The 121,896-nt window shown below is 49.9% G+C and overlaps 3 protein-coding genes across 4 annotated transcripts; 2 read left to right on the top strand and 1 right to left on the bottom strand.

Annotated features, from left to right (window-relative positions):
- The first annotated feature begins 1,541 nt into the window (after window positions 1-1,541).
- LOC140731571 (vitronectin-like) lies at window positions 1,542-16,169 on the top strand. The gene is made up of 9 exons (XM_073053094.1): window positions 1,542-1,643; window positions 3,693-3,837; window positions 5,552-5,668; window positions 10,768-11,172; window positions 11,694-11,833; window positions 12,705-12,861; window positions 12,952-13,107; window positions 14,797-15,060; window positions 15,928-16,169. Exons 1-9 carry the CDS (start codon window positions 1,557-1,559, stop codon window positions 16,035-16,037), a joined length of 1,581 nt encoding a protein of 526 aa, XP_072909195.1. The 5' UTR covers window positions 1,542-1,556; the 3' UTR covers window positions 16,038-16,169.
- Window positions 16,170-19,969: 3,800 nt separating this feature from the next.
- Window positions 19,970-49,981, top strand: sarm1 (sterile alpha and TIR motif containing 1). Of its 2 annotated transcripts, none has more exons than XM_073053087.1 (9): window positions 19,970-20,665; window positions 28,652-29,267; window positions 30,977-31,189; window positions 33,314-33,405; window positions 34,697-34,932; window positions 38,403-38,499; window positions 39,128-39,317; window positions 43,557-43,678; window positions 45,379-49,981. In XM_073053087.1, the coding sequence occupies exons 1-9, from the start codon at window positions 20,340-20,342 to the stop codon at window positions 45,485-45,487; spliced, it is 2,001 nt and encodes a 666-aa protein (XP_072909188.1). In that variant the 5' UTR covers window positions 19,970-20,339; the 3' UTR covers window positions 45,488-49,981. The 2 variants fall into 2 exon arrangements, with proteins under 2 accessions (XP_072909188.1, XP_072909187.1); XM_073053086.1 differs by having other exon boundaries at window positions 34,697-34,962.
- Window positions 49,982-51,881: 1,900 nt separating this feature from the next.
- Window positions 51,882-65,800, bottom strand: slc46a1 (solute carrier family 46 member 1). Its single transcript, XM_073053085.1, has 5 exons — window positions 65,514-65,800; window positions 60,628-61,465; window positions 59,981-60,064; window positions 56,591-56,747; window positions 51,882-53,970 (listed from the first exon to the last, which is right to left on the bottom strand). The coding sequence occupies exons 1-5, from the start codon at window positions 65,784-65,786 to the stop codon at window positions 53,874-53,876; spliced, it is 1,449 nt and encodes a 482-aa protein (XP_072909186.1). The 5' UTR covers window positions 65,787-65,800; the 3' UTR covers window positions 51,882-53,873.
- Window positions 65,801-121,896: the final 56,096 nt, after the last annotated feature.

The raw sequence follows: 121,896 nt of genomic DNA, 5'->3' as shown, positions 1-121,896 counted from the left end.
TCTACCAAAGTGCATGACCATACACTCCTTCACACTATATGCCATGTGCCAATTTTTGCCCATTCTCCTCATCTGTCTAAGTCCTACTGTCGTCTTTCTACTTGATCAACGCCACCTGTCCCTCCACCTATCTTCATTTCGTTTGCAAACCTGGCCACAAAACCATCAATTCCATCATCCAAATCTTTGATGTATAACCTAAAAACAGTTGGTTCCAACACAGAGCCCTGTGGAACCCCACTAGTCACCGGCAGCCGACGAGAAAAGTCTCCCTTTATTCCCACTCTTTGCCTCCTGCCAATCAGCCACTGCTTTGTCCACGCTAGAATCTTTCCTGTGATACCATGGGCTCGTAGCTTGTTAAGCAACCTGACGTGTGGTACCTTGTCAAAGGCCTTCTGAAAATCCAAGTGCACAACATCAACCGACTCTCCATTGTCTGTCTTGCTTGTTATTTCTTCAAAGAACTCCAACAGGCTTGTCTGGCGTGATTTTCTCCAGAGGAAACCACGCTGACGATGGTCTATTTTATCATCATGTACCTCCAAGTACCCTGAGACCTCATCCTTAATGATCAAGTCCAACATCTTCCCAACCAGTGAGGTCAAACTAATTGGCTTACCTTTTCCTTTCTTTTGTTCTCTCCCTTGTTGAAGTGTGGATGACATTTGCAATATTTCAGTCTTCTGGAACCATACCAGACTCTACTGATCCTTGAAAGATTATAACTAATGCCCCCACAATCTCTTTCAGAACGCTGTGTTGTACACCACCTGATCCAAGTGACTTTTACCTACCTTTAGACCTTCCAGATTCCCAGGAACTTTCTCTCTAGCTATGGTAACTTCATACCCCTTGACACCTGAAACTTCAACCATATTGCTAGTGTTTTCCACAGTGAAGATTGATGCAAAATAATAATTCAGTTTGTCCGCCATTTCACTGTACCCCGTTACTGCCTCTCCAGCATGGTTTTTCCAGTGGTCCCGTGGTCCGATATCCACTTTTGCATAATTATTGGGTGATGTACTTCCGTATTCCATCTTTACCTTCTCTGTGACTGATTTAGCTGCCTACTATTATTTTTTAAAAGCTTCTGCATCTTTTAACTTCCCATTAATTTTTTGCAGTGTTATATGCCCTCTATTTGGCTTCTATGTTGGCTTTGATTTCTCTTGTTATCCATGCTTGTGTCATTTTGCCTTTAGAACACTTCCTGCTCTTTGGGATGTGTATAACCTGTGTCTCCCGAATTGCTTCCGGAAATTCCAGCCATTGCTGCTCTGTCGTCATCCCTGCCAGTGTTCTTTCCCGATCAGTTCTGACCAACTCCTGTCTCATGCCTCTGTAATTCCATTTTCTCCACTATAATACTGATACATCTGACTTCAGCTTCTCCGTCTCAAATTTCAGGGGGAATTTGATCGTACTGTGGTCACTTACCCCTCAGGGTTCTTTTACCTTAAGCTCTCTAATCAATTTCTAATGATTTGATTTCGTATTTTACCCACAGAACAACACCGCCCCTTTGCCTTCCTGCCTCTCTTTTCGATACGATGTGTATCCTTGGACATGAAACTTCCAGCTATAATCTTCGTTCAGCCGTAATTCAATGGTTCCTACAACATCATACCTGCCAATCGGTAACTGTGCTCCAAGCTCATCTACATTATTCCGTATACTGTGCACATTCAAATATAACACCTTCAGTCCCGCATTCACCTTTTCTGAATTTGTCCGACTTTTACGTTGCAACTCATCCAGTTGATGTAATTTTGCCCGATAATCAGCCTCTCCTCACTGCACATTGTCTCTGTTTGTAAACCAGCCACCTCATCTTCAGCCCCCTGCCATATTAGTTTAAACGCTCTCGAAGAGCTCTAACCAATCTTCACACAATGATATTGGACCCCCTCGGGTTCAGGTATAACCCGTCCCTTTTCTACAGATCGTATATTCCCCGGAGGAGATCCCGATGATCCAGATCCTGCACCAGTTCCTCAGCCAGATCATCCTATTCCTACCCTTACTGGGACGTGGCATGGCCATCAGTCCAGAGATGGTGACCCTGGAGATCCTGTTTCTCAACATCCTACCTCGCTCCCTGAAATCTCTCTCCAGGATTTCCTCAGCTTCTCTCCCTATGTCATTGGTGCCGAAACACACCGAGGCTTCGGGCTGCTCACCCTCGCCCTTGAGAGTGCCACGGACCCGATTCGAGACATCAGGGAAGCAACATACCACCCGGGTGTCTCCACCGTGCCCACAGCTCCTCGTCTCTGGTCCTACAACTAAGGAATCTCCTGTCAATACTGTAATCCTCTTCAGCTCCCTGCTTTTTTCAGCCACAGCGCCAGACTCAGTGCCAGTAGGTTGTCCCTCTCAATTGTATCGAAAGTTGCATACTTATCCAACAGGGAACGGTCACAGGAGTACCCTGCACTGGCCGTGCATTTCCCTTCTTTCTACAGCTACTCACCCAGTTACCTGTCTCCTGCAACCCAGGGGGCACACAAAATCAATCAATCTCACACACACACACACACACACACACACTCACACTCACACACACACACACACACACTCACACACACACACACACACACACACACACACACACACACACACACACACACACACACACACACACACACACACACACACACACACACACACACACACACATACAGATCTGAAGGGCCAGGAGGGAGGGATTATCACTATTGGAAGGGGCGATCCTGAGGGGTCGGGACAGAGGGATTGTCACTACTGGAGGAGGCGGTACTGAGGAATCTGAGGGGTGAGGACGGAGGGATTGTCACTACTGGAGGAGGCGGTACTGAGAAATCTGAGGGGTCAGGACTGGAGGGATTGTCACTACTGGAGGGAGCGGTACTGAGAAATCTGAGGGGTGAGGACGGAGGGATTGTCACTACTGGAGGAGGCGGTACTGAGGAATCTGAGGAGTGAGGACTGGAGGGATTGTCACTACTGGAGGAGGCGGTACTGAGGAATCTGAGGGGTGAGGACAGAGGGATTGTCACACCGCTGGAGGAGGCGGTACTGAGGAATCTGAGGGGTGAGGACGGAGGGATTGTCACTACTGGAGGAGGCGGTATTGAGGGATCTGAGGGGTGAGGATGGAGGGATTGTCACTACTGGAGGAGGCGGTACTGAGGAATCTGAGGGGTGAGGACGGAGGGATTGTCACTACTGGAGGAGGCGGTACTGAGGAATCTGAGGGGTGAGGACGGAGGGATTGTCACTACTGGAGGAGGTGGTATTGAGGGATCTGCCCGCTGTATTTTTTTCATTGCCACGTTGAACACGTTTCCAGTCTCCCAGGATCTCTGGGATTTTCTGTGTGCCAGAGCACCAGGAAATCTGTAAGCTGAAATATTTTTATCTTTTAAACCATGGCCCCAAAATGTCCCCGGTCATGGCCAGGCTGAAAGTCACTGAGTCATTGGTTCACCGTCAACGGGAAACAACGGGAACCCAAACACGAAACAACAATTTCTCTGGCATGTCTGACACTTTCACGCTGAATTTCACGGGGGGAAATTCACAGCAAGCGGGGCAGCTATCCGTAACGTGAAGAAATCTTCATTCCCGGAAGAATATCAAACGGTTTTGCCGATTTACATAAATGAAAAATCGATGGGCTTCTATCTTTCGCTAAACATTACTAGAAGTTTAAACAAATGTCCCAACAACTCAAACACGAGGTGGTTACATCCCGAGATCCCATTCCAGACTCGATCAGATCTTTGGCCATGGAGCTCCGGACTGTCCTCGTCGCCCTTTCGTTGCTCAGCTCCGCCGCTGCCGATGAAGGTAACACCAACGCTCGGCCGTTCCGCTGCTGGGGTTCTGCTGGCCATCGCGTGTCCCAATGGGTTCTCTTTCAGTCAGGGCAGGGATCAATCGATGAGAGAGCCAGCTTAGCCAGATAAAACTCACAACATAGGACACACAATCCAGTACAGTACAGGCCTCCGGAGTGCGGACTCACCTCAGGTTCAGCGCCACGACGTACTTCCCTGAGACCCAGGGTAACTTTCTCCTGTACTGGTTCTGTGGGCTCTGAGGCTAACGTGGGAGCAAATGCTCCTCCACAAGGGGTGGAGATTGTGGAGGGGGATAGGGCGTGAGAGCTGCTACCTTCCTGCTGCTAATTCAGGGGCACCAGGAGGACTCTGTGTTCAAGTCCCCAACGCGCTCCCAGTGGCTGTGGAGGTGGGGTTCCCAGATGCTTAGGAAAGTAGACATCTAAACTGAGAGTCTGTGAGCTCTCTCCTTCTCCATACCCGTGTCTGTCTCCATTCCTCTCTCTCCCCCCCTCTCTTTAGATGGTTCTCTCTTCATCTCTCTCCTTCATTCCCTCTCTCCATCACTCTCCCTGTCTCTCCCGTCTCGCGCCGTCTCTCTCAATCTATCTGTCTCTCCATTTCTTTCTTTCTCTCCATCTCTTCCCCTGTCTTGTTGGACAGTGGAGCTGTGCAGTGGTGGGGCAACCCCGAGACAGGGTCACACCGTGGGAGGGGAAATACTGAAGAACAGTCGCAACTTGGGAGTGTTGGTATGAGGGATTATCACACTATAGGAGGGGTTGTACTGAGGGAGGGTCACACTGTGGGTGGGAGGTACTGAGGGAGAGTCACACTGTGGGAGGGGCGGTACTGAGGGATTATCGCACTGTGGGAGGGGTGGTACTGAGGGAGGGTCACACTGTGGGAGGGAGGTACTGAGGGAGAGTCACACTGTGGGAGGGGCGGTACTGAGGGATTATCGCACTGTGGGAGGGGTGGTACTGAGGGAGGGTCACACTGTGGGAGGGGCGGTACAGGGACAGTCACACTGTGGGAGGGGCGGTACTGAGGGAGAGTTCACACCGTGGGAGGGGTGGTATTGAGGGAGGGTCACACTGTGGGAGGGGCGGTACTGAGGGAGAGTTCACACCGTGGGAGGGGTGGTACTGAAGGAGGGTCACACTGTGGGGGGGAGCGGTACTGAGGGAGAGTCACACTGTGGGAGGGATGGTACTGAGGGAGGGTCACACTGTGGGGGGTGGTACTGAGGGAGGGTCACACTGTGGGAGGGGCGGTACTGAGGGAGAGTCACACTGTGGGAGGGATGGTACTGAGGGAGGGTCACACTGTGGGGGGTGGTACTGAGGGAGGGTTACACTGTGGGAGGGGCGGTACTGAGGGAGAGTCACACTGTGGGAGGGGCGGTACTAAGGGAGGGTCACACTGTGGGAGGGGTGGTACTGAGGGAGGGTTACACTGTGGGGGGGCGGTACTGAGGGAGGGTCACGCTGTGGGAGGGGCGGTACTGAGGGAGGGTCACACTGTGGGAGCTGCTGTACTGATGGAGGGTGACACTGTGGGAGGGGCGGTACTGATGGAGGGTCACACTGCGGGAGCGGTAGCACGAGAGGGAGAGTTACACTGAGGGAGGGGTGGTACTGAGGAAGGGTTACATTGAGGGAGGAGTGACACTGAGGAAATGCTTCACTGAATTGGAACTTGTGCTGTCTGTTTAACAGAATCCTGTGTCGGTCGCTGTGATCTGGGCTTCCAGTTGGGAGTGAAGTGTCAGTGTGACGCTTTGTGCGGTTTCTACTCCAGCTGCTGCCGGGATTACCACTCCGTCTGTATAAAAAGTAAAGACTGCTCACCGAGCGCGCACACACACACACACACACACACACACTCACACACACACACACACACACACACACACACACACACACACACACACACACAAACACACACACACACTCACACTCACACTCACACACACACACACTCACACTCACACTCACACTCACACACACACACACACACACTCACCCCCCCCCCCACACACACACACACACACACACACACACACACACACACACACACACACACACACACACACACACACACACAAGTCGAACCTGTTGGAATTCTTTGAGGAGATTACAAGCAGAGTAGATAAAGGGGGTGTTGTGGATGTTTTACACTTGGCTTTTCAGAAGGCTTTTGACAAGATGCCACACATTAGATTAGATTAGATTCAACTTTATTGTCATTGTGCCGATTACAGATACAAAGACAAATGAAATGCAGTTGGCATCTATCCAGAAACGCAAACAGTGTCATTTACAAAATAACTGTGAATAAAAAGTAAGTGCTACAGCACACAGATATAAAAGTACTGAGACAGTACAATATGGGTGCAATACAGCTTAGCGCTGTGATGTGAGGTTCAGCAGGGTCACAGCCTCAGGGAAGAAGCTCTTCCTGTGCCTGCTGGTGTGGGAGCGGAGGCTCCTGTAGCGCCTACCGGATGGGAGGAGAGTAAAAAGTCCATCGTTAGGGTGAGATGCATCCTTGATAATGCTTTTTGCCCTGCCCAGGCAGCGTTTATGGTAGGTGTTCTCAATGGTGGGCAATTGGGTGCTGATAATCCGCTGGGCAGTTTTCACCACCCGCTTTGCGGTCTGATACGGGACAATTGCCGTACCACACTGAGATGCAGATGGTGAGTCTGCTCTCAATGGTACAGCGGTAAAAGTCCGTCAGTATCCTGGGAGAGAGGTGATCTTTCTTGATGCTGCGCAGGAAATAAAGACACTGTTGCGCCTTTTAGATCAGGATGGAGGAGTTCAGGGACCAGGTGAGACCCTCGGAAATGTGGACACCAAGGAATTTGAAGCTTGATACACGCTCCACTACAGCTCCGTTGATGTAGATGGGGACGTGTGTGTGGCTCCTAGCATGCCTGAAGTCCACAATGATCTCCTTGGTCTTCTGGGTGTTAAGATTCAGGTTGTTATCGACAAACCACGCGGCCAGGTGCTGGACCTCGTCCCTGTGGGCTGTCTCGTCATCCCCTCTGATCAGGCCAACCACCGTGGTGTCACGGGCGAACTTGATTATGGAGTTTGAACCATGTACAGGAACGCAGTCGTAGGTGAAAAGGGAGTACAGAAGAGGGCTCAGCGCACAGCCTTGAGGCACGCCAATGTTCAGGGTGAGAGTGGAGGAGGAGAGGTTATCTAACTTAACAGATTGGGGTCTGTTAGTCAGAAAGTCCAAGGTCCAATTGCAGAGAGATGAGCTGATACCAAGCTGGCGAAGTTTGGCGATCAGCTTGGAGGGGGGTCACAGTATTGAATGCCGAACTAAAGTCAATGAATGGCATTCTGAGGTTAGAGTTGGGGCTGTCCAGGTGGGTCAGGGCAGAGTGAAGTGCCGTGGAGATGCTGTCCTCTGTTGACCTGTTGGTGCGATAGGCAAATTGATGGGGGTCCAGGGTAGTGGGCAGACAGGATTTCAGATGTGATGGAACCAGTCTCTCAAAGCACTTTGCAATGATGGGGGTGAGTGCAACAGGGCGGAAGTCATTCAGCCCCGTGGCACATGAGGCTGCTTACTCAGTTAACCCTTACATACTGTTCATATTCTAAACCTTCACAGTATGGTCTGGGTCAATTTTGACCCGGCCCAAGAATCCCCTCATAACAAGTGTCTATACCAAATTTTGAACCACAGATATATTTGGAATGTATAAGTAGCCTCTCTGACATTAATAAATGAGTGATTAATCCTTAATTACTGCTTCAGAGACCTAAAATCCATTGCAATAGATATGGGACAAATTTGACTCGGAGCAGCCTCAAAGTACTAAAATTTGTAGCACCTGTACAAGAATATAAAACTTTAAAACATTTTCATTTTGCGCAATTTGGGTCACTTTAGGAAAAGTAATCAAAGTTCGGCTAAAAAAAAAAGGCATTTAGAGTGTTTTTACTGCTGTCAAATGTCAAAACGGGTCAAATTTGACGCAAACAGTATGTAAGGATTAAGAGCCGATGGTATTACGGGAAAGTTACTAACACGGTTAGAGCATTGGCTGGTTGATAAGAGGTAGCGAGTGGGAATAAAAGGATACTTTTCTGGTTGGCTGACAGTGACTAATGGTCTGCAGGGGTTGTTGTTGGGACCGCTTCTTTTTATGCTGTGTATCAATGATTTAGATGGTGAAATAGATGGCTTTGTCGTGAGGTTTGCAGGTGATACGAAGATTGGTGGAAGGGTGGGTGTTGTTGAGGGAACAGGAAGGCTGCAGAAGGACTTAGACAAGTTAGGAGAATGGGAAGAAAGTGGCAAATGAAATAAAATGTTGGGAAATGCATGGTCGTGCACTTTGGTAGTAGAAATAAATGTGTGGACTATTTTCTAAATGAAGAGAAAATCCAGGAATCTGTGATGCAGAGGGACTTGGGAGTCCTTGTGCAGAACACCCTGTAGGTTAACTTGCAGGTTGAGTCGGTGGTGAGGAAGGCAAATGCCATGTTAGCATTCATTTCAAGAGGTCTAGAATACAAGAGCAGGGATGTGATGCTGAGGCTTTATAAGGCACCGGTGAGGCCTCACCTTGAGTATTGTGAACAGTTTTGGGCTTCTCATCTAAGAAAAGATTTGTCCTGATAAAAATTTAAATTTAAATCTTTTAAATTTAAAACCTTTTGTTAATGGTTCTATTACCGGTATCTATAACTTGTTGATTGATTCTAGACAAGACTTTTTAGATAAAATAAAAAAAGCTTGGGAGGATGACCTAAATTGTCAGATTTCTGATGATAGATGGAATAAAATTCTTAAATGGGTTAATAAATCATCTTTCTGTGCCCGTCATTCTCTTCTACAATTTAAAGTGGTTCATAGAGCTTACATTTCTAAACAGAAGCTGTCCAGTTTTTACCCGAATGTTTCTCCACTTTGTAATAAATGCAACTCTGCTGATGCCTCTTTAATTCATATGTTTTGGTTTTGCCCTACAATTGAAAAGTTTTGGCGGGAAGTATTCCATACCTTTTCACAACTTTTTAGGGTCCAATTTGACCCAAATCCCCTTACTGCCTTGTTTGGTATTATTGCAAATGAAGATATAACTTTAAATACTCCTAACCTACAGGTTTTAGTTTTTACCTCTCTTTTAGCACGAAGAGTAATCTTGCTTAAATGGAAGGAGTCTACCCCTCCTACACATCTTCAATGGCTACGTGATATTATGTCTTATTTAAATTTAGAGAAGATCTGCTGCTCAGTCTTAAATTCGAAACAATCTTTTTATGATATTTGGGGACCTTTCCTAAATTACTTTTCCAATTTATAAAGTTTAACAGTGCACAGAATTTTATGTATATTTTTATCTTCTCTTCTTAAGTGAATATGTTTTTTTTTCTAATTATCCATTGTCATCCATCAGCTTTTTTCTTTGGTAGTTGGTAGGGGGTTGACTGTTTTTTTATTTAAAAAAATTATTTTATGATGTATGACCTATCTTTAAATTTTTGATTACAGAGTGGTATACCTTTATGTGTTATGCTATAACATTTTGATCAATTTTATTACAATACACGAATGTACACAAGTTATGTTGAGATGTATCTATGTGTTGCACTCTGTAAGTCTTTTTATCTTCTGAATAAAAATATTGTAAAAAGAAAGAAAAAAGAAAGAAAAGATGTGCTGGCATTGGAGAAGGTTCACAGGAGGTTCACAAGGATGATTCCAGGAATGAAAGGTTTATCATTCGAGGAATGTTTGATGGCTCTGAGTCTGTACTCCCACCTAACCTGTGGGATACCTGCTCTGAGAATGCGTCGGGAATGGTGCAGAGGGAGTTTTACTCTGTGTCTGACCCCGGGAGTGTGTGATGGGACAGTGTGGAGGGAGATTCACTCTGTGTCTGACCCCGGGAGTGTGTGATGGGACAGTGTGGAGGGAGATTCACTCTGTGTCTGACCCCGGGAGTGTGTGATGGGACGGTGCGGAGGAAGTTTTACTCTGTGTCTGACCCCGGGAGTGTGTGATGGAACGGTATGGAGGGAGTTTCACTCTGTGTCTGACCCCGGGAGTGTGTGATGGGACGGTGTGGAGGGAATTTCACTCTGTGTCTGACCCCGGGAGTGTGTGATGGGACAGTGTGGAGGGAGTTTTACTCTGTGTCTGACCCCGGGAGTGTGTGATGGGACAGTGTTGAGGGAGATTCACTCTGTGTCTGACCCCGGGAGTGTGTGATGGGACAGTGTGGAGGGAGATTCACTCTGTGTCTGACCCCGGGAGTGCGTGATGGGACGGTGTGGAGGGAGTTTCACTCTGTGTCTGACCCCGGGAGTGTGTGATGGGACGGTGTGGAGGGAGCTTCACGCTGTGTCTGACCCCGGGAGTGTGTGATGGGACGGTGTGGAGGGAGCTTCACTCTGACTGACCCCGGGAGTGTATGATGGGACGGTGTGGAGGGAGCTTCACTCTGTCTGACCCCGGGAGTGTATGATGGGACGGTGTGGAGGGAGCTTCACTCTGTCTGACCCCGGGAGTGTGTGATGGGACGGTGTGGAGGGAGTTTCACTCTGTGTCTGATCCCGGGAGTGTGTGATGGGACGGTGTGGAGGGAGTTTCACGCTGTGTCTGACCCCGGGAGTGTGTGATGGGACGGTGTGGAGGGAGCTTCACTCTGTCTGACCCCGGGAGTGTATGATGGGACGGTGTGGAGGGAGTTTCACGCTGTGTCTGACCCCGGGAGTGTGTGATGGGACGGTGTGGAGGGAGCTTCACTCTGTCTGACCCCGGGAGTGTGTGATGGGACGGTGTGGAGGGAGCTTCACTCTGTGCCTGTTTTGAGAAAGTCAGATTCAGAATCAGAATAAGTTTATAAAGTAACTGGTTTGGCGTCATTAACTAACAATGTTTTCTGTGTGGTCAGCCCGCGGAGATGAGTTTGCCTTCCCGGAGGATGAAATTGATGAAATTGATGAAATCTTCAAGAATGGGACTGATTTTTATCCCGAACTGGAACCAGGGCCAAGCTTGGAACCGGAGCCAAACCCAGAATCCGAACCCACTGCGGAACCGGAGCTGAGCCCGGAATCGGAACCCAGTGTGGAACCGGAGCTGAGCCCGGAATCGGAACCCAGTGTGGAACCGGAGCTGAGCCCGGAATCGGAACCCAGTGTGGAACCGGAGCTGAGCCCGGAATTCGAGCCCAGTGTTGAACCGGAGCCGAGCATGGAACCGGGACCGGAACCAGAACCAGTAAATGTGTGCGTCGGTAATAACTCGTTTGATGCGTTCACTGATTTGAGGAATGGATCCATCTTCGCTTTTCAGGGTAAGCAGAACATAGTCGTTCGGCCCATGGGCTTGTCCCGACTTTAGGATCGATAAGCGACTTGCACTCTCCAGCTGATATTGACCTTGGGCCCACCAGGTGAAGGGGGGGGGGGGTCCATAGAAATCACGCCAGCCACCTGACCACGTGTCTCTGTCCACGACTCCAATTAGCCTCGTGCGCCTTGTTTATCCAGTGGCCGTGGGCATGCACTGGTCACCCTGCACCATCTCCCTCAACGCACACACACACAACAGCGAGCGAGTTCTCGCTCTACGGACCCCCGTAACGATCAAATAACTCCCGATGGCTGAATGGTATTGGGATTATTCCCGACCTTACCCCCTGCAGGGCGGTGGTTGGGTGGGAGTGGGAGGTGACCAGGAGTAAAGGACGAGATCCTAACCTTTGCCCCAGTGTGGAGGGAGTTTCACTCTGTGTCTGACCCCGGGAGTGAGTGAGGGGACGGTGTGGAGGGAGCGCCACCTAGTGTCTGACCCATTACCTTCTTCTCCCCTCAGGGAAGTACTTCTATGAGTTGACTAAGAAAGGTGTAGCTGATGGATATCCTAAGCTGATTCACGATGTGTGGGGAGTGCAGGGTCCCATCGATGCTGCCTTCACACGAATAAACTGCGAGGGAAAGACGTATCTGTTCAAGGTCCGACTGGGGCCAGGCGCGGTCGTTTCTCTGGGTTTGAATCTATGTTGCGGCGTTAATTTACATTGATTGAGATCCATAGTGCGGGGTGTCGAGGCAGCAGATCGATGGGAAGATAAGAAATGTGGGTCACTCATCCACCATTCCAGACCGATCTGCAGAATTAAGCCATTCGGCCCATCCATCTGTTCTGCCGTTCTATCATGACCATTTATTACCCCTCTCAACCCCATTCATCTGACTTCTCCCCGGAATCTTTGACACTCTGACTAATTAAGAACCTAGCAACCTCTGATTTAAGTATACTCGATGAGTTGGCCTCCACAGCTGTCTGTCGCATCTGATTCCACGGATTCACCACTTCTGTCTGAAAAAACTTCCCGTTCTGAGTGGACGTGCCTGTACTGAGGCCGTGCTCCCTGGTCAAGTACTCTCTCACTATTGGAAACATTCTCTCCACACCCACACTAGGCCTCCAAAAGTCGGTAGTTTCTGTTAGACCCCATTTAATTCCCCCAAGCTCCAGTGAGTATGCCCGTTGACGGAGGGTGAAACCTCGGTGGGTACCTGGAAGGAGCGAGCGGAGGAGCGGATCGAACTGGGTACATCGGCAAAACTTAAAAAGGCAGTTGATAGGTACTTGGAAGGGAGCGGCTTGGAGGGTTATGGGCCGAACGCAGGCACCTTGGACTAGCAGGGAGGATGCTGAGCCCGGTGTTGGGATGGTGCAGAGGGAACTTCAAGCTGCGTCTGATCCCGGGAGTGTCAGTGTAGAGGCTTGTCCAGATGAGTGGATGGGTTTTGTCTGCCGCTGTGTTTAACCCTTTGCCCGACACGGCTGCATTTATAGAGTCTGTCTCTCCTTTTCCAGGGTGAGTTTTACTGGCGTTTCCACAATGGCGTCATGGAGGCCGGTTTCCCGAGGCTGATCAGGGATGGTTTTCACCAAATTCCGGACAATGTTGACGCCGCATTGGCACTGCCGGCATCTGGCATCCGCGGGAAAGAGCGAGTCTATTTCTTCAAGGGTAAGGCAAGATTTCCTGTCATCTGAGTGCTGTTCAGCTACTGGCCAGACACCACCGATCTCGGTTCCTGACCGACCCTCTCGTCTGCAGGCCGTGACTATTGGAAGTACGTCTTTAGAAGCCAGCCCAGCCACGAGGAGTGCGCAAGGGTATCCATCTCTGTCCCCTTTCGGAGATACAGCCACTTCATGCTTTTCGACTGGGAGGTGGACTTCTTCACGGAGGTCTTTGGATCACCTGGGAGAGGTAACAGCTTGATCCCCTTATCCTGGGCTTCTCCACCCCACTCTAGTGTGGTGTCCGGTTCTCCAGTGCTGACATTGGTGAGGCCAACTTTGGAATATTGTGTGCAGTTCTAGTTGGCTACCTGTTGGGAAGTTATCAATAAGATTGGAAGAATGCAGAGAAAATTTACGAGGATGCTGCCAGAACTTTTGAGGACCTGAGTTTACAAGGAAAAGTGGAATAGTTGAAGAGTAACGCACAAAAATGCTGGAGGAACTCAGCAGGTCATGTGGAGGGTAGTAAGCAATTGACATTTCGGCCCGATAAACCTTCATTAGGACTTTCTTCCTTGGAGTGTAGGAGAATGAGGAGAGATGTCACAGGTATACAAAATTCTGAGGGGTATCAATAGGGTAAATGCAAATAGCTTGTTGTTCCACCGAGGTTGGGCGAGAGGAGAACTTGAGGTCAGAGGTCAGGGGTGAAAGGTGAACTATGGAAGGGACACCTGAGAGGGAACTTCTCCCAGAGGGTGGTGAGAGTGTCGAACGGGCTGCCGGAAGAAGTGGGCTCGAGTTGAATATTTATTATTTAAGGGAATACCGGGGTGGGAGGACTTTTGAGGGCAATGGTGGGTGGGTCAATGGGACTAGGCAGATTACTCGCTCGGTCGGCACGGACTAGATGGGCTGAAGGGTGTGTGTCTCTACTGTGTCCTCGATGACTGTATGACTCTCTCTGCATCTTTTATTCTTCCCCGTTTTACCTTCAGTTTTGTCCGTCTCACTTTTCCATTTCACGGTTCTCTGCACTTTATTTCACCATTGGCCTTGTCCGACCATGAGGTATAGGAGGAGAATCAGGCCACTCGGCCCGTTCTGCCCGCTATACCGTTCGGTCAGGGCTAATTGATTATCCCGTTCAGCTCCTTTTCCCTGCCTTTCCCCCGTACCCTGTGACACCGTTGCTAATCGGGAACCTATCTACCTCCGCTTTAGATACAGTAAACGCAATGACTCGGCCTGCACAGCCGTCCGTGGTAAGCAATTCCACAGATTCACCGACCTCTGGCTAAAGAAATTCCTCCTCGTCTCTGTTCTAAAGGGATGTCCCTCTATTCTAAGGCTTTACCCTCTTCTTTAACACGGTAAATTTAAAGATGAGGAAGTAGAGAAACTGTTTTCTTATCCCTCTTTAAAGAGAAACAACTTTATTTCAAGTATTGTGAAAAATCGCTATGAAGCACAATAACTAACGGAAACTAACCGAAATATTCTCAGCCCTATATAGGCTACACCCGCTGGTGTAGCCAGTAGACTCCCACATGGTCTATGGCTCTCTCTATGGTCCCCGTGAACACGCTCTCCACGGTTACCCGGGCGGGGAGATAAGCCCGGTACGTCTCCCGGCAGATAGATAGAGCACTCCGCTATCCGCTTCCATGACCCACAGATAGCTAGCTGCCTTTGCCAGCTGGCTGATATCGAGGATGTGGTTTACTGACCTAGTCTGGTAACTCCGTTTGTTCACACCTGGCCGAGTGTCCAGCTGTGCTTACATACCTAGCCGAGTGTCCGGCTTCGTATATGCGTCCGGCCGAGTGTCCGGCTGCGGTTACACATCTGGCCGAGTGTCCGGCTGCGGTACATACCTGGCCTCTCCTGGAGCCCGGCCAGCCGAGTTGACACCACACTCTGCTTCCCCTTACAGATGGTTCATTCGGGCCGTTCCGCACCGCTCGTCACTGGGGTGGGCTTCCTGCCCAGATAGATTCGGCGATGATCGGGAAGCTCTTCACGATCCGTAGGCTGATTGAGCGGCACCACGGGAGGAAGCCGTTCTGGAACCGTAGGAAGAAGCACCGGCGGGGCAAGAAACGATGGCCGAAGGCCTCGTGGTGGGGGCAATCGTCGAGCGACGAAGACGACAGCTACATCTTTATGCCCAGCCAGAGTGTCTACTTCTTCTCCAGAGGTAATGACTCCTCGTTCCCCACCCCCCTCCCCCCCCCCGCGAACTCCCTCCCTGACCACCCTCCACCCACCATCAGGTTCTGGGACTGCCACAGATAGGCAGACCCGTGAGCGCAGCGGAGAAGGTGGCGGGTTGGGCGGGGTGACGTCACAGCCGGACTCTGGAACCAGAGGCTTGGGTGACGTCGGAGGAGATTAAAGGGATCAGCAGGACGTCATGGGCCGAAAGTCCTGTGCTGTGTTGCTCTGTGCAAGGCACACACAAAGCTGGAGGAACTCAGCAGGTCAGGTAGTATTTATGGAGAGGAGGTTTCGGGCCGAGACCCTTCGCCAGGACCGGAAGGGACGGGGATGGAGGCTAGAGGGAGCAGTACTAGACGATTGGAAACACCAGGTGAGTGGGGGAGGAAAAGGAAGGTGAAGGAATGTGATAGGAAGAGAGTGGACCACGGGAGGGGGGCACCAAGGCGTGGATACAGATAGGCAGGTGAAGCGAAGGTGTAAATGTGGGAGGGGCTATATTGGGGAATTGAAGGCGAGGGAAGGGTGAGGGGAGAAATTACAATTCGTTTGAGAAATCGATGTTTATGCCATCAGTTCAGAGGCTGCCCCGACGGAATGTTAGATGTTGTTCCTCCAGCCTGTGAGCGGCCTCATCGTGGCAGTCGAGGAGGCTATGACCCTGCGACCGCGGCGATCCTGATACATATCCCCAGTGGGTGGAAGGGAGACCCCGGTGATCCGCTCAGCCGCCCCCGCAATCGTTCGTGGGGTCTGGTGGTCGGATGTGTTGTATTTCCGTACGAGACGGTCAGGACGCTGTCAATGATGCTCCTGTACTAAGCGGGGTGTTCCACTGCGATTTCAGGTGACTATTACCGGGTTGACCTGGAGACCAAGAGGGTGGCGTTTTCTCGGCCCCCGTACCCACGGTCCATCGCCAAGTACTGGTTCAAGTGCAAGGACGTTTTCGAGTAAGGACGGCCGTGGACAGCAGCGGCACAGGCTAAGCCGCAGATTGCGGGAATGCAGCGGGGCAAAGGGTACCCCGCTGAGGGATGAGGGGCATGGAGGTTACTGACGAGAAAATAAAATGTGAAATATTCTGTCTCCGTGATGGTCGTTATATCCATCTAACCTATCTCGGGGTTCAGTGACCGCTGGAATGGGTAACACGTAAAACCGCAGAAACTAGGAGACAATCGGTGGGTGGAGTTAGGGGTCAGAGGTGGTGACTGAGTCACTGAGGTTTCCCAGCCGTTTACATCTTTAACCACAGCGATGGGGATTCACTCTGCTGGGACCTGTGGATCAGGGCTCGCTGGATTGCGAGACAATATACCAGAGGGTCATAGAACACAGAACAGTACAGCACAGTGCAGGCCCTTCGGCCCACGATGTTGTGCTGACCTAAGATCAAACTAACCCCTGCCCCCAAAACGTTTCGTGTTTTTTAAAAAAAGTCATCCACGTGCCTGTGTAAGATCTCGCAGGACGCCAGGGTGACGTCGCGGCGAGCGTGACTCTATCACAGCTCGGTGCGCTTGGCAGCCCCAAGTTCAATTCCCTCCGCTGTCTGTAAGGAGTTTGTACGTTCTCCTGCGATCACGTGGGTTTCCTCCGGGTGCTCCGGTTTCCTCCCACATTCCAAAGACATACTGCACAATAGGTTCTTTGCCCCATGCTATGGATGAAGGAACTGGGGGCTTTGTGAGAAAGTTTGTAGATGATACCGAGATAGCTGGGCGGGGTGGGGGGGGGGGGGGGTTGTGGTAACAGGGAGTGTTGAGGAAACAGGGAGTCTGCAGAAGGATTTTGAGAATGGGTGGAGAAGGAATATAGCGTAGGGAGGTGAACGGTCATGCACTTTGGTAGAAATAATAAAGGTGTAGACTATTTTCTAAACGTGCTGAAAATTCAGAAATCAGAGGTGCAAAGGGTCTTGGGAGTCCTGGTTCAGTATTCTCTGAAGGTTAAATGCAGCGTGAGTCGGTCGTGAGGAAGGCCAATGCAATGTTAGCGTTCATTTGGAAAGAAATAGAACGTGAAAGCAAGGATGTACTCCTGTTCGCGGGATTAAAACGGGAGAGTTTGATGTCTCGGGGCCTGTAGTCGACAGAGGTTGGAAGAATGAGGCGACAGGGATCGAATACTGAAAGGCCTAGATAGAGTGGACGTGAAGAAGATGTTTCCGTTAGTGGGGGAGTCTCGGACCGCAGGGCACTGCCTCAGAATATTAGGGCACCTCTTTAACACAGAAATGAGGAGGAACGAATTCAGCCAAAGATGGCGAATCTGTGGAATCCGCTGCCACAGGCAGCTGTGGGAGCCAAGCCAAGGTGGGACTGTTGGGTTTTTGATCGGCAAGGTGGTTAAGAGCTGCATGTGGAAGATGGGAGAATGGGACTGAAAACAAAAAGAAAGGCACCCTTTATTGAATGGCGGGGCAGAATCACTGTGTTTGACTAGCTCACCTGGATGCCAGCTCAGAGTACCAAGTGGGACCCTGACGGAGACAACATCTACCATATTGCCCTAATCTGCCTTCAATCAGATTGGCGAGGCACAATTTCACAAAGCCACGCTGACTCTTCCTAATCAGCCATTGCCTTTCTAAATGCAGGTAGATCCCATCTATCAGAATCTGTCCCAGTGGCAATAGATGTTGGGCTCACAGGTCTGCTGGTTATTTAAGCCCATTACCCCCACTGGGGCACAGTAGCTCACCAGACACCTCTGTCTATCACCCCTACTGGGGCACAGACCAGCTCACCAGAGACCCCTGTCCATCACCCCTACTGGGGCACAGACCAGTTCACCAGAGCCCTCTGTCCATCACCCCCACTGGGGCACAGTAGCTCACCAGAGTCCTCTGTCCGTCACCCCCACTGGGGCACAGTAGCTCACCAGAGACCTCTGTCCATCACCCCCCACGGGGGCACAGACCAGCTCACCAGAGACCTCTGTCCGTCACCCCCACTGGGGCACAGTAGCTCACCAGAGACCTGTCTATCACCCCTACTGGGGCACAGACCAGCTCACCAGAGACCCCTGTCCATCACCCCTACTGGGGCACAGACCAGCTCACCAGAGACCTCTGTCCATCACCCCCACGGGGGCATAAACCAGTTCACCAGAGCCCTCTGTCCATCACCCCCACTGGGGCACAGTAGCTCACCAGAGTCCTCTGTCCGTCACCCCCACGGGGGCACAGTAGCTCACCAGAGACCTCAGGCCATCACCCCCACTGGGGCACAGACCAGCTCACCAGAGACCTCAGTCCATCTGCCCCACGGAGGCACAGGATACCGACAGCAGCTCAGGGACCTCTGACCTGGGCCAGCCTTTCAAGTTGTCCCCAGCTGTATCCCATTTTTCCTGGTGTCAGCTTCCAGGTCGCGTCGTCAGGTGTCCTTCTGCCGGCTTCTCGTCCGCGTTGCCACGTTCCCGCGTGCCTGGTGCACGTGCTCGATCCATTGTCCCGGATGACGATCAGACACGCGTCTTCCGGCTTTCACCACACGGCCTCGTACGTCTTCAAATCAGAGAACGTCCCTCTTCCAGGGAGTTTCTGTAGCTCTGTGTGTTTTTACGGAATGGGGTTGCTAGTCCCACGCCCAGCCCTCCTCCTCTCGCAGCCAGGCTTGGGTCCGTCCATGGTGGAGGTAAACTGGTCATTAATTCCAAGGATTTTCCTCGCAGCCTTTCTTAACGAAAGCACAACCATTATTCGGTGTCACGTCACCATGGTTACTGATGATACAAACTTCTCCACAAAGGGCCTTAGTGCGACGGCCCCCCTACTTCCTCAGGAGCCGAAAGGAATGTGGCTTGTCTGTGTCAGACTTTCCCCGAGGGAGCATCCTTTCCAGGTGCGGCGCAGCTAGGTGTGGCTCTACCTGCGGTCACAGCTCAGCATACCCTCGAAACCCGAATCCTCTCCATCGACTCTGTCTGCACTTCTCTTAGCAGATGGCATAAGCAAAATCCCCTCCCACCCCGCATAGAACATAGAATATAGAAAACCTACAGCACAATACAGGCCCTTCGGCCCACAAAGCTGTGCCGAACATGTCCTTACCTGAGAAATTACCTTGGCTTACCGATAGCCCTCTATTTTTCTAAGCTCCATATACCTTGTCCAGGAGTCTCGTAAAAGACCCTGTTGTATCCACCTCCACCACCATTGCCGGCAGCCCATTCCACGCACTCACCACTCTCTGCGTAATAAACTTACCCCATGACTGTTCCACTATTATCCTGCTTATAGTTCACATCCCATGCTTTTCTACCAATTGACTGTTCCGTGTAGCTGTCAAAATGGCAGGCACAGCTCGGACCCATGCAAGCGCCCACGGCCCGAGGGGAGTGAGAGGAGCCAAAGGAGAAACCGCTGACTGTGAGGACCAATATTCTCACTTCTCCTATCTCCCTTCGGGCTGGAGACACAAACGCCGGAAAGCACGTCTCAGCAGGCGCCAGGGCTTGCGCATCGTTTGCACTTTTTCGGTAGCATTCAAGTTCAAGTTTATTGTCATGTGACTGCACATACGGACAATCAAGCGAAACAACGTTCCTTCGGACCGCGGGGCTCCCACAATACACATATCACACACTTCACATCAACAAAATATTTTCGCAAATAAGTTAATAAAATATAATTCAGGATACATGTAGTGTACAGCACAAGTAAACAGTAAACGGTTTGCTACCCGAGTGAGGAGACCTCGGAGGTGATACGGACATTGCACATGGATTTTCATGATCAGTAGCCTAAAATCAATAAGATACACCCGAAGTATTCAGGCAGCAAAATCTTTATTGTCCAGTGTAATCTGTGAACGCTGGCAGTGGAGCGATTCCGCATCCAGTGACATCATACTGCGGCTGCGCACTCGTTGCGGAGCCTTTGTCCCCGCCAGCCGCTGTCCGTGGTTACTGGAACCGCCGCTCCCGTTCCCAGGCTGTCCGGAGGCCGGCCGCTGACCCGACAGAATCCTGTTTCCAACCAGGGGTGTCCAAACTCTCTTCGGGGCTGATTGTGCGGTCCCGGGTGACTGTTAATTCTGACCCGGTCCTTTCCGGGTGTCCGTGGGTCCCGTCCGGTCTCGGACCTGATCTGGGGTATCTGTGCGTCTTGACCCGGAGTGTGTGTGTGTATTCTGTCCCGTCCTGTCCCGGGGTGTCCGTGGGTCCTGCCTCGGTCCTGACCCGGTTCTGTCTCGGGTTTCCAAGGCTCCGGCCCCGGACAGGCTGGGCGCTATCCCGCTCCTACGGACCATGCTGAGCCAGAGCCGGCGCAAGAAGCTGGTGAGCCCGCCGGGCCCGGACAGCGGATCGGCGCAGGACCTGCGGGAGGCTCTGTCCGCCCTGCGGAGCGACCGGACGGAGGAGGAAAAGCGCACGCACTTGGCCTACATCCATCACCTGGTGAAGGAGGCCTGGCACCTACCGGGACAGGGCAGGGAGGTGGCCTCAGCCATGTGCCGAGAGATCCGGCTGCAGGGGACCTTGGAGCTGCTGGTGGAGATGATGCAGTCTCGGGGCACTGACACCCGGTATGAGGCGGGCAAACTCCTGGAGCAGGTGCTCATCACGGAGAACCGGTGAGTGGGGCGAGGAAAAGAGTCACATAGAGAGAGAGAGAAAAATGCCCCCACCCCTCCACTTCCCTCTTCTTCTTCCCCTTCACCCACCACCCTTCGCATCACCCTCCCCCGCCCCCATACCCGCATCCCTTCCCCCGCCCACCACCCATCGTGTCACACTTCCTCCTCCCCCTCCCCTTCCTTTCCCCTCTACCTTCCTCTCCACTCCCTTCCCCTTTCCTCTCCACTTCCCCTTTCCTACCACTTCCCCTCCCTCCCTATGTTTTTTATGATACCGTTAAACAATACCGTTAAACAAGAGGTTTGTGGACCCAGGTTTCCAGGGATATGGGCAGGAAACCTGGGGTCCACAAACATTTTTCTGCATATTCATATGCAGGACTATGAAATTGCTCAGATTCATTCTATAGGGACCTCGGCAGGTACCGTTGAAAGTTAAGAGCAGGAACAAACTCGGGTTGGGCAGTTTTCACCCGAGCTTCGGATGCTGCGGAGACTAGATGGAGGTTTAAAAATCGTGACTGGTACAGGGAGGGTAAACGGTCAGAATCGCTTTCCCAGGGTCGGAGTGTCACAGTCGAGACTGGAGAGGACATACGGGTTGGCAGGACAGCGTAGCGGTTAGCGTAACACCAGCGACCCGGGTTCCGTTCCTGCCGCTGTCTGTGTGTTCTTGTGACCGTGTGGGTTCCCTCCCACACTCCAAAGGGTTGAGATAAAGTTTATCAGCTTGATTTGTCTCGTACACGCACGTTGAAACATCCAGTGAAATACAGCATTTGCATCGTCAAATCAGCAAAGATTTCCTGGGGCAACCCGCAAGTGTCCACACTTCCGTCTCCAACATAGCCCGTCCACAACTCACTCATCCCGGGGTTCCCATGGACCCCTATCAATAACCAAGCACCAGGATGGGAACCCCTGCTACAGAATATTGGAATGTGTGAGGAATATGGAATATGTGAGGAATATTGGAATATGTGAGGAAACTGGAGCACCCGGACAAAACCCATGACTACTATTAATGTTACCCATTTTCTTGTAAAAAGTGCAGTGCTCACCCCAGTAACACCCCTCCCCCAGTGTGACCCTCTCCCAGTAACACCCCTCCCCCAGTACCACCCCTCCCCCAATAACACATATCCCCCAGTAACACACCTCCCCCAGTGTGACCCTCCCCCAGTAACACACCTCCCCCAATAATACTCCTCCCCCGGTAACACACCTCCCCCAGTGTGACCCACCCCCAGTAACATCCCTCCCTCAGTGTGACCCTCCCCCAGTAACACACCTCCCTCAGTGTGACCCTCCCCCAGTAACACCCTTCCACCTGTAACATACCTCACTCAGTAAACTACCTCCCCCATAACACACCTCTCCCTGTACCACCCCTCCCCCAGTAACACCCACTCACAGTAACACACCACTCTTCCCACAGTGTGACCCTCCCTCAGTACCGCCCCTCCCTGAATATTGAACCTCCCACAATGTGACCCTTCTCATTAGATAGATAGATAGATAGATAGATAGATAGATAGATAGATAGATACTTTATTCATCCCCATGGGGAGATTCAACTTTTTTTCCAATGTCCCATACACTTGCTGTAGCAAAACTAATTACATACAATACTTAACTCAGTAAAAAATATGATATGCATCTAAATCACCGTCTCAAAAAGCATTAATAGCTTTAAAAAGTTCTTAAGTCCTGGAGGTAGAATTGTAAAGCCTAATGGCATTGGGGAGTATTGACCTCTTCATCCTGTCTGAGGAGCATTGCATCGATAGTAACCTGTCACTGAAACTGCTTCTCTGTCTCTGGATTATAAGAATGATGTGGAAGCTTTAGAGAAGGTGCAGAGGAAATTTACCAAGATGCTGCCTGGATTAGAGAGGGTGCAGAGGAGATTCACCAGGATGCTGCCTGGATTAGAGAGGGTGCAGAGGAGATTCACCAGGATGCTGCCTGGATTAGAGAGGGTGCAGAGGAGATTGACTGGGATGCTGTCTGGATTAGAGAGGGTGCAGAGGAGATTGACCAGGATGCTGCCTGGATTAGAGAGGGTGCAGAGGAGATTGACTGGGATGCTGTCTGGATTAGAGAGGGTGCAGAGGAGATTCACCAGGATGCTGCCTGGATTAGAGAGGGTGCAGAGGAGATTCACCAGGATGCTGCCTGGATTAGAGAGGGTGCAGAGGAGATTGACTGGGATGCTGTCTGTATTAGAGAGGGTGCAGAGGAGATTGACCAGGATGCTGCCTGGATTAGAGAGGGTGCAGAGGAGATTGACTGGGATGCTGTCTGGATTAGAGAGGGTGCAGAGGAGATTGACCAGGATGCTGCCTGGATTAGAGAGGGTGCAAAGGAGATTGACCAGGATGCTGCCTGGATTAGAGAGGGTGCAGAGGAGATTGACCGGGATGCTGCCTGGATTAGAGAGGGTGCAGAGGAGATTGACCAGGATGCTGCCTGGATTAGAGAGGGTGCAAAGGAGATTGACCAGGATGCTGCCTGGATTAGAGAGGGTGCAGAGGAGATTGACCGGGATGCTGCCTGGATTAGAGAGGGTGCAGAGGAGATTGACCAGGATGCTGCCTGGATTAGAGAGGGTGCAGAGGAGATTTACCAGGATGCTGCCTGGATTAGAGAGGGTGCAGAGGAAATTGACCAGGATGCTGCCTGGATTAGAGAGCGTGCAGAGGAGATTGATCAGGATGCTGCCTGGATTAGAGAGGTTGCAGAGGAGATTGACCAGGATGCTACCTGGATTAGAGAGGGTGCAGAGGAGATTGACCAGGATGCTGCCTGGATTAGAGAGGGTGCAGAGGAGATTCACCAGGATGCTGCCTGGATTAGAGAGGGTGCAGAGGAGATTCACCAGGATGCTGCCTGGATTAGAGAGGGTGCAGAGGAGATTCACCAGGATGCTGCCTGGATTAGAGAGCATGTCTTATGAGGAAAGGTTGAGGGAGCCAGGGCTTTTCTCTGGAGTGAAGGATGATGAGAGGTGACGTGACAGAGGTGTACACGGTGATAAGAGGCGTATATTAAGTGGACAGCCAGAGCCTCTTTCCTTTGGTAGGAATGATTAATACCTGGGGGGAGTAATTTAAAGGTGATTGGAGGAAAGTAGGGGGTTGACAGAGGTAGTTTATTTGACACACAGAGTGGTGGCTGTGTGGATCTCGCTGCAAGGGTGATAGCATCTGGTATCTGGGAGTACAGTTAGATGAGAAGCTAGACTGGACTGCCAACACAGATGCCTTGTGCAGGAAGGCACAGAGTCGACTGTACTTCCTTAGAAGGTTGGCGTCATTCAATGTCTGTAGTGAGATGCTGAAGATGTTCTATAGGTCAGTTGTGGAGAGCGCCCTCTTCTTTGTGGTGGCGTGTTGGGGAGGAAGCATTAAGATGAGGGACACCTCACGTCTTAATAAGCTGGTAAGGAAGGCGGGCTCTGACGTGGGCAAAGTACTGGAGAGTTTAACATCGGTAGCTGAGCGAAGGGTGCTGAGTAGGCTACGGTCAATTATGGAAAACTCTGAACATCCTCTACATAGCACCATCCAGAGACAGAGAAGCAGTTTCAGCGACAGGTTACTATCGATGCAATGCTCCTCAGACAGGATGAAGAGGTCAATACTCCCCAATGCCATTAGGCTTTACAATTCAACCGCCAGGACTTAAGAACTTTTTAAAAGCTATTATTAATGCTTTTTGAGATAGTGATTTAGATGCATATCATTTTTTTTACTGAGTTAAGTATTGTATGTTATTAGTTTTGCTACAACAAGTGTATGGGACATTGGAAAAAAAGTTGAATTTCCCCATGGGGATGAATAAAGTATCTATCTATCTATCTATCAGAGGCAGATACTTTAGGAACTTTAAGAAACCCTTAGATAGGTACATGGATGAGGGAAAATTGGAGGGCTAGATTGATCTTGGAGTAAGTTAAGACATTGCCACAACATTCATAAGGCATGGTCTCAATATGGATGGCATCGTGATAAATCTCCTCTGCACCCTCTCTAAAGTGTCCACATTCTTCCTATAATGAAGGGATCACAATTGAGTGCAATACTTCACGTGTGGTCACACAGACCCTGATTTGGGAAGCTGTCACCATTGCTTCATCACTGATTCTAACCTCTGAAACTCCCTCCCCAGCAGCCAAGTGAGAAAACCGTCACCATAAAGGGTACACTGGACCAGAACTGAACTCAATACTCCCAGCAAGTGTGGTCTACCCAGAGTTTTATTGAGCTGCAATATTACCTTGCGGCTCCTGAACTTAATTCCAGTGAGTAATGAAGATCCACACCAAACCCTGCCTTAATCACCCTATCAACTTGGAACCACACATGAAATGCTGGGGGAATTCAGCAGGCCAGGCAGATTCTATGGAAAAAAAGTGCAGTCGAAGTTTTGGGCCGGACTCTTTTCCATAGACACTGCCTGGCCTGCTGAGTTCCTCCAGCATCTCGTGTGTTGCTCGGATTTCTGGTATCTGCAGATTTTCTCTTGTCTATTAACTTGCACGGTGCCTTTGATGGATTTATGGACGTGGACTGTAAGGTTCCTCTGTTACTTTGAATTCTGCCATTAACCCTGTACTCTGCCTTCACATTTGGCCTTCCAAAGTATACACTTGACACTTCTCTGGACTGAGCTCCGTCAGCCATTCTTAACCCAGCTCTGCAGCCTGCCCTGTGCTTTTTAGGACCTCATCTCATGTTTTACATTTACACCAGCATGTACTGCCCGCTCTCCCCCTTGAGAAATTTCTACAACCGCTCAGAGACATCTTTGAGCCTGGTGCCTGGGAGTCTGCACACCTTCCTGGCATCTGTTCTGCGGCCACGGTATGTCCTGTCTGACTCCTTCACCCAATGGCCAGAACCGCACGCCTGCAGATCACTGGGGAAGTCATTGTCTGCAAGTCTGAGGCTAAGGGCGGCCGGAGGCTGAAGATGGCGTGTCCTGAACCTGGACAACGTGTCTGGTCTTAGATGGCTGGGGGGGAGAGAAAGGGCTTCTTTTGTTGCCTTGAACATGCAAAATGCTGAAGGAACTCAGCAGCTCCAGCCGCATTCAGGAAATCAACCAATAAGATTGTTTAACACCATTTCCAGAACACAAGTGTAAAGGAGAATGACATAATTTTCTTTCCATAGATGCTGCCTAACCTACTGAGCTCCTCCAGCATTTTGTTCAAAGTTCAAAGAAAATTTATTATCAAAGTACTTTTACATCACCTACAACCCTGAGATTCATTTTCTTGTGGGCATACTCAATAAATCTACAGAATAATAACCATAACAGAATCAATGTAGGTCCACCCAACTAGGGTATTCAACTAGAGTCCAGAATACAACAAACTGTGCAAATACTATCAAAAGGAAAGAAAGAAATATTGAGAACTTGAAATGAAGAATCCTTGAAAGTGAGTCCGTAGGTTGTGGGAACATTGGCAGAAGTGAAGTTGAATGAAGTTATCTCCTCTGGTCACAAATCTGATGGTTGAGGAATAATAACTGTTCCTGAACCTGGTAGTGTGAATCCTGAGGCTCCTGTGCCTTCTTCCTGATGGCAGCAGTGAAAGCAAAGTGCTGGGTGGTGGGGGTCTGTAATGGTGGATGTTGCTTTCTTACAATAGCATTTCTGTAGATGTGCTCAATGGTGGGAGACCATACCCACTGACTTTTGTAGGATCTTCCATTCAAGGGCATTGGTGTTTCCATACCAGGCTGTGATGCAGCCAGTCAGTATACTCTTCAGCACACATCCATAGAAGTTCGTCAAAGTTTTAGATGTCATGCCAAATCTCCCCTAACTCCTAAGGAAGTAGAGGTGCTGCCCTGCTTTCTTTGTAATTGCACTTATTTGTGGGCCCTGGACAGGTTCTCTGAAATAGTAACACCTAGGAATTTAAAGTTGCTTACCCTCTCCACCTCTGATCCTTCAACGAGAACTGGCTCATGGACCTCTGGTTCCCTTTCTCCTGAGGTCTACAATCAGCTCCTTGTGAGTGTTCCTCTGAATTTCCAACTTCTGCAGAATTTCTTGTTTGTGTTGTGCTGTTATTTGTGTTGTTTTGTTGTTTGTGTTGTGCTGTTGTTTGTGTTGTGCTTTTGTTTTGTTATTTGTGTTGTGCTGTTGTTTTGTTGTTTGTGTTGTGCTGTTGTTTTGTTGTTTGTGTTGTGCTGTTGTTTTGTTGTTTGTGTTGTACTGTTGTTTGTGTTGTGCTGTTGTTTGTGTTGTACTGTTGTTTTGTTGTTTGTGTTGTACTGTTCTTTTGTTGTTCGTGTTGTGCTATTGTTTTGTTGTTTGTGTTGTACTGTTGTTTTGTTGTTTGTGTTGTGCTGTTGTACTGTTGTTTGTGTTGTACTGTTGTTTTGATGTTTGTGTTGTGCTGTTGTTTTGTTTGTGTTGTGCTGTTGTTTTGTTGTTTGTGTTGTGCTGTTGTTTTGTTGTTTGTGTTGTACCGTTGTTTTGTTGTTTGTGTTGTGCTGTTGTACTGTTGTTTGTGTTGTACTGTTGTTTTGATGTTTGTGTTGTGCTGTTGTTTGTGTAGTACTGTTGTTTTGTTGTTTGTGTTGTACTATTGTTTTGTTGTTTGTGTTGTGCTGTTGTTTTGTTGTTTGTGTTGTGCTGTTGTTTTGTTGTTTGTGTTGTTTTGTTGTTTGTGTTGTGCTGTTGTTTTGTTGTTTGTGTTGTACTGTTGTTTTGTTGTTTGTGTTGTTTTGTTGTTTGTGTTGTACTGTTGTTTTGTTGTTTGTGTTGTTTTGTTGTTTGTGTTGTACTGTTGTTTTGTTGTTTGTGTGGTGCTGAGCATTGTGGCTGTGCCATGTTGACACCGGAATGTGTGCAGCACATCTTTGGGTGTGTTGGTTGTGAACACAGATGAGGCATTACACTCTATGTTTCAATGTGCAGGTGATGAACACAGTGAATGTGAATCTTGAATCGCGATTGTGCCTCCTATCACTATCCATCTTGCTGATTCCAATTAGAGGTTGCTCTTGCTCGATACTGCTTAACTTGCTTTTGTTCAATCAGAACTGGAATCGGGTTTAATAATGGGGTCCGAGTCCATAGGACGTTCAAAGCTGCTGCACAGGTTGACTCTGTGGTTAAGAAGGCATACGGTGTATTGGCCTTCATCAATCGTGGGATTGAGTTTAAGAGCTGAGAGATAATGTTGCAGCTATGTAGGACCCTGATCAGACCCCACTTGGAGTACTGTGCTCAGTTTCGATCACCTCACTACAGGAAGGACGTGGAAGCCATAGAAAGGGTGCAGAGGAGATTTACAAGGATGTTGCCTGGATTGGGGAGCATGCCTTATGAGAATAGGTTGAGTGAACTCAGCCTTTTCTCCTTGGAGTGATGGAGGATGAGAGGTGACCTGATAGAGGTGCATAAGATGATGAGAGGCATTGATTGTGTGGATAGTCAGAGGCTTTTTCCCAGGGCTGAATTGGTTGCCACAAGAGGACACAGGTTTAAGGTGCTGGGAAGTAGGTACAGAGGAGATGTCAGGGGTAAGTTTTTTATGCAGAGAATGGTGAGTGCATGGAATGGGTTGCCAGCAACGGTGGTGGAGGTGGATACGATAGGGGTCTTTTAAGAGACTCCTGGATAGGTACATGGAGCCTAGAAAAATAGAGGGCTATAGGTAACCCTAGGTTATTTCTCAGGTAAGGACATGTTCAGCACAGCTTTGTGGGCTGAAGGGCCTGTATTGTGCTGTAGGTTTTCTATGTATCTTTCACCGACATATGTTGTGAAATTTGTTTTGCGGTAGCACTACATTGTGATAGATAATAAAAAAACTATAAATTACACTGAGTGCATATATCCTGTATAAAATTAAATTAAATGAGAGAGGCAAGAATAGTGAGTTGACGTCCCTAGACTTACTGCCCATTCGGAAATCAGTCCTATGTTCTGTAACGAGTCGATTGTCTCCCACAGGGACCGCCTGGCGCGGACTGGGCTGCCCGCCATTCTGCAGCTGGCCATGGAGCGGGAGGATGTCACCATGGCAGCCATTGTCTCAGGGATCCTGGAGCACATGTTCAAACACTCCGAAGTGACCACCCATCTCCTCATCAGCAACGGCGGCCTGGACTTCATCCTCTTCTGGTGCCGCAGCGCTGATGCCGTTCTCCTGCGCCACTGTGCTGCCGCCCTCGCCAACTGTGCCATGCACGGGGGCCACGCCAACCAGCGGCTGATGGTGGAGAAGAAGGCGGCAGACTGGCTCTTCCCGCTGGCCTTTGCCGCGGACAGGATGGTGCGTTTCCACGCCTGCCTGGCCGTCACTGTCCTGGCCACCAACAAGGAGGTGGAGAAGGACGTGGAGCGGTCAGGAACGTTGGACCTGGTCGAGCCGTTCGTCGCCTCCTTGCAGCCCGACGAGCTTGTGCAGAGCTGGCTGGATAGCACAGAGCACTCGCAGGGCCGGACAGCCTGCGAGCTGCAGAGGCTGGTTCAGCTGCTGGACAGCTCCCGGCTGGAGGCCCAGTGCATGGCAGCTTTCTACCTGTGTGTGGAGGCCGGCGTGAAGGCACGACAGAATAAAACCCAGGTACCTGGCGGGGAGGGGCAGGGAGTGGAGGATTCAGAGGGCGTTGGAGGAGGGAGGTCGAGGGAAGCATGAGGGTGGAGAGGGTTTTAGAGTGAACAGGAGTGGGAGGGAGGAGGGAAGGGGAGAGGGAGTGGGTTTCTGAGGAGGTTCTGAGAGGGAACAGGAGTTGGAGGGGGAGGAGGAAAGAGGACAGAGTGGAGGGGGTGGAATTCTCTCACTGTCTCCATTCCATCCTCTCATCCAGTGAAAAGTTTCCTGAACCCGGAGACCAGAGCTGAGGCATCAGTCCCCCCACCAACGAGACATTGTTCCCTCCCCTCCCATTCCAGGGTCCCTGCTCCCCCACCCCTACTTTTCCCTAACTCTGATTAACCCTTCCCTCCTCCTGTGCCCCTGATGATCCCCACCACTCTTTACAATTCAAGGCATCTTCACTCTTCCCTCCCTCATCACTGGCAGCCATGGTATGTCAATCTCGTGAAGGGTCTCAGCCCGAAACATTGATTGTTTATTCTCCTCCACAGATGCTGCCTGACCTGCTGAGTTCCTCCTCCTTCCCCTTTCCTCACACCTCTCTTTTCCCTCAACCCCCTCCTCCCCCATCTCACCTCCCCCCTTTCTAACTGTCTTTCCCTCCCCTCCTCCCTCTCCCCTTCCCCTCCCCTCCCCTCAGTATTTCTCATGAGAGGATGGGAAGGATTAAAGAAGCATTCTGTACGTCCAGTCAGAGCAGGAGGATAACAGCACTGAAGGATGAAGGAGGGTGAAATGCCTGGAGGTCCTAAGTGAGTTCTTTGTGCTGGTGTTCAGTGTGGGGGTGTGATAATGTCCTGAGGAATTTTGAGATCAGGAAGTAGGTGATGCTGGGTCGTGGGAGAGTACCAACTTGTGTAAGTCCCCAAGAGCTGATGGGATCTCTGTCAGGGTGGCCAAGGCATTCAGTGGGGGTTGCTGGGGCTTGACCAAGTCTTTGTCTCCTCACTGACAATGGGCCAGGTGCCAGAGGACTGGAGAGTAAGAAATGTTGTTCCTTTGTTTAAAGGAGGAAATGGGGATAGTTGAGGAAATTATCGAGCAGTGAGTTGTTAGAGAGCATTCTTCAGGATTAGGCCTCCAAGCATTAGGAAGAACATGATCTGATTAGGGACGGTCACCACAACTTTACGTGGCCAGGTCATGACCTTTAACATGATTGAGACTTTTGAGGAGATGACTGCAGAGCGTAGGGCGGTGAATGTTGTCAACACGGCCTTTGGTGAGGCTTTTGACAAGGTCTCTCACGGAAGGCGGATCCAGGGATGAGGGTGACAGTGACTTGGTAGTTTGAATTCAGAATTGCCCTGCCCATTGAAGATGGGGTAGCAGTGGAGGGTGTTATTCTGACTAGAGGTCCGTGGCCGGTGGAATTCCACGGGGATCAGTGTTGGGACCTCTGCTGTTTGTGATGTATATAAATGACTTGGACAAAAACGCAGGTGGGTGGGTTAGTAAGTCTGCAGATGATCCAAAGACTGGTGGATTTGTGGATAGTGTGAAGGATCTCCCTCATCACTGCAACATCCCCCTCCCCACCGGCAGATCTCTCCTCCCTCCCCACCCACCCATCACTGTACTGCTCCCTCCACCCTTACTGGACCCTCTCCCCTGGGCTGGGTGAGACTGGCTGGGGTCAGTGCACTCTGTGATGGGGGTGGTGTGTGTGTCTCTAGGTCCTGCATGAGGTGGGGGCCACCCAGAGCCTGAAGCGGATCGTCAGCTACTCGGGCTGCGGCACCGTCTCCGCCCTGGCCAAGAAAGCCCTGTGCTTGCTGGGAGAGGAAATCCCGCGCAGGCTCTCCCCAACCGTCCCGAACTGGAAACCTGTCGAGGTCCAGACCTGGCTGCAGCAGGTCGGATTTGCCGAGTACTGCGAGAGATTCTGGGTGAGCTGGGGTGCTAGCACAGGGAGGGTGGGCCGAGTGGCCTGTGGCCCCGTCTAGCTTGCGCGGAATTCGCTCGGGGAACTCATAAGAAACGGGCAGGAGTCACCTATCTGACTCATCGAGCATGCTGAGCCATTCTGTAAGATCACGCTGACCTGGCCATGGACTCAGCTCGACCAACCCTCCTTTTCCCCAGAATCACTTCCACAGCTCCCGGAGAGGGATGGGCTCCGCCCGGTTTCAGACGCCCACAACACGCCGTACGATGAGCAATCACCAAAAGATCGGTGCAAAAAGCTTGTCATGACGGCACCCCGACGACTCCACCAGGAGACAGACAGACAGACACACACACACACACACACACACACACACACACACACACACACACACACACACACACACACACACACACACACACACTTCCACAGCTATGCAAAAATCTATCGAACCATTTTAATGAGGTAACCTTGACTTCTTCCCTGGACAGAGAATTCCACAGATTCATTACTCTCTGGGAAAAGCAGTTTCCCCTCATCTCTCTCCTAAATTCATTCCCCTGAATCTTGAGGCTGTGTCCCCTAGCTTTAACGATAAAGATTAGCTTTATTTGTCATACGTGCATACGATGTTTGCATCAATGACCAACACAATCCGAAGATGCACTGGGGTGACCACACTTCTGGCACCAACATTGCACACCCACGACATACTAATTCCAAATTCAAAGTACAATTCATTACCAGAGTACATCGGTACATGTCACCACGTACAACCCTGACATTTGCACACTCAGCAAATCCACAGAATAGTAACTGCAGACAGGATCAGCTAATCCTAACTCGTGTGTATTCGAAATGTGGGAGAACACCCACATGGTAATGGGGAGAACGTACAAACTCTGTATGGACGGTGACAGGAATTGAACCCCGTCACAGAGTGTAACACTAGCTGCTAATTATTTCCCCTCGTTCCAGTTTCACTTGTCTGTGGAAACAACTTTCTTGCCTCTATCTATCCCTTTCATAATTTTATATTCTTCTACAGGATTCCCTCTCGTTCTTCTCAATTCCAATGAGAAGAACGTCAAACTGTCATGTACTCCAACACCCTCCATGAAATGCACCCTCAGCCACTCCACAATTCTAGAACAACTCCAACTCCTTCCCCTCCACAGTTCTAGAACAACCCCAACCCCTTCCCCTCCACAGTTCTGGAATGATTCCTCCCCCTCCACCATTGGATTTCTGATCAGCTCATGAAATCATGAACACAACAATGTTATTGCTCCATTTTGAAATCTATAGTCTGTTTTTTAGACCATTGGACGCGGGGAGCAGAATTAAACCATTTGGCCCATTATACTTGCTCCACTATTCCATCATGGCTGATTTATTATCCCTCTCAATCCCATTCTCCTGCCTTTTCTCCGTAACATTTGACACCCCAACTAATCAAGAACCTATCAACCTCTGTTTTAAATATACCCAATGACGGCCTCCACAGCCATTTGTGGCAATGAATTCCACAGATTCACCACCCTCTGGCTTAAGAAATTCCTCACGATCTCGGTTCTAAATGGACATCCCTCGATTCTGAGGCTGTGCCCTCTGGTCCGAGAACTGCCACCGTTGTAAACATTTTCTCCACCCTCTCTATCTCGGCCTTTCAACGTCCAATGGGATCCCCTCCCCCCTCATTCTCTTAAATTCCAGTGAAGCCCAGAGCCATCAGTTGCCCCTCCTCCTAAGCCTCTCACTCAGGGAGTCTCCTCCGAACTCTCTCCAATGACAACGCATCCTTTCTCAGATATGTGGCCCAAAGCTACTCTCGGTACTCAAGTGCGGTCTGCCCAATGCCTGATAAAGTCTCAGCATTATATTCCTGTTATACTGTGGTCCTCTCCACATGGAACCCAGCACTGCATTGGCCATCATTGCCTCTGTCATCTTATCGTGACACACCTTTGTTGTAGCGTTGTGTCTGGATCTACTGTGTTTACGGTACTGTGATGGGCGTCCACCATGCAAATGATTGTGGTTAATGTCAGGGAATCCTCTGTCAACTGGTATGTGTCCACTAAAGCTACTGCCTCAGCCACAGTTGGATCTCTGTTCCCACCAGGACCTGCAAGTTGATGGAGACCTCCTACTGTTGGTGTCTGAATCGGAATTAAAGGAAGACTTGGGAATACGAACCAGCATCACTCGAAGAAGGTGCAAGAATCTTCCTCTTACTTCCTCATTGAACAAGCCGTGATGTAGAGTAGAGGGAGTTTTTACTCTGTGTCTGACCCTGGGAGTGTGTGATGGGACAGTGTGGAGAGAGCTTCACTCTGTATGTGACCCGGGAGTGTGTGATGGGACAGTGTGGAGAGAGCTTCACTCTGTGTCTGACCCCGGGAGTGTGTGATGGGACGGTGTGGAGGGAGTTTCACTCGGTGTCTGACCCCAGGAGTGTGTGAGGGGATGGTGTGGAGAGAGCTTCACTCTGTATGTGACCCGGGAGTGTGTGATGGGACGGTGTGGAGGGAGTTTCACTCTGTGTCTGACCCCGGGAGTGTGTGATGGAACAGTGTGGTGGGAGCTTCACTCTATGTCTGACCCCGGGAGTGTGTGATGGGACGGTGTGGAGGGAGTTCCACTCTGTGTCTGATCCCGGGAGTGTGTGATGGGACGGTGTGGAGGGAGATTCACTCTGTGTCTGACCCTGGGAGTGTGTGATGGGACAGTGTGGAGGGAGTTTCACTCTGTGTCTGACCCTAGGAGTGTGTGATGGGACGGTGTGGAGGGAGTTTCACTCTGTGTCTGACCCCGGGAATGTATAATGGGATGGTGTGGAGGGAGTTTCACTCTGTGTCTGACCCCGGGAGTGTGTGATGGGACAGTGTGGAAGGAGATTCACTCTGTGTCTGACCCAGGGAGTGTGTGATGGGACAATGTTGAGGGAGTTTCACTCTGTGTCTGACCCTGGGAGTGTGTGATGGGATGGTGTGGAGGGAGTTTCACTCTGTGTCTGACCCCGGGAGTGTGTGATGGGATGGTGTAAAGGGAGTTTCACTCTGTGTCTGACCCTGGGAGTGTGTGATGGGATGGTGTGGAGGGAGTTTCACTCTGTGTCTGACCCCGGGAGTGTGTGATGGGATGGTGTGGAGGGAGTTTCACTCTGTGTCTGACCCCGGGAGTGTGTGATGTGACGGTGTGGAGGGAGTTTCACTCTGTGTCTGACCCCGGGAGTGTGTGATGGGACGGTGTGGAGGGAGTTTCACTCTGTGTCTGACCCCGGGAGTGTGTGATGGGACGGTGTGGAGGGAGTTTCACTCTGTGTCTGACCCCGGGAGTGTGTGATGGGATGGTGTGGAGGGAGTTTCACTCTGTGTCTGACCCCGGGAGTGTGTGATGGGACGGTGTGGAGGGAGATTCACTCTGTCTGACTCTCCATATGTGATGGGACGGTGCTATGACTGTGATGTTGTTTCCAATGAGGGATGAATTTGCTTTCCCTTAGATTTCTACGGGAACTGCGGGATTTAAAGCGAAATGCCAACTACTCCACCTGCGACCCTGGTAACCTGGCCGACTGGTTGTCGAGCATCGATCAGTACTTCCGGCAGTATACCTACAACCTGGTGCACTGCGGGGTTGGCAAGGAGACCTTATCCCGAGTGACAGAGGAGCAACTGCGATGGGATTGTGGGATCGAGAACGGAGTTCACCGGGCCCGGATCTTTGCCGCAGGACAGGGTAAAATGCCGGACACTCATCGGGACGTAGGTGAATGCTCCCCCTCCTCCCTCGGATGCTCCTGTCCTCGTCAGAGTGCCTCTGTTTCAGGCGCCTTTTGTCCTCAGGTTACCGATTTCAGATTTATTTCTCACACGTACAGAACATCGAAACACCGAGTGACACGGCCCAGGGGTGTGCAGAGGCAGACCGCGAGTATCGCCACGCTTTCTGGCACCAGCAGAGCCTGCCCACAATAACACAAACAAGAAACCCCTTTCCTCCATCGCAGCCACCCACATACACTGTCCTCTAACCCCAGGACGGCCATCTTCCTCAGCCTCCACTTGACTCACAGACACTGGGCCGGACCTCCGCAGTGAACTCACAGAGATTCGACTTCACTTCCGGTGGGCTTTCAGGCATCAATTCGAACTTCTTCTTGCCTACTGCCTCTCTGCCCTTCCCTCTTCCAGGGTCGTGGTGAGGGCTCCTGTAGATGCCCCTTGCCTTTGTAAGCAGAGTCCATCTGCCTTCACCTCTCTGTCCTGCCCTGTTCACTCCCTGCTCTCTCTGACAGACCGTTCACCACCCCACCTCCCCCCCCGTAGGCAGGCCCTCCCCGCTGCCCCCTTGGGCTCTGGTTACTCTCCTGCGGATTGATGCCTTTTGCTGCTGTGGCGTACAGGTCTGGGTGTGGCGATGATGTTGGAGAGACTGAATCCTTTCCACGGCAGTGCTCACATTCCTAAGCTGGGTTTGTGGCCATGGAACACTACAGCACAGCGCAGGCCGTTCGGCCCGTCACATTGTGGGATAGTACAGGCCATTTGGCCCACCATGTGGGGCCAACCTGTTTCTTTGCATCTCATCCTCTCCACATAGATCATAACACAGTACAAGCCCTTCAGCCCACAGCTTTGTGCTGGTCTTTTTACCTACTATCAGATCAATCTAACCTTTCCCTACCCTCTATTTTATCATCGTGTATGTGCCTTCTAAGATTCTCTTAAATGTCCCTAATGTATCTGTCTTTACCCGCAGCCCAGCAGCACCTTTCACACACCCACCTCTCTGTGTCAAAACCTTCCCCTGATATCTCCCCTACACCATCCTCCAGTCACCTTAAAATTATGCCCCCTTACATTACCCGTTTTTGTTCCTAGGACAGAGTTTCTGACAGTCCGCTCCATGTACACCTCACATCATCTTGTACACAAAGCCCTCGCTTGCTCAACCTTTCCTCATACGACATGCTTTCTAATCCAGGCAGCATCCTGGTGAATCTCCTCTACACCCTCTCTAATCCAGGCAGCATCCTGGTCAATCTCCTCTGCACCCTCTCTAATCCAGGCAGCATCCTGGTCAATCTCCTCTGCACCCTCTCTAATCCAGGCAGCATCCTGGTCAATCTCCTCTGCACCCTCTCTAATCCAGGCAGCATCCTGGTCAATCTCCTCTGCACCCTCTCTAATCCAGGCAGCATCCTGGTCAATATCCTCTGCACCCTCTCTAATCCAGGCAGCATCCTGGTGAATCTCCTCTACACCCTCTCTAATCCAGGCAGCATCCTGGTCAATCTCCTCTGCACCCTCTCTAATCCAGGCAGCATACTGGTCAATCTCCTCTGCACCCTCTCTAATCCAGGCAGTATCCTGGTCAATCTCCTCTGCACCCTCTCTAATCCAGGCAGCATCCTAGTCAATATCCTCTGCACCCTCTCTAATCCAGGCAGCATCCTGGTGAATCTCCTCTACACCCTCTCTAATCCAGGCAGCATCCTGGTCAATCTCCTCTGCACCCTCTCTAATCCAGGCAGCATACTGGTCAATCTCCTCTGCACCCTCTCTAATCCAGGCAGTATCCTGGTCAATCTCCTCTGCACCCTCTCTAATCCAGGCAGCATCCTGGTCAATCTCCGCTGCACCCTCTCTAATCCAGACAGCACCCTGGTCAATCTCCTCTGCACCCTCTCTAATCCAGGCAGCATCCTGGTCAATCTCCTCTGCACCCTCTCTAATCCAGGCAGCATCCTGGTAAATCTCCTCAGCATCCTCTCTAATCCAGGCAGCATCCTGGTCAATCTCCTCTGCACCTTCTCTAATCTAGGCATCATCCTGGTCAATCTCCTCTGCACCCTCTCTAATCCAGGCAGCATCCTGGTAAATCTCCTCAACATCCTCTCTAATCCAGACAGCATCCTGGTCAATCTCCTCTGCACCCTCTCTAATCCAGGCAGCATCCTGGTCTATCTCCTCTGCACCCTCTCTAATCCAGGCAGCATCCTGGTAAATCTCCTCTGCACCCTCTCTAATCCAGGCAGCATCCTGGTGAATCTCCTCTGCACCCTCTCTAATCCAGGCAGCATCCTGGTCAATCTCCTCTGCACCATCTCTAATCCAGGCAGCATCCTGGTCAATCTCCTCTGCATCCTCTCTAATCCAGGCAGCATCCTGGTCAATCTGCTCAGCATCCTCTCTAAAGCTTCCATATCCTTCCTATAATGTGGCAACCAGAACTGAGCACAATACTCCCAGTGTGGTCCCACACCACTCTGACTTGGGAATCTGTCACATTCCTTTGTTACTGGTTCTAACTCCTGGAAGATGGTAGGGGAGCAGTTAGCATGACACAATTACAACGTGGCGTATCACTCTGTAAGGGTGGTCCCCCTGGAACTCATGCACCTTCTCAGGTTGTTACAGTTGCCTCCCACAGTCCAAAGATGCACTGGGTAGGTGAATTGTCCTGTGGTTGTGTTAGGGTTAAATCAGGGTTGTCAGGGTTAAGAGGCTGGAAGGTCCTATTCTGCAATATATCTCTAAATAAATGAAATGTGTGATTCCTTCCCCAACAGTGGAGTGGGAACTGTCACCATGTGCACTGGAAATGTGGGACCCCTAATGCAGAGAGAAGACAGACTCCAGTGTAGAGATGGCGCCCAGAGTTTATTCATAATAATTCCAACAGAACGTCGCTGGCTTGACCGAGTGATGTCAGGAGAGACATAACACTCTCAAAACTAGGACCTTGCAATTAGTGCTAATTGGGCGTCTGCTTAAATAATACAAGTAACAGAAAATCCCTGAGCCTATCAAAATAAACTCAACAAGTGAAACAGAAAGTACCAGGAGACTGCCTTACAAAGAGCAAGTCGCTGGAGTAAAGCACACAGAACTCCTAAATAATTAACAACTCTCATTAATTAACCAATCAGGTGCTCTAACAGCCTCGGAGCCCAACACTGTCTGGCTGCCCCACACACGCCCGAAGAACTCGCTTCGGGGAACAGCTTCACTACAACGATGACATGAGTTCCAGGAGGTTGCCCACCTCTCTCCCACTCCAGCTACTCCAGGGGCAGTTACAGACAGTTGATATCAACCAGCTGGGGCCACTTCCTGAACACTGCAGTCCTTGCCTGATGCGAGGGTCTCACTACCCTCCTACCCAACCCAGTCCGCTAAAGCCCGTCTTTTCTTGCTTTCCAGATCTGCAGTCCAACCTGCCCTGCGAACTGGAGGTCGGAGACAACGCTCCTGATGTCTTCATCAGTTACCGCCGGTCCACGGGTTCACAGCTGGCCAGGTCTGTACTCAGTCCCGTGAAGCTGAGGACCGCGTGCTGGGTGGGCACAGGGGGGAGGCTGACGGTTTGGATGTTCCACTGGGGACTGAGGGTTGTGAGGGAGGTTCCAGTGAAGGCTGAGGGTTGTGAGGGAGGTTCCAGTGGAGGCTGAGGGTTGTGAGGGAGGTCCTGCCAGATGAGGGTTGGGTAGGTAAATTGAACTGAAACGAACAGTGAGATACCTTGTTGGCATCGATGACGCAAAGAGTCCGAGGATTGTGCTGGACTGGGCCCAGCCTGCAAGTTTTGCCAAGCTTCCAGTGCCAGCGTGGTGTGCCCACAACTCTCTAACTAACCCGCGCACCTTTGAATGCAGAAGGGAACTGGGACACTCGGAGGAAACACGTGTGGTCACAAGGGGAACGTACAAACTCCTTACCGAGAATTGAACCTGGGTTCTGGCGCTGTAAGTGCTGCCCACGTTAGGGTTGAAGGTTGCCCCCTGTGAGTGAAGCTGGTGGTGGGGGGGGGGGGGGGGGAGTGTGTGCTGATTGATGTCGAAGCTCTTCGGCTGATGCCCCACAGCTGGTGCCAACGGGGGAAGGTGTGGGGCTCGTTCTGACCCGCCTGCTCCCTCCTTCTCGCACAGCCTCCTGAAGGTCCACCTGCAGCTCCGAGGATTCAGTGTCTTCATCGACGTGGAGAAGCTGGAGGCCGGGATGTTCGAAGACAAGCTTCTGCAGAGCGTGAAGAGGGCCAAGAACTTTGTGCTGGTGTTGACAACCAACGCGTTGGACAAGTGTGTGGGTGACCTAGAGTTAAAGGACTGGGTCCACAAGGTGAGACGTTATTCAGGCAGTAACACGCACAAAATTCTGGAGGGAGTCAGCAGGACAGGCAGCATTTACGGAGGGGAATGAACAGTCAGTGTCTCGGACCGAGACCCTTCATCAGGAGTGGAAAGGAAGGGGGAAGAAGCCGGAATGAGGGAGATGGAGATGGAGGAGGAGTACAAACTGGCAGGTGATTGGTGGAGCGGGTAGGTAGGTGGTTGGAGGAGGGGGAACTGAGAGGTGATCGGTGAAGAAGTTAAAGGGCTGAAGAAGGAATTGGATCGCAGAGGAGACCATTGGAGAAAGAGAAGGAAGAGGACTACTCGAGGGAGGTGATAGGCAGGTGAGGATTAGGGAGAGGCTGAGAGGGAAAAGGAATGGGGAGTGGAAGACAAGAGAAGGGACATTAATCTGGGTATTGGTTACCTGCACCGAGGAACAGTAAAGACCTTTGTTTTGTATGTGGTCTCTACACCTCTTTACACAGTGCAGTGAGGTAGTACAATATAAAACAGTAACAATATACAAAAAAAGTACGACAGTTACAGAGAACGTGCAGTTCTGGGAGGTGATTGGTGAAAAAGTTAAGGGGCTGAAGAAGGAATTGGATCAGAGAGGAGAGTGGACCATTAGAGAAAGAGGGAGAGAGAAGGCCACGGGTAGATAGAGGTCGAGTCCATTATGACATACTAGGGACCCATTCAACAGTTTTATGACAACGGTTATAGAATCTGTCCCCGAGCCTGGTGGGACAAGCTTTCAGGCTTTTGTATCTTCTGCCCGATGGGAGAGGGGAGAGTGTCCAGGCTGGGTGGGATCTTTGATTCTGCCGGCAGTTTTCCCAAGGCAGTGGATGTGTAGAGACCTCGGAGGGCAGGCTGGTTCCCAGGGTCTGTTCTCTGTGCTTCCTTGCCGTGACGGGCACAGCAGTTGCCGTACAGAGTCCAGATGAATCCAGATCGGATGCTCTCTCTGGAGCGTCAGTAAGAATCGGTGGGGATCGAAGGGGAGGTGCCGAATTTGTTTTGCCCCCTGGGGAATTAGATGCATTAGTGAGCTCTTGGCCATCATCACCAGGACACTGATAATCTTCACTCCTCAGAACTTGAAGCTCTCGACCGTTTCAACCTCATCACCACTGATGTAGACAGGAGCTTTTAAGAAGGGAGGCAGGCATCAGAAAGGAAATTATAGACCAGCTGGCTTGACCTCAGTGGTTGGAAAGATGTTAGAGGCCATTGTTAAGGATGAGGTTATGGAGTACTTGGTGACACAGGACAAGATAGGAAAAAGTCAGCATGGTTTCCTGAAGGGAAAATCGGGCTTGATGAACCTGCTGTAATTCTTTGAGGAGATTGCAAGTAGGATAGATAAAGTGGATGCAGTGGATGTTGTATATTGGGACTTCCAGAAGGTCTTTGACAAGGTGCCACACACGAGGCTGCTGACCAAGTTAAGAACCAATGGTATTACAGGGAAGTTACTGGCCTGGTTAGAGCACTGGCTGATTGGTAGGAGGGAGTGACTGGGAATAAAAGGTTGGCCGCCAGTGACTAGTGGTGTTTCGCAGGGTCAGTGTTGGGACTGCTTCTGTTTATGCTGTATATCAATGATTTGGATGATGGAATAGATGGCTTTGTTGCCAAGTTTTCAGATGATACGAAGAATCTTGGAGGGGTAGGTAGTGTTGAGGAAACAGGTCGGATGCAGAAGGATTGGACAGATTAGAAGAATGGGCAAGAGAATGGCAAATGAAATACAAAGTTGGAAAATGCATGGTCATGCACTTTGTGTGGACTAATAAATAAATAAATGTGCGGACTATTTTCTAAACGGGGTGAAAATCCAAAAATCTGTGTCCTTGTGCAGAACACCCTGAAGGTTAACTTGCAGGTTGAGTTGGTGATGAGGAAGGCAAATGCCATGTTAGCATTCATTTTATGTGGTCTAGAATACAAGAGCAGGGATGTGATGCTGGTGAGGCCTCACCTTGAGTACTGTGAAAGATGTGCTGGCATTGGACAGGGTCCAGAGCAGGTTCACAAGGATGATTTCGGGAATGAAAGGGTTATCATACGAGGAATGTTTGATGGCTCTGGGTCTGAACTCGGTGGAGCTCAGAAGGATGAAGGGGGATCGCATTGAAACCTTTTGAAAGTTGAAAGGCCGAGACAGTGTAGATGTATTTTCCCACGGTGGGGGGGGGGGGGGGGAGTCTAGGACAAGAGGCTACAGGCTCAGGATAGAGGGACGCCCTTTCAAAACAGTGATGCGGATGAATTTCAGGGTGGTGAATTTGTGGAATTTGTTACCCCAGGCAGCTGTGGAGGCCGGGGCATTTAAGGCAGAGATTGGTAGGTTCTTGATTGGACATGGCATCAAAGGTTACAGGGAGAAAGCCGGGAAGAGGAAAAAAGGATCAGCCCTGATAGAATGGCAGAGCAGATTTGATGGGCCAAATGGCCTAATTCTGCTCCTATGTCTTCTGTGATCCCTTCCTGAAAACAATAACCTGCTCAATTGTTTTGCTGCTGAGGGAGAGGTTGCAGTCACAGCACCATATGAGTGAGGGAAAAATGCTCCTCCTTCATCAGAGGCTGACTCCACGGGTTCACTGTCCCTCCTACACCTCCACACTCCCTCCGGAAGAAAGGGGAATTGCAAGGTTTGGAGGGAGAAGCAGGGGAATGGATGGAGTGGAGGGGGTAGTAGGTGAGGGAGTAGACTGAATCAGTCTGCGAGTTTGGAATTTGCGTGGACACAGAATGACTCTCCTGAAAGTTGGGGATCAGCACCAGACCATTGTTGCTTCTTATTTCCTGAACACGGCTGTGTGTGTGTGTGTGTGTGTGTGAGTGTGTGTGTGTGTGTGTGTGTGTGTGTGTGTGTGTGTGTGTGTGTGTGTGTGTGTGTGTGTGTGTGTGAGAGTGTGTGTGTGTGTGAGTGTGAGTGTGTGTGTGTGTGTGTGTGTGTGTGTGTGTGTGAGTGTGTGTGTGTGTGTGTGTGGTGTGTGTGTGTGTGAGTGTGTGTGTGAGTGTGTGAGTGTGTGTGTGAGTGTGTGTGTGTGTGAGTGTGTGAGTGTGTGTGAGTGTGTGAGTGTGTGTGTGAGTGTGTGTGTGTGAGTGTGTGTGTGAGTGTGTGTGAGTGTGTGTGTGGTGTGTGTGTGTGAGTGTGTGTGTGAGTGTGTGTGAGTGTGTGTGTGTGTGAGTGTGTGTGTGTGTGAGTGTGTGTGTGTGTGAGTGTGTGTGAGTGTGTGTGTGTGTGAGAGAGAGAGAGAGAGAGAGAGAGAGAGAGAGAGAGAGAGAGAGAGAGAGAGAGAGAGAGAGAGAGAGTGTGTGAGTGAGAGTGATGTCTGTGATCTAGGGTCTAGGCAATGTCTGTGATCTAGGGTCTAGGCATAATTCCCATTTTAACCAGGGCACAGACAGGAAAAGCCCAGCCAAAACGGGGGAGCAGCCTTGAACTGCACAGAGCAGCTTCCGCAGGCAGGGGGCAGCATTGAGCAACAGAGCTCCAGATTACACCCAACTCTCACCCGTCTGTGTGTGTGAGACAGAGAGAGATCCGACTGTGAGAGAGAGAGAGAGAGAGAGAGGAAGAGAGAGACTGACACGACCCCCAGTGAGAGGGGGTGAGTGTGAGAGAAGTACGGCCCTCAGTGAGTGAGTGAGAGGGGGTGGGAGGGAGAGAGAGAGGGGGGGAGGGGGGAGAGAGAGGGGGGGGGAGGGGGGAGAGAGAGAGAGAGAGAGGTGTCCCCCAGTGAGGGTGTGAGAGAGATAGAGATCCGACCCCCAGTGAGGGGGTGGATGTGAGAGAAGTACGACCCTCAGTGAGAGGGGGGTGAGTGAGTGAGAGAGAGGGGAAGGGAGAGGGGAGAGGGGAAGAGAGAGAGAGAGAGAGAGAGAGAGAGAGAGAGAGAGAGAGAGAGAGAGAGAGAGAGAGAGAGAGATCCGACCCCCAGTGAGGGGGTGTGTGTGTGTGTGAGAGACATCGACCCCCAGTGAGGGTTGGTGGGTGTGTGGCATGAGGGGAACGTTACTGGCCACTTCAGGGAAAGTTTGTGGTTAACTGTCCCTTCTTGGGACGGGGGCTATGGACTCACCTCCTGACAGCTTCCACAGTCAGGATGGTGGGAAACGGAGATTGCTGCGAAAGGGGACCTGTTCCAGCTGAGGGTGGTAGAAGGCTGAAATAGGACCAACCCCGCCTGATGCTTTTGTGTGACCACCTCTGCATCTGTTTCAGGAGATCGTCATTGCATTGTCGTACAAGAAGAACATTGTACCCGTCATCGACCAGTTCTGCTGGCCGGACCCCAACCTCCTCCCGGAGGATATGAGAGGCATTCTCAAGTACAACGGTGTTCAGTAAGTGGTGTTCCTCTGGCTGCTGGCCTTGGAGCTGTGCCGCAAGGAGGCGGGCAGCCCTGGCTAGCCAGCCAGTCTGTCCAGGGCTCGCCTTACTCTCCTGGGTGCTCGGAGGGCTTTTCAGGTGGATCCAGCACTTGAAAGCTCTGTCCTGGTTACATGACAGAGACTGCCCTCTTGAATACACATTCCCGTTCTCTGGGTCTCAGTTTGTCCAGCATCGACCTTGAGTCTACCTATCTGTGGACAGTAAGTCAGTGGGTAATGAGACCACCAAAGTTACCACAGAGGTTGATAGGGCGTTAAGAAGCCGTATGGTGTGTTGACCTAAATGGTTTTGGGGACGAGTTCCTTGGAACATGGTAGCATAGCGGTTAGCGTAACACTATCACAGCATCAGCGACCCGGGTTCAGAATCCTCCGCTGTCTTGTAAGCAGTGTGTACTTTCTCCCCGTGACAGCATGCATTTCCTCCAGGTGCTCTGGTTTCCTCCCACGTTCCCATAGCGTTACTGAGTTGTGGGCATTGCAAGCCCAGCACACTCCTCGCTGATTTGATTTTTATTCCTGACGTAGGAGCAGAATTAGGCCATTTGCCCTTTAAGGTCTGCTCCATTCTTTTATCATACTGATTTATTTTCCCGCTCGACCCCATTCTCTGATCTCTCCCTTACTCATCCAGAATCTGCTAACCTCTGCTTAAATATGCCCAATGATTTGGCCTCCACAGCCGTCTGTGCCACTGAATTCCACAGCTTCACCAGCCTCTGGCCCAAGAAATTCCTCATCTCTATTCTTGTATTCTGAGGCTGTGCCCTCTAACTCCCCCACTATAGGAAACATCCACACTACCTCAGCCTTTCAATATTTGATAGGCTTCAATAAGATTCCTCCCTTATACTTCTCAACTCCATTGAGTACAGGACCAGAGACATCAAGCATTCCTTATATGTTCATTTCTGCTGTGCATTTCCCCAAGAACATCTGCTCCCAAGTTCCTGCCTAACAACATCGTATTTCCCCCTACTCCAATTAAATGTTTCCCCAAATTGTCTGCTCCTATCCCTCTCCAGCATTATGGTGAAGGAGGTAAGAGTTATGGTCACTACCTCCAAAATGCTCTCCCACCAAGAGATCTGATATCTGAACAGGTTCATTTCCCAATACCAGATCAAGAACAGCCTATCCTCTAGTTGGCTTATTGTGTCAGGAAACCTTCCCAAACACACCTAACAACCACCACCCCATCTAAACACATTGCACTAAGGAGATACCAATCAGTTTTAGGAAAGTTAGAATCTCCCATCACAACAACCCTATTATTATTGCACTGTTCTAGAATCTGCCTCCCTAGCTGCTCCTTGATATCCCTGTTACTATTGGGGGGGGGGGGAGAGGGGTCTATAAAAAAACACCCAGAGTTATTGCCCCTTCCTTGTTTCTGACTTCCACCCACAATGACTCAGTAGACCATCCCTCCATGACTTCCCCCTTTCCTGCAGACTCGACACTCCCAAATTAGCAATGCCATGCCCCACCTCTTTTGCCTCCCTCTCTGTTCTGGAGATCAGGATGGTGTGTGTTGCTGGTTGCATGGTTTCCTTGGGGCTGATTTTAGAGTCTTGCGTCTGCTCTAAATTCGTCCACGGTGTGCCTCGGTTGGGTGTGGCTTGTCAATCACTGTTTGCTCCCTTTCACAGGTGGGTCCATGAATACCAGGATGCCAGCGTGGAGAAGATCCTGCGGTTCCTGCTAACCCAGAATGGCTGCCTGATGCCAGCAGGCATGGATTCAGAGAAGCATGCCTAACACTCACCTCGATGCCCCGCAGAGATCCCACGGACTTCTGTTGTGTACGATTGCTACGAGCAGTGGAAGTTGGTGCCGATAATGTGGAGGGCGGGGTCAGCGCTGGACGCTGGTGGTCTTGCGAGGAAGTGGGTGTCCCTGAGGCCATCTACTGGCCGTATGTGGTGGGCAGGAAGGGGCCTCTTCTGGCAGTGGGACCCTCACTCTGATCACTGAGACCTCAGGGTCACTGGGGCAGCAACGTGGGCTCATTTAGGGAGCTGGGCACACCCGAGACACACCTACGTGCACTCCCAGCAACACATAATTAACCACACTCACAGCTGACCACTAACTTGCAAGTAGTCACATCTAACACACTCATATCTATCCTCAATAACTCACAGCTGTACACACCTAACCGACTAACTCACACAACTATGCAACCTAACACACACTAACTCACAGCTACACATATCTAACCATAAGATCGCAAGATACTGGAGTAGAATTAAGCAATTTGGCCCATCGAGTCTGCTTTGCCATTTCATCATGTCTGATCCATTTTCCCTCTCGGCCCCAGTCTCCTGCCTTCTCTCTCTATTCCTCCATGCCCTGACCCATCAAGAATCTATCACCCTCTGCCTTAAATATACCCAATGACTCGGCCTCCACAGCCATTTGTGGCAATGGATTCCAGAGTCACCACTCTCTGGCTAAAGAAATTCCTCCGTTCTAAAAGGATGTGCATCTATTTTGAGGCTGTGGCCTCTGGTCCTAGACTCCCCCACAATAGGAAACATCCTCTCCACATCCACTCTATCTGTGTCCTCTGGTCCTGGGCTCCCCCACTATAGGAAACATCCTCTCCACATCCACTCTATCTGTGTCCTCTGGTCCTAGACTCCCCCACAATAGGAAACATCCTCTCCACATCCACTCTATCTGTGTCCTCTGGTCCTGGGCTCCCCCACTATAGGAAACATCCTCTCCACATCCACTCTATCTGTGTCCTCTGGTCCTAGACTCCCCCACTATAGGAAACATCCTCTCCACATCCACTCTATCTGTGTCCTCTGGTCCTAGACTCCCTCACTATAGGAAACATCCTCTCCACATCCACTCTATCTGTGTCCTCTGGTCCTAGACTCCCTCACTATAGGAAACATCCTCTCCACATCCACTCTATCTGTGTCCTCTGGTCCTAGACTCCCTCACTATAGGAAACATCCTCTCCACATCCACTCTATCTGTGTCCTCTGTACCTAGACTCCCTCACTATAGGAAACATCCTCTCCACATCCACTCTATCTGTGTCCTCTGGTCCTAGACTCCCCCACTATAGGAAACATCCACTCCACACTCACTCTATCTGTGTCCTCTGGTCCTAGACTCCCCCACCATATGAAACATCCTCTCCACGTCCACTCTATCTGTGTTCTCTGGTCCTAGACTCCCCCACCATAGGAAACATCCACTCCACACCCACTCTATCTGTGTCCTCTGGTCCTAGACTCCCCACTGTAGGAAACATCCACTCCACACCCACTCTATCTGTGTCCTCTGGTCCTAGACTCCCCACTGTAGGAAACATCCTCTCCACATCCACTCTATCTGTGTCCTCTGGTCCTAGACTCCCCACTGTAGGAAACATCCTCTCCACATCCACTCTATCTGTGTCCTCTGGTCCTAGACTCCCCACTGTAGGAAACATCCTCTCCACATCCACTCTATCTGTGTCCTCTGGTCCTAGACTCCCGCACCATATGAAACATCCTCTCCACATCCACTCTGTCTGTGTCCTCTGGTCCTAGACTCCCCCACTATAGGAAACATCCTCTCCACATCCACTCTATCTGTGTCCTCTGGTCCTAGACTCCCTCACTATAGGAAACATCCTCTCCACATCCACTCTATCTGTGTCCTCTGGTCCTAGACTCCCTCACTATAGGAAACATCCTCTCCACATCCACTCTATCTGTGTCCTCTGTACCTAGACTCCCTCACTATAGGAAACATCCTCTCCACATCCACTCTATCTGTGTCCTCTGGTCCTAGACTCCCCCACTATAGGAAACATCCACTCCACACTCACTCTATCTGTGTCCTCTGGTCCTAGACTCCCCCACCATATGAAACATCCTCTCCACGTCCACTCTATCTGTGTCCTCTGGTCCTAGACTCCCCCACCATAGGAAACATCCACTCCACACCCACTCTATCTGTGTCCTCTGGTCCTAGACTCCCCACTGTAGGAAACATCCTCTCCACATCCACTCTATCTGTGTCCTCTGGTCCTAGACTCCCCACTGTAGGAAACATCCTCTCCACATCCACTCTATCTGTGTCCTCTGGTCCTAGACTCCCGCACCATATGAAACATCCTCTCCACATCCACTCAATTGAGGCCTTTCAACATTCAATAGGTTTCAATGTAGTCACCCCTCATTCTTCTGAATTCCACTGAGCAGAGGCCCAGAGTTATTAAATGCTCCTCATATGACAAACCATTCAATCCTGGAATTTTTGGGAACCTCCTTTGAGCCCTCTCCAGAGTCAGCATATCCTTTCTTAGATAAGTGGCCTGAAATTGCTCGCAATACTCCAAGTGAGGCATCACCAGTGATTTCTAAAGCCTCAACACTTCATCCTTGCTTTTATATTCTAGTCCTCTCAAAATGAATGCTAACATTGCAATTGCCTTCCTTACCAGACTCAACCCGCAAATTAACCTTTAGGGAATCCTGCACAAGGACTCCCAAGTCCCTTTGTGCCTACGATTTTTGAAGTTTCTCTCCATTTAGAAGTCTTCCCTTTTATTTCTTCTACCAAAGTGCATGACCATACACTCCCCGACACTGAATTCCATCTGCCAGTTCTTTGCCTATTCTCCTAATCTGTCTGAATCCTTCTGTAGCCTTCCTGTTTCCTCTAAAAATCTGCCCCTCCACCTACCTTTATATAGTTAACAAACTTGGCCACAAAGCCATCAATTCTGTCATTCAAATCATTGACATATAATGTAGAAAGAAGTGGTCCCGATACAGACCTCTGTGGAACAGCACTTGTCACAGGCAGACAACCAGAAAATGTTCCCTTTATTCCCAATCTCTGCCTCCTGTCAATCAGCCAAAGCTCTATCCATGGTAGTATCTTTCCTGTAATATCACGGGCTCTTGTTAAGCAGCCTCATGTGCGGCACCTTATCAAAGGCCTTCTGAAAATCCAAGTGCACAACATCCACTGATTCTCCTTTGTCTATTCTGCTTGTTATATCTTTCAAGTCAAGTCACTTTTATTGTCATTTCGACCATAACTGCTGGTACAGTACATAGTAAAAATGAGACAATGTTTTTCAGGACCATGGTGTTATGACAGTACAAAAACGAGACTGAACTACATAAAAAACAACACAGGGAAAACTACATGGGACTGCATAAAGTGCACAAAACAGTGATTTCCAAAAGATTTGTAAGGCAATATTTTTCCTTGAGGAAGCTGACTATGCCTATTTTATCACGTGCCTCCTAGTGCCCTGAAACCACATCCTTAACAATCAACTCTAACATCTTGCGAAACCTGAGATTACAGTTATCTACCGCCCTGTAGCTATCATCTCCTCATTCCAGCTGCAGCTCAGTACACCTTGTGCAGATGTTGTTCTCCGGAGCCTGGAGGGGTCCCAGAATTACATCTCACACACACACAGCTCCTGCAGCCATTCTCACTGTATCACAGACAAGGAATGAGTAACTCACCAGGTGCTTACCTCGCCCAAGCCACTTCAAACACTGACCCACTCACAACAGCCGCTCCACTTGCACCTGCATTATTTTTATTTGCCCTTTCCAATGAATCTTGCTCGGTGCTTGGTTGCTGTCCAACCTTCTGTGAGGGCAGACCTGATGAAAAAGATAGATCTCTTCTCATACTCCCACTCAGCAACTGATTGCAGTCCAACTCCGAGACACTGTCCACACTCACAACTACAATGACAGACCAACACAGCCACATAACACACTCAATTAAACTCAGACCCTACACTCAGCTACACACACTCATCCAGTCACCTGAAACAACACTACACTTGCACCCAACACACACTCACACCTCCCCACCCTCACCCACGTGAAAACACTCAAGACACGCTACAGACCTCTACCCCATACAGACCCCCACCCCGCTCTACTGTGTGCTCGATCACAGCCTGACTACCGATGCCCACCCCAACCAGCTCAGCCCTGTGGCATTTACCTTCTCAGGTAGTGCCTACCTCTACTGGTGTTCCTTTGTGCCTTTACCTTCCCTCCAGGGGTAACACCAGCCCCTTGAACACCACAGAATACCTCCCCTGATTCCCATTCAACCAGGTCTTGGATGGGTAGATTATTGTTAGAATCTCAAGTAATGCAATACATACCACACTCAGCTAATAACTCTGTGCTTTAGGATCAGAAAATATTTGCAGATTGTAGAAAGATTTTGTCATAGCTCATTAAAAATATTTCCCACTGAGACTGTGAAACTTGGCCCTTCAATCTACTGCTCTGGACAGAGCACTGCGATACCACACTAGGTGGCGGTGCAGGCTATCAGGAGGAGCGTGGGTGGAAGATATAATCAGATTAAGTGAATGGGCAACGACATGAGTATTATTTGGAAGAATAAGAGGTCAGCCACTAGGAAAAAGAGATATTTTGAAGGTGAGGGGCTGGCAGGGACCCTGGTGTCACTGAAGTTAATCTGCAGGTCCTGCACACTGGCATTCGTTGACAAAGGATTTGTTCACAAGAGCAGAGAGTTCTTGCTCTGAGTACAGGGTTAATGGCAGGGCAGTGTGCAGGAACAGAGGGATCTTGGGATCCACGTCCATAGATCCCTCAAAGTTGAAGAGAAAGTGTAAGAAGGCATTGGCCTCCACCAGTCAGGGGATTGAGTTCTAGAGCCGCAAGGTAATATTGATCTCTATAAAACCCTGGCTGGACCACACTTGGGAGTATTGTGTTCGGTTCTGGTCACCTCATTATAGAAAGGCTGTGGAAGCTTTAGAGAGGACGTTTACCGGGATGCTGTCTGCATTAGAAGAAAGTTTAAGCAAGCTAGGGTGGTACTGAGGGAGGGTTACACTGTGGGAGGGGTGGCACTGAGGGAGGGTCACACTGTGGGAGGGGTGGTACTGAGGGAGGGTTACACTGTGGGAGGGGTGGTACTGAGGGATTATCACTGTGGGAGGGGTGGTACTGAGGGATGGTCACACTGTGGGAGGGGTGGCACTGAGGGAGGGTCACACTGTGGGGGGGTGGTACTGAGGGATTATCACTGTGGGAGGGGTGGTACTGAGGGATGGTCACACTGTGGGAGGGGTGGTACTGAGGGAGGGTGACACTGTGGGAGGGGTGGCACTGAGGGAGGGTCACACTGTGGGAGGGGTGGTACTGAGGGAGGGTCACACTGTGGGAGGGGTGGTACTGAGGGAGGGTTACACTGTGGGAGGGGTGGCACTAAGGGAGGGTCACACTGTGGGAGGGGTGGTACTGAGGGAGGGTTACACTGTGGGAGGGGTGGTACTGAGGGATTATCACTGTGGGAGGGGTGGTACTGAGGGATGGTCACACTGTGGGAGGGGTAATACTGAGGGAGGGTCACACTGTGGGAGGGGTGGTACTGAGGGAGGGTTACACTGTGGGAGGGGTGGTACTGAGGGAGGGTCACACTGTGGAAGGGGTGGTACTGAGGGAGGGTCACACTGCGGGGAGGCGGTACTGAGGGGGGTCACACTGCGGGAGGCGGTACTGAGGGAGGGTTACACTGTGGGGTGTGGTACTGAGGGAGGGTCACACTGGGAGGGGTGGTACCGAGGGAGAGTCACACTGTGGGAGGGGTGGTACTGAGGGAGGGTCACACTGTGGGAGGGGTGGTACTGAGGGAGGGTCACACTGCGGGGAGGCGGTACTGAGGGAGGGTCACACTGTGGGGTGTGGTACTGAGGAAGAGTCACACTGCGGGGAGGTGGTACTGAGGGAGGGTCACACTGTGGGAGGGGTGGTACTGAGGGAGGGTCACACTGCAGGGGGTGGTACTGAGGGAGGGTCACACTGTGGGAGGGATGGTACTGAGGGAGCACTCTGAGTAACTCCCTGCTAGCCGTGCCGTGCTCTCAGTAGTGCGTGCTGACTGGGCTGTGCTCCCTCAGTACTGCCCCACTGACTGCGTTTCCATCTCTATCACTGCAGAATTAAGTACATCGCCATGCACTGAATTCAACATCTTGGGGGTGGATTTAACCCATGACCTCCTGCCGGAGCATGGGAGAGATTGCGGATCCCGTGGGGCCTGCACCTTCACAAGCGGACGATGCCGCAGGCTGGAGGTTCCCTGTGCCAGACCACCGTACAAACGGGAGCAGAGCTGAAACTCAGTTTAATTACAACACTTTAATATCTTCCTGTCCTTGTACGTGACAAGAAAACCACTGCAGCAAATATTTCTGTCCAACACGGGAAAAGTATAATCAAGTACAAGTCCTGGAAAATTACCATCTTGTGATAGCACTGGGTCTGTGTGGGTTTCTTCCAGGTGCTCCGGTTTCATCCCACATTCTGAACACGTACACGTTACGGTTAGTAAGCCGGGTGCTCCGGTTTCATCCCACATTCTGAACACATACACGTTACGGTTAGTAAGCCGGGTGCTCCGGTTTCATCCCACATTCTGAACACGTACATGTTACGGTTAGTAAGCTGGGTGCTCCGGTTTCACCCCACATTCTGAACATGTACACGTTACGGTTAGTAAGCTGGGTGTTCCGGTTTCGCCCCACATTCTGAACACGTACATGTTACGGTTAGTAAGCTGGGTGCTCCGGTTTCATCCCACATTCTGAACACGTACATGTTACGGTTAGTAAGCTGGGTGCTCCGGTTTCACCCCACATTCTGAACACGTACATGTTACGGTTAGTAAGCTGGGTGTTCCGGTTTCGCCCCACATTCTGAACACGTACATGTTACGGTTAGTAAGCTGGGTGCTCTGGTTTCATCCCACATTCTGAACACATACACGTTACGGTTAGTAAGCTGGGTGTTCTGGTTTCATCCCACATTCTGAACACGTACACGTTACGGTTAGTAAGCTGGGTGCTCCGGTTTCACCCCACATTATGAACACGTACACGTTACGGTTAGTAAGCTGGGTGCTCCGGTTTCACCCCACATTCTGAACACGTACACGTTATGGTTAGTAAGCTGGGTGCTCCGGTTTCACCCCACATTCTGAACACGTACACGTTACGGTTAGTAAGCTGGGTGCTCCGGTTTCACCCCACATTCTGAACACGTACACGTTACGGTTAGTAAGCCGGGTGCTCCGGTTTCACCCCACATTATGAACACGTACACGTTACGGTTAGTAAGCTGGGTGCTCCGGTTTCATCCCACATTCTGAACATGTACACGTTACGGTTAGTAAGCTGGGTGCTCCGGTTTCACCCCACATTCTGAACACGTACACGTTACGGTTAGTAAGCCGGGTGCTCCGGTTTCACCCCACATTCTGAACACGTACATGTTACGGTTAGTAAGCTGGGTGCTCCGGTTTCACCCCACATTCTGAACACGTACACGTTACGGTTAGTAAGCCGGGTGCTCCGGTTTCACCCCACATTCTGAACACGTACATGTTACGGTTAGTAAGCTGGGTGCTCCGGTTTCACCCCACATTCTGAACACGTACACGTTACGGTTAGTAAGCCGGGTACACACTATGTTTGCACCAGAATCATGGCAACACGTGTGGGCTCCCCCACCCCCAGCACGTCCTCAGATTGTGTTGGTCATTTACAAAAATGACACATTTCACTGTATGTTTCCATGTACGCGTGACAAATAAAACTAATCTAATCCATAAAACAAATGGTGCAAGAACTCAGCAGATCAGGCAGCATCTATGGAGGGGTATAAACTCTCAACATTTTGTTCCGAGGCCCTGACAGTGACTCTTTATTCCTCTCCACAGATGCTGCCCGACCTGCTGAGCTCCTCCAGCAGTCAGTGTGTGTTGCTCTGAATGTCCAGCATCTGTAGAAACTCTTCTGTTTAGGATCCTGTAATACTTAATTTTTTTTGGTCATTTCTGAAATTTAACTAAATTCATTGGTAATACTCTCGGTTTAAACATTTCAAGGTGCATAACCAATCCAGGAAGAGGAAGGTATAAAGAACAGTGGAAAGGGCAGAGCAGGGAGACTATAGTGTAACTCTGCCTGAGAGCCAGTAAGGAGTGGATGGGCTGAAAAGCCTCATTCTCCAATCCTCGGAGTACCAGCTGGAAAGTATCAGAGATCGGGGGGAGACAGCGTGGCTCAGCACCATCGTACGGATCCAACCGGATGGGTGACATCACAGGAAGTTCACTCATTCACAATGGAGGAGGTGTCACGACCACTGCTCAGGGCGTCATCTCCAAAACGGCGATATTGCAACTCCGTCCCTCTGCACCCCAGGATCCTTAAAGACAAAAGCAGATCAATAACATCAGAGACTGTGACAGAAGCATCTAACCCAGGATGTCCCAGCCCCAGGAGCAAGTAACTGGAGAGTATAGGGAGAGCTTTCATCTAACTGTCTCCTGCGAGTGTGTGATCAGATGGTGTAGAGCAGGGTTCCGAACCTGGAGTCCAGTTAATGGTAGAGGTCCATTGCATAAATAACATTGGATACCTGTGATGTAGAGTGAGCTTCACTCTGTGTCTGACCCCGGGAGTGTGTGATGGGACGGTGTGGAGGGAGCTTCACTCTGTGTCTGACCCCGGGAGTGTGTGATGGGACAGTGTGGAGGGAGTTTCACTCTGTGTCTGACCCCGGGAGTGTGTGATGGGACGGTGTGGAGGGAGTTTCACTCTGTGTCTGACCCCGGGAGTGTGTGATGGGACGGTGTGGAGGGAGATTCACTCTGTGTCTGACCCCGGGAGTGTGTGATGGGACGGTGTGGAGGGAGTTTCACTCTGTGTCTGACCCCGGGAGTGTGTGATGGGACGGTGTGGGGGAAGTTTCACTCTGTGTCTGACCCCGGGAGTGTGTGATGGGACGGTGTGGAGGGAGTTTCACTCTGTGTCTGACCCCGGGAGTGTGTGATGGGATGGTGTGGAGGGAGTTTCACTCTGTGTCTGACCCCGGGAGTGTGTGATGGTACGGTGTGGAGGGAGCTTCACTCTATGTTTTTCCTTTTTTGTTTTGAAGAGCTAGCTCCTTCACCGTCTCCCTCTCTTTTTTCCCCAACTCTCTCTCTCTCTGCATTCCCCCTCTCCATTCCTTCCTCTCTTTCCCTCACTCTCTCCCTTTCTTCCACAGTCTCTATCCCCCACATGCTCCACTCTCTCTTACTCCCTCTCTATAACCCACACGCTCCACCTGACTCCCACTCTCTCTATATAACCCAGTCTCTCCCTCTCTATGCCCCACTCTCTCTCTCTTACTCCCACTCTACTTCTCATTCCCCACTCTCTCTCTCACTAGACCCCTCTCACTCTCTCTGTATCCTCCACACTCTCTCTCCTCCCAATCTCTGTCCCTCTATCCCAACACACTCCCACTGCAGGCCAGACTCCCATCTGATAGATAGATAGATAGATAGATAGATACTTTATTCATCCCCATGGGGAAATTCAACTTTTTTCCAATGTCCCATACACTTGTTGTAGCAAAACTAATTACATACAATACTTAACTCAGTAAAAAATATGATATGCATCTAAATCACTATCTCAAAAAGCATTAATAATAGCTTTTAAAAAGTTCTTAAGTCCTGGCGGTAGAATTGTAAAGCCTAATGGCATTGGGGAGTATTGACCTCTTCATCCTGTCCGAGGAGCATTGCATCGATAGTAACCTGTCGCTGAAACTGCTTCTCTGTCTCTGGATGGTGCTATGTAGAGGATGTTCAGAGTTATCCATAATTGACCGTAGCCTACTCAGCGCCCTTCGCTCAGCTACCGATGTTAAACTCTCCAGTACTTTGCCCACGACAGAGCCCGCCTTCCTTACCAGCTTATTAAGACGTGAGGCGTCCCTCTTCTTAATGCTTCCTCCCCAACATGCCACCACAAAGAAGAGGGCGCTCTCCACAACTGACCTATAGAACATCTTCAGCATCTCACTACAGACATTGAATGACGCCAACCTTCTTAGGAAGTACAGTCGACTCTGTGCCTTCCTGCACAAGGCATCTGTGATGGCAGTCCAGTCTAGCTTCTCGTCTAACTGTACTCCCAGATACTGTATTCGCAGGCAGAGTGCATTCATACTGGTTCACCCACCTCACTGCACTGCATTCTTGCTCCCGTGCCTGGTGCTGGGCTGTGAATGGGTGTGGCTCCTCCAGGTCATTTGGAGGAAGGCTGATTGCTGACAACACTGTTTTATTCTCAGACTCCTCTTGCTCTTGATAACACAGCCGCACTGGCATTAAAACTGCTGATAGATCATTCCTATCAGGAGCACTGATAACGCATTTCCTGCACAGTCAGCCCGAGCTGTGCAACTGGTCAGGTAATGAAACTGACAACGGAATACAAGCACATCACTTTAGAATGGAGAGGAGGAGGAATTTCTTTAGCCACAGATGGCATTGGGTATTTACAGTGGCGGTTGGTAGAGTCTTGATTAGTCAGAACAGCAAAGGTTCCGGGAGAAGGCAGGAGAATGGGGACTGAGAGGGGTAATAGATCAGCAGACTTGATAGGCTCATTCTGCATCTATGTTTTAGGGTCTTATACTGGGTAACAAGTTAACAGCATTTTGGGGGCACACAAGCAAAGCACGTCCAAAGCAGATATAACCCAGAGAAAAAGCACTCTGTTTACCTAATAATCCAATGACAAACCACTTTTACCCCATGAAAAACTGTTTACCCTAAAGCCCAGTGAAGAAATGCTTTCCCAATCACTTAATGAATTTTGTTTGTTCAATAACACAATTAAGAACCATTTTTACCGAATAACTTACTCTTGAAACATTAACTCCATAAATAATGTTTACCCACTAAACCAAATGAAGAACTGTGTTTGCCCACTAAAGCAATGAAGCAGCCAGCTTACCCGACAACCCACCACACCGAGAGCTGCCTTACCAGATAATCCCTGCTGGAATGAGGAGGAGAGCAGCACCAAAGAGAAACGAGAATCCCTTCATGAAGTAGAGTGTCGCAGGATACAGGGAGCTGAAAACCAGTGTCGATACCAGAGAGCAGGCACTTTCCACACAAGCCACCGAGGCAAACAGGGCTCCTGGTGGGAGAGAGGAGAGCCGTCTCAACAGACCGTCTTCTGATTGCCTCCCTGTGGGCACTGGCGAAGATTCCACCTCACACGTAGGACCTACTCAACTTGCAGAGCTTGTCAGGGTCTGGAAGGCCAGATTTATGGGGCGCCGGTTTAGATTAGAACACAGAACAGACTTTCGGCCCATAAATTGTGCCAACCTTTAAACTAGGCTTGATTAGATTAGCTTTCCTCCAAGACGACCACAACCTTGTTGTGATTTGGAGCCTCAATAACCTGGACAGCTCTGCTGGCTGGAGTCCGGGCTTTATGCTTTGGCTCTCGGTAGGGCCGCCCATGCCAAACAGATCAAAGGGTAGAGGCCAGACTAAGAATGGTCAGTCCATCAGTCCTGTTCGGGGGGTCAGATCAGGGCTAACAACCCTGACCGGTCAAAAAAAACTTACTGAAACAGCAATGAAGAATCCTTCTACATCCGAGAGGCCAAGGACAGAGATGGAGGACCTTCATTGCTGCCCTAACACAAACAACATACAGGCAAGTAAGCCAACCTGATTTGTCACATGTGCATCGAAACACGAGCGAAAGGTGTTACTTGTGCCAACAAGTACAAGCTGTGCTGGGGGCAGCCCGAAAGGATCTATTCTACACACTATTACAGCTCGAGGAGTTACAGTTCGGAGTTCAACTCTGGCCCCATCTGTAAGGAGGTTATATGTCCTTCCCATGTGGATTTCCTGCCACATTCTAAAGACGTACCAGGTACTAGGTTAATTGGTCATTGTAAGTTGTTCTGTGATTGGGCTACCATTAAACTGGTGGCACGGCTTGTTGGGTTGGAAGGGCCTTGTCCAAGCTGTTTCTTGAAATACATAAATAAATGATGGTTGTCCCCGTAACCGCGTGCTCCAGAATCCTCCTACACTCCAAAGACATTCGGGTGTGTGTTGGTAAGTGTGGGCATGTAATGAAGCATGGTGACTCTTGTGGGCTGCCCCCACAACACCCTGGGGCTGTGTTGGTCGATGACACAAATGATACATTTCACTGCGTATGCGTGACAACTAAAAGTAATCTTTAAAGACCTGAAGATCCAGAGCAACACACACAAAATGCTGGAGGAACTCAGATGGTCAGCGGTATCTATGGAGAGGAATTAACAGTCTATGTTTTGGACCGAGACCCCTCATTGGGACTGGAAAGGAAGGGGGAAGGTTTCAGAATAAGAGGGTGGGTGGGGAGGGAGAAGGAGGACGACAAGTTGGCAGGTGAGAGGTTAAGACCATGGGAGGCGATAGGTGGAAAATGTAAAAACTGGAGAATAAGGAATCTGATAGGAGAAGAGGTAAGAGGATGACCAGAGTGGAGAATTGAAGGGGGGAGGGGGAAATATTACCATACATTTGAGAAATCGGTGTTCACGCCATCAGATTGGAGGCTACCCAGATGGAATGTGAGGTGTTGCTCTCCCAACCTGAGAGTGGCCTCATCGTGGCAGTAGAGGAGGCCAAGGACCCACACGATGGAATGGGAATGGGGACTGGAATTAAAATGGCTGGCCACCAGGAAATCCTGGTTTTTGTGAATGGAGCGAAGGTGCTCGCCAAAGCGATGCATTTCACCGTATGTTTCGATGTACATGTGACAAATAAAGGTAATCTTAAAAACTCTTCATCTTCGTTCTGCCTAACACTGCAAGGTGGCCTGAGAATGAGCCCAGGTCAGCAGTGTCCCAGTTTCTGAGCAAACCGGCTAATCCCACGAGTGTTGACAGAGTCACCACTCTCCAGCCCACACCCTTCATGGAACTCCTGGTATTCTCCACAGACCTGTGTTTTATGAGTTCCTTATCAATCAGAACAAGGTCAAAACTGTAAAACCAACTAACCTTTGCTCATCCAATGTCAGTGATTTTATTTTAGCGTTTTACAGCCGAGGATAACGACAACGCAGGGATTGTAGATGTTCAGGAAATCCACATCCCAAAATAAGGCAATAATGATCACTCATCTCTCAATGGCCCCAGTATTTACCTTTGATCTGAGAACATTGCAGCAATCGCTCATCTCACTGATCATAATCTGCCGAGAGTACAATATGGGGAAAGGATGTGGAAGCTGCACCCAAACAAGGGTTAACATCATGTCCAGGCAACCACAGTCAACAGCAGGGCTCCATGGGTTAAAAGAGGTTGGGAACCCCTGGTTTACCGATAGTGTGTAATCAGAAAGAGTTGAAGGGAAGAGGTTTCATAGGCAAAGGAGGTGACAGAGCAATTTGGAATGTAGGGACAAGATTCACCGTGGCTTTTCAATTATTCTACTGTGTTTCTTTGTATTTACCATGAATGCCTGAAGAAAATGAATCTCAGGGTTGTATAGGATGACATATATGTATTTTGATAATTTACTTTGAACTTTCTGAACTTTGAAGATAAGGATGCAAACAAAGGATTGTAGGGTGACTCTTACTATTGGTCAGTTACTTTACTAATTCTAAAGTATTATTGGATATAAATGGGCAGATTCTATTGGCTATAATACCTGTATTGTTGTAGTGTGATTGGTGATTGATCAGCCAATAAGGAATTTGAACATCCAGTTGGTCAGTATCCGGTTTACTCTGTATAAAGATGCCATTTCTTTGTCCAAACTTTAGAACAGATTGGTGACAGGGGCCAAGTTGTTCTCCTTGTGCACAGGTAAATGAAGTCTGATTGAGGAACGAGTGTGAGTTTGCCGAGTCTGGTTAATCGGTGGCGATAGGGGAGGGAGACCTGGGACAGCACGCGGCCTCGCTTCCGCTACCGTCCAAGATAATGGAGCAAGTTGGGAATCTGCAGGTCAAAGGGTATACCATTGCATCATGTCCACACCTCTGACATCATTAGATAAGCTGAGTACTTCCAGCATTTTGTGTTCCATTTAGAGATACGGCACGGTAACAGATCCTTCCAGCCCAATTATACCCACGTGACCAATTAACCTACCGGTACTAACCCGTCTGTCTTTGGACTGTGGGAGGAAACTGGAGCACTCGAAAGAAACCCTACAATCATGCAGAGAACAGAGAAACTCCTTGTGGAGAGCAGCGGGAACTGAACCTGGGTTGCTGGCGTTAGATTAGCATTATAGTACAATACAGACTCAAACTTTTAACTGCAGATTTTCTACAGCTTTGGTATTTTTATTCTTGGTCATTAAATCAAACCACAAGCCACTGTGTCCACCTGAACTTACCTTGTTGTGTCACCTCCACCAAATTTGACATCTTGGCTCTGAGCACAGGAGTTGTGGTCATAGCAAGAAATCGTAGCCCGTAGCCTGGGAAAGAGGAAAGGGAACTTGTTAATACAATGTGGTATCACTTGAAACAGCCCCTCCATCTGTGCTGGAACACTGCCATGGGTCTCCATTTGAAACTTTCACTTTTTTATTGAATTGAACTGACTTTATTACTTACATCCTTCATGTACATGAGGAGTAAAAATCTTTACGTTATGTCTCTAAATGTGCAATTAATAGTAATTTATAATAAACAGTATGTACAACAGGATTGTCAATATAACATAGTGTGTTGTGTCATCGGGAATTAAGCAGTCTGATGGCCTGGTGGAAGAAGCTGTCCCAGAGCCTGTTGGTCCTGGATTTTATGCTGCAGTACCGTTTCCTAGATAGTAGCAGCTGGAACAGTTAGTGTTTGGGGGGGACTCGGGTCCCCAATGATCCTTTGGGCCCTTTTTACGCATCCGTCTTTGTAAATGTCCTGAATAGTGGAAAGTTCACATCTACAGATGTGCTGGGTGTATGGAGAACTGTGGTCTAGGTGCAGATTAATGGGACAAGCAGAACAACACTGACTAGGGCCACGGGGAGAGGGAACATACCTGTGAACATGAGGGAGCTGGTGGCAGCCACTGAAAACACCACCAAGCCTGCCATGTTGGACAAGAGGCCGATCCCTGCGATGGCACTGTCGCCGGAGCACAGCTTCATCACCTTCAGTCCCAAAAGGCTACTCAGGTAGGTCAGGTGCTCCATTGCCGAGCCATACCCGATCAGATCAGACCGCCAGCACAAGGGGGAGCTCAGCTCGAAGAGGATCAGGATGTCCTTCACTCCAAAGTGTACCGTTACCACGATGAACAGGGAGAAGGCGTAGAGCCAAAGGCCGAGCCTGCCGCTCGAGTACAGGCGGTACACCGACCTGTAGTGTTCGAGAGTGAAGAGCCTGGTCGGTTGCTTTGTGGACACAGACTCCCGGACGAAGGCAAAGCTATAGGCTGCAGTGGCCAGGTTCAGGGCCAGCACCAGCCAGAACGGATTGGTGTAACCCTGAGCCTTGCTCCACTGCCCCCCAATAATGCTGCCGATCATCCCCGCAATGCCCAGGCACGACTCCAGCACAGCCACGCAGATGGTGCGCGACGGCCTGTCGGTGATGTCAGCGATGTAGGAGAAGCAGCCGGCCAGGATGCTGCTGAAATCCCCCAGCAGCGCACTGAGTAGGCGGCCGATCATAAAGTAGCCAACCGGCAGCTCCTGGTACATGACGATGAGGTAGAGGGCCGACTGCAGAGCCAAGCCCAGGGCTGGCACGATCAGGATCTGTCTGCGTCCGACACGGTCACTCCACGGTCCAAGCAGAGTCACAGAGAAAAGTCCCACAGCAAAGCCCCCCATGTTGATGTACAGATTCCAGTGAGAGGTTATTGTCTCTACCTCCTGTAAGGCAAATCACAAAATAACTGTCAGCAACTCCCTCCAGTGCATTCACGTTCAGATTTAGTCATCACGTTTTGCAAGTCTGGGGTCAGATTCAGGCCTCCTCTTTTGTCACAGTCAGACCGCTCTCAGGTTGGTGGAGCAACATCTCGTATTCCGTCTGGTAACCTCCAACCTGATGGCATGACCATCGACTTCTCCAACTTCCAGTAACTATCTCCCCCTCCCCACTCGGGCCTTACAACTCTTCTCCTCACCTGCCTATCACCTCCCTCTGGTGCCCCTTCTCCTTCCCTTTCTCCCATGGTCCACTCTCCTTTCCTAGAAGGTTCCTTCTTCTCCAGCCCTTTACCTTTCGCACCTATCACCTCCCAGCTTCTTGCCTCATCCCCCTTTCCCTACCCGTCCAGCTCCACTTAACATCTTCTAGCTTCTCCTCCTCCCCCCACCTCCTTATTCTGGCATCCTTCGCCTTCTTTCTGGTCCTGACGAAGGGTCTCAGCCCGAAATGTTGACCGGTTATTCATTTCCACAGTTGCTGCCTGGCCTCCAGCATTTTGTGTGTGTTGCTCTGGATTTCGTGTTTAGATTCAGGTCCGATTTAGATTTATTTATCATATGTACCTCAAAACGTACATCGTCACGTCATTTGTGCTAGCAACCAACTACACCTGAAGATTTGCTGGACGCAGCCTGCGAGTGTCACCACACATTCCGGCGCCAACGCAGCACGTCCACTATGTTTAGCAGAACACAGAGCACAATGATAAAACAAGCCCCTTCCCCACCCCCCAACAACTGTCCCACTCACACACACAGACAGGACTCCGACCTCCCAATCCTGGGCCCAGACTCTCAGACACCAGGCCTTCAACCTCCAGGCTCGCAGACATTTGGGCTTAGCCAACCCCAAGCGCCCCAACTGTACACACTGTCCAAATTCTGCCTCGATTGGAGAGCACGTCTCATGAGGACAGGTTGAGCGAGCTCGGGATTTCTCCTTGGAGCGAAGGAGGAGGAAAAGTGCCGCGACAGAGGCGTCAAAGTCAAAGTAAAATTTATTATCAGTTCACACACATCCAACCCCAAAATTCTTTTTTCTGCGGGCATACTTAGCAAATCTATAGAACAATAACTGTGAACAGGATCAATGAACAACAAACTATGGAAATGCAAATATAAATAAATAGCAATAAATCAAAATAATAACATTAGTGTCCTTAAAGTGAGACCATCGGTTGTAGGAACACCAGAAATAGAATGAGTGTAGAATGAGGGAAGGATTAGATTGATCTTGGAGTGGGTTAGACTGTCAGCACTACATTGTGGGCTGAACCAAGATGGCGCCTTGGTTGACAGCTCCTGGATAGATCATGGAACTATCATTTTCATTTCTTTTAGGTCTCTTACATTTGCTTCTCATCTTGAATGTGATTCTGGAACTGCTGAAGACCGTGTTTTGGTGTTCCAGCGCTCTGCAGCCTCCGAGAGGAGTCTGGGATCAGAGGCAGCGTGCACAATCCTCACAGCGAGCAGGCTGCATGACCAGGTGCAAGCCCATGCTTGGCTCCATTTTGCTGATTATAGCTTCCAGTAATGCTGGCCAATTAAAGCGACGCGGGAAATTGAAGCAGCGAAGCCACTGCAGAGTCAGCACCGGCTGCTGCCTTTTCATCAGTTGCTCGATACTGGAAGGAGAGAGCCTGACACTGTGCCCCAAGAATGTTGCACAGGTTTTTCCTGCATTTTCAATGTGGACTTGGGCTACAGACTCTTTTTTTCAGTCTTATAGTTTTTGGCACGATCTTGGGTTTTTTTGTGCAGAGAGGGGCATTTGAGGGTCAATGTACCTGATCCGTTTAGTTTTTTTGTGTGGGGAAGAGTATTTTGGGGGGGGGGGGTCAATGTGACTGATCTCTTTTGTTTGTTTTTGTGCAGGGGGAGGGATTTGGGGGGTTGATCGTGCTGCCTTTCTTTTCTCTCTTGGTTTCATAGCTACGTGGAGAATTGAAGAATTTCAGTTGTATAATGTGATAATAAATGAACCTTTGAACCTATGTTGTATCACTCCCAAAACTTTGATCCACCACTTTGTTATTACTAATTCTTAATTCTCCGCAGACGACAAACACCCATGAAACCCGGCTGTTATTTTTTTTTGGAAACTCTTTGCAATGTATTACAAATACATGCTTTAACAGTAACTGTTCCTACTTACTTGTTTTTGTATTCTACAATTATTGATGACTGTGTTGTTTACAGATATTGCATAATCAATATTATGTGTTTATTCAGAACTTAATCACGGTATTGAACTTCGTAATCTCCTTTGATTACGTGGTGTTTTTATTTGACATTGAATGGTCGGGCTAATTAATCTGAACTAGTTTACTTTGATTACTGATTCCATGACTAACCCACAGAGAGGGTGCTTTAGCAAGTTATTCCACATTGTTTATATTGATTAGCTACAAGTCAATTTTACTGATCATCTAGTTTGCTATCAACTGTCTGGTGGTACACTTATTATTCTGTGTAATTGGTTAATGATGATCAATAATTAACAACTTGATAGTGCGTGGATGAAACATTAACCAGTTCTAACGACGGAAAAAAAGCAAGCTATTGGAGGAATTCAGTGGGTACGGCAGTGTCTGTGGGGGCAGGGTAGTTGATGTTTTGTTGTTTTCCGGTTGTCCACTGTCCATTTCAGATGCTGCCTGACCTGCTGAGTCTAGGATGGAAGTATAATTATACAGACAATGGGAAAGTTATCCCTTGTGTGTCTCTTGACCTCATTGCTGGAGATTCAGTGGCTCTCGACCCTGGCACTTTGATCTTGCCCACGCTTTCAATGACTTGGTCCAACATGACTTGCCTTTATTGGGATCTTTCTCCTTTCCACATCTATCTTAAGGTTTAGGGTTATGAATAAGTTAAGGTTTGTGGGGAAGTTAGGGATAGAGAAAGAGTTGGGGATGGAGGTAGAAGCTGGAGGAGAGATGGGTGTGGAGGTTAGGGGATGGAAATGAGGGCCTGGAGGGAAGAGAGAGGTAGGGGTCTGGCTGAGTCAGGGTTTGTGGGGGTGGAGTTTAATGTTAGGGATAGGGGTAGGATGGGGGATGGAGGAGACCTGGCAGAGGTGGTTTTTACCTGGAACAGGTGGAGGGGGGAGCATTTTTTCTGGAGCATCCTACTGCCGCAAATCTATGTGCAGGATGGGGTGGGGTGCCCCTCTGTAGTGAGGGTTGTACAGGACTGTACCTGAGTTCAAAGATATAACTTCCCTACTTTGTGTAACTTTTGTGTCTGTGTGTGTGTGGCGGGGGGTAGGCTTTAAATAACAGGGAACACCATTTTCTGAATGCTCTAATGTTATAGCTCCAAACAATATTTTTAGGTCTAGCAACAACACACACAAAATGCTGGTGGAACACAGCAGGCCAGGCAGCATCTATAAGGAGAAGCACTGTTGACGATTCGGGCCGAGACCCTTCGTCAGGATTAACTTAAAGGAAAGATAATAAGAGATCCTTTCAGTTAGTCCTGACGAAGGGTCTTGGCCCAAAACGTCGACAGTGCTTCTTCCTATAGATGCTGCCTGGCCTGCTGTGTTCCACCAGCACTTTGCGTGTGTTGTTTGAATTTCCAGCATCTGCAGATTTCCTCGTGTTTGCTTTTTAGGTCTGGTTTAGTTTTGACCATTTGGGGAGTAGGTTTTGTTTTACGGCCTAGTTCTCTAGAGTCTAGCAGATTCCAGCCTTGACCACCGGTTATCCTGTGAAATTAATGATGGATCATTGCGTGAAATCCGTTTGCTCAGTCTGTTTTAAATATTGACGCCCTGACCAATCTGTTATCTTATGTACTCGGTTTCGAAAGCTGATTATTCTGGTTTGAAGACATGTTATCCCCAGTAACCGGTTACTAATGATCGGTTCTCCCGAGTAACCGGCTACTGGTGGTCGCTTATCCCCAGTAACCAGTTACTGACGGTCGGCCCTGCCGAATAGCCGGCTACTAGTGTTCGAGTAAGCGGCTGCCTCACCCTCTCCAGCTGGGCCTCGGGCCCCCGTGACCCGTTGCAACCTCGGCTCCGGTTGCCGCTGAATCCGAGCTCGGCGCTCACCCTCTGGAAGATGTACTGCGTGGTGAGCGGGCCCTGCAGCGCCAGCGCCAGCATGGCCATCAGCAGCACGGGCTCTACCGTCACGCAGCAGCAGCAGCTCCGCAGCCGAGTCCCCAGGCCCGGTGCCCGAGCCGGCCCCTCTACGGGGGACGGCAGCGGCGAGGACCCGGCTTCGGCCTCGACAGCCGCCATCTCGCCACTGGGGGGCGGGGCGAAGACCTGTCAGTCTCCGCTCTCCCCGGGGTAAGCCCCGCCCCTAACAAGCCCCTCCCATAGAGTGACGTCATGCCCATGCCGCCGGTATGCTCAATTCGACAGCTCCGCGCCGTAAAATTTCTCTGTCCCACACCGTTACTTTTTCCTTTGCCATGCCCCTGTGCTAATTTACCTTTGTCCCACCCCAAGCTAGTTCCCATTTGCTCTGCCCAATGATAATTTCTATTTGCCCTGCCCCTTCATAAGACCATAAGATATAGGATAAGTAGGCCGTTCGGCCCATCGAGTCTGCTCCGCCATTCAATCATGGGCTGATCCAATTCTTCCCGTCATCCCCATTCCCCTGTCTTCACCCCATACCCTTTGATGCCCTGGCTAATCAAGAGCCTATCTATCTCTGCCTTAAATACACCCAATGACTTGGCCTCCACAGCCACTTGTGGCAACAAATTCCACAGATTTACCACCCTCTGACTAAAGTAATTTCACCACATCTCAATTCTAAATGGACGTCCTTCAATCCTGAAGTCATCTGCTCTTGTTCTAGAATCCCCTTACATAGGAAGTAACTTTCATAATTTTTCCTTTGTTGTGACCTCATGCTAATTTTTACTATTTGTCCCATTCCTGCTAACTTTTGCCCTTTACCCCCACCCCATGCTAATTTCTGTTAATTGACCCACCTCCTTTCTGATTTCTGGCCTTCCCCACCCCAATGTCCTTTTGATAATTTCTGTCCTCCCCACCCCCACCCCATGGTAATTGCTGTCCTTTGCCCCAACCTCATGCTAATTTTGGCAGATTACTACCCTGCTCCCCTACCAGTTTGGCTCTTTGCCCCAGCCCCCATGCTAATGTTGTCCCTTGTCCTGCCTCCCATTCTAATTTCTGTCTTTGCTCCACCCTTTGTAATTTCTATGCCGTCTCTTTGCTAATACATAGCTTTTCCCTAGCACTTGTCAATCAGCACTAACCCATTTTCCCACCCTCTTGCCAGTTTTTACTCTTTTCTTCATTCCATTCTTTACTTAAAATAACCTCTGGTAATCCGTCAGGCTCAGAACACTTCTGGATCAGTAGATTACCAGGGGTATTAGCCACTGTTCTAGAACAGTTCTCTCCTCGACAGATTACCAGGGGTGTTGTTCGCTGTTCTAGAACAGTTCTCTCCCTGATAGATTACAATGGGTATTATTCACCGTCCAGAACAGTTCTAACCCTGATAGATTACCATGGGCATTATTCACTGTCTAGAACAGTTCTCAGCCTAATAGATTATCAGGGGTATTAGTCACTGTTCTAGAACAGCACTCTCCCTGATAGATTACCATGGGTATTATTCACTGTCCAGAATAGTTCTCACCTTGATAGATTATCGGGGTGTTATTCACTGGGCAGAATCGTTCTCACCCTGATAGAGAGGGAACACACACCAGTCCTCATTGAGGAGTCAGCAGTTGAAAGGGTAAGTAGTTTGTCCTAGTGATGAGACCTCGGTGGTACAGGGTATTCATTAGTCTCACAGCCTGGGGGAAGGAGCTGTTACCCAGTCTGTCAGTCCTAGTCCTGATGTTCCTGAACCTCCTTCCTGACAGTAGTGGGTCAACAAGATTGTGGGCCGGGTGGTAGGGATCCTCAACAGTGCTTCAGGCCCTTCACTTGCAATGCTCCTAGGTGCCATTCATCATGAAGGACCCCCTCACCCAGGACAAGCTGTCTCCTCATTGCTACCATCAGGGAGGGGGTACAGGAGCCTGAAGAACCCTCTCCTCATTGCTACCATCAGGGAGGGGGTACAGGAGCCTGAAGACCCCTCTCCTCATTGCTACCATCAGGGAGGGGGTACAGGAGCCTGAAGACCCACAGTCGATATTTTATGGACAGTTTCTTCCTCTTGGCCATCAGACTTCGGACGGGTGCATGAGTCTACGAACACTACCTCATTCTTTGCTTTCTTTATACACTATGTTTTTGGGGTGTTTGGGAGGGGCAGCACCTCTGGCGAAGGGGTTTGTTGAGTCCACTCCAGGGGCAGCTCACTCACCTTTGGTCCCCACTGGGCACTCAGCTCCCACCTGTGGCTCCGAGTAGCTGTTTGCATGGGACAGCGGCCACACCCTGGTCCTCTGCTTCGACAGGCGGGCTAAACCAGCTGAGGGTAGCCAGTGGGTCTCATACCCCGGTGAGATAGGGACACGCCTGTCCTAGCATGTGAAATCAGCTCCAGTGGAGCAGGCGAATGAGATCTACAGTCAGAAAGGTAGTACTGGAACGCTCCGTAGAGAGCGAAGAACAATGCAAGGCACAGAAGATGTCCATGCTCATCCACTCCAACCGAGGAAGACCACAGCTGTAACAACTACTTGTACCACTGGACCTGGACTTCTAGGATTGAGAGAGTGGAATTGCCCCAGTGCAATGGCCTTTCCACTTTAAAAACTCCCCCACACAGGTTTCCCGTCATCATTGGATACAGTGGACATTGCACTATTAATTTGTTTAATACTTCTTGTTATAACTGATAACTCAGTGATTCTATTCTGATCCTGATTTACAGGAGCCACTTTGCAGCAACCTTCAGCGTGCAGTTTACTCCGCAGTTGTGTATAAACTGTAGAATGCCAAGACCCTTTTCCGTAGTGAATACTGAAGCAAAGTATTCATTAAGTACCTCTGCTGTCTCCTCTGGTTCCATACACGCTTTTCCACTGTCACACTTGATTGGTCCTATTCTCTCATGTCCTATCCTCTTGCTCTTCACATACTTGTAGAATGCCTTGGAGTTCTCCTCAATCCTGCCCGCCAAGGCCTTCTCATGGCCCCTTCTGGATCTCCTAATTTCATTCTTAAGCTCTTTCCTGCTAGCCTTATAATCTTCTGGATCTCTATCATTACCTAGTTTTTTGAACCTTTCGTAAGCTTTTTTTTCTTCTTGACTAGATTTACAGTAGCCTTTGTACACCATGGTTCCTGTACCCTACCATCCTTTCCCTGTCTCATTGGAACGTACCTATGCAGAACACCACGCAAATATCCCCCGAACATTTGCCACATTTCTGCTGTACCTCCATTCCCAATTTGTGCCTGATAGCCTCATATTTCCCCTTACTCCAATTAAACGCTTTCCTAACTTGTCTGTTCTTATCTCTCTCCAATGCTATTGTAAAGGAGATAGAATTGTGATCACTATCTCCAAAATGCTCTCCCACTGAGAGATCTGACACCTGACCAGGTTCATTTCCCAATACCAGATCAAGTACAGCCTCTCTGATCACCTCATTATAGGAAGGATATGGACACCTTAGAGGGGGTGTGGAGGAGCTTCACAGAATGCTGCCCAATTACAGAGCGTGTCTTATAAGGAAAGTTTGAGCAGGCTAGGGCTTTTCTCCTTGGAGCAAAAGGGGACGAGAGGTGACTTGTCAGAAGTGTACGAGATGATAAGAGGCACAAATAGTGGACAGGCAGGGACGGGAAAATGCCTAATACGAAAGGGTATAATTTTAAGGCAACTGGAGTAATATATGGGGAGATTTCAGAGGTAGGTTCTATACACAGAGAGTGGTGGGAGCATGGAATGTGCTGCCAGGGCTGGTAGAGGTAGGCACATTAAGGTATTTAAGAGACTCTTAGATAAGCATGTGGATGAAAGAAAAATAGAGGGATTTGTCAGCACAACATTGTGGACCAAAGAGGCTACACTGTACTGTACTGTTCCAATTCTAACACTGATGTCAATGCCAAAGCCACCACCTGGCCTTCCCCTCACATTAGGGTTCTCTCTAAGCCGTATGGGTGCACAGCCACGCAGTAAGAGAAATGCTCCTGCACACCTATCCTTTGTTGCTATGCAGCAGGAATTTTCTTTTATGTAACATCAACATAATTTTGGAATTATGCTAATATAATTTTGAAATATATGTTAATACAATTGTGAAAATTGCGCAACAGCGCCTTTATTTCCTGCGGAGCATCAAGAAAGCTCACCTCTGCCCCAGGATACTGACGGACTTTTACCGCTGTACCATTGAGAGCAGACTCACCAACTGCATAATGAGGTAGTATGGCAATTGTCCCGTATCGGACCACAAAGCACTCCAGCATGTGGTGAAAACTGCCCAGCGGATTATCTGCACCTAATTGCCCACCATTGAGAACATCTACCATAAACGCTGCCTGGGCAGGGCGAAAAGCATTATCAAGGATGCATCTCACCCCAACCATGGACTTTTTACTCCCCTCCCATCCGGTAGGCGCTACAGGAGCCTCCGCTCCCGCACCAGCAGGCACAGGAAGAGCTTCTTCCCTGAGGCTGTGACCCTGCTGAACCTCACATCACGGCACTGAGCAGTACTGCACCCATATTGTACTGTCTCAGTACTTTTATATTTGTGTGTGTAGCACTTACTTTTTATTCAGTTATTTTGTAAATAACACTTTGCGTTTCTGGATAGATGCTAACTGTATTTCATTTGGCTTTTTATCTGTACTTGGCACAATGAGAAAAAAGTTGAATCTAATCTAATCTAATCTAAGTACCCAGTAGTTAATGATGTTAATTAATGTAACCATAAATTTTCTCGGTAATAAATGTACCATAGCCTTTACTTTGAAACATTTTAGAGCTTCAATGTATTTACATTGTCAGTGTTTTAAATTACAACACTGCTACAAATTGTAACAATAAGTGCAGAATGGAAGTCGGTAGCTCGTTGTTAATAAATTGCCAGCCCACTGAACACCGATGCCATCTAGTCAAAACATTTTTCTTTTGCCATTGTGCTTTTCAGTTGCTTTAACTGCCTGACAGCTTTTACTTTTGTCCTGACTAGTGGTTTGTGTTTGTTTCAAGTGTATATTCTAAAAGAAACATTTACTGTGCCGCCCAGGAACAAAGGTGATGAACTGAGAGCTTGGATACATACTTGGATTTATGATGTAGTGGCCATTACGGAGACTTGGCTGGCACCAGGGCAGGAATGGATTCTCAATATTCCTGGATTTCAGTGCTTTAAAAGGGATGGGGGGGGGGGGAAGGGGAGGAGGGGTGGCATTACTGGTCAGGGATACTAATACAGCTACAGAAAGGGTGGGTAATGTAGCAGGATCCTCTTTTGAGTCAGTATGGGTGGAAGTCAGGAACAGGAAGGGAGCAGTTACTCTATTGGGGGTATTCTGTAGACCCCCTGGTAGCAACAGAGATACCGAGGAGCAGATTGGGAGGAAGATTTTGGAAAGGTGCAAAAATAACAGGGTTGTTATCATGGGTGACTTTAACTTCCCTAATATTGATTGGCACCTGATTAGTTCCAATGGTTTAGATGGGGCAGAGTTTGTTAAGTGCGTCCAGGACGGAATCCTGTCACAGTATGTTGACAGGCCGACTAGGGGGAATGCCATACTAGATCTAGTATTAGGTAACGAACCGGGTCAGGTCATAGATCTGTCAGTGGGTGAGCATCTGGGGGACAGTGATCTCCGCTTCCTGGCCTTTAGCATTATCATGGAAAAGGACAGAATCAGAGAGGACAGGAAAATTTTTAATTGGGGAAGGGCAAATTATGAGGCTATAAGGCTAGAACTTGCGGGTGTGAATTGGGATGATGTTTTTGCAGGGAAATGTACTATGGACATGTGGTTGATGTTTAGGGATCTCTTGCAGGATGTTAGGGATAAATTTGTCCCGGTGAGGAAGATAAAGAATGGTAGGGTGAAGGAACCATGGGTGACAAGTGAAGTGGAAAATCTAGTCAGGTGGAAGAAGGCAGCATACATGAGGTTTAGGAAGCAAGGATCAGATGGGTCTATTGAGGAATATAGGGTAGCAAGAAAGGAGCTTAAGAAGGGGCTGAGGAGAGCAAGAAGGGGGCATGAGAAGGCTTTGGGTGAGCAGGGTAAAGGAAAACCAAGGCATTCTTCAATTATGTGAAGAACAAAAGGATGACAGGAGTGAAGGTAGGACCGATTAGAGATAAAGGTGGGAAGATGTGCCTGGAGGCTGTGGAAGTGAGCGAGGTCCTCAATGAATACTTCTCTTTGGTATTCACCAATGAGAGGGAACTTGATGACGGTGAGGACAATATGAGTGAGGTTGATGTTCTGGAGCACGTTGATATTAAGGGAGAAGAGGTGTTGGAGTTATTAAAATACACTAGGATGATAAGTCCCCAGGGCCTGACGGAATATTCCCCAGGCTGCTCCATGAGGTGAGGGAAGAGATTGCTGAGCCTCTGGCTAGGATCTTTATGTCTTCATTGTCCATGGGAATGGTACCGGAGGATTGGAAGGAGGTGAATGTTGTCCCCTTGTTCAAAAAAGGTAGTAGGGATAGTCCAGGTAATTATAGACCAGTGAGCCTTATGTCTGTGGTGGGAAAGCTGTTGGAAAAGATTCTTAGAGATAGAATCTATGGGCATTTAGAGAATCATTGTCTGATCAGGGACAGTCAGCATGGCTTTGTGAAGGGCAGATCGTGTCTAACAAGCCTGAAAGAGTTCTTTGAGGAGGTGACCAGGCATATAGATGAGGGTAGTGCAGTAGATGTGATCTACATGGATTTTAGTAAGGCATTTGATAAGGTTCCACACGGTAGGCTTATTCAGAAAGTCAGAAGTCATGGGATCCAGGGAAGTTTGGCCAGGTGGATTCAGAATTGGCTTGCCTGCAGAAAGCAGAGGGTCGTGGTGGAGGGAGTGCATTTCAGATTGGAGGGTTGTGACTAGTGGTGTTCCACAAGGATCTGTTCTGGGACCTCTACTTTTCGTGATGTTTATTAACAACCTGGATGTGGGGGTAGAAGGGTGGGTTGGCAAGTTTGCAGATGACACAAAGGTTGGTGGTGTTGTGGATAGTGTAGAGGATTGTCGAAGATTGCAGAGAGACATTGATAGGATGCAGAAGTGGGCTGAGAAGTGGCAGATGGAGTTCAACCCAGAGAAGTGTGAGGTGGTACACTTTGGAAGGACAAACTCCAAGGCAGAGTACAAAGTAAATGGCAGGATACTTGGGAGTGTGGAGGAGCAGAGGGATCTGGGGGTACATGTCCACAGATCCCTGAAAGTTGCTTCACAGGTAGATAGGGTAGTTAAGAAAGCTTATGGAGTATTAGCTTTCATAGTTGAGGAATAGAATTTAAGAGTCACGGGGTAATGATGCAGCTCTATAAAACTCTAGTTAGGCCACACTTGGAGTACTGTGTCCAGTTCTGGTTGCATCACTATAGGAAGGATGTGGAAGCATTGGAAAGAGTATCGAGGAGATTTACCAGGCTGCTGCCTGGTTTAGAGAGTATGCATTATGATCAGAGATTAAGGGAGCTAGGGCTTTACTCTTTGGAGAGAAGGAGGATGAGAGGAGACATGATAGAGGTGTACAAGATATTAAGAGGAATAGACAGAGTGGACAGCCAGCGCCTCTTCCCCAGGTCACCACTGCTCAGTACAAGAGGACATGGCTTTAAGGTAAGGGGAGGGAAGTTCAAGGGGGATAATAGAGGAAGGTTTTTCGCTCAGAGAGTGGTTGGTGCATGGAATGCACTGCCTGAGTCAGTGGTGGAGGCAGACACACTAGTGAAATTTAAGAGACTACTAGACAGGTATATGGAGGAATTTAAGGTGGAGGGTTATACGGGAGGCAGGGTTTAAGGGTCAGCACAACATTGTGGGCCAAAGGGCCTGTACTGTGCTGTGTTGTTCTTTGTTCTATGTTCAGTTTTCAGGCCATGTAAAAGTTTCCTGCTCAGAGGGACGGTTGATTAGTGCAGCTGGGAAAAAAAAGAGGGAATTTTGCTCCTTTCCTCTTGTATACATAGAATAGAGGAACAATGTGTGTCCAACAGTCACCAGAAGCCACCATATGGGTAAAACAAGAGCAAAGGATTTTTGGGGGGGTAGGGAATTCATGTTAAACCTGCACCAACCCTTGTGTAGACCTCACCCACTGAGTCAAAGTGGTGTTTATCCATTTGCACGTGAATGAAAAGGCACTGCTTGACAATAGTCTTGCTGTTTTTAAAGTACTGTAATGGAACAGTCCTGAGAGTCAGGACTGGAGATCCCTGCTGGCAGAAGGCAAGAGGGCTATTAGACCTCAGTTCAGCAGGTCACGGGATTGGACGTCCATGCAAGTTCAAAGTCTGTGATTGGCAAGTCCTGGGGTCAATAGTGAAGCCTGAAGCCCGAAGACCGAAGTTGGCATGTCCGGAAGTCGGAGACCCAGTGTCTGTGAGTCTGCAAGTCCAGGCCAGGGACTGGAGGTGACCTTTCCTGGGGTGGAGGCCTCCCTGTGTGTTTGAGAGGGTGGGAAAGGGGCTTGCTTTACTGCTCTTGCTTTGCTGCTGCTTGTCTTATGTGTTGTTCTGCCAAAATGATGGGCATGCTGAACATAAGCTGATACTTGCAGGCAGCCCCCAGCACGCCTTCAGGTTGTGTTGGTTATTAACGCAAACAACGCATTTCACTGCATGTTTTGATGCACATGTACATGTGATAAATAAATGAATCTGAATCTAACCACCAAGAGTTCCAAAAGGTACTTGAAGAAGGCAAGACAGCGGCTTTGCTTGTAGAGATTTGGTATGTCAACAACTACACTCAAAAAACTTAGATAGTTGTATCATGGAGAGCATTCTGACAGGCTGTGTCACTGTCTGGTATGGAGGGGCTGCACAGGACCGAAAGAAGCTGTAGAGGGTTGTAAATCTAGTCAGCTCCATCTTGGGCTCTAGCCCACAAAGCACCCAGGACATCTTTAGGGAGCGGTGTCTCAGAAAGGCAGCGTCCATTATTAAGGACCTCCAGCACCCAGGGCATGCCCTTTTCTCACTGTTACCACCAGGGAGGAGGTACAGAAGCCTGAAGGCACACACTCAGCGATTCAGGAACAGCTTCTTCCCCTCTGCCATCCGATTCCTAAATGGACATTGAACCCTTGGACGCTACCTATCATTATTAATGTATATTATTTTTGCTTTTTGCATGATTTTTAATGTATTCACTATATGTAATTGATTTATTTAGTTATTTATTATTATTTTTTTCTTCTATATCATGTATTGCATTGATGCTAAGCTAACAAATTTCACAACACATGCTGGCGATTATAAACCCGATTCTGAAATCAGCCATGATGGAATGCTGGAGCAGACTTGATGGGCTGAATGGCCTAGTTCTGCCCCTCCCCCTCGTCTTAGTGTCCTATGGCCTCTAACCTACACCTAGTAGGCAGAGTGAGTGAGTTGAGCAGAGGGCAATGAGAGTCAGGAAGCAAGACGGAGGACGGTTTGGTGGGAGTTCATCGAAGAGCAGAGGGTGGGATAGACCAGTGGGTATGGTCGAGGACCAAAGCCACGGACGTGGGACATCCGTTGTCTGCTGTCAGATGTCGGGCTAGCAGAAAATGAACAAGGTCAGTGGGTTCCAGAGCTGGGGTTCTTTGTGGGCGGGGGGAACGTGTTCCAGTGACCCTTTGGGTTTGTGATTTGGTGAGACCGAAGTTTGGGTCCTGCCATTGGTAAGACCAGAGTCCGTGGCCAGTGTTTGGTGATTGGTGGATCCTGGGATCAATGTCAAGGGCCGAATTAAAATTCCAGAAATTGAAGCCCATTGGTCGGAGCAGAGATTGCGAATCACTGCGAGATCTCAGAGTGGTTGAAGCCCGGTGTCTGCAGGGCTGACTCTATGTCCGCTGGAGGCCACGGGGTTGAGGCTTGTCCCAAGTTTAAAGGAATGTGTATGTGTGTGGATGGGAGGGAGGAACGGGGGCTTGTTTTTGCTGTTGTTCTCTGCATTGTTCTGCTGAGCAGAACAGGATCAATAAACTTGAATCTTCTATCTTGAATAAGCTTGAATCTTGCCTGTGTCTCTAGCGATCAAAGAGGTACTGGGGACGGCCAGGATTTTCCTGGTGTTAGGAAGGAAAAGTGTTTGTATACATTAACAGCAACTTTCAGATCACGTCTTGGGGTTTCCTCAAATCTGAAAAACAGCACTACCTAAACAGCTGAAACGAGATCTTGCAAAATTCAGAAAATTTACGGCGTGGGAGCCTGCAGTTCTACAAGAGGAAGCAGGTTGTGTTGGCGACTGCAAAGCGAGGCCAAGGGAGCAAAGGAACACAGACCCTCATCTCCAGGCCCAGCCACAGACACATCTTGAGATACCGGCGAGGAAGACCAGGTGAGTGTGAAATGCAGGAAGGGCCAAGTCATTGAGTGTATTTGAAGCAGAGGTTGATAGGTTCTTGATTAGTCAGGGCATCAAAGATTACAGAGAGAAGGTAGGAAAATGAGGCTGAGAGGGATTTGGGATGTCAACAAATACACTCAAAACCTGTAGCTGTACCGTGGAGAGCATTCTGACAGGCTGCATCACTGTCTGGTATGGAGGGGCTACTGCACCAGGACTGAAAGAAGCTGCAGAAGGTTGTAAATCTAGTTGGCTCCATCTTGGATACTAGCCTAGAAAGTACCCAGGACATCTTTAGGAAGCGGTGTCTCAGAAAGGCAGCGTCCATTACTAAGGACCTCCAGCACCCAGGGCAAGCCCTTTTCTCACTGTTACCATCAGGTAGGAGGTACAGCAGCCTGAAGGCACACACTCAGTGATTCAGGAACAGCTTCTTCCCCTCTGCCATCCGATTCCTAAATGGACATTGAAGCTTTGGACACTACGTCACCTTTTTTAAACATACAGTATTTCTGTTTTTGCGCATTTAAAAAAAATCTATTCAATATATGTAATTGTTTTACTTGTTTATTTATTGTGTGTTATTTTATTTATTATTTTTTCTCTCTCACTCTGTCTGCTAGATTATGTATTGTATTGAACTGCTGTTGCTAAGTTAACAAATTCCACAACACATGCCGGTGATAATAAACCTGATTCTGATTCTGATTCTGATTCTGATTATGCATATAAAGGATAAAGAGGATAAAGCAAGACAGGCTTAAGGCTGTTTGGCAGGTGAATCTGTAATAAATGCTCTGATCTGTATTCCTATTTCTACAATGATCATTTTTTATTGAACATAACTAAGTTGTTAAGTTTTATTACATACTGTAGATTCAAGGTTAAACCCTGAGGACACTTCCTATCAAGAACAATTACCCTCTCAACAGTCCTTGTCAGCATAATTTCCATGGTCAGACCTTTGTTCTATGGTCTCTTGACAGGCTCCTATCCTCTTGTCTTTAAAAATATCAGCTCACTCAGCTCTGATCTCAATGTCCGCCACCCTGTGCTCTCCAACTTCCATAGGCTCTTACTCCACACCTCAAAATCTCACCCTCCCTCCCTCAAGCAAAGACTCTAACAAATTATTACAGATGTACTGTGGGTGGGGAGGTGGAGATCTGTCTCTCAAAGGAGGTGTAAGGGCACTCGCTATTTTCACTTTCCTGCAGGTCACCCATGGGCAAGGTGTATCGCCTGCTTAGCCCAGAATCAGGGTCACATGAAAGCACGAGAGCAGATGCTGGATGGTCGTATGAGCAGTCGGTGCACATCACAAATCCTGGTTGTGTGACCACTAATGCTATTCAAACAATCTCTGAAGAGTATTGACAATGCCTGGGGTCACCTGTCTTGGAAAGATCCTGCCCAGAAGAAGGCAATGGCAAACCATTTCTAGAAACATAGAAAACCTACAGCACAATACAGGCCCTTTGGCCCACAAAGTTGTGCCAGACACGTCCCTACCTTAGAAATGACTAGGCTTACCTATAGGCCTCTGTTTTACTAAGCTCCATGTACCTATCCAAAAGTCTCTTAAAAGACCCTATTGTATCCGCCTCCACCACCGTTGCCGGCAGCCCATTCCATGCACTCACCACTCTCTGAGTAAAAAACTTACCCCTGACATCTCCTCTGTACCTATTCCCCAGCACCTTAAACCTGTGTCCCCTTGTGGCAACCATTTCAGTTCTGGGAAAAAGCCTCTGACTATCCACACAATCAATGCCTCTCATCATCTTGTACACCTCTATCAGGTCACTTCTCATCTCCATCGCTCCAAGGAGAAAAGGCCGAGCTCACTCAACCTATTTTCATAAGGCATGCTCCCCAATCCAGGCAACATCCTTATAAATCTCCTCTGCACCCTTTCTATGGCTTCGACATCCTTCCTGTAGTGAGGCGACCAGAACTGAGCACAGTACTCCAGGTGGGGTCTGACCAGGGTCCTATATAGCTGCAACATTACCTCTCAGCTCCTAAATTCAATTCCACAATTGATGAAGGCCAATACACCATATGCCTTCTTAACCACAGAGTCAACCTGCGTAGCTGCTTTGAGTGTCCTATGGACTCGGACCCCAAGATCCCTCTGATCCTCCACAGTGCCAAGAGTCTTACCATCAATACTATATTCTGCCATCATATTTGACCTACCAAAATGAACCACTTCACAGTTATCTGAGTTGAACTCCATCTGCTACTTCTCAGCCCAATTTTGCATCCTATCAATGTCCCGCTGTAACCTCTGACAGCCCTCCACACTATCCACAACACCTCCAACCTTTGTGTCATCAGCAAACTTACTAACCCATCCCTCCACTTCCTCATCCAGGTCATTTATAAAAATCATGAAGAGTAAGGGTCCCAGCACAGATCTCTGGGGCACTCCACTGGTCACCGACCTCCATGCAGAATATGACCCATCTACAACCACTCTTTGCCTTCTGTGGGCAAACCAGTTCTGGATCCACAAAGCAATGTCCCCTTGGATCTCATGCCTCCTTATTTTCTCAATAAGCCTTCCATGGGGTACCTTATCAAATGCCTTGCTGAAATCCATATACACTATATCTACTGCTCTTCCTTCATCAATGTGTTTAGTCACATCCTCAAAAAATTCAATCAGGCTCGTAAGGCACAACCTGCCCTTGACAAAGCCATGCTGACTATTCCTAATCATATTATACCTCTCCAAATGTTCATAAATCCTGCCTCTCAGGATCTTCTCCATCAACTTACCAACCACTGAGGAAAGACTCACTGGTCTATAATTTCCTGGGCCATCTCTACTCCCTTTCTCAAATAAAGGAACAACATCTGCAACCCTCCAATCTCCGGAACCTTTCCCATCCCCATTGATGATGCAAAGATCATCACCAGAGGCTCAGCAATCTCCTCCCTCACCTCCAACAGTAGCTTGGGGTACATTTCGTCCAGTCCCGCTGACTTATCCAACTTGATGCTTTCCAAAAGCTCCAGCACATCCTCTTTCTTAATATCTACATTCTCAAGCTTTTCAGTCCACTGTAAGTCATCCCTACAATCACTAAGATCCTTTTCCATAGTGAATACTGAAGTACTCATTAAGTACCTCCGCTGTTTCCTCCAGTTCCATACACACTTTCTCACTGTCACACTTGATTGGTCCTATTCTCTCATGTCTTATCCTCTTGCTCTTCACATACTTGTAGAATGCCTTGGGGTTTTCCTTAATTCTGCCCAGCAAGGCCTTCTCATGGCCCCTTCTGGCTCTCCTAATTTCCTTCTTATGCTCCTTCCTAGTAGGCTTATAATCCTCTAGATCTCTAACATTACCTAGCTCTCTGAACCTTTTGTAAGCTTTTCCTTTTTTCTTGACTAGATTTATTACAGCCTTTGTACACTACGGTTCCTGTACCCTACCATAACTTCCCTGTCTCATTGGAACGTACCTATGCAGAACTCTACACAAATATCCCCATGTACCACATTTCTTCTGTACTTTTCCCTGAGAACATTTGTTCCCAATTTAAGCCTTCAATTTCCTGTCTGATAGCCTCATAATTCCCCTCACTCCAATTAAATGCTTTTCTAACTTGTCTGTTCCTATTTCTCTCCAATGCTATTGTAAAGGAGATAGAATTATGATCACTATCTCCAAAATGTTCTCCCACTGAAAGATCTGACACCTGACCAGGTTCATTTCCCAATACCAAATCAAGTACAGCATCTCCTCTTGTAGGTTTATCTACATATTGTGTCAAGAAACCTTCCTGAACACATCTAACAAACTCCACCCCATCTAAACCCCTTGCTCTAGGGAGATGCCAATCAATATTTGGGAAATTAAAATCTCCCATCATGACAACTCTGTTATTATTACACCTTTCCAGGATCTGTTTCCCTATCTGCTCCTTGATATCCCTGTTACTATTGGGCGGCCTATAAAAACACCCAGTAAAGTTATTGGCCCCTTCCTGTTCCTAACATCCACCCACAGAGACTCCGTAGACAATCCCTTCATGGAGTCCACCTTTTCTGCAGCCGTGACACTATCTCTGATCAACAGTGCCATGCCCCCCCACCTCTTTTGCCCCCTCCCTGTCCTTTCTGAAACATCTAAAGCCCGGCACTTGAAGTAACCATTCCTGTCCCTGAGCCATCCAAGTCTCTGTAATGGCCACCACAGCATATCTCCAAGTACTGATCCACGTTCTAAGCTCATCCGCTTAGTTCACAACACCCCTTGCATTAAAATAGACACATCTCAAACCTTCGGTCTGAGCGCGTACCTTCTTTATCACCTGCCCATCCTCCCTCTCACACTGTCTACTAGCTTTCTCTATTTGTGAGCTAACCCTCCTCTTCCTCAGTCTCTTCAGTTTGGTTCCCACACCCAACAATTCTAGTTTAAACTCCCCCCAGTAGCCTCAGCAAACCTCCCTGCCAGGATATTGGTCCCCCTGGGATTCAAGTGCAACCCGTCCTTTTTGTACAGGTCACACCTGCCCCAAAAGAGGTCCCAATGATCCAGAAATCTGAATCCCTGACCCCTGCTCCAATCCCTTAGCCACGCATTTATCCTCCACCTCATTCTATTCCCATACTCACTGTCGTGTGGCACAGGCAGTAATCCCGAGATTACTACCTTTGTGGTCCAGCTTCTCAACTTCCTTCCTAACTCCCCGTAGTCTTTTTTCAGGACCTCTTCCCTTTTCCTACCTATCTCATTGGTACCAATATGTACCACGACCTCTGGCTGTTCTCCCTCCCACCGCAGGATATCTTGGACGCGATCAGAAACATTCCGGACCCTGGCACCTGGGAGGCAAACTACCATCCGAGTTTCTTTCCTGCGTCCACAGAATCACCTGTCTGACCCCCTAACTATAGAGTCCCCTATCACTACTGCCTTCCTCTTCCCTTCCCTACCCTTCTGAGCCACAGGGCCAGACTCTGTGCCAGAGGCGTGGCCACTGCCGCTTCCCCCAGGTAGGCTGTCCCCCCCAACAGTACTCAAACAGGAGTACTTATTGTCAAGGGGTACAGCCACAGGGGTACTCTCTAGTACCTGACTCTTCCCCTTCCCCCTCCTGACTGTGACCCACCTGTCTGTCTCCCATGGCCCTGGTGTGACCACCTGCCTATAACTCCTCTCTATCACCTCCTCGCTCTCCCTGACTAGGCGAAAGTCATTGAGCTGCATCTCCAGTTCCCTAACTCAGTCCCTGAGGAGCTGCAGCTCGACACACCTGGTGCAGATATGGCCATCTGGGAGGCTGGGAGACTCCAGGACCTCCCACATCTGACACCGATCACAGAAAACTGGCCTCACACACATACTTCCTACCTCGCCTCGTCCTGTTACCGCCTAAGCCCGTTGAGCCAAAGCCCCGTCACTCTGCTGCCTCTCAATCTACTGCCCGATCCGACACTGCCTGCTGGATATGGCCGTCTTCTTTCTAACCTTTCACGCTCTACTGGCAGACGTCACGTGCCTGCGCAGTCTCGCCTCTCTTTAACCCGAGTAGTAAAAAACTCCCTTCACTCCAAAAAGTCAGCCGGTCACTCGCAGCCTTCTTGCTCCGAATCACTTCTGTAGAAAAATCTGTCAAGAACAATCATGCTCATGGAAAGACTGTAATCGCCACGTCAAACAACACAGCACATAACGAACAAATGAACAATGAAGAGCATGCTGACTGGTTACATCAAATTCAAGTTCAGTTTATTGTCATTCAACTGTACACACGTATACAGCCAAATGAGACAGACAGACAGACAGACAGAAAGACTTTATTGCTCCCAAGGGAAATTGGGTTTCATTACAGCCGGGCCAACCAAGAATAATGTAGAAATAGACAATAGACAATAGGTGCAGAAGTAGACCATTCGGCTCTTCGAGCCTGCACCGCCATTTTGAGATCATGGCTGAGAATATAGCAATATAAAACCATAAATAATTAAATAATAATAAGTTAATCATGCCAAGTGGAAATAAGTCCAGGACCAGCCTATTGACTCAGGGTGTCTAACACTCCGAGGGAGGAGTTGTAAAGTTTGATGGCCACAGGTAGGAATGACTTCCTATGACGCTCAGTGTTACATCTCGGTGGAATGAGTCTCTGGCTGAATGTACTCCTGTGCCTAACCAGTACATTATGGAGTGGATGGGAGTCATTGTCCAAGATGGCATGCAACTTGGACAGCATCCTCATTTCAGACAACACCTTTTCAGGATAATGTTCCTTCGGACCAACACAGTACAATATAACTCACACACAACTGTACACATGTACAGTATACCACCAAACGAAACAATGTTCCTCTGGGCCAACACTGTACGTATAACTCACACACAATTGTACACATGTATACTGCCAAATGTTCTTCTGGACCAAGGTGCACACACACCTAGTGCATATAACTCACACACAACTGTACACATGTATACCACCAAGCGAAACAACATTCCTCTGGACCAATGTGTACAACAAGGTATATATAACTCACACACAACTGTACACATGTATACCACCAAGCGAAACAACATTCCTCTGGACCAATGTGTACAACAAGGTATATATAACTCACACACAACTGTACACATGTATACCACCAAGCGAAACAACATTCCTCTGGACCAATGTGTACAACAAGGTATATATAACTCACACACAACTGTACACATGTACACCACCCAGCGAAACAACATTCCTCTGGACCAATGTGTACAATAAGGTATATATAACTCACACACAACTGTACACATGTATACCACCCAGCGAAACAACATTCCTCTGGACCAATGTGTACAACAAGGTATATATAACTCACACACAACTGTACACATGTACACCACCCAGCGAAACAACATTCCTCTGGACCAATGTGTACAACAAGGTATATATAACTCACACACAACTGTACACATGTATACCACCAAGCGAAACAACATTCCTCTGGACCAATGTGTACAACAAGGTATATATAACTCACACACAACTGTACACATGTATACCACCCAGCGAAACAACATTCCTCTGGACCAATGTGTACAACAAGGTATATATAACTCACACACAACTGTACACATGTATACCACCCAGCGAAACAACATTCCTCTGGACCAATGTGTACAACAAGGTATATATAACTCACACACAACTGTACACATGTATACCACCCAGCGAAACAACATTCCTCTGGACCAATGTGTACAACAAGGTATATATAACTCACACACAACTGTACACATGTATACCACCCAGCGAAACAACATTCCTCTGGACCAATGTGTACAACAAGGTATATATAACTCACACTCAACTGTACACATGTATACCACCCAGCGAAACAACATTCCTCTGGACCAATGTGTACAACAAGGTATATATAACTCACACACAACTGTACACATGTATACCACCCAGCGAAACAACATTCCTCTGGACCAATGTGTACAACAAGGTATATATAACTCACACACAACTGTACACATGTATACCACCCAGCGAAACAACATTCCTCTGGACCAATGTGTACAACAAGGTATATATAACTCACACACAACTGTACACATGTATACCACCCAGCGAAACAACATTCCTCTGGACCAATGTGTACAACAAGGTATATATAACTCACACACAACTGTACACATGTATACCACCCAGCGAAACAACATTCCTCTGGACCAATGTGTACAACAAGGTATATATAACTCACACACAACTGTACACATGTATACCACCCAGCGAAACAACATTCCTCTGGACCAATGTGTACAACAAGGTATATATAACTCACACACAACTGTACACATGTATACCACCCAGCGAAACAACATTCCTCTGGACCAATGTGTACAACAAGGTATATATAACTCACACACAACTGTACACATGTATACCACCCAGCGAAACAACATTCCTCTGGACCAATGTGTACAACAAGGTATATATAACTCACACACAACTGTACACATGTATACCACCCAGCGAAACAACATTCCTCTGGACCAATGTGTACAACAAGGTATATATAACTCACACACAACTGTACACATGTATACCACCCAGCGAAACAACATTCCTCTGGACCAATGTGTACAACAAGGTATATATAACTCACACACAACTGTACACATGTATACCACCCAGCGAAACAACATTCCTCTGGACCAATGTGTACAACAAGGTATATATAACTCACACACAACTGTACACATGTATACCACCCAGCGAAACAACATTCCTCTGGACCAATGTGTACAACAAGGTATATATAACTCACACACAACTGTACACATGTATACCACCCAGCGAAACAACATTCCTCTGGACCAATGTGTACAACAAGGTATATATAACTCACACACAACTGTACACATGTATACCACCCAGCGAAACAACATTCCTCTGGACCAATGTGTACAACAAGGTATATATAACTCACACACAACTGTACACATGTATACCACCCAGCGAAACAACATTCCTCTGGACCAATGTGTACAACAAGGTATATATAACTCACACACAACTGTACACATGTATACCACCAAGCGAAACAACATTCCTCTGGACCAATGTGTACAACAAGGTATATATAACTCACACACAACTGTACACATGTATACCACCCAGCGAAACAACATTCCTCTGGACCAATGTGTACAACAAGGTATATATAACTCACACACAACTGTACACATGTATACCACCCAGCGAAACAACATTCCTCTGGACCAATGTGTACAACAAGGTATATATAACTCACACACAACTGTACACATGTATACCACCCAGCGAAACAACATTCCTCTGGACCAATGTGTACAACAAGGTATATATAACTCACACACAACTGTACACATGTATACCACCCAGCGAAACAACATTCCTCTGGACCAATGTGTACAACAAGGTATATATAACTCACACACAACTGTACACATGTATACCACCCAGCGAAACAACATTCCTCTGGACCAATGTGTACAACAAGGTATATATAACTCACACACAACTGTACACATGTATACCACCCAGCGAAACAACATTCCTCTGGACCAATGTGTACAACAAGGTATATATAACTCACACACAACTGTACACATGTATACCACCCAGCGAAACAACATTCCTCTGGACCAATGTGTACAACAAGGTATATATAACTCACACACAACTGTACACATGTATACCACCCAGCGAAACAACATTCCTCTGGACCAATGTGTACAACAAGGTATATATAACTCACACACAACTGTACACATGTATACCACCCAGCGAAACAACATTCCTCTGGACCAATGTGTACAACAAGGTATATATAACTCACACACAACTGTACACATGTATACCACCAAGCGAAACAACATTCCTCTGGACCAATGTGTACAACAAGGTATATATAACTCACACACAACTGTACACATGTATACCACCCAGCGAAACAACATTCCTCTGGACCAATGTGTACAACAAGGTATATATAACTCACACACAACTGTACACATGTATACCACCCAGCGAAACAACATTCCTCTGGACCAATGTGTACAACAAGGTATATATAACTCACACACAACTGTACACATGTATACCACCCAGCGAAACAACATTCCTCTGGACCAATGTGTACAACAAGGTATATATAACTCACACACAACTGTACACATGTATACCACCCAGCGAAACAACATTCCTCTGGACCAATGTGTACAACAAGGTATATATAACTCACACACAACTGTACACATGTATACCACCCAGCGAAACAACATTCCTCTGGACCAATGTGTACAACAAGGTATATATAACTCACACACAACTGTACACATGTATACCACCCAGCGAAACAACATTCCTCTGGACCAATGTGTACAACAAGGTATATATAACTCACACACAACTGTACACATGTATACCACCCAGCGAAACAACATTCCTCTGGACCAATGTGTACAACAAGGTATATATAACTCACACACAACTGTACACATGTATACCACCCAGCGAAACAACATTCCTCTGGACCAATGTGTACAACAAGGTATATATAACTCACACACAACTGTACACATGTATACCACCCAGCGAAACAACATTCCTCTGGACCAATGTGTACAACAAGGTATATATAACTCACACACAACTGTACACATGTATACCACCCAGCGAAACAACATTCCTCTGGACCAATGTGTACAACAAGGTATATATAACTCACACACAACTGTACACATGTATACCACCAAGCGAAACAACATTCCTCTGGACCAATGTGTACAACAAGGTATATATAACTCACACACAACTGTACACATGTACACCACCCAGCGAAACAACATTCCTCTGGACCAATGTGTACAACAAGGTATATATAACTCACACACAACTGTACACATGTACACCACCCAGCGAAACAACATTCCTCTGGACCAATGTGTACAACAAGGTATATATAACTCACACACAACTGTACACATGTATACCACCCAGCGAAACAACATTCCTCTGGACCAATGTGTACAACAAGGTATATATAACTCACACACAACTGTACACATGTATACCACCCAGCGAAACAACATTCCTCTGGACCAATGTGTACAACAAGGTATATATAACTCACACACAACTGTACACATGTATACCACCCAGCGAAACAACATTCCTCTGGACCAATGTGTACAACAAGGTATATATAACTCACACACAACTGTACACATGTATACCACCCAGCGAAACAACATTCCTCTGGACCAATGTGTACAACAAGGTATATATAACTCACACACAACTGTACACATGTATACCACCCAGCGAAACAACATTCCTCTGGACCAATGTGTACAACAAGGTATATATAACTCACACACAACTGTACACATGTATACCACCCAGCGAAACAACATTCCTCTGGACCAATGTGTACAACAAGGTATATATAACTCACACACAACTGTACACATGTATACCACCAAGCGAAACAACATTCCTCTGGACCAATGTGTACAACAAGGTATATATAACTCACACACAACTGTACACATGTATACCACCCAGCGAAACAACATTCCTCTGGACCAATGTGTACAACAAGGTATATATAACTCACACACAACTGTACACATGTATACCACCCAGCGAAACAACATTCCTCTGGACCAATGTGTACAACAAGGTATATATAACTCACACACAACTGTACACATGTATACCACCCAGCGAAACAACATTCCTCTGGACCAATGTGTACAACAAGGTATATATAACTCACACACAACTGTACACATGTATACCACCCAGCGAAACAACATTCCTCTGGACCAATGTGTACAACAAGGTATATATAACTCACACACAACTGTACACATGTATACCACCCAGCGAAACAACATTCCTCTGGACCAATGTGTACAACAAGGTATATATAACTCACACACAACTGTACACATGTATACCACCCAGCGAAACAACATTCCTCTGGACCAATGTGTACAACAAGGTATATATAACTCACACACAACTGTACACATGTATACCACCCAGCGAAACAACATTCCTCTGGACCAATGTGTACAACAAGGTATATATAACTCACACACAACTGTACACATGTATACCACCCAGCGAAACAACATTCCTCTGGACGAATGTGTACAACAAGGTATATATAACTCACACACAACTGTACACATGTATACCACCCAGCGAAACAACATTCCTCTGGACCAATGTGTACAACAAGGTATATATAACTCACACACAACTGTACACATGTATACCACCCAGCGAAACAACATTCCTCTGGACCAATGTGTACAACAAGGTATATATAACTCACACACAACTGTACACATGTATACCACCCAGCGAAACAACATTCCTCTGGACCAATGTGTACAACAAGGTATATATAACTCACACACAACTGTACACATGTATACCACCAAGCGAAACAACATTCCTCTGGACCAATGTGTACAACAAGGTATATATAACTCACACACAACTGTACACATGTACACCACCCAGCGAAACAACATTCCTCTGGACCAATGTGTACAACAAGGTATATATAACTCACACACAACTGTACACATGTATACCACCAAGCGAAACAACATTCCTCTGGACCAATGTGTACAACAAGGTATATATAACTCACACACAACTGTACACATGTATACCACCCAGCGAAACAACATTCCTCTGGACCAATGTGTACAACAAGGTATATATAACTCACACACAACTGTACACATGTATACCACCAAGCGAAACAACATTCCTCTGGACGAATGTGTACAACAAGGTATATATAACTCACACACAACTGTACACATGTATACCACCCAGCGAAACAACATTCCTCTGGACGAATGTGTACAACAAGGTATATATAACTCACACACAACTGTACACATGTATACCACCCAGCGAAACAACATTCCTCTGGACCAATGTGTACAACAAGGTATATATAACTCACACACAACTGTACACATGTATACCACCCAGCGAAACAACATTCCTCTGGACCAATGTGTACAACAAGGTATATATAACTCACACACAACTGTACACATGTATACCACCAAGCGAAACAACATTCCTCTGGACCAATGTGTACAACAAGGTATATATAACTCACACACAACTGTACACATGTATACCACCCAGCGAAACAACATTCCTCTGGACCAATGTGTACAACAAGGTATATATAACTCACACACAACTGTACACATGTATACCACCCAGCGAAACAACATTCCTCTGGACCAATGTGTACAACAAGGTATATATAACTCACACACAACTGTACACATGTATACCACCCAGCGAAACAACATTCCTCTGGACCAATGTGTACAACAAGGTATATATAACTCACACACAACTGTACACATGTATACCACCCAGCGAAACAACATTCCTCTGGACCAATGTGTACAACAAGGTATATATAACTCACACACAACTGTACACATGTATACCACCCAGCGAAACAACATTCCTCTGGACGAATGTGTACAACAAGGTATATATAACTCACACACAACTGTACACATGTATACCACCCAGCGAAACAACATTCCTCTGGACCAATGTGTACAACAAGGTATATATAACTCACACACAACTGTACACATGTATACCACCCAGCGAAACAACATTCCTCTGGACCAATGTGTACAACAAGGTATATATAACTCACACACAACTGTACACATGTATACCACCCAGCGAAACAACATTCCTCTGGACCAATGTGTACAACAAGGTATATATAACTCACACACAACTGTACACATGTATACCACCAAGCGAAACAACATTCCTCTGGACCAATGTGTACAACAAGGTATATATAACTCACACACAACACATAAAGTAATATTAGCAGAAATAACAAAAGGGGCTTTTATGACAGAAGTTAAAAAGGAAACAGTATAACAATACTAGCACTTCATATGTGATGAGATCTGTGGTGGTGGCTGGGAGTTCAGTAGGCTCATGGCCTGGGGGAAGAAGCTCTTTCCCATCCTAACAGTCCTTGGCCTAATGCTGTGGTACTTGCCTGATGGTAGGGGTCAGAAGTTGTTGGACAACGCTAAGGGCCCTGAGTTTCATCATTTGATATGGAGGTACCACTGCACTGGATCAGGAAAAACTGCAGAAAGTTGTAAACGCAGCCAGCTCCATCATGGGCACTAACCTCCCCAGTATCGAGGACGTCTTCAAAAGATGATGCCTCAAGAAGGTGGCATCTATCGTTAAGGACCCTCACCACCCTGGACATGCCCTCTTCTGATTACCAGCATCAGGGCAGAGATGGAGGAGCCTGAAAACACACACTCAACGTTTTAGGAACAGCTTCTTCCCCTCCTCCTTCAGATTTCTGAATGGACAGTGAACACTACCTCACTGTTTTGTTCTTTTTTCAACTTTATTTAATATATTCTTATTGTAATTATAGCAATTTTTATGTTTTGCAAGGTATTGCTGCCACAAAACAACCAATTTCACGACCTATGTCAGTGTAAATAAGCCTCATTCTAACACTGATTGTGATTTTGGGAGCGTTGAGGAATTTGCTAGCCTTTAATGTTTTAGTGAAGTATGCAGAGTGTGCCCAGGCATCACCTGTCATGTCCATGGACCCGAGCCAGCTGGCCGTGGAAACGTTCTGCTCACCAGTGCAAAGTGCTTGTAAAAGAATCATTAACTCGCACACAGAACAACTTCCTCATCTTAAAGAGGAAGATGTTGATTGTTTGAGTTATGAATAGATGGGAAGAGATCAGGAAGTGCCAGATCACCTGCTATCTCAGCTCAGCATGAAGGTGCCAAACATTGAAAAGAGACGTCAGAGATGTGTCCTGGGTCCTGAAGAATGTTTACATTCTGTGAGATTCCTTACAACTGTATCTTGAATTTTTAAAAAATCTCAGTTGATATTCAGTTAGAACATAGAACAGAACAGTACAGGCCCTTCAGCCCACAATACTGTGCTGACCCTTTAACATACTCCAAGATCAATCTAATACTCCCCTCCCACATAGGCCCCCATCCTTAAGACCAGAAGACCACAGGACATAACAGCAGAATTAGGCCATTCAGCCGATCGAGTCTGCTCCGCCGTTCCATCATGGCTGATTTATTATCCCTCTCAACCTCATTCTCCTGCCTTCTCTCTGCAACTTGTGGTGCCCTGACTAATCACGAACTTATCAGCCTCCACTTTAAATATACCAGTGGCTTGGCCTCCACTGCCATCTCTGGCAATGAATTCCTCAGATTCACCACCCTCTGGCTAAAGAAATTTCTAATCAACTCCATTCTAAATGGATGTCAGTCTTTTCTGAGCCTGTGCCCACTGGTCCTAGACTACTTTCCTACAGGAAAATCCTCTCCACATCCATTCCATCTCGGCCTTTCAGTATGCAATAGATTTTAATGAGACCCCCCACCCCATTTTTCTAAACTCCGGTGAGTACGGGATCGGAGTAATCAAACACGCCTCATACGTTAACCCTTCCATACCTGGAATCATTTTTGAGAACCTCTTCTAGGCCCTCTCCAATACCAACACATCTTTTCTTTGAGGAGGTTACATGTAGGATAGATAAAGGTGATGCAGTGGATGTTGTATATTAGGACTTTCAGAAGGCCTTTGACAAGGTGCCACACATGAGGCTGCTTACCAAGTTAAGAGTCCATGGTATTACAGGAAAGTCACTAACATGGTTAGAACATTGGCTCATTGGAAGAAGGAAGTGAATGGGAATAAAAAGATCCTTTTCTGGTTGGCTGCTAGTGACTAGTGATGTTCCGCAGGGATCGGTGATGGGACCACTTCTTTTTATGCTGTATATAAATGATTTAGATGATTTTGATGGTTTTGTTGCCAAGTTTGCAGATCATATGAAGATTGGTGGAGGGGCAGGTAATGTGGAGGAAACAGGTAAGATGCAGAAAGACTTAGACAGATTAGGAGAATGGGCAAGACAGTGAAAAATTAAATACAATGTTGGAAAATGCATGGTCATACACTTTGGTAGTAGAAATAAATGTGCGGACTATTTTCTAAATGGGGAGAAAATCCAAAAATCTGAGATGCAAAGGGACTTGGGAGTCCTTGTGCAGAACACCCTGTAGGTTAACTTGCAGGTTGAGTCGGTGGTGAGGAAGGCAAATGCTATGTTAGATTCATTTCAAGAGGTCTTGAATACAAGAGCAAGGATGTGATGCTGAGGCTTTATAAGGCACTGGTGAGGTCTTACCTTGAGTATAGTGAACAGTTTTGGGCTTCTCCTCTTAGAAGAGATGTGCTGACATTGGAGAGGGTCCAGAGAGGGTTCACAAGGATGATTCCATGAATGAAAGGGTTATCATATGAGGAAGGTTTGATGGCTCTGGGTCTGTACTCGCTGGAATTCAGAAGGATGAGGGGGGTTCTCATTGAAACCTTTCGAATGTTGAAAGGCCCAGACAGAGTAGATGCGGAAAGAGCAAACACAAGGAAATCTGCAGATGCTGGAAATTCAAACAACAACATACAAAATGCTGGTAGAACACAGCAGGCCAGGCAGCATCTATAGGGAGAAGCGCTGTCGACGTTTCGGGCCGAGACGTCTGCCTGGCCTGCTGTGTTCTACCAGCATTTTGTGTGAGATGTGGAAAGGATGTTTCCCATGGTGGGAGAGTTTAGGACAAGAAGGCACAGCCTCAGAATAGAGAGGCATCAATTTAAAACAGAAGCAGTGAAATTTCTTTAGCCAGAGGGTGGTGAATTTGTGGTATTTGTTGCCACATGTAGCTGTGGAGGCGAGGTCATTGGGTGTATTTAAGGCAGAGTCTGGTAGGTTCTTGATTGGACAGGGCATCAAAGGTTATGGGGAGAAGGTCAGGGAGTGGGGCAAAGGAGGGGAAAAATTGATTGATTGAATGGCGGAGCAGACTCAGTGGGCCAAATGGCCTAATTCTGCTCCAATGTCTGATGGTCTTTAACTTACAATGTGAAAAGAAACAGTCTTGATACCAACACCTGTGGAACACCTCTAGTCTCTGGCAGCCAATCAGAATAGATCCCTTTTACTCCCACTCTTTGCCTCATGCCAGTCAGCTAATAATCTATCCATGCTAGCATCTTTTCTGCAATACCATGGGCTCTTACCTTAAGCAGCCTCATGTGTGGTGCCTTGTCAAAGGCCTTCCGAAATTCCAAGTAAACAACATCTGCTGATTCTCCTTTGTCTATCCTCAAATAATTCCAACAGATTTGACAGGCAGGATTTCCCCTTAAGGAAACCATCTTGATTTTGGTCTATTTTATCATGTGCCTCCAACTACCCTGAAACCTCATCCTTAGTAACAGATACTAACATCTTTCCAACTACTTAAGTCAAGCTAACTGGCTGATCATTTCCTTTCTTCTGTCTACCTCCCTACTTCAAGAGTGGAGTGACATTTGCAATTTTCCCAACCTCCAGAAACATGCCAGAATCTACTGAGTCTTGCAAGATCATTACTAATTCCACCACAGTCTCTTCAGTCACCGTCGGAGAGGTTGCTGCGTCTCGAAGTTCTTGGAGATGTTATCGAAATTTTGAGATTTATGGAATGGACTCCAGTTCAAACCAACCGTCCTTTATGTTGGCCACTTTCAGTTCTGTGTTTTTTTTTCTTCTTGCTCTTGCCCGTTCTTTCTTGTTGCCAGTTGGTGGGCTGGGGGTTTGGGGTTTGATCTTTGTGCTGTCGTTTCTCCATGTGGGGGGGTTTGTTAGTTTATGGGTGAGGGAGGGGAGGGGTTCAGGGGGTTTGGGGTTTGATCTTTGTGCTGTCGTTTCTCCATGTGGGGGGGTTTGTTAGTTTTTGGGTGAGGGAGGGGAAGGGTTCAGGGGGTTTGATCTTTGTGCTGTTGTTTCTCCATGTGGGGGGGTTTGTTAGTTTTTGGGTGAGGGAGGGGAGGGGTTCAGGGGGTTTGATCTTTGTGCTGTCGTTTCTCCATGTGGGGGGGTTGTTAGTTTTTGGGTGAGGGAGGGGAGGGGTTCAGGGGGTTTGGGGTTTGTGCTGTCGTTTCTCCATGTGGGGGGGTTTGTTAGTTTTTGGGTGAGGGAGGGGAGGGGTTCAGGGGGTTTGGGGTTTGTGCTGTCGTTTCTCCATGTGGGGGGGTTTGTTAGTTTTTGGGTGAGGGAGGGGAGGGGTTCAGGGGGTTTGATCTTTGTGCTGTCGTTTCTCCATGTGGGGGGGTTTGTTAGTTTTTGGGTGAGGGAGGGGAGGGGTTCAGGGGGTTTGGGGTTTGATCTTTGTGCTGTCGTTTCTCCATGTGGGGGGGTTTGTTAGTTTATGGGTGAGGGAGGGGAGGGGTTCAGGGGGTTTGGGGTTTGATCTTTGTGCTGTCGTTTCTCCATGTGGGGGGGTTTGTTAGTTTTTGGGTGAGGGAGGGGAGGAGTTCAGGGGGTTTGGGGTTTGATCTTTGTGCTGTCGTTTCTCCATGTGGGGGGGTTTGTTAGTTTTTGGGTGAGGGAGGGGAGGGGTTCAGGGGGTTTGGGGTTTGATCTTTGTGCTGTCGTTTCTCCATGTGGGGGGGGGTTTGTTAGTTTTTGGGTGAGGGAGGGGAGGGGTTCAGGGGGTTTGATCTTTGTGCTGTCGTTTCTCCATGTGGGGGGGTTTGTTAGTTTTTGGGTGAGGGAGGGGAGGGGTTCAGGGGGTTTGGGGTTTGATCTTTGTGCTGTCGTTTCTCCATGTGGGGGGGTTTGTTAGTTTTTGGGTGAGGGAGGGGAGGGGTTCAGGGGGTTTGGGGTTTGTGCTGTCGTTTCTCCATGTGGGGGGGTTTGTTAGTTTTTGGGTGAGGGAGGGGAGGGGTTCAGGGGGTTTGATCTTTGTGCTGTCGTTTCTCCATGTGGGGGGGGTTTGTTAGTTTTTGGGTGAGGGAGGGGAGGGGTTCAGGGGGTTTGGGGTTTGATCTTTGTGCTGTCGTTTCTCCATGTGGGGGGGTTTGTTAGTTTTTGGGTGAGGGAGGGGAGGGGTTCAGGGGGTTTGATCTTTGTGCTGTCGTTTCTCCATGTGGGGGGGGTTTGTTAGTTTTTGGGTGAGGGAGGGGAGGGGTTCAGGGGGTTTGGGGTTTGATCTTTGTGCTGTCGTTTCTCCATGTGGGGGGGGTTTGTTAGTTTATGGGTGAGGGAGGGGAGGGGTTCAGGGGGTTTGGGGTTTGATCTTTGTGCTGTCGTTTCTCCATGTGGGGGGGTTTGTTAGTTTTTGGGTGAGGGAGGGGAGGGGTTCAGGGGGTTTGGGGTTTGATCTTTGTGCTGTCGTTTCTCCATGTGGGGGGGTTTGTTAGTTTTTGGGTGAGGGAGGGGAGGGGTTCAGGGGGTTTGGGGTTTGTGCTGTCGTTTCTCCATGTGGGGGGGTTTGTTAGTTTTTGGGTGAGGGAGGGGAGGGGTTCAGGGGGTTTGGGGTTTGTGCTGTCGTTTCTCCATGTGGGGGGGTTTGTTAGTTTTTGGGTGAGGGAGGGGAGGGGTTCAGGGGGTTTGGGGTTTGATCTTTGTGCTGTCGTTTCTCCATGTGGGGGGGTTTGTTAGATTTTGGGTGAGGGAGGGGAGGGGTTCAGGGTGTTTGGGGTTTGATCTTTGTGCTGTCATTTCTCCATGTGGGGGGGTTTGTTAGTTTTTGGGTGAGGGAGGGGAAGGGTTCAGGGGGTTTGATCTTTGTGCTGTTGTTTCTCCATGTGGGGGGGTTTGTTAGTTTTTGGGTGAGGGAGGGGAGGGGTTCAGGGGGTTTGATCTTTGTGCTGTCGTTTCTCCATGTGGGGGGGTTGTTAGTTTTTGGGTGAGGGAGGGGAGGGGTTCAGGGGGTTTGGGGTTTGTGCTGTCGTTTCTCCATGTGGGGGGGTTTGTTAGTTTTTGGGTGAGGGAGGGGAGGGGTTCAGGGGGTTTGGGGTTTGTGCTGTCGTTTCTCCATGTGGGGGGGTTTGTTAGTTTTTGGGTGAGGGAGGGGAGGGGTTCAGGGGGTTTGATCTTTGTGCTGTCGTTTCTCCATGTGGGGGGGTTTGTTAGTTTTTGGGTGAGGGAGGGGAGGGGTTCAGGGGGTTTGGGGTTTGATCTTTGTGCTGTCGTTTCTCCATGTGGGGGGGGTTTGTTAGTTTATGGGTGAGGGAGGGGAGGGGTTCAGGGGGTTTGGGGTTTGATCTTTGTGCTGTCGTTTCTCCATGTGGGGGGGTTTGTTAGTTTTTGGGTGAGGGAGGGGAGGAGTTCAGGGGGTTTGGGGTTTGATCTTTGTGCTGTCGTTTCTCCATGTGGGGGGGTTTGTTAGTTTTTGGGTGAGGGAGGGGAGGGGTTCAGGGGGTTTGGGGTTTGATCTTTGTGCTGTCGTTTCTCCATGTGGGGGGGGTTTGTTAGTTTTTGGGTGAGGGAGCAGAGGGGTTCAGGGGATTTGGGGTTTGTGCTGTCGTTTCTCCATGTGGGGGGGGGTTGTTAGTTTTTGGGTGAGGGAGGGGAGGGGTTCAGGGGGTTTGATCTTTGTGCTGTCGTTTCTCCATGTGGGGGGGTTTGTTAGTTTTTGGGTGAGGGAGGGGAGGGGTTCAGGGGGTTTGGGGTTTGATCTTTGTGCTGTCGTTTCTCCATGTGGGGGGGTTTGTTAGTTTTTGGGTGAGGGAGGGGAGGGGTTCAGGGGGTTTGATCTTTGTGCTGTCGTTTCTCCATGTGGGGGGGTTTGTTAGTTTTTGGGTGAGGGAGGGGAGGGGTTCAGGGGGTTTGGGGTTTGATCTTTGTGCTGTCGTTTCTCCATGTGGGGGGGTTTGTTAGTTTTTGGGTGAGGGAGGGGAGGGGTTCAGGGGGTTTGATCTTTGTGCTGTCGTTTCTCCATGTGGGGGGGGTTTGTTAGTTTTTGGGTGAGGGAGGGGAGGGGTTCAGGGGGTTTGGGGTTTGATCTTTGTGCTGTCGTTTCTCCATGTGGGGGGGTTTGTTAGTTTTTGGGTGAGGGAGGGGAGGGGTTCAGGGGGTTTGGGGTTTGTGCTGTCGTTTCTCCATGTGGGGGGGTTTGTTAGTTTTTGGGTGAGGGAGGGGAGGGGTTCAGGGGGTTTGGGGTTTGTGCTGTCGTTTCTCCATGTGGGGGGGTTTGTTAGTTTTTGGGTGAGGGAGGGGAGGGGTTCAGGGGGTTTGGGGTTTGATCTTTGTGCTGTCGTTTCTCCATGTGGGGGGGTTTGTTAGTTTTTGGGTGAGGGAGGGGAGGGGTTCAGGGTGTTTGGGGTTTGATCTTTGTGCTGTCGTTTCTCCATGTGGGGGGGGGCTGTTAGTTTTTGGGTGAGGGAGGGGAGGGGTTCAGGGGGTTTGATCTTTGTGCTGTCGTTTCTCCATGTGGGGGGGTTTGTTAGTTTTTGGGTGAGGGAGGGGAGGGGTTCAGGGGGTTTGGGGTTTGATCTTTGTGCTGTCGTTTCTCCATGTGGGGGGGGGTTGTTAGTTTTTGGGTGAGGGAGGGGAGGGGTTCAGGGGGTTTGATCTTTGTGCTGTCGTTTCTCCATGTGGGGGGGTTTGTTAGTTTTTGGGTGAGGGAGGGGAGGAGTTCAGGGGGTTTGGGGTTTGATCTTTGTGCTGTCGTTTCTCCATGTGGGGGGGTTTGTTAGTTTTTGGGTGAGGGAGGGGAGGGGTTCAGGGGGTTTGGGGTTTGATCTTTGTGCTGTCGTTTCTCCATGTGGGGGGGGGTTTGTTAGTTTTTGGGTGAGGGAGCAGAGGGGTTCAGGGGATTTGGGGTTTGTGCTGTCGTTTCTCCATGTGGGGGGGGGTTGTTAGTTTTTGGGTGAGGGAGGGGAGGGGTTCAGGGGGTTTGATCTTTGTGCTGTCGTTTCTCCATGTGGGGGGGTTTGTTAGTTTTTGGGTGAGGGAGGGGAGGGGTTCAGGGGGTTTGGGGTTTGATCTTTGTGCTGTCGTTTCTCCATGTGGGGGGGTTTGTTAGTTTTTGGGTGAGGGAGGGGAGGGGTTCAGGGGGTTTGATCTTTGTGCTGTCGTTTCTCCATGTGGGGGGGTTTGTTAGTTTTTGGGTGAGGGAGGGGAGGGGTTCAGGGGGTTTGGGGTTTGATCTTTGTGCTGTCGTTTCTCCATGTGGGGGGGTTTGTTAGTTTTTGGGTGAGGGAGGGGAGGGGTTCAGGGGGTTTGATCTTTGTGCTGTCGTTTCTCCATGTGGGGGGGGTTTGTTAGTTTTTGGGTGAGGGAGGGGAGGGGTTCAGGGGGTTTGGGGTTTGTGCTGTCGTTTCTCCATGTGGGGGGGTTTGTTAGTTTTTGGGTGAGGGAGGGGAGGGGTTCAGGGGGTTTGGGGTTTGTGCTGTCGTTTCTCCATGTGGGGGGGTTTGTTAGTTTTTGGGTGAGGGAGGGGAGGGGTTCAGGGGGTTTGGGGTTTGATCTTTGTGCTGTCGTTTCTCCATGTGGGGGGGTTTGTTAGTTTTTGGGTGAGGGAGGGGAGGGGTTCAGGGTGTTTGGGGTTTGATCTTTGTGCTGTCGTTTCTCCATGTGGGGGGGGGTTGTTAGTTTTTGGGTGAGGGAGGGGAGGGGTTCAGGGGGTTTGATCTTTGTGCTGTCGTTTCTCCATGTGGGGGGGTTTGTTAGTTTTTGGGTGAGGGAGGGGAGGGGTTCAGGGGGTTTGGGGTTTGATCTTTGTGCTGTCGTTTCTCCATGTGGGGGGGGGTTGTTAGTTTTTGGGTGAGGGAGGGGAGGGGTTCAGGGGGTTTGATCTTTGTGCTGTCGTTTCTCCATGTGGGGGGGTTTGTTAGTTTTTGGGTGAGGGAGGGGAGGAGTTCAGGGGGTTTGGGGTTTGATCTTTGTGCTGTCGTTTCTCCAGGTGGGGGGGTTTGTTAGTTTTTGGGTGAGGGAGGGGAGGGGTTCAGGGGGTTTGGGGTTTGATCTTTGTGCTGTCGTTTCTCCATGTGGGGGGGTTTGTTAGTTTTTGGGTGAGGGAGGGGAGGGGTTCAGGGGGTTTGGGGTTTGTGCTGTCGTTTCTCCATGTGGGGGGGTTTGTTAGTTTTTGGGTGAGGGAGGGGAGGGGTTCAGGGGGTTTGGGGTTTGATCTTTGTGCTGTCGTTTCTCCATGTGGGGGGGGGTTTGTTAGTTTTTGGGTGAGGGAGCAGAGGGGTTCAGGGGATTTGGGGTTTGTGCTGTCGTTTCTCCATGTGGGGGGGGGTTGTTAGTTTTTGGGTGAGGGAGGGGAGGGGTTCAGGGGGTTTGATCTTTGTGCTGTCGTTTCTCCATGTGGGGGGGTTTGTTAGTTTTTGGGTGAGGGAGGGGAGGGGTTCAGGGGGTTTGGGGTTTGATCTTTGTGCTGTCGTTTCTCCATGTGGGGGGGTTTGTTAGTTTTTGGGTGAGGGAGGGGAGGGGTTCAGGGGGTTTGATCTTTGTGCTGTCGTTTCTCCATGTGGGGGGGTTTGTTAGTTTTTGGGTGAGGGAGGGGAGGGGTTCAGGGGGTTTGGGGTTTGATCTTTGTGCTGTCGTTTCTCCATGTGGGGGGGTTTGTTAGTTTTTGGGTGAGGGAGGGGAGGGGTTCAGGGGGTTTGATCTTTGTGCTGTCGTTTCTCCATGTGGGGGGGGGTTTGTTAGTTTTTGGGTGAGGGAGGGGAGGGGTTCAGGGGGTTTGGGGTTTGATCTTTGTGCTGTCGTTTCTCCATGTGGGGGGGTTTGTTAGTTTTTGGGTGAGGGAGGGGAGGGGTTCAGGGGGTTTGGGGTTTGTGCTGTCGTTTCTCCATGTGGGGGGGTTTGTTAGTTTTTGGGTGAGGGAGGGGAGGGGTTCAGGGGGTTTGGGGTTTGTGCTGTCGTTTCTCCATGTGGGGGGGTTTGTTAGTTTTTGGGTGAGGGAGGGGAGGGGTTCAGGGGGTTTGGGGTTTGATCTTTGTGCTGTCGTTTCTCCATGTGGGGGGGTTTGTTAGTTTTTGGGTGAGGGAGGGGAGGGGTTCAGGGTGTTTGGGGTTTGATCTTTGTGCTGTCGTTTCTCCATGTGGGGGGGGGTTGTTAGTTTTTGGGTGAGGGAGGGGAGGGGTTCAGGGGGTTTGATCTTTGTGCTGTCGTTTCTCCATGTGGGGGGGTTTGTTAGTTTTTGGGTGAGGGAGGGGAGGGGTTCAGGGGGTTTGGGGTTTGATCTTTGTGCTGTCGTTTCTCCATGTGGGGGGGTTTGTTAGTTTTTGGGTGAGGGAGGGGAGGGGTTCAGGGGGTTTGGGGTTTGATCTTTGTGCTGTCGTTTCTCCATGTGGGGGGGGGGTTGTTAGTTTTTGGGTGAGGGAGGGGAGGGGTTCAGGGGGTTTGATCTTTGTGCTGTCGTTTCTCCATGTGGGGGGGTTTGTTAGTTTTTGGGTGAGGGAGGGGAGGGGTTCAGGGGGTTTGGGGTTTGATCTTTGTGCTGTCGTTTCTCCATGTGGGGGGGTTTGTTAGTTTTTGGGTGAGGGAGGGGAGGGGTTCAGGGGATTTGGGGTTTGTGCTGTCGTTTCTCCATGTGGGGGGGGTTTGTTAGTTTTTGGGTGAGGGAGGGGAGGGGTTCAGGGGGTTTGGGGTTTGATCTTTGTGCTGTCGTTTCTCCATGTGGGGGGGTTTGTTAGTTTTTGGGTGAGGGAGGGGAGGGGTTCAGGGGGTTTGATCTTTGTGCTGTCGTTTCTCCATGTGGGGGGGGTTTGTTAGTTTTTGGGTGAGGGAGGGGAGGGGTTCAGGGGGTTTGGGGTTTGATCTTTGTGCTGTCGTTTCTCCATGTGGGGGGGTTTGTTAGTTTTTGGGTGAGGGAGGGGAGGGGTTCAGGGGGTTTGGGGTTTGTGCTGTCGTTTCTCCATGTGGGGGGGTTTGTTAGTTTTTGGGTGAGGGAGGGGAGGGGTTCAGGGGGTTTGGGGTTTGATCTTTGTGCTGTCGTTTCTCCATGTGGGGGGGTTTGTTAGTTTTTGGGTGAGGGAGGGGAGGGGTTCAGGGGATTTGGGGTTTGATCTTTGTGCTGTCGTTTCTCCATGTGGGGGGGTTTGTTAGTTTTTGGGTGAGGGAGGGGAGGGGTTCAGGGGGTTTGATCTTTGTGCTGTTGTTTCTCCATGTGGGGGGGTTTGTTAGTTTTTGGGTGAGGGAGGGGAGGGGATCAGGGGGTTTGATCTTTGTGCTGTCGTTTCTCCATGTGGGGGGGTTGTTAGTTTTTGGGTGAGGGAGGGGAGGGGTTCAGGGGGTTTGGGGTTTGTGCTGTCGTTTCTCCATGTGGGGGGGTTTGTTAGTTTTTGGGTGAGGGAGGGGAGGGGTTCAGGGGGTTTGGGGTTTGTGCTGTCGTTTCTCCATGTGGGGGGGGGTTGTTAGTTTTTGGGTGAGGGAGGGGAGGGGTTCAGGGGGTTTGGGGTTTGTGCTGTCGTTTCTCCATGTGGGGGGGGTTTGTTAGTTTTTGGGTGAGGGAGGGGAGGGGTTCAGGGGGTTTGGGGTTTGATCTTTGTGCTGTCGTTTCTCCATGTGGGGGGGTTTGTTAGTTTTTGGGTGAGGGAGGGGAGGGGTTCAGGGGGTTTGGGGTTTGATCTTTGTGCTGTCGTTTCTCCATGTGGGGGGGTTTGTTAGTTTTTGGGTGAGGGAGGGGAGGGGTTCAGGGGGTTTGATCTTTGTGCTGTCGTTTCTGCATGCGGGGGGTAGTTGTTAGTTTTTGGGTGAGGGAGGGGAGGGGTTCAGGGGGTTTGATCTTTGTGCTGTCGTTTCTCCATGTGGGGGGGGTTTGTTAGTTTTTGGGTGAGGGAGGGGAGGAGTTCAGGGGGTTTGGGGTTTGATCTTTGTGCTGTCGTTTCTCCATGTGGGGGGGGTTGTTAGTTTTTGGGTGAGGGAGGCGAGGGGTTCAGGGGGTTTGGGGTTTGATCTTTGTGCTGTCGTTTCTGCATGCGGGGGGTAGTTGTTAGTTTTTGGGTGAGGGAGGGGAGGGGTTCAGGGGGTTTGATCTTTGTGCTGTCGTTTCTCCATGTGGGGGGGGTTTGTTAGTTTTTGGGTGAGGGAGGCGAGGGGTTCAGGGGGTTTGGGGTTTGATCTTTGTGCTGTTGTTTCTCCATGTGGGGGGGTTTGTTAGTTTTTGGGTGAGGGAGGGGAGGGGTTCAGGGGGTTTGGGGTTTGATCTTTGTGCTGTCGTTTCTCCATGTGGGGGGGGTTGTTAGTTTTTGGGTGAGGGAGGCGAGGGGTTCAGGGGGTTTGGGGTTTGATCTTTGTGCTGTCGTTTCTCCATGTGGGGGGGTTGTTAGTTTTTGGGTGAGGGAGGCGAGGGGTTCAGGGGGTTTGGGGTTTGATCTTTGTGCTGTCGTTTCTGCATGCGGGGGGTAGTTGTTAGTTTTTGGGTGAGGGAGGGGAGGGGTTCAGGGGGTTTGATCTTTGTGCTGTCGTTTCTCCATGTGGGGGGGGTTTGTTAGTTTTTGGGTGAGGGAGGGGAGGGGTTCAGGGGGTTTGGGGTTTGTGCTGTCGTTTCTCCATGTGGGGGGTTTGTTAGTTTTTGGGTGAGGGAGGGGAGGGGTTCAGGGGGTTTGATCTTTGTGCTGTCGTTTCTCCATGTGGGGGGGTTTGTTAGTTTTTGGGTGAGGGAGGGGAGGGGTTCAGGGGGTTTGGGGTTTGTGCTGTCGTTTCTCCATGTGGGGGGGGTTTGTTAGTTTTTGGGTGAGGGAGGGGAGGGGTTCAGGGGATTTGGGGTTTGATCTTTGTGCTGTCGTTTCTCCATGTGGGGGGGTTTGTTAGTTTTTGGGTGAGGGAGGGGAGGGGTTCAGGGGGTTTGATCTTTGTGCTGTTGTTTCTCCATGTGGGGGGGTTTGTTAGTTTTTGGGTGAGGGAGGGGAGGGGATCAGGGGGTTTGATCTTTGTGCTGTCGTTTCTCCATGTGGGGGGGTTGTTAGTTTTTGGGTGAGGGAGGGGAGGGGTTCAGGGGGTTTGGGGTTTGTGCTGTCGTTTCTCCATGTGGGGGGGTTTGTTAGTTTTTGGGTGAGGGAGGGGAGGGGTTCAGGGGGTTTGGGGTTTGTGCTGTCGTTTCTCCATGTGGGGGGGGGTTGTTAGTTTTTGGGTGAGGGAGGGGAGGGGTTCAGGGGGTTTGGGGTTTGTGCTGTCGTTTCTCCATGTGGGGGGGGTTTGTTAGTTTTTGGGTGAGGGAGGGGAGGGGTTCAGGGGGTTTGGGGTTTGATCTTTGTGCTGTCGTTTCTCCATGTGGGGGGGGTTTGTTAGTTTTTGGGTGAGGGAGGGGAGGGGTTCAGGGGGTTTGGGGTTTGATCTTTGTGCTGTCGTTTCTCCATGTGGGGGGGGTTTGTTAGTTTTTGGGTGAGGGAGGGGAGGGGTTCAGGGGGTTTGGGGTTTGATCTTTGTGCTGTCGTTTCTCCATGTGGGGGGGTTTGTTAGTTTTTGGGTGAGGGAGGGGAGGGGTTCAGGGGGTTTGATCTTTGTGCTGTCGTTTCTCCATGTGGGGGGGTTTGTTAGTTTTTGGGTGAGGGAGGGGAGGGGTTCAGGGGGTTTGGGGTTTGATCTTTGTGCTGTCATTTCTCCATGTGGGGGGGTTTGTTAGTTTTTGTGGGAGGGAGGGGAGGGGTTCAGGGGGTTTGGGGTTTGATCTTTGTGCTGTTGTTTCTCCATGTGGGGGGGGTTTGTTAGTTTTTGGGTGAGGGAGGGGAGGGGTTCAGGGGGTTTGATCTTTGTGCTGTCGTTTCTCCATGTGGGGGGGTTGTTAGTTTTTGGGTGAGGGAGGGGAGGGGTTCAGGGGGTTTGGGGTTTGATCTTTGTGCTGTCGTTTCTCCATGTGGGGGGGTTGTTAGTTTTTGGGTGAGGGAGGGGAGGGGTTCAGGGGGTTTGGGGTTTGATCTTTGTGCTGTCGTTTCTCCATGTGGGGGGGTTGTTAGTTTTTGGGTGAGGGAGGGGAGGGGTTCAGGGGGTTTGGGGTTTGATCTTTGTGCTGTCGTTTCTCCATGTGGGGGGTTGTTAGTTTTTGGGTGAGGGAGGGGAGGGGTTCAGGGGGTTTGATCTTTGTGCTGTCGTTTCTCCATGTGGGGGGGTTGTTAGTTTTTGGGTGAGGGAGGGGAGGGGTTCAGGGGGTTTGATCTTTGTGCTGTCGTTTCTCCATGTGGGGGGGTTTGTTAGTTTTTGGGTGAGGGAGGGGAGGGGTTCAGGGGGTTTGATCTTTGTGCTGTCGTTTCTCCATGTGGGGGGGTTTGTTAGTTTTTGGGTGAGGGAGGGGAGGGGTTCAGGGGGTTTGGGGTTTGATCTTTGTGCTGTTGTTTCTCCATGTTGGGGGGGTTTGTTAGTTTTTGGGTGAGGGAGGGGAGGGGTTCAGGGGGTTTGATCTTTGTGCTGTCGTTTCTCCATGTGGGGGGGGTTGTTAGTTTTTGGGTGAGGGAGGCGAGTGGTTCAGGGGGTTTGATCTTTGTGCTGTCGTTTCTCCATGTGGGGGGGGTTGTTAGTTTTTGGGTGAGGGAGGCGAGGGGTTCAGGGGGTTTGGGGTTTGATCTTTGTGCTGTCGTTTCTGCATGCGGGGGGTAGTTGTTAGTTTTTGGGTGAGGGAGGGGAGGGGTTCAGGGGGTTTGATCTTTGTGCTGTCGTTTCTCCATGTGGGGGGGGTTTGTTAGTTTTTGGGTGAGGGAGGGGAGGGGTTCAGGGGGTTTGATCTTTGTGCTGTCGTTTCTCCATGTGGGGGGGGTTTGTTAGTTTTTGGGTGAGGGAGGGGAGGGGTTCAGGGGGTTTGGGGTTTGATCTTTGTGCTGTCGTTTCTCCATGTGGGGGGGGTTGTTAGTTTTTGGGTGAGGGAGGCGAGGGGTTCAGGGGGTTTGGGGTTTGATCTTTGTGCTGTCGTTTCTGCATGCGGGGGGTAGTTGTTAGTTTTTGGGTGAGGGAGGGGAGGGGTTCAGGGGGTTTGATCTTTGTGCTGTCGTTTCTCCATGTGGGGGGGGTTTGTTAGTTTTTGGGTGAGGGAGGGGAGGAGTTCAGGGGGTTTGGGGTTTGATCTTTGTGCTGTCGTTTCTCCATGTGGGGGGGGTTGTTAGTTTTTGGGTGAGGGAGGCGAGGGGTTCAGGGGGTTTGGGGTTTGATCTTTGTGCTGTCGTTTCTGCATGCGGGGGGTAGTTGTTAGTTTTTGGGTGAGGGAGGGGAGGGGTTCAGGGGGTTTGATCTTTGTGCTGTCGTTTCTCCATGTGGGGGGGGTTTGTTAGTTTTTGGGTGAGGGAGGCGAGGGGTTCAGGGGGTTTGGGGTTTGATCTTTGTGCTGTTGTTTCTCCATGTGGGGGGGTTTGTTAGTTTTTGGGTGAGGGAGGGGAGGGGTTCAGGGGGTTTGGGGTTTGATCTTTGTGCTGTCGTTTCTCCATGTGGGGGGGGTTGTTAGTTTTTGGGTGAGGGAGGCGAGGGGTTCAGGGGGTTTGGGGTTTGATCTTTGTGCTGTCGTTTCTCCATGTGGGGGGGTTGTTAGTTTTTGGGTGAGGGAGGCGAGGGGTTCAGGGGGTTTGGGGTTTGATCTTTGTGCTGTCGTTTCTGCATGCGGGGGGTAGTTGTTAGTTTTTGGGTGAGGGAGGGGAGGGGTTCAGGGGGTTTGATCTTTGTGCTGTCGTTTCTCCATGTGGGGGGGGTTTGTTAGTTTTTGGGTGAGGGAGGGGAGGGGTTCAGGGGGTTTGGGGTTTGTGCTGTCGTTTCTCCATGTGGGGGGTTTGTTAGTTTTTGGGTGAGGGATGGGAGGGGTTCAGGGGGTTTGGGGTTTGATCTTTGTGCTGTCGTTTCTCCATGTGGGGGGGTTTGTTAGTTTTTGGGTGAGGAAGGGCAGGGGTTCAGGGGGTTTGGGGTTTGATCTTTGTGCTGCCGTTTCTCCATGTGGGGGGGGTTTGTTAGTTTTTGGGTGAGGGAGGGGAGGGGTTCAGGGGGTTTGGGGTTTGATCTTTGTGCTGTCGTTTCTCCATGTGGGGGGGTTTGTTAGTTTTTGGGTGAGGAAGGGCAGGGGTTCAGGGGGTTTGGGGTTTGTGCTGTTGTTTCTCCATGTGGGGGGGGGTTTGTTAGTTTTTGGGTGAGGGAGGGGAGGGGTTCAGGGGGTTTGGGGTTTGATCTTTGTGCTGTTGTTTCTCCATGTGGGGGGGGGTTTGTTAGTTTTTGGGTGAGGGAGGGGAGGGGTTCAGGGGGTTTGGGGTTTGATCTTTGTGCTGTTGTTTCTCCATGTGGGGGGGGGTTTGTTAGTTTTTGGGTGAGGGAGGGGAGGAGTTCAGGGTGTTTGGGGTTTGATCTTTGTGCTGTCGTTTCTCCATGTGGGGGGGTTTGTTAGTTTTTGGGTGAGGGAGGGGAGGGGTTCAGGGGGTTTGGGGTTTGATCTTTGTGCTGTCGTTTCTCCATGTGGGGGGGTTTGTTAGTTTTTGGGTGAGGGAGGGGAGGGGTTCAGGGGGTTTGATCTTTGTGCTGTCGTTTCTCCATGTGGGGGGGTTTGTTAGTTTTTGGGTGAGGGAGGGGAGGGGAGGGGTTCAGGGGGTTTGGGGTTTGATCTTTGTGCTGTTGTTTCTCGATGTGGGAGGGTTTGTTAGTTTTTGGGTGAGGGAGGGGAGGGGTTCAGGGGGTTTGATCTTTGTGCTGTCGTTTCTCCATGTGGGGGGGTTTGTTAGTTTTTGGGTGAGGGAGGGGAGGGGTTCAGGGGGTTTGGGGTTTGATCTTTGTGCTGTCGTTTCTCCATGTGGGGGGGTTTGTTAGTTTTTGGGTGAGGGAGGGGAGGGGTTCAGGGGGTTTGATCTTTGTGCTGTCGTTTCTCCATGTGGGGGGGTTTGTTAGTTTTTGGGTGAGGGAGGGGAGGGGAAGGGTTCAGGGGGTTTGATCTTTGTGCTGTCGTTTCTCCATGTGGGGGGGTTTGTTAGTTTTTGGGTGAGGGAGGGGAGGGGTTCAGGGGGTTTGATCTTTGTGCTGTCGTTTCTCCATGTGGGGGGGTTTGTTAGTTTTTGGGTGAGGGAGGGGAGGGGTTCAGGGTGTTTGGGGTTTGATCTTTGTGCTGTCGTTTCTCCATGTGGGGGGGTTTGTTAGTTTTTGGGTGAGGGAGGGGAGGGGTTCAGGGGGTTTGGGGTTTGATCTTTGTGCTGTCGTTTCTCCATGTGGGGGGGTTTGTTAGTTTTTGGGTGAGAGAGGGGAGGGGTTCAGGGGGTTTGATCTTTGTGCTGTCGTTTCTCCATGTGGGGGGGGTTTGTTAGTTTTTGGGTGAGGGAGGGGAGGGGTTCAGGGTGTTTGGGGTTTGATCTTTGTGCTGTCGTTTCTCCATGTGGGGGGGTTTGTTAGTTTTTGGGTGAGGGAGGGGAGGGGTTCAGGGGGTTTGATCTTTGTGCTGTCGTTTCTCCATGTGGGGGGTTTGTTAGTTTTTGGGTGAGGGAGGGGAAGGGTTCAGGGGGTTTGATCTTTGTGCTGTTGTTTCTCCATGTGGGGGGGTTTGTTAGTTTTTGGGTGAGGGAGGGGAGGGGTTCAGGGGGTTTGATCTTTGTGCTGTCGTTTCTCCATGTGGGGGGTTTGTTAGTTTTTGGGTGAGGGAGGGGAGGGGTTCAGGGGGTTTGATCTTTGTGCTGTCGTTTCTCCATGTGGGGGGGTTTGTTAGTTTTTGGGTGAGGGAGGGGAGGGGTTCAGGGGGTTTGGGGTTTGTGCTGTCGTTTCTCCATGTGGGGGGGGTTTGTTAGTTTTTGGGTGAGGGAGGGGAGGGGTTCAGGGGATTTGGGGTTTGATCTTTGTGCTGTCGTTTCTCCATGTGGGGGGGTTTGTTAGTTTTTGGGTGAGAGAGGGGAGGGGTTCAGGGGGTTTGATCTTTGTGCTGTCGTTTCTCCATGTGTGGGGGGTTTGTTAGTTTTTGGGTGAGGGAGGGGAGGGGTTCAGGGTGTTTGGGGTTTGATCTTTGTGCTGTCGTTTCTCCATGTGGGGGGGTTTGTTAGTTTTTGGGTGAGGGAGGGGAGGGGAGGGGTTCAGGGGGTTTGATCTTTGTGCTGTTGTTTCTCGATGTGGGAGGGTTTGTTAGTTTTTGGGTGAGGGAGGGGAGGGGTTCAGGGGGTTTGATCTTTGTGCTGTTGTTTCTCCATGTGAGGGGGTTTGTTAGTTTTTGGGTGAGGGAGGGGAGGGGTTCAGGGGGTTTGATCTTTGTGCTGTCGTTTCTCCATGTGGGGGGTTTGTTAGTTTTTGGGTGAGGGAGGGGAGGGGTTCAGGGGGTTTGATCTTTGTGCTGTCGTTTCTCCATGTGGGGGGGTTTGTTAGTTTTTGGGTGAGGGAGGGGAGGGGTTCAGGGGATTTGGGGTTTGATCTTTGTGCTGTCGTTTCTCCATGTGGGGGGGTTTGTTAGTTTTTGGGTGAGAGAGGGGAGGGGTTCAGGGGGTTTGATCTTTGTGCTGTCGTTTCTCCATGTGGGGGGGGTTTGTTAGTTTTTGGGTGAGGGAGGGGAGGGGTTCAGGGTGTTTGGGGTTTGATCTTTGTGCTGTCGTTTCTCCATGTGGGGGGGTTTGTTAGTTTTTGGGTGAGGGAGGGGAGGGGAGGGGTTCAGGGGGTTTGGGGTTTGATCTTTGTGCTGTTGTTTCTCGATGTGGGAGGGTTTGTTAGTTTTTGGGTGAGGGAGGGGAGGGGTTCAGGGGGTTTGGGGTTTGTGCTGTCGTTTCTCCATGTGGGGGGGGTTTGTTAGTTTTTGGGTGAGGGAGGGGAGGGGTTCAGGGGATTTGGGGTTTGATCTTTGTGCTGTCGTTTCTCCATGTGGGGGGGTTTGTTAGTTTTTGGGTGAGAGAGGGGAGGGGTTCAGGGGGTTTGATCTTTGTGCTGTCGTTTCTCCATGTGGGGGGGGTTTGTTAGTTTTTGGGTGAGGGAGGGGAGGGGTTCAGGGTGTTTGGGGTTTGATCTTTGTGCTGTCGTTTCTCCATGTGGGGGGGTTTGTTAGTTTTTGGGTGAGGGAGGGGAGGGGTTCAGGGGGTTTGATCTTTGTGCTGTCGTTTCTCCATGTGGGGGGGTTTGTTAGTTTTTGGGTGAGGGAGGGGAAGGGTTCAGGGGGTTTGATCTTTGTGCTGTCGTTTCTCCATGTGGGGGGGTTTGTTAGTTTTTGGGTGAGGGAGGGGAGGGGTTCAGGGGGTTTGATCTTTGTGCTGTCGTTTCTCCATGTGGGGGGTTTGTTAGTTTTTGGGTGAGGGAGGGGAAGGGTTCAGGGGGTTTGATCTTTGTGCTGTTGTTTCTCCATGTGGGGGGGTTTGTTAGTTTTTGGGTGAGGGAGGGGAGGGGTTCAGGGGGTTTGATCTTTGTGCTGTCGTTTCTCCATGTGGGGGGTTTGTTAGTTTTTGGGTGAGGGAGGGGAGGGGTTCAGGGGGTTTGATCTTTGTGCTGTCGTTTCTCCATGTGGGGGGGTTTGTTAGTTTTTGGGTGAGGGAGGGGAGGGGTTCAGGGGGTTTGGGGTTTGATCTTTGTGCTGTCGTTTCTCCATGTGGGGGGGTTTGTTAGTTTTTGGGTGAGGGAGGGGAGGGGTTCAGGGGGTTTGGGGTTTGATCTTTGTGCTGTCGTTTCTCCATGTGGGGGGGGGGGTTTGTTAGTTTTTGGGTGAGGGAGCAGAGGGGTTCAGGGGATTTGGGGTTTGTGCTGTCGTTTCTCCATGTGGGGGGGGGTTGTTAGTTTTTGGGTGAGGGAGGGGAGGGGTTCAGGGGGTTTGATCTTTGTGCTGTCGTTTCTCCATGTGGGGGGGTTTGTTAGTTTTTGGGTGAGGGAGGGGAGGGGTTCAGGGGGTTTGGGGTTTGATCTTTGTGCTGTCGTTTCTCCATGTGGGGGGGTTTGTTAGTTTTTGGGTGAGGGAGGGGAGGGGTTCAGGGGGTTTGATCTTTGTGCTGTCGTTTCTGCATGCGGGGGGTAGTTGTTAGTTTTTGGGTGAGGGAGGGGAGGGGTTCAGGGGGTTTGATCTTTGTGCTGTCGTTTCTCCATGTGGGGGGGGTTTGTTAGTTTTTGGGTGAGGGAGGGGAGGAGTTCAGGGGGTTTGGGGTTTGATCTTTGTGCTGTCGTTTCTCCATGTGGGGGGGGTTGTTAGTTTTTGGGTGAGGGAGGCGAGGGGTTCAGGGGGTTTGGGGTTTGATCTTTGTGCTGTCGTTTCTGCATGCGGGGGGTAGTTGTTAGTTTTTGGGTGAGGGAGGGGAGGGGTTCAGGGGGTTTGATCTTTGTGCTGTCGTTTCTCCATGTGGGGGGGGTTTGTTAGTTTTTGGGTGAGGGAGGCGAGGGGTTCAGGGGGTTTGGGGTTTGATCTTTGTGCTGTTGTTTCTCCATGTGGGGGGGTTTGTTAGTTTTTGGGTGAGGGAGGGGAGGGGTTCAGGGGGTTTGGGGTTTGATCTTTGTGCTGTCGTTTCTCCATGTGGGGGGGGTTGTTAGTTTTTGGGTGAGGGAGGCGAGGGGTTCAGGGGGTTTGGGGTTTGATCTTTGTGCTGTCGTTTCTCCATGTGGGGGGGTTGTTAGTTTTTGGGTGAGGGAGGCGAGGGGTTCAGGGGGTTTGGGGTTTGATCTTTGTGCTGTCGTTTCTGCATGCGGGGGGTAGTTGTTAGTTTTTGGGTGAGGGAGGGGAGGGGTTCAGGGGGTTTGATCTTTGTGCTGTCGTTTCTCCATGTGGGGGGGGTTTGTTAGTTTTTGGGTGAGGGAGGGGAGGGGTTCAGGGGGTTTGGGGTTTGTGCTGTCGTTTCTCCATGTGGGGGGTTTGTTAGTTTTTGGGTGAGGGAGGGGAGGGGTTCAGGGGGTTTGATCTTTGTGCTGTCGTTTCTCCATGTGGGGGGGTTTGTTAGTTTTTGGGTGAGGGAGGGGAGGGGTTCAGGGGGTTTGGGGTTTGTGCTGTCGTTTCTCCATGTGGGGGGGGTTTGTTAGTTTTTGGGTGAGGGAGGGGAGGGGTTCAGGGGATTTGGGGTTTGATCTTTGTGCTGTCGTTTCTCCATGTGGGGGGGTTTGTTAGTTTTTGGGTGAGAGAGGGGAGGGGTTCAGGGGGTTTGATCTTTGTGCTGTCGTTTCTCCATGTGTGGGGGGTTTGTTAGTTTTTGGGTGAGGGAGGGGAGGGGTTCAGGGTGTTTGGGGTTTGATCTTTGTGCTGTCGTTTCTCCATGTGGGGGGGTTTGTTAGTTTTTGGGTGAGGGAGGGGAGGGGAGGGGTTCAGGGGGTTTGATCTTTGTGCTGTTGTTTCTCGATGTGGGAGGGTTTGTTAGTTTTTGGGTGAGGGAGGGGAGGGGTTCAGGGGGTTTGATCTTTGTGCTGTTGTTTCTCCATGTGAGGGGGTTTGTTAGTTTTTGGGTGAGGGAGGGGAGGGGTTCAGGGGGTTTGATCTTTGTGCTGTCGTTTCTCCATGTGGGGGGTTTGTTAGTTTTTGGGTGAGGGAGGGGAGGGGTTCAGGGGGTTTGATCTTTGTGCTGTCGTTTCTCCATGTGGGGGGGTTTGTTAGTTTTTGGGTGAGGGAGGGGAGGGGTTCAGGGGATTTGGGGTTTGATCTTTGTGCTGTCGTTTCTCCATGTGGGGGGGTTTGTTAGTTTTTGGGTGAGAGAGGGGAGGGGTTCAGGGGGTTTGATCTTTGTGCTGTCGTTTCTCCATGTGGGGGGGGTTTGTTAGTTTTTGGGTGAGGGAGGGGAGGGGTTCAGGGTGTTTGGGGTTTGATCTTTGTGCTGTCGTTTCTCCATGTGGGGGGGTTTGTTAGTTTTTGGGTGAGGGAGGGGAGGGGAGGGGTTCAGGGGGTTTGGGGTTTGATCTTTGTGCTGTTGTTTCTCGATGTGGGAGGGTTTGTTAGTTTTTGGGTGAGGGAGGGGAGGGGTTCAGGGGGTTTGGGGTTTGTGCTGTCGTTTCTCCATGTGGGGGGGGTTTGTTAGTTTTTGGGTGAGGGAGGGGAGGGGTTCAGGGGATTTGGGGTTTGATCTTTGTGCTGTCGTTTCTCCATGTGGGGGGGTTTGTTAGTTTTTGGGTGAGAGAGGGGAGGGGTTCAGGGGGTTTGATCTTTGTGCTGTCGTTTCTCCATGTGGGGGGGGTTTGTTAGTTTTTGGGTGAGGGAGGGGAGGGGTTCAGGGTGTTTGGGGTTTGATCTTTGTGCTGTCGTTTCTCCATGTGGGGGGGTTTGTTAGTTTTTGGGTGAGGGAGGGGAGGGGTTCAGGGGGTTTGATCTTTGTGCTGTCGTTTCTCCATGTGGGGGGGTTTGTTAGTTTTTGGGTGAGGGAGGGGAAGGGTTCAGGGGGTTTGATCTTTGTGCTGTCGTTTCTCCATGTGGGGGGGTTTGTTAGTTTTTGGGTGAGGGAGGGGAGGGGTTCAGGGGGTTTGATCTTTGTGCTGTCGTTTCTCCATGTGGGGGGTTTGTTAGTTTTTGGGTGAGGGAGGGGAAGGGTTCAGGGGGTTTGATCTTTGTGCTGTTGTTTCTCCATGTGGGGGGGTTTGTTAGTTTTTGGGTGAGGGAGGGGAGGGGTTCAGGGGGTTTGATCTTTGTGCTGTCGTTTCTCCATGTGGGGGGTTTGTTAGTTTTTGGGTGAGGGAGGGGAGGGGTTCAGGGGGTTTGATCTTTGTGCTGTCGTTTCTCCATGTGGGGGGGTTTGTTAGTTTTTGGGTGAGGGAGGGGAGGGGTTCAGGGGGTTTGGGGTTTGATCTTTGTGCTGTCGTTTCTCCATGTGGGGGGGTTTGTTAGTTTTTGGGTGAGGGAGGGGAGGGGTTCAGGGGGTTTGGGGTTTGATCTTTGTGCTGTCGTTTCTCCATGTGGGGGGGGGGGTTTGTTAGTTTTTGGGTGAGGGAGCAGAGGGGTTCAGGGGATTTGGGGTTTGTGCTGTCGTTTCTCCATGTGGGGGGGGGTTGTTAGTTTTTGGGTGAGGGAGGGGAGGGGTTCAGGGGGTTTGATCTTTGTGCTGTCGTTTCTCCATGTGGGGGGGTTTGTTAGTTTTTGGGTGAGGGAGGGGAGGGGTTCAGGGGGTTTGGGGTTTGATCTTTGTGCTGTCGTTTCTCCATGTGGGGGGGTTTGTTAGTTTTTGGGTGAGGGAGGGGAGGGGTTCAGGGGGTTTGATCTTTGTGCTGTCGTTTCTCCAGGTGGGGGGGTTTGTTAGTTTTTGGGTGAGGGAGGGGAGGGGTTCAGGGGGTTTGGGGTTTGATCTTTGTGCTGTCGTTTCTCCATGTGGGGGGGTTTGTTAGTTTTTGGGTGAGGGAGGGGAGGGGTTCAGGGGGTTTGGGGTTTGTGCTGTCGTTTCTCCATGTGGGGGGGGTTTGTTAGTTTTTGGGTGAGGGAGGGGAGGGGTTCAGGGGGTTTGATCTTTGTGCTGTCGTTTCTCCATGTGGGGGGGGTTTGTTAGTTTTTGGGTGAGGGAGGGGAGGGGTTCAGGGGGTTTGGGGTTTGATCTTTGTGCTGTCGTTTCTCCATGTGGGGGGGTTTGTTAGTTTTTGGGTGAGGGAGGGGAGGGGTTCAGGGGGTTTGGGGTTTGTGCTGTCGTTTCTCCATGTGGGGGGGTTTGTTAGTTTTTGGGTGAGGGAGGGGAGGGGTTCAGGGGGTTTGATCTTTGTACTGTCGTTTCTCCATGTGGGGGGGTTTGTTAGTTTTTGGGTGAGGGAGGGGAGGGGTTCAGGGGGTTTGATCTTTGTGCTGTCGTTTCTCCATGTGGGGGGGTTTGTTAGTTTTTGGGTGAGGGAGGGGAGGGGTTCAGGGGGTTTGGGGTTTGATCTTTGTGCTGTCGTTTCTCCATGTGGGGGGGGGTTTGTTAGTTTTTGGGTGAGGGAGGGGAGGGGTTCAGGGGGTTTGGGGTTTGATCTTTGTGCTGTCGTTTCTCGATGTGGGGGGGTTTGTTAGTTTTTGGGTGAGGGAGGGGAGGGGTTCAGGGGGTTTGATCTTTGTGCTGTTGTTTCTCCATGTGGGGGGGGTTTGTTAGTTTTTGGGTGAGGGAGGGGAGGGGTTCAGGGGGTTTGGGGTTTGATCTTTGTGCTGTCGTTTCTCCATGTGGGGGGGTTTGTTAGTTTTTGGGTGAGGGAGGGGAGGGGTTCAGGGGGTTTGGGGTTTGATCTTTGTGCTGTCGTTTCTCCATGTGGGGGGGTTTGTTAGTTTTTGGGTGAGGGAGGGGAGGGGTTCAGGGGGTTTGGGGTTTGATCTTTGTGCTGTCGTTTCTCCATGTGGGGGGGGGTTGTTAGTTTTTGGGTGAGAGAGGGGTGGGGTTCAGGGGGTTTGATCTTTGTGCTGTTGTTTCTCCATGTGGGGGGGGTTTGTTAGTTTTTGGGTGAGGGAGCAGAGGGGTTCAGGGGGTTTGGGGTTTGATCTTTGTGCTGTCGTTTCTCCATGTGGGGGGGTTTGTTAGTTTTTGGGTGAGGGAGGGGAGGGGTTCAGGGGGTTTGGGGTTTGATCTTTGTGCTGTCGTTTCTCCATGTGGGGGGGGTTTGTTAGTTTTTGTGGGAGGGAGGGGAGGGTTTCAGGGGGTTTGGGGTTTGATCTTTGTGCTGTCATTTCTCCATGTGGGGGGGGTTTGTTAGTTTTTGTGGGAGGGTGGGGAGGGTTTCAGGGGGTTTGGGGTTTGATCTTTGTGCTGTCATTTCTCCATGTGGGGGGGGTTGTTAGTTTTTGGGTGAGGGAGGGGAGGGGTTCAGGGGGTTTGGGGTTTGTGCTGTCGTTTCTCCATGTGGGGGGGTTTGTTAGTTTTTGGGTGAGGGAGGGGAGGGGTTCAGGGTGTTTGGGGTTTGATCTTTGTGCTGTCGTTTCTCCATGTGGGGGGGGTTTGTTAGTTTTTGGGTGAGGGAGGGGAGGGGAGGGGTTCAGGGGGTTTGATCTTTGTGCTGTCGTTTCTCCATGTGGGGGGGTTTGTTAGTTTTTGGGTGAGGGAGGTGAGGGGTTCAGGGGGTTTGGGGTTTGTGCTGTCGTTTCTCCATGTGGGGGGGGTTTGTTAGTTTTTGGGTGAGGGAGGGGAGGGGTTCAGGGGGTTTGGGGTTTGTGCTGTCGTTTCTCCATGTGGGGGGTTTGTTAGTTTTTGGGTGAGGGAGGGGAAGGGTTCAGGGGGTTTGATCTTTGTGCTGTCGTTTCTCCATGTGGGAGGGTTTGTTAGTTTTTGGGTGAGGGAGGGGAGGGGTTCAGGGGGTTTGGGGTTTGATCTTTGTGCTGTCGTTTCTCCATGTGGGGGGGGTTTGTTAGTTTTTGGGTGAGGGAGGGGAGGGGTTCAGGGGGTTTGGGGTTTGATCTTTGTGCTGTCGTTTCTCCATGTGGGGGGGTTTGTTAGTTTTTGGGTGAGGGAGGGGAGGGGTTCAGGGGGTTTGGGGATTGATCTTTGTGCTGTCGTTTCTCCATGTGGGGGGGTTTGTGAGTTTTTGGGTGAGGGAGGGGAGGGGAGAGTTTCAGGGGGCTTGGGGTTTGTGAGTTTTTGGGTGAGGGAGGGGAGGGGAGAGTTTCAGGGGGCTTGGGGTTTGTGAGTTTTTGGGTGAGGGAGGGGAGTGGAGGGGTTCAGGGGGCTTGGGGTTTGTGAGTTTTTGGGTGAGGGAGGGGAGGGGAGGGGTTCAGGGGGCTTGGGGTTTGTGAGTTTTTGGGTGAGGGAGGGGAGGGGAGGGGTTCAGGGGGCTTGGGGTTTGTTAGTTTTTGGGTGAGGGAGGGGAGGGGAGGGGTTCAGGGGGCTTGGGGTTTGTGAGTTTTTGGGTGAGGGACGGGAGGGGAGAGTTTCAGGGGGCTTGGGGTTTGTTAGTTTTTGGGTGAGGGAGGGGAGGGGAGGGGTTCAGGGGGCTTGGGGGTTTGTGAGTTTTTGGGTGAGGGAGGGGAGGGGAGGGGTTCAGGGGGCTTGGGGTTTGTGAGTTTTTGGGTGAGGGAGGGGAGGGGAGAGTTTCAGGGGGCTTGGGGTTTGTGAGTTTTTGGGTGAGGGAGGGGAGGGGAGAGTTTCAGGGGGCTTGGGGTTTGTGAGTTTTTGGGTGAGGGAGGGGAGGGGAGAGTTTCAGGGGGCTTGGGGTTTGTGAGTTTTTGGGTGAGGGAGGGGAGGGGAGAGTTTCAGGGGGCTTGGGGTTTGTTAGTTTTTGGGTGAGGGAGGGGAGGGGAGGGGTTCAGGGGGCTTGGGGTTTGTGAGTTTTTGGGTGAGGGACGGGAGGGGAGAGTTTCAGGGGGCTTGGGGTTTGTTAGTTTTTGGGTGAGGGAGGGGAGGGGAGGGGTTCAGGGGGCTTGGGGGTTTGTGAGTTTTTGGGTGAGGGAGGGGAGGGGAGGGGTTCAGGGGGCTTGGGGTTTGTGAGTTTTTGGGTGAGGGAGGGGAGGGGAGAGTTTCAGGGGGCTTGGGGTTTGTGATTTTGGGTGAGGGAGGGGAGGGGAGGGGTTCAGGGGGCTTGGGGTTTGTGAGTTTTTGGGTGAGGGAGGGGAGGGGAGGGGTTCAGGGGGCTTGGGGTTTGTGAGTTTTTGGGTGAGGGAGGGGAGGGGAGAGTTTCAGGGGGCTTGGGGTTTGTGAGTTTTTGGGTGAGGGAGGGGATGGGAGGGGTTCAGGGGGCTTGGGGTTTGTGAGTTTTTGGGTGAGGGAGGGGAGGGGAGAGTTTCAGGGGGCTTGGGGTTTGTTAGTTTTTGGGTGAGGGAGGGGACGGGAGAGTTTCAGGGGGCTTGGGGTTTGTGAGTTTTTGGGTGAGGGAGGGGAGGGGAGAGTTTCAGGGGGCTTGGGGGTTTGTGAGTTTTTGTTGCTTTTTTCATGCTGGCAGTGGGATTGATTCAACTACTTCTACGGCTTTCTGTATTTCATGGCTACCTGGTGAAGACAAATCTCAGAGTTGTTATCCGCACACATACTTTGATAATAAAATAATCTTTTGAACCTTTGAGTTATCTCTTTCAGAACTCTTTCCTTCACTTTTGGAAACCAGACCAGTGCTTGTTGGCAGAAGCAATGGGCTGCTTGGGGAGGGTATTGTCCATGATGGAACTGACTGAGTTAACAACGTTCTGCAGCTGGAGGAGTGTGGAGATGTTGGAGATTGTTTGGAGGTTGAAGAGCTTGTTGGGTGGGGTGTGAATTTCAAGTTTAAGCTTTCTGTCATCCTGTTGCCCTTCCATACCAGATGGTGATGCTCCACACAGTATATCTGTAGAAATTTGCCAGAGTCTTTGATGACATGCCAAATCACCTCAAACTCCTCATGAGATATAGCTGCTGTCCTGCCTTCTTTGTCATTGCATCAGTGTGTTAGACCCAGGATAGCTCCTCTGATACGTTGCACCCAGGAACTTGGAACTGCTCATCCTTCCCACCGCTGATCCCTCGATGAGAACCGTTGTGTGTTCCCTCAACTTCCCCTTCCTGAAGGTCTCAATCATTTCTGTGGTCTTGATGATACTAAGTACAAGGTTATTGTTGCAACACCCTTCTACCAGCTGATCTATCTCTCTCTTGTATGTCTCCCTGTCATCTCCCACTCCAATTGTTAACGCAGTGCACAGCTGCTGGGTTCCAAACACGTCACATGCACATCTCAGCAGGGTCATACACAACGTTATTGTGTTCTTACATAAAGCACAGCAAATAGTTAAAGAAGCTGCAGGTACAGAATGTTCAGCTAGGAGCTGTACCATTGTTGACCCAGGCTTTACCTGTGCTAAAGTTACCCAGACTGGATGCATTCTGGTTTCCTGACTGAGAATAAACTGGTGACTGCACGAGCTTTGATCAACCCAGGAGTGTGTGATGGGACGGTGTGGAGGGAGTTTCACTCTGTGTCTGACCCCGGGAGTGTGTGATGGGACGGTGTGGAGGGAGTTTCACTCTGTGTCTGACCCTGGGAGTGTGTGATGGGACGGTGTGGAGGGAGATTCACTCTGTGTCTGACCCCAGGAGTGTGTGATGGGACAGTGTGGAGGGAGTTTCACTCTGTGTCTGACCCCGGGAGTGTGTGATGGGACGGTGAGGAGGGAGATTCACTCTGTGTCTGACCCCAGGAGTGTGTGATGGGACAGTGTGGAGGGAGATTCACTCTGTGTCTGACCCCGGGAGTGTGTGATGGGACGGGAGGGAGTTTCACTCTGTGTCTGACCCCGGGAGTGTGTGATGGGACGGTGTGGAGGGAGTTTCACTCTGTGTCTGACCCCGGGATTGTGTGATGGGACGGTGTGGAGGGAGGTTCACTCGGTGTCTGACCCCGGGAGTGTGTGATGGGACGGTGTGGAGGGAGATTCACTCTGTGTCTGACCCCGGGAGTGTGTGATGGGACAGTGTGGAGGGAGATTCACTCTGTGTCTGACCCCGGGAGTGTGTGATGGACGGTGTGGAGGGAGTTTCACTCTGTGTCTGACACCGGGAGTGTGTGCTGTGACGGTGTGGAGGGAGATTCACTCTGTGTCTGACCCCGGGAGTGTGTGATGGGACGGTGTGGAGGGAGTTTCACTCTGTGTCTGACCCCGGGAGTGTGTGATGGGACGGTGTGGAGGGAGCTTCACTCTGTGTCTGACCCCGGGAGTGTGTGATGGGACGGTGTGGAGGGAGATTCACTCTGTGTCTGACCCTGGGAGTGTGTGACGGGACGGTGTGGGGGGAGTTTCACTCTGTGTCTGACCCCGGGAGTGTGTGATGGGACGGTGTGGAGGGAGTTTCACTCTGTGTCTGACCCCGGGAGTGTGTGATGGGACGGTGTGGAGGGAGTTTCACTCTGTGTCTGACCCCGGGAGTGTGTGATGGGACCGTGTGGAGGGAGTTTCACTCTGTGTCTGACCCCTGGAGTGTGTGATGGGACGGTGTGGAGGGAGTTACACTCTGTGTCTGACCCCGGGAGTGTGTGATGGGACGGTGTGGAGGGAGTTTCACTCTGTGTCTGACCCCGGGAGTGTGTGATGGGACGGTGTGGAGGGAGCTTCACTCTGTGTCTGACCCCGGGAGTGTGTGATGGGACAGTGTGGAGGGAGATTCACTCTGTGTCTGACCCCGGGAGTGTGTGATGGGACGGTGTGGAGGGAGATTCACTCTGTGTCTGACCCAGGAGTGTGTGATGGGACGGGAGGGAGTTTCACTCTATGTCTGACCCCGGGAGTGTGTGATGGGACGGTGTGGAGGGAGTTACACTCTGTGTCTGACCCCGGGAGTGTGTGATGGGACGGTGTGGAGGGAGTTTCACTCTGTGTCTGACCCCGGGAGTGTGTGATGGGACGGTGTGGAGGGAGCTTCACTCTGTGTCTGACCCCGGGAGTGTGTGATGGGACAGTGTGGAGGGAGATTCACTCTGTGTCTGACCCCGGGAGTGTGTGATGGGACGGTGTGGAGGGAGATTCACTCTGTGTCTGACCCAGGAGTGTGTGATGGGACGGGAGGGAGTTTCACTCTATGTCTGACCCCGGGAGTGTGTGATGGGACGGTGTGGAGGGAGTTACACTCTGTGTCTGACCCCGGGAGTGTGTGATGGGACGGTGAGGAGGGAGATTCACTCTGTGTCTGACCCCAGGAGTGTGTGATGGGATGGTGTGGAGGGAGATTCACTCTGTGTCTGACCCTGGGAGTGTGTGACGGGACGGTGTGGGGGGAGTTTCACTCTGTGTCTGACCCCGGGAGTGTGTGATGGGACGGTGTGGAGGGAGTTTCACTCTGTGTCTGACCCCGGGAGTGTGTGATGGGACGGTGTGGAGGGAGTTTCACTCTGTGTCTGACCCCGGGAGTGTGTGATGGGACCGTGTGGAGGGAGTTTCACTCTGTGTCTGACCCAGGAGTGTGTGATGGGACGGGAGGGAGTTTCACTCTATGTCTGACCCCGGGAGTGTGTGATGGGACGGTGTGGAGGGAGTTACACTCTGTGTCTGACCCCGGGAGTGTGTGATGGGACGGTGTGGAGGGAGTTTCACTCTGTGTCTGACCCCGGGAGTGTGTGATGGGACGGTGTGGAGGGAGCTTCACTCTGTGTCTGACCCCGGGAGTGTGTGATGGGACAGTGTGGAGGGAGATTCACTCTGTGTCTGACCCCGGGAGTGTGTGATGGGACGGTGTGGAGGGAGATTCACTCTGTGTCTGACCCAGGAGTGTGTGATGGGACGGGAGGGAGTTTCACTCTATGTCTGACCCCGGGAGTGTGTGATGGGACGGTGTGGAGGGAGTTACACTCTGTGTCTGACCCCGGGAGTGTGTGATGGGACGGTGTGGAGGGAGTTTCACTCTGTGTCTGACCCCGGGAGTGTGTGATGGGACGATGTGGAGGGAGCTTCACTCTGTGTCTGACCCCGGGAGTGTGTGATGGGACGGTGTGGAGGGAGATTCACTCTGTGTCTGACCCCGGGAGTGTGTGATGGGACGGTGTGGAGGGAGTTACACTCTGTGTCTGACCCCGGGAGTGTGTGATGGGACGGTGTGGAGGGAGATTCACTCTGTGTCTGACCCAGGAGTGTGTGATGGGACGGGAGGGAGTTTCACTCTATGTCTGACCCCGGGAGTGTGTGATGGGACGGTGTGGAGGGAGATTCACTCTGTGTCTGACCCTGGGAGTGTGTGATGGGACGGTGTGGAGGGAGTTTCACTCTGTGTCTGACCCCGGGAGTGTGTGATGGGACGGTGTGGAGGGAGTTTCACTCTGTGTCTGACCCCGGGAGTGTGTGATGGGACCGTGTGGAGGGAGTTTCACTCTGTGTCTGACCCAGGAGTGTGTGATGGGACGGGAGGGAGTTTCACTCTATGTCTGACCCCGGGAGTGTGTGATGGGACGGTGTGGAGGGAGTTACACTCTGTGTCTGACCCCGGGAGTGTGTGATGGGACGGTGTGGAGGGAGTTTCACTCTGTGTCTGACCCCGGGAGTGTGTGATGGGACGGTGTGGAGGGAGCTTCACTCTGTGTCTGACCCCGGGAGTGTGTGATGGGACAGTGTGGAGGGAGATTCACTCTGTGTCTGACCCCGGGAGTGTGTGATGGGACGGTGTGGAGGGAGATTCACTCTGTGTCTGACCCAGGAGTGTGTGATGGGACGGGAGGGAGTTTCACTCTATGTCTGACCCCGGGAGTGTGTGATGGGACGGTGTGGAGGGAGTTACACTCTGTGTCTGACCCCGGGAGTGTGTGATGGGACGGTGTGGAGGGAGTTTCACTCTGTGTCTGACCCCGGGAGTGTGTGATGGGACGGTGTGGAGGGAGCTTCACTCTGTGTCTGACCCCGGGAGTGTGTGATGGGACGGTGTGGAGGGAGATTCACTCTGTGTCTGACTCCGGGAGTGTGTGATGGGACGGTGTGGAGGGAGTTTCACTCTGTGTCTGACCCCGGGAGTGTGTGATGGGACCGTGTGGAGGGAGTTTCACTCTGTGTCTGACCCAGGAGTGTGTGATGGGACGGGAGGGAGTTTCACTCTATGTCTGACCCCGGGAGCGTGTGATGGGACGGTGTGGAGGGAGTTACACTCTGTGTCTGACCCCGGGAGTGTGTGATGGGACGGTGTGGAGGGAGTTTCACTCTGTGTCTGACCCCGGGAGTGTGTGATGGGACGGTGTGGAGGGAGCTTCACTCTGTGTCTGACCCCGGGAGTGTGTGATGGGAAAGTGTGGAGGGAGATTCACTCTGTGTCTGACCCCGGGAGTGTGTGATGGGACGGTGTGGAGGGAGATTCACTCTGTGTCTGACCCAGGAGTGTGTGATGGGACGGGAGGGAGTTTCACTCTATGTCTGACCCCGGGAGTGTGTGATGGGACGGTGTGGAGGGAGTTACACTCTGTGTCTGACCCCGGGAGTGTGTGATGGGACGGTGTGGAGGGAGTTTCACTCTGTGTCTGACCCCGGGAGTGTGTGATGGGACGGTGTGGAGGGAGCTTCACTCTGTGTCTGACCCCGGGAGTGTGTGATGGGACAGTGTGGAGGGAGATTCACTCTGTGTCTGACCCCGGGAGTGTGTGATGGGACGGTGTGGAGGGAGATTCACTCTGTGTCTGACTCCGGGAGTGTGTGATGGGACAGTGTGGAGAGAGATTCACTCTGTGTCTGACCCCGGGAGTGTGTGATGGGACGGTGTGGAGGGAGTTTCACTCTGTGTCTGACCCCTGGAGTGTGTGATGGGACGGTGTGGAGGGAGATTCACTCTGTGTCTGACCCCGGGAGTGTGTGATGGGACGGTGTGGAGGGAGTTTCACTCTGTGTCTGACCCCTGGAGTGTGTGATGGGACGGTGTGGAGGGAGATTCACTCTGTGTCTGACCCCGGGAGTGTGTGATGGGACGGTGTGGAGGGAGTTTCACTCTGTGTCTGACCGCGGGAGTGTGTGATGGGACGGTGTGGAGGGAGATTCACTCTGTGTCTGACTCCGGGAGTGTGTGATGGGACGGTGTGGAGGGAGATTCACTCTGTGTCTGACCCCGGGAGTGTGTGATGGGACGGGAGGGAGATTCACTCTGTGTCTGACCCCGGGAGTGTGTGATGGGACGGTGTGGAGTGAGTTTCACTCTGTGTCTGACCCCTGGAGTGTGTGATGGGATGGTGTGGAGGGAGATTCACTCTGTGTCTGACCCCGGGAGTGTGTGATGGACGGTGTGGAGGGAGATTCACTCTGTGTCTGACCCCG

The sequence above is a fragment of the Hemitrygon akajei genome, chromosome 8 (assembly GCF_048418815.1).
Source record: "Hemitrygon akajei chromosome 8, sHemAka1.3, whole genome shotgun sequence".
Taxonomy (NCBI): Eukaryota; Metazoa; Chordata; class Chondrichthyes; order Myliobatiformes; family Dasyatidae; genus Hemitrygon; species Hemitrygon akajei.
This window is presented reverse-complemented; position numbering and strand designations above follow the sequence as displayed.

What these genes read in the sequence shown, in the direction of transcription:
- LOC140731571 (XM_073053094.1), top strand. Translation starts at nt 1,557, where the DNA reads ATGTGTATCCTTGGACATGAAACTTCCAGCTATAATCTTCGTTCAGCC. An exon ending in AACATCATACCTGCCAATCG is followed by an intron (nt 1,644 to 3,692) that starts GTAACTGTGCTC and finishes AAACATTACTAG; the next exon opens with AAGTTTAAACAAATGTCCCA. An exon ending in CCACTCCGTCTGTATAAAAA is followed by an intron (nt 5,669 to 10,767) that starts GTAAAGACTGCT and finishes CTGTGTGGTCAG; the next exon opens with CCCGCGGAGATGAGTTTGCC.
- sarm1 (XM_073053086.1), top strand. Translation starts at nt 20,340, where the DNA reads ATGCTGAGCCAGAGCCGGCGCAAGAAGCTGGTGAGCCCGCCGGGCCCG. An exon ending in AGTACTGCGAGAGATTCTGG is followed by an intron (nt 31,190 to 33,313) that starts GTGAGCTGGGGT and finishes TGTTCCCACCAG; the next exon opens with GACCTGCAAGTTGATGGAGA. An exon ending in TAAAGGACTGGGTCCACAAG is followed by an intron (nt 39,318 to 43,556) that starts GTGAGACGTTAT and finishes CATCTGTTTCAG; the next exon opens with GAGATCGTCATTGCATTGTC.
- slc46a1 (XM_073053085.1), bottom strand. Translation starts at nt 65,786, where the DNA reads ATGGCGGCTGTCGAGGCCGAAGCCGGGTCCTCGCCGCTGCCGTCCCCC. An exon ending in CAGCTCCCTCATGTTCACAG is followed by an intron (nt 60,065 to 60,627) that starts GTATGTTCCCTC and finishes CCTCTTTCCCAG; the next exon opens with GCTACGGGCTACGATTTCTT. An exon ending in ATTCCAGCAGGGATTATCTG is followed by an intron (nt 53,971 to 56,590) that starts GTAAGGCAGCTC and finishes TTTGTCTTTAAG; the next exon opens with GATCCTGGGGTGCAGAGGGA.